The sequence below is a fragment of the Drosophila santomea genome, chromosome 3L, assembly GCF_016746245.2.
Source record: "Drosophila santomea strain STO CAGO 1482 chromosome 3L, Prin_Dsan_1.1, whole genome shotgun sequence".
In the NCBI taxonomy this organism is placed as follows: domain Eukaryota; kingdom Metazoa; phylum Arthropoda; class Insecta; order Diptera; family Drosophilidae; genus Drosophila; species Drosophila santomea.
Window position 1 is genome coordinate 14,535,364 of NC_053018.2, and position 121,153 is coordinate 14,656,516.

At 40.2% G+C, this 121,153-nt stretch overlaps 4 protein-coding genes and 1 long non-coding RNA gene across 9 annotated transcripts; 3 read left to right on the top strand and 2 right to left on the bottom strand.

Moving 5' to 3' along the window:
• Positions 1–7,394: 7,394 nt before the first annotated feature.
• Positions 7,395–98,454, top strand: LOC120448491 (frizzled). Its single transcript, XM_039630521.1, has 5 exons — positions 7,395–8,775; positions 38,211–38,330; positions 45,214–45,408; positions 45,788–46,013; positions 97,165–98,454. Exons 1-5 carry the CDS (start codon positions 8,104–8,106, stop codon positions 97,695–97,697), a joined length of 1,746 nt encoding a protein of 581 aa, XP_039486455.1. The 5' UTR covers positions 7,395–8,103; the 3' UTR covers positions 97,698–98,454.
• Positions 59,029–59,555, top strand: LOC120448492 (histidine-rich glycoprotein). The gene has a single exon (XM_039630522.2). The coding sequence runs from the start codon at positions 59,131–59,133 to the stop codon at positions 59,404–59,406; it is 276 nt and encodes a 91-aa protein (XP_039486456.1). The 5' UTR covers positions 59,029–59,130; the 3' UTR covers positions 59,407–59,555.
• On the bottom strand, positions 73,307–74,366 carry LOC120448493. 5 transcript variants are annotated; one of them, XR_005616106.1, is made up of 4 exons: positions 74,182–74,351; positions 73,958–74,108; positions 73,827–73,902; positions 73,307–73,541 (listed from the first exon to the last, which is right to left on the bottom strand). It is a non-coding gene; the product is annotated as an uncharacterized LOC120448493 (long non-coding RNA). The 5 variants fall into 5 exon arrangements; XR_005616104.1 differs by having other exon boundaries at positions 73,827–74,108; positions 74,238–74,366; XR_005616107.1 differs by lacking the exon at positions 73,827–73,902 and having other exon boundaries at positions 73,307–73,523.
• Positions 98,455–99,280: 826 nt separating the features above from the next.
• On the bottom strand, positions 99,281–100,031 carry LOC120448678 (E3 ubiquitin-protein ligase RFWD3). Its single transcript, XM_039630817.2, has one exon. It carries the CDS (start codon positions 99,970–99,972, stop codon positions 99,442–99,444), a length of 531 nt encoding a protein of 176 aa, XP_039486751.1. The 5' UTR covers positions 99,973–100,031; the 3' UTR covers positions 99,281–99,441.
• Positions 100,032–112,872: 12,841 nt separating this feature from the next.
• Positions 112,873–113,461, top strand: LOC120449348 (kelch repeat and BTB domain-containing protein 4). The gene is made up of 2 exons (XM_039631759.1): positions 112,873–112,925; positions 112,979–113,461. Exons 1-2 carry the CDS (start codon positions 112,876–112,878, stop codon positions 113,232–113,234), a joined length of 306 nt encoding a protein of 101 aa, XP_039487693.1. The 5' UTR covers positions 112,873–112,875; the 3' UTR covers positions 113,235–113,461.
• Positions 113,462–121,153: the final 7,692 nt, after the last annotated feature.

Genomic DNA, 121,153 nt, shown 5'->3' on the forward strand with positions numbered 1-121,153 from the left:
CAATCTCCCTGTTGCGCTTTTAATTACGCAACAAATTCCTAGATAGCCGAGCCACGCCCCTGCCTCGCACAACCGCCCCTTTTCTGAGCTTCCGAGTTAAAGCTCACGCAAGAAAATTTAAGCAAAAATCAATATTTTTTGAGAACATAAAATGTACTTTGGAAAGAATTAAGGTATATATTTATAAGGCATATAATTTATATGCACTTCTTAAATTTATTATTTTATACCAACGTTTTGAAAATATAATTAAATCACTTAAACTGGATCCCATATATGTTGGAATTTTAAATAAATAAAATTATTTTTTTTTAAGACAAATTTAAATTCATTTGAAATTTGAGTCCAAGCCATCTTTTCCAGTGTAGGCGGCAAATGCCGGCACATCACATCCTCCCCTGTCTCATTTGCACTTCCCTCCGCCCCTCGCACGGCATTTCACCCCTCGATTATGCTTAGGTATTTGGCCGCATACACATAAGGAAACATTCCGGCGGAAGCGGAAGTGTGTTTATGCTTGTGTGCGTGTGCGTGTGTCTGCGGCTGCTTTGCGTCGCCTCCTTAGCTCACCTCAATATTTTTTGCACTCCTTAACCCGCTGCAGCCCCCTAGCGAAAGTTGCCAGACGCCAAAGCCAGACTGGAAACCCAAAACGCGTCTCGTGTTGCAGGGCTACCCCAGGAATATTTGAGCTTGTTATGATTATGCCCTAACCCGTGCTGGGACCTGCAGAGTCCTTCGGGAATTTGCAAAGGACTTGTCCTGCCTAGCCGAAAAAAAGGTAAACTTCTTTAGCATAGGAATTTGTTTCTCGATTTAGGGGTGACTCTGGAATGCCTTGAATTTATGGTTATTGTTTTATAATTAATGGACGCTGCAGGGCATTTATGCATATATGAAAATATTGTGATTTATTAATTTCGATGCGGTCTTTATATCTTTTTGCTAATTATTGCAGATTGAAAAGGTGACTTCTTATGGATAAAAGAAAAGGCAGCTTTTATATCGAACTAACATAATTGCCACAGAATTTTACACAAATTTAAAAGAAAGAATTTCTCTTTAAAGGTTGCCTGTAACGCATAATCATTTATTTAACTACCAATTGTCTAGGCATTAAATACTTTTATTAAAGAGTATTAATTTGTCAGAAATTCCATTTGACCTCAACTTTTTTCGCTCTTCATGAGGATGACTGCTTCCGCTTAGGAGCAGCCGGTGCCTCGAATTTTCGGGGGGTTTGCCCCCCAACGCATTTCCCGAGTCGCTGTTTTGATGTTTTCCGGGGCCACGTGGCGTATGCGCAACGCAACCCTTGGCCAAGGTCCGACCCCTTCGTTCGACTCTTTCCACACGTTTCGGCCATCAGGTGGCGTTTATTTCACAGTCAGCACACGTCCTGACCCTTTGGCAAAAGTTCCTGGCTTTTTTGCCTGCCTCTGCCTCTGATGCTAGTTTGTGTTTTGGTCTGCCATTTTTCCAGACGATATGTTGCCGCTGCCATATTTAATTTGTTGCAACTTGCTGGCGGCTCAAGTGGGGGTTACACTTTCGAATGAAGGGTTGGCGCACTGGCTTCCGTTTTACAATGTTACCTTTTACTTTTTTCATATTTTTTTTGGCCGCCATCAGATGTGGCTTGCCCCTTTTTCGAGGTGGCAAATGCATCACAACAACGAAATCTCTTTCGGCCATAAATTAGTCGTGTGGCAAATTCGCAACAGAGGGCCATAAAAAATCTGAAGGGAGAACTGAGGGCAGTTTCTGTTTACGAGGCAAATGAATTTAATCTAATTGAAGTGGCTCAGCTCAGGTTCGGGTTCAGTTTTGGATTAGACATTTGGGCTTTTCGGGTCCTGTTAGAGAATCAACTTGGGTCAGTTGTGTTAATTGGTCAAGGGAATGCTAATCAAATTTGCTGAGAGTGTATCTAAGTAGGGAAAGTGTTTCACAGTCCCAGAGGAGCGCCAACACTTTGTTAGGGAAATGGAGTTGAAACAATATTTGTAGATCTAAAGATTTTTTGTTAGTTTAAGAACATGCTTTAATTGCATTTCATAGCAACAGTATTTACTCAGATTTGTCTAATTTGTTTAAGCTATGGATACCAGAGACTTTAAACTTATTCTTAAACAGAAAAATAGTAGCTAGGTATTGGGAAGACAGCCTGCTTACATGCGATTCTAAGCCTTTTGAAGAACTGCAGCCATTGTAAATCCAACCAGACCGAACCTCAGAACCCAACCAGCCAAAAAGTCTGTAACGCCCAATTAACCAGCTTGTCGACAACTTTGCACAGCTTCCAAATCCGCCCGAACTCCACTCCACTCCATTTCGCTTGTCACATGGCCCCTTTGGTGCCTGTGTTTCCATGTAGTTGCCACCCTCTCGAAATCGCCGAGGATGGGCTTGCAATGCATGTAAATCAAATGCAGTTCAAAGTTGAAAATGCGCCGACGAACAACAAGCGAAAAATCTTTGACTCCCACAGCAAAAGTTGATCAAATCTTGGCCGCAACTAGCCCCCATTCGTCTCACCACGCTCTTTGCTCCATGAAAAGCCGGCAAAAGTCGTAAGCCAAATCGCATAAATAACGCCCTAGGCCAGAACCAAGCCCCCTCTCTTTGCTCGATTTTCCACACCGCCCCTTTCTGTGGGTTCTTCGTTGGAGGAGAGGAGCACGCGTAGGTGGCAACAGCACACACATTTCCGCAACTCTTTCTTTGTACACTTAAATAAATACCAATATTGATTAGTTATTCCAAAGCGGGTTTAGTGGTTACTGTAAAGTAAACCATTTCTATTTAAAATATTGAATTTATTTCTCATTATTTCAAGTACTGGACTAGAATTTTCATAACGGAAAATAATGTTTATTATTATTATACATTATATATTATATATATGACTTTAACAATGTATTTGCAGACTTACATTAATTTATCACCATTTATTTAGCTCAGAAACTCTCAATCTTGAGTGAATAAATTCAAATATATCTCCGCAAAGGGCATTTGCCTCAAGGCTCAAATTCAAATTATTTAGCCAACACTTTATGCTTCACTATTCCCTAGTTTCGGTGCCTAGAATCCGTTGAGTGCATCAATCGCTCCGCCTGCACCGGGGCACATTTATCACGCATACGCAGCGTATGCTGGTTTGCCAGATTTTCCCCCTGGGGGGAGGAAAACGGGAAGGGGAACGGGAAAACGGGCGATATTGCATTGCCTGCGCCCAGCGAATTGCAAATTTCCGCAGCCCAAAAGCCAAGCCAACGAGGCAGTCAAGGGGCAGCCTTAACCAAATAGAACCACAGCCAACTCCGGTATTCGTGACCTTTGGCCTCGGGGGGAAGGCGTTGTTGGTGGCGGTGGCGGGAAGTGGGCGTCGGTCGGTGGGCGGGGTGTGCAATTAATTATGCGCGCGGTCGGAGAGGTCATAAAGTTGGTTGAGCTATGAAATCTACTTCTGAGGCTTCTCAGGCTTCTGAGCCTCGGAGGTGGGAGGTGAGTCCATAAGAATTGCGCTATAATTCATGCCAGGCAAATCAAATGTGGCAGGAAGTGTTTATTGGTAGTTTGGGGGGGAAAGCGAATTAAAGCGAATTTCTAGGGGAAAATCTGGACAATTTATGAAATCTGATTTAAAGGTGTGTGAATATTTTTTATTCTAGTTATTTCTTAAGTTATTTATTTAACAGTTTGGCTTTCCAATTTGGATTCTGATGGACCTGCTGAGCCCTCAGACATCCAACCATGTCATTCAACAGTTGGTGGGGCATTGAACGCGGCAGGCGAACTTAATGAGATTCCGTTTCTCATTTTGATTGATTGCCGCAAACGATGCTTGACCAACGTCCAGTTGGAAAACCCGCACTCTCATTCAACCCACCATGGCCCTTTTTCCAGGCTTGGGCCTGGATACGTTGGCAATTTTTCAAAAAATTTAATTGAGCTTTCCGCCGTCGGCTGTTTTTAAGTAAATAAATGTTTTATTTATGAGAACAGACTGGCTGGCTGGTCACTGCAACAAAAAAGGAAAAATGGGGGAGTTGCTGCAGGCGTTTGTGATTGCCCAAATGGCAACAAATGATCTGTGAAAATCCGAGTCCAAAAACCAAACCAAATACTGTAAACTTTTAATCAAGAGATGCCCTTGCGGGGCTTTTCCGAGAGCTCTTACATCTAATTAGAGGGAAGTGAGCTCACAAGGGAGAGGTAGGGGGGTGGGGGTCAGTGCTGGGTATGGTACAACCTTCTTTAGCTAGTGCACGGTACAAACTGAACTTGCAAAATAAGAGGTCAAAGTGGAGGATGTATATTTCAAAATAAACTTAAGCAAGCCGGAAATATTACTTTTATCGAAGGACAATGGCTCGAATAAAGCTAGCATACTTATGGGCGCAGCTAAAATGGCTGCTGAGTACCTTGTAATAGGTACCATTTGCCAATGGGAAAATGTACCTAGAATCTTTCCACCACAAATTGGAGGCTCTAGGCTGGAAGTTGACATTTGTGTGTGCCTCTTGGCCAAAGTTTTTGACTGCCACGTGACCTTTGCGGGGTTTCCACTAATGTGACTCGAGACGCCCACTCAACTCACTCAAGGGGCTGTGGCTCGCAGTTCGCAGTTCGCAGAGGGTCAAACGAAAAGTAAATACTTGTATTTTTCTATGTAAGTAACTGAAAACCCTTTTTATGGCTTAGGGCCAAGTCCCTTTTGCATTAGCCCACATGTGCGTCCGTGGGGTTGTTTATTTTTTGGCTTTCCATGCGAAACATGACTGAAATTGTGCGGATTGATTTGTTTATCCCTCGTATTTTGTTGGCTACAAATGAGTTGGGTTACCCTTTTTCTCTTTTGGCTTTGGACTTTCGCAAAGTCTCCATAATCACAGGCTTGAGAGGTTGCACAAGAAGGGGTAACAAGGGGCACTCTAATCAGCCTAAGTGGAGAGGAAAATCAGCGAGGAAAACGCCATCGTAATGCCAAATTAGCCACAATAAAACGTTAAAAATCTGCACTCAGAAAATTATGTTTTCTTATGTGCCCAATTGCTGCAAATTAAAGTGTTTTTCAAAGAACTCGTTTTCGCTATCATTGTTTTGAATTATATTTGTTGGAATTTTAAACATACGATTTATATTCGAATTTTTGGTGAAACGCCTTTTGCACTGAGAAGTTTTTAGTAGGATAAAAAGGAAATGAAAAATGTTATTAAAGACTTATTTTCCAGTTTTAATTTCCATAAATAGAATGCTTTCCAAAACCTTTATTAACTGCTATTAAAAGCAATTATGCCCTAAACAGCAAAAATGCAAATAGGTGAGAAAGAAGCGGCTGCTAATTCAATTTTCCTTTCGCTTATCTAATGAAGTTCATCTGCATTCGGGGTGTTATTTTTACCCTTTATTCCATTTTAATTACATTAAATTACATATTCCAAAAACAGACACGGCACAGTGACAACAACAACGGAATCACTTTCCAACAAACGAGTGGGAGCGGAAGAGAAGCACAGACACGGACACAGACACATACACAGACAGACTGAGAAAGAGAGGCACAGAGCAAAACGTCAAAGTTCGTTCACTTGTAAACATAAAATGAGCGGCGACTGCGAAACAGCAGCACTACCAACAACAAGCGGCAAACGGAAACCGACTGAGCAACAACAATGGACCCAGAAGCCAAGACATACGTGCACTGAAAAAAAACAATTTGTATGATTACTATACATTTGTAAAGTAGCCATAAATGGTCGGAAATATGTGACATGTAACCAAACATTGCACTGAAAAGCTGCTTATAAATATTAATATCAACTTTCGGAAGAAATATCATTTACCATATGTTTATATGTATGTCATTTTAAGACTGCGCTGCTTTTTTTTGTAAAAACTGCATTTATAACGATTTTATTTTCAGTGTATCTTGCGATAGTAAGGGGGAGACCGAGAAAAAGAGCCTTTTTATGCGGCGCAACTTTGGCGCTTTTTATTAAACAAGCCGACGAAGTGTAGAAGCGAAGAATGAGTAAAGCGCGGGGGGCAGAGTGTGGGGTGAAGGAGCCAAGAAGAGAGCGGATAAAAAGAGCAAAGCATAAAGTGAACTTTGCCGGCTAAACCGGTAACACTTGTTTAACGCAGAAAAGAGTGCGGGAGAGCAGGGCTTGTGCTGAAAGAGAGCGACAGAGACAGAGAAAGCCTGATCGGAGAAAAGGGTTCTACAGGTGACAAAGACAAAAAACTTGAAGACTCCTCAAATGTCATCATTATTGTCAATATAACAAGTTTATTGACTGGCAGTAGATGCCTAACGTCCCCCCTCAGACCCCTTTGGCGACCCACCACGGGGTCATTAGAGAAATTCCCGCGATAAGTTCTCTTCACTCATGCTAAGGCGCAGATTAAACGCAAGTTAATGACTTAATTAACTGTCGGGGGGCAAAAAGAGAGCAAGTAAACAAACGACAGCAAAAACCAAAGATAAAGATAAATGTTAAATGGTAAATGGTGAATGCAAGTGCGCAGAGAAATTGTCGCAGAAATCGAGGAAATTAACGCGTGCAAATATGTATTTCCACGGAGAAAGAAAGGCGGGGAAGAGTAATCATTATAGGTCCATTCCAGTGGAGGGCTAATGTCTTCTAACGGCACTTGCAACAGCTGAAGATAACCGACGAACAATGGGAAGTGTAACGGACATCGATGGATTGATAAAAAAAGATAAGACGGTGCGATGACCTAAGCATTATGACATTTTGAAAACTCAAAAATATTTCGCTTATATGAATGTAACTCTTCTACCATTCGGTTGTGTGTTTCAAGGATTTTAATGACAAAATGTTACTGTTATATTTATTTTGGTTTGCTTTTAGTTTATAAATTTTTTAAATTATATTTAAATTAGAACATAAAAGCATTTACCAAATTAATACAAACACTCCCCATCGATTGTGGCCCACACCCTAAGGCGGACATTGCTTCCGGCCCTAATTTTCTATTAGCATAATTATCTTATATTCTAATTAATTAAATGCTCCCGTATTTAACTGTTTGTTGATGTTTTCTTTCTCCTGTCGGCTAATCAACAGGAGGCCAAGAAGTTGAGAGCAGAGAGAGTGCGAACGGGACAGCATCCAAACAAATGGCATAACAGCCCTGTCTTTCACTTCGCTCTCTTCGACTATTTCTCACTGGCTCTCCCACCGAGAGTGTCAAATTCAAGGTCGCCCCCAGTGCTTCACTGCACAGCGTATGGCTGAATAAAACCTCCCCTCCCGCGCACTGAGCGAAAGAGCGCATATTCAGCGTGGGAGCGCGAGAGCGAGTCGGCGAGAGAGCGGCTTGAAAAGAGCCCCATGCAGTCAGTTCCTCAGTTTGTCAGCGTATGCCCTGCCATGCGGATGTGCTCGCGGATTAAATTCGACTCGAAGTCCGGCTCCGTTTTCTTCTTTTAACGTAAGTCCCGTGCGAGAGAAGTGGAATTCGACTCCGTTTGTTCGGTTATATTTTGCGCGTTTTTCGAAATATATCGAATTGAAGGAAATAAAGAAATTCAAAAAGCGGGGGAGGCATAAATGATATACAGCTTACGGTATTTATGCGCAAACAGAATGATAAAAATGTGGCTGCCTGAAAAGTAAAGCCCGGTACTTTGCCAGATAAAAGCCAACGCCAATAAGTTCTAAAGACCTCCAAAAATTCAGTTTTGACACAATAATATTTTGGCAACAACAAATAGCAACAGTCGAATTCAAACGGTTAAACCAAATGAAAGCCTGCAAATCAGCAAAATAAGTTTAAACAAAAATCAAAGCAAAAGAAAAGCAAACGCAAATAAGAGAATAGAGATAAATATTTATTATTTGCTTATAAGCACAAAACTAAATATTTGCCGGCGGCAAATGTTTAAAAGGTGTTAAGTGTTTCGTGGGAGTGAAGTTTTTAAACAGCAAAAAAGAAATCAAATAAATATCCAATGGTGTACCAATGAGTGCACGAAGTTGAGCAACATGTGTGTGTGTTAAAAGTGTTTAAAGAAATCGAGTGAAAAAAAACGCCAAAAGTTCTTTGACAGCGATATCGAAAAATTCCAAAATGTGGCGTCAGATCCTGTTTATTTTACCCACCCTAATACAGGGTGTCCAGCGCTACGATCAAAGCCCCCTCGACGCGAGTCCATACTATCGCAGCGGCGGTGGATTGATGCCCAGTTCTGGCACGGAACTGGACGGACTGCCTCATCACAATCGCTGCGAACCCATCACCATATCGATCTGCAAGAACATACCCTACAACATGACCATTATGCCCAATCTTATTGGCCATACCAAGCAGGAGGAGGCCGGTTTGGAGGTCCATCAGTTTGCTCCGCTCGTGAAGATCGGCTGCAGCGATGACCTCCAGTTGTTCCTCTGCTCCCTCTACGTTCCGGTCTGCACCATTTTGGAACGACCCATTCCGCCCTGTCGATCTCTGTGCGAATCGGCGCGGGTTTGTGAAAAGCTGATGAAAACCTACAACTTCAACTGGCCGGAGAATCTGGAGTGCTCCAAGTTTCCTGTCCACGGCGGGGAGGATTTGTGCGTGGCGGAGAACACCACATCCTCGGCCTCCACGGCGGCCACGCCCACCAGGAGTGTGGCCAAGGTCACCACCCGTAAGCACCAGACGGGCGTGGAAAGTCCGCACCGGAACATCGGCTTCGTCTGTCCCGTGCAACTGAAAACGCCGCTGGGCATGGGCTACGAACTCAAAGTTGGCGGAAAGGTGAGTTAAAATGATTAAAATAAATCTATTAAAATGCAGCGGATTTAAAGCGCCATAAAAAGTATGAGATTATTGGGTAGAGGTTGTTTTGTTATTTATTTTGATTTCCGTGGAATGCAGTAGTTGGGCTAACAACATTTAATTATAAACACATCGTCAGTTTTTTTTTTAATTATTATGAGGATTAAAATACAGTTTAACCATCATCAGTCGGCTTTTTTTAGTCGGCTTTTTTTTTTTATTTATTGCTTTCTGTGCTAAATAAATGCTTTAAAACCCCAAACCCATTTGCTAGTATTGCTTTTATTCCTGGAAGTTAATATGCCAGTTTATTGTTGGCCCCATGTAGGTCAATGATTTTTTATGTCTTCATTTGAACTCCAGACTCAATTTGTAGAGCAGCGCAGAAGTAGGGAAAAAATGCATATCCTGTTGCGTCGAGAAAACAATTTCCAACCACCAGGGAAAACAGCAGGAGGTCCTTGGCAGGGACCCCAGAAATAAGGCAGGAATAACAAAAAGAAGGAGAGAAGACCGAAGAGCCCGCATTCTACCTGCCAGCAGCTCACAAAAGATGGTTAACAGCGGCAGGTAGATCGTTTTTTTGGCTTCGGCAGGGGAAAGGTAAACGAGTTCTTTTTGGAGCTGTGTAATTTGTAATGCCTGCTTAAGAGTATTCCCGAAGAGAAGTAAAAAAAATATGTAACATGAACCAAAGAATGTTTAATAACTTGAACTGAGGGTCAGCCTGTTGCATTTTCACGTTCTTTAATTAATTTTCCACCCGTTTTCTTCAGCAGCTTTTTTTCGTGTTCCTAAGCCCCTCAGCGAACTGATTTTCCACGATTTATTTTCTGTTTGTTTTGGATGAGTGATGATCATCATCTATGTGTTTCCAATGTGTATTTCTTTTGCTATTTTTAGCCGTCTCTCTGTTGTTGCCGGCTGCCATAAGTAAAGCGCATTAAATACTTCGAGGCAGGATAATTCACACTTCCCTCGGTGTCTGGATATCTGGCGGATACATGTGTATCTTTTAGCTACTTTAGCATTGCGATTCCTCGCCGTTTTTTTCTTCTTCTTTTTTCCTCACACTCGTTTTTTCTTGATTGGTCTCGTTTTTCCTTGGCTGTGTGTCATCAGTTCCTCTTGGCCTTGCTGCCTTCCTTCCAGCCTTCCATTCTTCCATCCCCATATCATCATGGCTGTCAGCATCTTTGGTTTTCCCGGAGTCCCCAGACCCCGTGCTTAAATGCCTTTTGAGAGCTGCGTGCGAAATTTAGCAGCTTGTTTGCCTGGATTGCATTTGGCCCACATCACGATTGTCTGTAAGAGGAGTATCTGCAAATGAATCCGTATCTGTAAATGTAGCTCTGTGTGTTTTGGCCCTGTTTGCCGTGCCTCATGAGCTAGATACGTCTCTTTGTCTGATAATGATAATGGCGCCGTGTTGAAGCGTGAATTAATGTTTATTGGATAGATAATGATCCGACCATATAAACATATAATTGCCGTGTCAGAAAGTAGGGGAATTTAAACTCGATTTATAAGGGCTCTAATCGTAATGGTTTCAAGTTATCAACTTTATCATTAAAAGCCTTAGGGGTACATATATTTGTATTTACAAATAATAGGTTTGTTTTTTTAAAAGGCTATTGATAGGAGTAAAAAGACTATTGATAGGAGAAAGCCCAGTAAAATGAGATTGCATGTGCTTTCCTGGCAATTAAAGAACAATAATATTTGTATTTCATTTTAAATGCCTAAAATAAGATTATTGCCCGACACCTTTGAACGATTTAACCCAAGGGCAATTACTAACATTTTCCTTAAAGTCAGCAGAGTGTATTAAATATTAATTTCATTCAACAAGGCTAATTTTTCATCTTTCATCTCTGAAGTTTCCCGATTGGCTTGTCGGTCAGACCTTTTTGACTAAATTAACCAGTCACTCTTGTTGAAATTCGTGCAAACAAAAATCTGGCATACGAAATATGTAATTTCGCAAATCAATTACCCAAACCAAAGGGCAAAACACGGCCGGATGAATTAGAGTGAGTGAATGCTGAATAGAATTAGTTGAGAATTCCCTCAGTCTTTGCTGAAATAATCATAGGCCCGTAGGGCATGACACAACTCAACCCTTTTGCCGCATTTCACAGCCCTTTTTCTTGGCCTTTTCTTGCCCCGAATCCATTATATGCAGAGGCTGCCGCTGCGCGGTGCGGGGCAGGAAAATCTGTTTTCCTTCTGAAAGGAAACTGAGTGGAAAGCCAGCAGTCATAAGAGGGCACAATCAATTACGGATTCGTCCACAATTAAAAGTCCTGGTCGGGGGCTTAGGCGAGTCTCCTCGCCGAATGAATCAATTTAGGGCCTACAAATAATCCCCAAATCGGACTGATTCTCTTTCACTTCCACTTCGCCCCTCTAAATGCGTCGAAAGCGTTCTAAATGAGGCTTTTAATGGATTTACGATTTCCTAAACAACCAAACTGAAATCCTTCCCGCCTTTCCGCAAACTAAACTGTTGTCCTTTCGCGCTCTTTGATTAATTTATTTTCGGCTGCCATGGGTTTTGCCAGTGTTTGCGATCGAAACTCGGGCATTCTGTATAAAAGTGGGCGGTGGGCGGTGGGTGGCGAGCGTCTGGTTACCCGGTTGTCTACACATGTAGCCATCAATCGGACATTGCCCCACGGTAATCTGTTTGCTCTGAAAAGGTTTTGACGTCATCTAATGGTATACGTTTCGGCGGAATTCGACACGGAAAAGGGATAATGATGGCCGGAAGTAAATGGAAAGCTCAGTAGGATATTGAAGCCATTTTCTGTTGGGAAAATACAGACACTCAAACAGCTGAGCTGAATAGCAATTTCAAAACAATTGACAGGATGAACAAAAATCTATAGGATCATTAAAGTCTTTATCTCTATTCAGAATAATTGCTATAATACGATATCAAAGAATATGATTTCGATTTCGCATAACTACAGTTTGGAAAACAATTTGTAGTCCAATTGATTACTTTTTCATTGGCGTTTTAGTGTATTTGCTTGTAGTCTTATCACAGTATATTAAAGGTAAAAACCAAAACAAACTTTTTTCAGAACTTGCATTAAAACCCAACATTTTTTCTTTATAAAAAAAAGCATTAACAATATATATCAATAAGCCCTAAACTACTCTGCTTATTTTTATTGCCCGGACCACTTTTATACTCTGGCAGTTATCGACATCATTACCAGCAGCTCATCAGCAACAATTCACCGATAAGCCGTGGGATAATCTCTCATTGGGTTTTCCATGCAACCTTCTTGTATTTCCATTTCCTTCTGCTATCTGTGCAATTTATCCCTTAATTTGGGCCTTAATATATATAGCAAACTATGGAAAAGGCTTTTGTTGTTTTCGCCATGTCGGTTTGTCTCCATTAAAACTATAATCCACTTTATATTTCACGCTTGAGCTGTTCAATTTATAACCAATAAATGTTAAGCCGATGACGATTATTTATTTATTTTTACACGTATCTCATTTTGCCCCCAACGATGCGTGCGGAAATTGCAACAAAAGCGTTTTCAACTCAATTAATTTGACGGGGGATGGGAAAATCTACTTCCGGCTACTTAAGCACAGATAAACAATGATACAGGAAGTGGGCTGCAGGAAAGCTAGCGTGTCCTGAAAATCCATAAAAATGACCAGAGAATCGGCAAGCAATTTATCCGCACACGCTTTTGTTAGCTGGCCTGGTCCAAAGCGATAAGGACAACAAAATCGTTTTGTCTAACGGAAGCCAATGTCCTGCAGGACATTGTAACTGTATGCGATGACAAGGCGAACTCCAGTTAGTCGAGTGACAACCAAGAACGAAAGTAAAAGCTCAAAAATAAAATATTTACCAAGAAACTACAAATATTTTCATTCATTCGTACCGTACACTTGAGACTTCAGTCCCACACAGAAAACGCTTTGGAGCTGAAGTTACAAATCGTAGATTGAAAGCAGTCCCCGTGCTCCGATTTTATGACACAACTTTTGGGCCGCCCACAGAAGTGGATTTTGTTTTGACATATATTTTCATGCTCCATCCATTGAATTCGAGTTGAAGCTGCTAACAATATGCTAATGCTTGGCTTTGACTTTCGGCTGACAGCGGACCAGTAAAAATGTTTAAATATTTAATTACTGCTAGCCGTTTAATGACAGTCCATTTGGCGGCCAGCACAACCCATTTACCATTTGCTTTAATAACTCTGGCCAACCGCACCCCAAAAATGCAATTCACAATTCAGTTGTCACCTTTAACGGCTCCCCAAAATATTTATTTTCTTTATATTTTGCGTTTACTAAAACTAAATGTTGTGCAGTTGGCCATTTTGTGTTCGCTACAATTTAAATGCACCAGTATCTTGGATATCTAGCAACGCAATGTTGAGTCTTTATTTCTGTTTTATTTTAGAGAGAAACAAGAAATAAAATGTTTGAATGTTTTAATATAATGCGAGTTAGTTGAGTAAAGCCATTGATTTTTGTTGAAATTCGTTTAACAACTGATATCTTTCGGTTTTAGGTTTTTTCCTTTTTTATATCTCTTCATAACATCATGCCAAAGAATATCCTTTTAGGTGCTCTACATATAGATATATCTATACAATGTTTCTTCCGAAAAAACTTGTATTTGCTTTTTAATTTTCGCAAAACATTTTTGTTTCCCTCAGAGCGATTTCCGCTTTTGTCGGATGAACTAGAGCATGAAACTGAAACACATATTCGCCCATATTGTTTGTCCCTTTTAATCAGAGAACTAACGCCCGTGTGCTGAACTAAGCCCCCACAAAAGCCCCTCAATGCGAACCTACATCGGTGGCATTCACATCTTTTTGTTAGGCTCTTGCCACAGGATTCTTTCAATGAAGTGGCTTTCATTTGCACCTATGTGCACCGCAGTGCTCCACTTTGCGAAAGGTCCACCCTCTTCGGGCCATACAAAATTTGACACAATTAAAAACAAAAGGAGAACGAACACAAATGTCAACCTCAGACGGAGTTTTTTTTTTTTTTTGCTTCTCCTCTGTTGTTTGCTGTCTGCTTTGCTGTTTTGCATTGTTCTGTGAAGCGCTGCGCCATTTTGCGATGGCAAAAGGCATCTTACGGATACTTCAGATACCACCAGATTCAGATCCAGATACATTATGCAGGACTGGGGCCCGCCGTATGTAAGCCAGTCTGTCTGATGAATTTATAATGCCCATTGTCTGTTCGTCTGTTTGTCTGTTTGGGCCCAGACAATGGGCAAACAAAAGTAAAACCAAAGGAGCCATAACTTCTTTGAAAATAAACTGAAATATTTGGGTCCCGCCAAAGATGGCTGACTGACATACTAAGTGGACCCTTTCCCGGAGGCCAATAAACCTCAATATTTTTAGATTGCAAATGGAACTCCTCGGAGCTACAAATTGGCATCGTCCGTTGGAAGTCAGTTAACACCTCGCATAGCCGACACAAGACTTAATTAAAAACTCAACTGAAATGGGCAAAAAAAAGGAAGCCACGCAGGCGCTCGAAGTCCACAAATGGAAAGGCTGCAAACGAGTTTGTTGGGGACAAAAAATAAAACGGGCAAACCGAAAAGGCAAATCATAAATTTTATGCTCCAACCGAGTGAGGAAAGGAGGAGCAGTCACACAGACCAGTCCAGTTTGCATGTAGGTTGAATGGTACCTATATATAAGGCATATGGTATATGGTATATATGGCGAGGAGAAAAAAACAAAGTTAAATGTCAACGGTGCATCGTATATGGACTGGATTTCGGACGATCAAAGTGGGATTCGTTAGGAAGCATTGTCGTGTTCCGAGATAAAAAGATCATTTTCTGCTATAATCCTTAAAGGAATGCTTAAAAAACATCCATAAAAAGTGCCAATAAAGTGGAAATGGCTTTAGACAGGAAATATAAATTAAAAAACTGCAGTAAACAATTTAGTTTGATCGTCTAACGAAACCAAGTACGCTGTTATTCGATTTAAGTTGATTAATTGGATCTTATCAGGTTTGTGGCTTCAGTTTAGATTGCATTCTTTTCCATTGTCTTAAAAATAGTGTTTGTTTAAAATTATATGATACAAAGGATTTGATGTGTTGTAAGAACGGTTTCTGTTGATCAATATCAATTAAGAAATAAATATCCCAGCCTACGTGACTCACGTATCAAAGCTCCCTCTTCAACACGCGATTAACGATAATCATCAGAAGTTCTCCACTTTTTCTGAGTTCCATAACACTCCTCTGTGAAAAACTTGCCACAACCAAATAGAGAAAGTTCTGTGCAACATACTGCTGGCATGCAGGAAGAAAAAAGTAAAACGATTCTGGAATCTCAAGCAAGCAAAAATCATTCAATTAACGTTAAACCCGCTCCCGCCCCCAAAAACTCACATGGCAGTCTGTTAGAAAAGTACGCAAACAGCCATTAGTTAGATATAATTTAGCTGTGTAGTTATGGCCAGAATGCAGCTACTTAAATGCAACTCAAATCTGTGGGCCATTGCGGGGGCTCTTGGCGGATGCTTTACTCAAAAATGCTGACAGTGGCTATTAATTAAAGTGCACACACACCACGGAACTGTTTGTGGAGATCCAGATGAGCACCTGAAGACCGGGGACAACTACAAATGGGTAATGATCGGGGTTTTCCGCGGGGGAATGGCAGGGGTAAAGGGGTCTTCAGCAGCCATAACAAGGCATCTGTAATCATCTTCAATCATAACACAGACATTCAGGCACGCACACAGCCATTTGAAGTAATGTATCTGTGTGTGCCACTAATGAACCAACTTAAAATTGTCATAACTGTAAATCATCTCGGACTTGTGGAGCGTGCATATGTGGAGCAATCAGTTAAGACCCCGAAGAAGACAAAGCCATGTGGTCGTGGGCGTGGGGTAGTATATAATCAAAACTAATAGAAAAGCGCGGTATTTTATGTAATCAAGGTTTAATTGTAGGAAACTATAGTCTTGCGTCAGTTTTCCGGGAGATAAATACAATGTATTAGTTGTGTAAGTGCATACATCTAGCTAAAAGTAAAATTAGCTGAAAAAGCTGAAAAAATATCTCAAGCCAAATTGGAAACTGTCTCTTTAGAAACTGTTAACCCTTTTGGATCAAGGGCTTAGATCACTAACTGATAATGCCAATGATGAGAGTAAAAATAGATCGCCTTGGTGGGCAGCAGATAATTATGAAGCTGCGTGATGGCCAACTGAAAGCCAAGAGTCTAGAGTTGGCCCATCCGAAAAGGCCAAATGGTGGGCAGCTGCGCTATGGGCCAGTTTGGACATCTGATGTCTGACTGATGTTCGGATCAATCATGCGACATTTGGCGACTCAAATTGGATGGTCGCGTTAATTACAATGAGGGAATCGCAATGGGAATAGGCCAAGAATGATGAGAATTCATCCTGATTTCCCCTTATGACGAATCGCATTGCCAGCAATGATTTGTGATTCGCCTGTTTTACGGTAGAGCAAAATTGCGTTTGGGAGATAATCTGCAGCTTTCCTTATTCACCCCCGCCCCTTGGGCTTCCTGACATTACGTCAAATGAAATTTCCCTTTTTTGACAAGTGGAAATTGTTTTCTTTTTTTGACTCCATTTTCATGGGTATGTGCGTTGCTATCGAGATTTGCGTGACGCGTCACAAAACTTCGATTGTTCCGAATGGCATGGGAAGGTCTCTTTTGATTTATGTCGGAGCCATAAAAACTAGTTCCCATTTTGCCGGAGAACGAATGATTTTGGGGATGCGGAGCTATGGAACTATGGAGCGGTGGAGCTGGGGCGTTGTTCACATTACAGTGAGAAATTCGGTGTAATTTGGCGCATGTTTTTAGCTAAACGCTTCTTATCAGGCAAATTGGTTGATTGGCTGTGTGGCAGGAGAAAATAGAGCTTTGCATGTTGATGAATTTTTGGCGTGTGCGTCGTCTAAATCGTGACCAAATTGTGTTGGGTTTACGAGCCCGGTCTATGGAGCCACATTTGTGCATGTTTTTGTCGGATAAAATACCCCAAGACACGATAGATTCACTTTTTTTTGGGAGTGGGTAAACAAGTCAAATGTTTTGCGAGCCACGTGAAATGTGGAAAAGGTTATTTATGTGCTAAAAGGAATGAAAGTTGAGAATAAATGGTGATATGGGTCAGGCATAAGGGGAAAATTAGGTGGATAAGTCAGGTCAAATGCGAAGGTTTTTGGTGTGGATTTTGAATGACTTTATTAAGGAAAAGAGAGGGGAATAACCTATTTTCATGGAAAATATACAAATTGTTTTTTGAAATTAATTTTAATAGGTGCAAGATGTTTTGCTGTTTGATACACAACTAATTTTTCTCACTGCAATCTTCAAATGGTTGTTAGCCTTGGCAAGGCAAACCAATTGAAATATTCGCATCCACACGGGCCTCAAAAACTCAATCTCTGGCAATCAATTAGGGGCCTCTTCCTCTCTTCCTCTGGCAAAAGCACGAGAATAGCAACAGAATAATTTTTCATGCAATTAAAACCGAAGCACAGACCCAGCTTTAATTGAATAACACAAGCAAGAACAACCTGGTAGCAGCACACAAAAAAAATTGTCGTAAAAATCGCACTGCCCACAGCCCATCGAGAGATGTCGATAGCACGAGATGCCGGCCAGTCCGCCTGACACGTGTCTCAGAGTAAAGTTTAATTTAATTAAAATCTCTGTATTCACTTCGAGGGTTCGAGGGAGATTGGCACAGGGATTCCCGAGTTCCCCTGCAGATCATCTGCAGCACGCATGCCGGACAAGCAAACACAATCAGAGCACCTGCAGATACTGGTTGTAGTTGCAGCCTCAGCATCCATCTGACTCTGTATCTGGATCTGGGAAATCGGGCTGAGTGTCCCATCTCGGGCTCAAAAATACTTAAAGTGCGGTGTGATAAAAAAAGAAACTAGCCCGCATGACAGCCTTTAAGGGTCTTTTGACTGGTTCTTCAGGTTGTGAGGTGGGAAAATTCGATGTTGGCGCTGTTTGATTGAAGGCAGTTGGCATATCACACAGGACAGTTCGTCCAGTGGGACAACAGATATACTTTAGCAAAAAAATATAATTCTTTAGGAACGAAATTATATTGTATTTAATTGGTTAAGTATCATTTTTACATCAGATACTTTTCTTAGTATTATGTATTACTTGTGTTTATATTGCGTCATTTCCTAGAGTATTCAAAGCGGACCATCTGTTTGCAATAAAAGCCTTTCTTATTCAAAACGGTCGATGTTCTAGAACCCCAGCTCAGTCAGTCTAGCACACATTTACTCACTTCCCTTTCGCTTGCATAGCAGGTGAGCAAACAATCAAGCAGAATGCTGATTTTTTCCAACATCCGTTGCAGACTGGACATATTTTTGTGGTCAACTGTGGCTACAGTATGTGTGTGTATGCCCCACCTGCTCGCAACTGAGCTAAATGCAACGGCAGCTCCTTGGGCTTATGCATAACCAGCATTGCATGTTGGCCACCTGTCAATGCATCGAGTGAAAATTGCTGGCCATGTCAGGGAGCCGAGGACCTTATATGGCTGGCCGGCATAACGCCTATGGCCATCGAACTATTACCAGAGCATTATTTTAATGCCGAGCCAAAAGCCAAAAGCAAAGCAAGCCGAATCGAGCCATTAATAGTCTGTGGTCTATATGGTGTGCCACTTTTTGTGCGAAAAGATTTACAATTAAAGTTGGCGATTAAATTGTTGCGATAGCCTTGCCTCGATTACCAATATGCCTTGCATCGATTATATTATTTGCAGAGTGAAAGCCCCCCGACTCGAATTGAAACTCAATCGATGGCTATCTGAGCCGATAGATCGATCTGAACACATTTATCTTGGGCATTGGCTCGTAAGTGTAACTTTTAGTGCGTAATTTATGGCCATTGCTCTGTTTGTGAGTTTATCTTGAAAGGAAATTTGCTCGGCGATAAAACGATAAACGATAGGCGCTCTTGCTTACTTGCTTACTGCTTTTGGTGTGTCCGAAGTGGGCGGTTAGGGGGCGGAATGGCCACCAAATCAATTTGCCACGGCTAATATGGGTTAAATGCCATGATTTCTATTTTTTGCGATATCGAATTACAACACTAGCAGTTATTTAGCACATTTATGTTCCGTTTTAATGGCATGGCTCAAAATATGGGTATCCGTTTTGAAGGTGAAATGAATGCAAATTGCCGCTTTAATAGCTACTGATGGTTCAAAATTGCTTTTCAGTATCGGCTGGCACTTAGTTTTAGGTTTTTAGGCGCTTTTATTTCGGTTGCGAAATTATTGTTGAGAAATAATGGCCTTCGGTGGTGGAAAGCCTTTACAGAAGTTGCTTACCTTTTATTGATTGCCAATTCGGGTACCGCTTAAATTAAGAAACCTTTTTAAAACGTCTCTTCAATAATTTTTTAATTTTCAATTACCATTATTAAGACACCAAAAAATTTTCTGCAGCAACTGCAATTGGAGTGATTTTAATAAATTATATACTAGCAGCAGAATGTTTCTAGTTTATACTTCCGCGGTACAGTTCTCCTTTCCTTGACACCCAGATTAGGTACACTTAAGTACTGACTTGGGGGCTTGGCCAGCAGTCACTAGTCCACTCCTCAGATAGCCACTTCCTATGAGTCGTTGGCCCCACGGTAAGCCAGCCCCATCATTTATAACTGTCAACAGTTTTTGTGGCCCAAACGGGCCAAGCAAATGCAGAAAAACAGCAAACTGCACACATCTAATATTTAAGCCATCAGCGTAGCCGGCAATTGCCACTCGACTTCAGCGAAGACCACCCCTTCACCTCATCCGGGCCACGTTAGCTAGACAAACAAATTATGGCTACTGTCAATAGACGAGAGTTTCTAAGCCCAGACACTGGAAAAACAACAGCCAAACAAGTCCAACAGGAAAGGAGCCGAAAGGAGGTGCGAGATGCACCCACAGTTGCTGCAGTTGGACATTTGACTGATGTCTGGAGAGGAAAAGAGGCGATTTCGGCTGCAGTTTTTCTTCTTTTTACCATTCTCCACTGCCTCTTGACAAACTGTGAAAATTGCCAGCGGGCAGTTTGGGGCGGCAGCCAAAAAAGCAACAGGCAACCGGCAACTGGCAACTGGCAACTTGCAACAGCAAATCAGCGACTGTGCAACATGTTGAGCTTCTCGCCAAATTGCAAATTCTAAGCCAACTCAATAATTGCCATACCGAAACAAAACAAAACAGAAAAGTCACGAAATGGCCTGCGTTTTTCTTTACCATTTATCCGAATTGTATTTTATTTTATCACATTTTTTTATTGTTCAGTATATTGCTTCAGGACAATTTACAGAGAGATATTCAGGCTAAGCCAACAAGTTTGTCTGGATTTTGTTTTTAGTTTTCATATCCTGCAGCAGTTTATCTGTTCTCGCTAAATTATTTTTTTTATATCTATTTTTCCTGTTTGTTGCTAAATATTTGTGCATTCTTTATTGTTTTGCCGACAAAGCTCATGCATGGCAAGCAAAATGACAGTGTTTTAAAGTGGCTTAAAATTTTAGAGAGCTTTGGCAGGCTTTTAAGAAATGTAATATTTTATAGAAATGCGAAAAAGCTTGAAGTATTCTTTAGTTGGCTAAAGGCTATTAGGCACTTTATTGCTTGCTTGTCAAATAAAAACTTAATCCATAAGTACTTTAAAGTGTTTAAAGCATATGACAACTAAAAGCATTCTGACATATACGTTTAATAGAAATTTTATAAAATCTCTCAAGATATATTTGACCAATACATTACATTTGAGAAATGTTAACTAAAATGGTATTTCCTGATAAAAAGCCACAGCAGACTAAATTTAAGCCCTAATGATTTATTTCGGAACCATTAACAGATCTATTATTCCTCGGTGCTCAAATTTACATACAATTTCTGTTGTTTTCCTGTCGGCAAAACTGCAATTTGCATTTGACGAATGGTCAGACAATGAAAAAGCTGACTGGAGTTAAGTGGAAATCGCAGTCTGCCGTCTGGAGCGTATCACCGAAAATAAAGGGCGCTGGCCCCCAAGCCACGCCCCCAGCTCCACCCGCCCCCTTTTGAGTCCTCGAATAGCGCGCTGTCTTCCATTCGCTGGCATAATTAAAAACGTGCTAAGCGTTTTAACGATTCTTGGATACTGATGGCCGATCTGCTGTCCCTTTCCCTGCCCCTACTTTTGTCTCCTTCCTTTCACATGCCCCATCTCTTTCTGCTGCCCCGACTTTTGTCTATAGTCAACGATGATATGCTGGTTTCAAGTGCTTCATACACACGATGAGAGCCAGCAGGGCGCAGAATAAATGTTCAATTCAGTGCTGCCCTCTTTGTCTGTTTTGTTGTTCCATCTCTTTCGCGCTGTTCCGTCTTTCTTACATTTTTTGTTTATTTATTTTTCATTCTATTCATTTTTTCGCTCTTCAATGGTTTTAAAACTGAATTTCCAGCTTCAGATTTGTTAATTTTTACACTGAAAGAAACAGGTAAAAACAAAGTAGAGTAATAAGTGTTGGCTACAGTTTCCGTTATCAATTTTCAATCATAAGATATATCATTTTTTGAGAAGGTTATTATTTAATTATTTAAAAAACGAACTAAGTTGATAAGTATTTTTGCAATGTAGTGAATTTTGTTGGTCTCAAGAGTTTATGCCACCGTTAAATGGGCGGGGGGGAAGGGCCATGATGAGGCAGCCTGCAGCCACTACGGGAAGTGCTCTAATGAGATGAGACTCGGACTCTGGCCCTGCGAATGCCCCCAAGTCAGCTGTATTGCATGGCTTATATTTTTTTTAATTACGAAAATTGGATTTTTATGTTGACGGCGGGATGTGGGGAATACGAATACGAAAAACACGAGGAGGGGCTGCGGCTAAAAACACTTGACATGGTTGGTGACGATGAGTGGCCACCAGGTTCACAACCACATGCTGCATTCAATTCTCCGCTCCCATTTCACATTTTACATTCAACTGCAAATGAGAGTGTTGAGGTCTGCAGCCAGCATAGTGGTCCATTTGATTTTTTATCTCCGGCTTAATTGAGTTGGCGGTGACTGGGGAGCCAGCAACGTCCCCGCCGGCAAAACTCCAATGAAATTAGGTTAAAGCGGTTGTAAATAGGTGAGCATAAGAAAAACAGATGCCAGGGAAACGAACTCACGTTTTATTTTTCTCCACCGCCTGAATAAGTGATTTGGTTCAGCGATATCAGCATGTGTACAAAATTACAGTCGACTTGGTTAGAGTGTCCACTTCAGAGCCCCTGGCACCAGCAGGGGGTTAAGACCTGGGTGAAAGCATCGAGAATGCTTCACCACAATTGCCGGTCATCTGGATTGGGGGGCGGTCTGGCTGAACGAGCTGGTTAAAATGCTAATGATAGGATAGGTTTCTCGATCCGCGAAGGAAAGTCGGCTGGTTAACAGATCGTAACTTTGAGAGCTTTGAGAATTCGTGCTGAAATACTGAAATACTGTATGCCTTTGGTTAAGCATAAAATTGCCATATAAAAGCGGGGTACTTTCTTTTGTACAAATTTTAATGTTCTCCTGATGAAACCGTAAAATTTTATTAGCAACTTAGAGGTATTCAGAAAGTGCATATGTGCTGTAGCTGTACGAATTTATTTTCAATAATACATTTGGATTATTACCTTTCCCATTTTTATGAGGCTATAAAATATAAACATAACAACATATGCAAACAAAAAGAATTAAAGTTTATAAATATACAGGGGTGTTTATTACCAATATTGCTCACCCTTTTCGTCACCTTTTTAAAGCACACACAAACACAAATCGAACCGCTTAATTATGTGGGAACTTAAAACCTGTCACGCTGGGCTGCTTCCTGTTTCGAAATCAAAAGGGATTACCGGCCAATTGTTGCCACCTCAAACCCGCAAATCTCCACTCCTTACACCATACCACAAAAAAAAAAAAAAAATTAAAACAACAATGTGAGCTTGGTGTCTGGCTGTTTATTTACCGCATATCATATCATGTTTCGCAACCGGCAAGTCCGAGCACAATGTGTGCCACGATGATACATGGCTCTCCACTTCTCAGATTTTCTCCCTTCGGTTAGTTGTTACCCTGGCAATGACAACCACATTCACCTCCTGGTGCTGCAGCTCATCATCTTAGCCCTCTTAGTAAATGGCGCCCAACGTGGGACCCAGCTCCCTGTACCAGCAGATACGCCACCACTACTTGTACTTTGCAGATCCATCTTCATAATGAAACGTGTCAATTTACATGAAAATGATTTTTCTCCTCTCCCCAGCAAAGTGGCAACGTGTTCTTAAGCAACCCATTAGGGGCTTTCCTCCTTTTCCTACCACCTCTGATTCAGCTCCTTTAAGTGTTTTTTACGGCACGCTCAAACTTTTTATGGCTGCCTGCCTGCATTCTGTGATGGCTCTCACGGACTGCGAGGAGAATTCTCCTCTTGTTTATTATTTAAAGCAAATTATCAAAATGCTTTTGCATATCGTAAAAAAGGATTTTTATGTTGTACATCATTAAGCATAATAATCTTGCCACTGACATAGGACCCTCCACCAATGGAGGAGTAAGTTCCTTTTATGGATACTAATTTTTAAGCTGATTAAAAGCCATCAAAATGAAATCAGGAATCTTTTTGAGTGATTGTATCTCTTGCTCAAGGTGCACGGAATTCTGATGAGCCAAGAGATTCGCTAGATTGTATAATCGTAAAATGTTTAATGCTTTTTCAAGGGGAGATAAACCTCGATGGATAGTTCGTTTAGTATTTCGCCAGCTGTGTAAAACTTGAATTGCAACCCTAAGGAATTGTTTGTTTGTTTATGAGTGTAACATTTTGTCTGCATTAAAATTAAGTTAAAATATGTGTGTACTATATAAGTTCTTAACTTACTAATTTTTCTTTTACTTTTTTCTTTTAGGTAAGTCTTTAAATTCTGAGTTTTTGACCTTAAACCCAAAGTGCATGCTTGGAAGCCTTAGCATTCATCGAGTGTGAGTAACACAATTATTTTCAAATCTATGTGAGGCACACTAACTCAAACCTAGTTCTGAGCACCAAGCCCTGGGCATCAGAACTGCCAAAAACTTTCGCCTAAAGCCAATTGCCGAAAAGTTTTCTCCAGAGGGTTTGGCCCTACATAAGTTGAGTGGAGGAGATCATAGCCCGAAAAAGGGTCAGCCATAAATACGCAAATAATTCGACGAGCCAAGAGTCGCACTCAGTTGGAATCCTAATAAAAAGTTTTATGGAGTCTTACCTGTAAGTCCTTTAACTTAACCCCTGTCAGGTGATTTTCAGAGTGAACCCTGTGGCAAAAGTTTTTGGTTTCCATTATCTGCAATGAGCCAGACGCACAATTGGTATTCTTATTTTGGTTAGCAATTACCAAAAACCAAAATTCACTTCGAGTTGTCAAAAGTTTGGCTTCCCCTATATATGCATGTTGTCAGATAGCAAAGGTTTTTTCATCTGTTCGGGATTGTCTTCGGTTGAACAAATTTGAAACAAACATTTTCTTGATTCTTTCGAAACTTCCGCACCCCTATTTTATTTTTTTTGTTTTATTTCGACCAGCCATTGTGGCAGGTGATGCACGGTTCTAGTTTCGGAAATTTTGGTGGAATTCGCAAAAAATAACCATTTTCGTATCTTCTAATTTTCCTTTTTTTCGCTGGAATGGCTTAATTTACTTTTCATGGAACGGAATATCCACAAAACAAACAAAATTCAGAGTCTCGTTTTTTTTTTATTTTCCTGTGCTTTGTTATGCGAACCATTGACTTTTATATCCAGAGATGTGGAGAACTCGAACCTCATCGAAAAAGAGCCGAATTGAAGTTTTTCTACTGCCATTTTGTGTGTCGTACTTTTGGCTGGCACTGTTCACGCTCAAGTGAAGCGATGTTGTTTTTAGCTATTGCCTATAAATTTTCCTGTGGTCGTCGCTCTACGGGGAATGAATGGGATTTCGGGTTGAGTTAGTGTTTGCAGGGGAAGGCGTGTTTTGGGGTTTCGGTATCGGTATTTTTGGTGCCATTTTTGGAGCAGCCATCCGTTCACCCATTCTTCTCCTGCTTTTTTTTCCACCCCTGCTTTCTCCGTTCACTCTTTCATGCAGAGGTGCGTTGGGCAACGCATTTTTGCATGCTCCATCCGCCACGCCCCAAAAACACCTACCACGCCCCCGTCCATCCCACGATCCTATGTGTTGACAAATGGCTTAAAGTTTTCGGTCATGGGTCGCGTCGAGGGTAAGCTGCCTTTAATTTGAGGCAATTTGGGGGACCAGAGAAGCTGGCATAGGAAAGAGAGCAAAGGAAAACTAATGTCTCTAGTGGAAAAGTGAAAAGCAAGGGAGTTAGTGTTGCCATGCACTGAAATATGCGTCTTAACTGGAGTCATTTTCTTATACAGTGTTCTATATCAAAAATGAATACTTCAAATTATGAAAAATAAATTATGAAGACTTTAACCTACTTTGTAATTGAAATGACAATTAAATGTTATTTTATGTATTTTTAAAAACTTTTTAAAAGGCGTACCTATCATATTCTAGCCTCCTCTTCGATTACAATTAATTAATGTGGCAGACAGATGAGGCAATTAATCAAACCTCAAACACGAAAGCTTTAGATTTATTTAAACCCTCGCCTGATCAACTTGAGGTCCTTCTGCCCATCCCATCGTTATTTTCAGGCCACTTTATTCAACGTCTATCAGTACTCTATCTTATTGAAAAGCAGAACCTTTAAGCCCCGCCAGCGATGACTGATAAATGTGGCCTGCGAGCGGCATTCACAATGGATTCAATGCCAAATGCTGAATCACTTCCACAGGAACTCTATTCCGAATCCCGTTGCCCGTTCCCCGATGCCCAACAGCATTTCCCGGATCTGGAGCAGGGCTTGAAAAGCGTTTCCTGTCCGAGCGGCAGGTTGGGCCTTCATTAGCAGATAGTTTTCCATGGACGACGCAAAGCATTTTCCAGCAATTGAATATCCAGAGAGCCACACAAAGCATTTGAATATTGGTCGGCATATCGACGTTTTTTATTTTTTCCTTTTTATTCACTGTTGTTACTGTTCAAGCGGAAATTAATGAGACTGGCAGGCTTTTGACGCAATTTGACGCAGTTTCTGTATTTTATTTTGTTTTCCCTTTTTATATAGAATAATATTGAAATCATTTATCAGCCGGGACAAAAGGAATTGAGGAATGAGGCATGGGTCACCGAGGAATACGCGAAATCAATGAAAGATTTTGTTTTGTGTTTAACTTTATTTGGTCTGTTTTTCTTTCAGTTCCATGTTATCGCAGTGCAAAAAACACACACTTATAATAAATGGAAATAAATGCTGCATAAAAAGTCGTCGGCTTTATCTTAGTTTGCTGCTTTCGCCACGGGTGCCACAGTCATTGTCCGGTGCCGCGGTTAAAAAAAACATGGAGAACTTTTGCACAAACAACTTTTCCATGGCAGTCGCATTACCAATGCGATTATATAAAGTCCGAAAATTAATCAAAGCATTTCGGATTAACTCCGGATTGCATTCAGTAAATTGAATCAGCTTAAACTGTTCAAGGTACTCAAAGAGAGGATGCATCTGAAAAACAGTTGGTAGTTCAATCGCACAATTGGGTGTAGGGTGAATGAAAAATGATTGAAGTTGTAAAATAATGTCTATCGGTTTTATAACCAAACGGAAACAATGCTTTCGTCCTTTAACTTTTATGTTTATTAATTAGCTTAGAAAACTTGTTACATTCCTACTATATAACAAGGTTTTGAAATTGGCTTATATATGATAAAAGAAGCAATTATTCATAAACATACCCGTATCTAATCTCACATAAATGATATTGCATATTTAACTGCATTAAAAATAATACAATATTAGTTTAGGCAAATTAATAAGCAGTAGCAGTTGATCTTATGGACCAGAAACACAACTAGAGTCCATGGAAATTCAGTTTCAGGAATTCGACTAGCGAGCACTGAACCTATCGTACATCAATGCTTTGCCCTCAAGCTCATCAATTACGGACTTTTGTACCATGGATAGTCATGTTCAAATGGTGGAACCGAGCAAGCCCGCATAGATAATTAGGCTAACCTCACCAGAAATTTGCAAAAGCGAGCAGGACGGGGGAAAATTGGTAGGGAGGAAGCGGAGCTAGAGCGGCAGAGCCTCTTGATCCAGAGAATTCTGCTGGGCTGTCATCGATCCGAGCACGGTTGAAATAAATACGAAATCATTTGTATATTTCCCGGAGTTTCGTAGTTTGTGTTTGCCATGCTGAAACATTTATCGCTGTCGCAGGGTTAGACAGTCTGGGGAAAAGGGCCAGGGACCTGGACAATGCGGATGCGGACATGGCAAATGGTCCGGCAGGAGAGATGAGTCCGATGATTCCGATGATTCCGATGAGCCTGCCGCTGAGCAGCTAAAAACTTCCCCACGGGCCAGTCGGTTTTGTTTAGACTGCAAACTGTGAGATAAATTGTGGCGTATATCTGTATCTGTATCCAAGCGAGGCATCTGCAGTAAAATGCAGAGCCGTGCACTGAAAAAAGTCGCCATATAATGCCTACTAAATTTCATAAGAAGAGGATCCCATATATAAACACAAGCTAGTTAATTTTTATAGCTGGTGATATATTAAAAGGCAGGTCAAGAAAAACATTCAATTAATTCTACCATACAAATATATTCAAATCATTTATTATCATTTAAATGTTCTATACATGTTTGTATGTTTTACAGAGCGTATTTTATGACTTTTTAGATTTGAAAATCAGACTCCATTGAAATATCTTTTTTTTAGAGCCATCCCAGCTTTTCAAATTATTTTATAGTGTGCAGAGTCGAAAACGCTCACTCCATGGTTGATTATAAAGCGTTGGGCAGCGTACTGAGAAATGGAAATGCACTGTTGCATCCACGAATCCACTATGGCCCATCGGTATAACCCATCTAGCCTCATCCCATCCTCATGCCTCAATTCCCCTTCCCGTCTAAACATCAGCGTTTAAAGTGTTAAAATAAAAGCAAAAAAAAGCACTGGACCCTGTTCATCTGGCTGGGGTTTTGTGTGAAAAATTATGGCAGCTGACTGTGAAAAATTGTTGCAAATAGTTTTCCGTAAATGTTTTTTATTTCGCTCCTCCTCTGTCGATAGTGGCGGCTTTTAGTTAATGCGCACTCGGCTTAGAGCATCCAACGTCAAGTGGTTTTGGTTTATCGGTACTGGAATGAGGAATATGGGGATTTCAGTTGGAGAGCAGAGATTATGCAGCTAGCATCGATGGGATCGATGTCAGTCGATGAGAAGTGCACAAGTGCCTGGCATTCGCGTTTCGAGTGCGAAGGTTTTGTATCTGACAGTTTGCACTGCGCGCTGGGAAGCATTCAGTATTCTCAATTTGTACGTGATATGATAACTGAAAGTTATCTATTCTGTAAAACGGTGGCTGCAGGGAGCCACCTAGCCATGTTGATTGATTGTTTTCCCCAATCACAGAACACGAAGCTTGAGATAGCTTATTGAAATTGAATGAAGTCGAAATGAAATTGGCAAAAGGAGGGAACGCTGTATTGGAGACTATGCTAAATAAAAAGGGGTGAATATATATGATGAACATAAACAAGAAAAAGAGGGGAAATTCTATATGTACCCATACTTAGTACGTCAGTTGAAGAAAACAGCTTATGTGCAAAATACAAAGAGATTTTAGTAACAGTTCGTTAAAGCAGAGGATTTAAAATGCTTTGAATTTTAAATGAAATTTATTTATTAGTCCATCTCTAGTTTCTAAAGAATTCGCATCGGCTCCATTACCAGCCTCTGGCACTAAAAGCTTCCATGAAATTGCCAATAATTAAGTTACTAATTCATACACTAAGTATATGGCTGAGAAAATACCCCACTTTGATTCGCTTTGAGCAATGACATCTGTTCTCTCCCTTTTCGCGGAAATCGCACACAATGCGATGTGATTTTGCCAACCCACCTGAAGAAACTCCAATCACAGTTTGATCTTTCATTTCCTAGACGTTTTGTCTCGCCACGAGTATTTCGTTGTAATTTGATGCGTTATTATTAAAATGATATATAATTTCCAGCATTAAATCCCCAGCTGACAGGCCGGCTCGGTCTCTGTTCACATTTCGCTGGCTTGGTTTTCATGGATCCCTGGCACCTGCCATAACTTGTTGTTCTTGTAATTATAATGGTACAGCCCGGTGTCCAGGAGCGAGGAAACCGGCTCTGCAAACGCCTTCGTCTAACTGTACGTGTAGCCTGGCATCTCGACCCAATCCGATCCCATCCCATCCGATCCCGTCCCGTCCCGTCCTATCCCCAGTACATACGACACCCCCCATCCACGGCCCCATCCCATCTCCATTCCATCTTTGATGTACGTGCATGTACTTCAAGAGCGTCCAGCGCACACTTTTCGCCGTTAGCCGCGTGGCTTGTGGCGTATCTGTATCTCGGATGTTGCATGCCACAGACGCCATCGCCGTCCCATCGCTGTTGGAATCGCCGTCGTCTCGAAATCGTAACAGTAACAGGCTTTATGCAAATTGTTGTAATATTTTGTGTGTTCTATGTTGATTTCTCCTACACTGCGGCAAACAAGAAATAGAATTATGAAACGTTACAACTATGAAACATAGGCCTATACAAGCCAACTGGTTTCATTTCTTGAATATAAATAATATTTTCGTGAGGACTTCATTTTTATATTCATAAAGGATAGTTAAGCTATTTGTATGAAAGTAAATAACATTTTTTGGCGGTGTACACTTAATACCCATGATTTTGTTCCTATTGCGTGTAACCAAAGATAGGAGCTGGGGGGTAGGTGTGCCGAGTGGTGTGGTGTGGTGTGGTGTGGTGTGGCGTGGGGACGGGACTTCAAATGGACCGTTGGATGTTATGGGCTTATAGGCGACACTCCATGAAACCAAATTACCGTTTTGGTAGTTTGAATCTGACAAAGCTCATTGGGCATCTCGCTTTATTGCTGCGACTTTCTGCGCTGTGCGGAGGACTATTTACAGTCTACTTTGATATATGGTTAATGATCGCAGTTAAGCTTGGTTAAGCTTAGTCACAGATGGGAATCTATTTGGGGGCTCCTACAAATGTAAATGATCGAGCAAGGTGAGGCTATCCAGACCAGGTTATCAGTATCCGATATAAAATAATAATAAAACGTAGATATGCATTCATTAAAACTAAGTTCGTTTTATTTTTCGAAGGCTTTACTTTATCGTTCTGATAAAAGCAATTAAAGCAATAGCTTTTAAATGACATTTTCTGTACAAAAGCATGAACTCAATTCATAAATTCCACAGCAGTTAAATCAAAGTCGAAAAGTTTGAATAAATTATCTGAAAACTGTGATAAATGTTTCACAATTTCATGGACAAATTCTTTGAGATATTTCTAAGCCTTGTCGTAAGTAACATCAAGATATTGCACCCATCTCTCCCCGCCATCGGCACCAGTCACGCCCACTTTAACAGAGGGTCCCCGCTATATGCCACCCCTCAGAATCGCCCTGGGATATTACAGGCATATAAATTTCAAGAGCAGGGCTACCACAAATTTGTGGCCAGCAAACACGTTCCTCTCTATTAAATTTCATAAATTTATTAAATTATGCCCCAACCGTCGGGGCTCAACGCCAGAAAAACGAAGACAAAACAGAATACCCGATGAAGTCGCTTAAATATAGAATAACATGTACACTTACAAAAAGTATTGTAACTTACGTTATGACATTTTTTGTGTGGCAGAACAAATTTCTAATTTATTCATGTTATTACCTGGTATATTCTTCTTATATTCATTGACTTACAATAGATAATTTCATTGAATGACAAAACATTTTCTTTATATGTATGTTAAAACCCAGCGAAAAATGCCACCAACTGAGACGGTGCATTGGGTTAGAGAACAAAAAGTCATCTCAACAGGGGGGCATATGTCCAAAAGGAGGTTTTTAGTACGGCTACGAAAAGTGGGAGTTGGGAAAAGTCGATGGTTTTCCTTTTCTTTTCTGCCTGCTCTGCTCATTAGTTGTTGTCATTCAGAGGCTTGACAACCAACTAAAAATTAATATGTCAAATTATGCAGCAGTTACCGACTGGAAATTGCCGGTGGAAAATGGGGGGAAAACCGAACTGAAGCGTGTCGAGACAGCATGCAAAGATGTGCCTAACCTCTCTCTTTTTCACTTTAGTGTTTTTCCAGAGTCTTGCCCGCACTTTTGCCCCTTGTGCAATTAGAAAGAAGCGGCAGAAACGGCTGCCAAAATGTCAAACCAAAAATTTGCTGCGTTTGCTGCTGTCTGCATGTCAATGTCAAGAAAGAGATAGCGCGCGTTGAGGAGAAAGAGACGGTCATACTTGGCCAGGTACAGGTTTCGGTAGAAAGTGGGAATGTTCTCCTGCTCGCCCTCTCTTTCTTCCCACTTATGTCTATCTCTCTCAGGCTGCACCTGCTAGCCCCACTTGAATTTCAGCAGCAAAGAACTTCTCAGAAGCCGTTAGCCACCATTTTGGCCAAAATTTATTGATAAGCTTTTTTAGCAATTAGAAAATTATTCACATCTGTGCCTAAAAGCACCAAGCACTACAACAAATTTGTGTCAATTGGGAAGTTAAACAAATCTTTATTACTTATTAAAAGCTTTAGATGATGTATTAATGTTTATAAATTAAAGGCATTTAAGCGACTTTAAAAAGTTCATGTTTCTCTTCTTCCCACCTAGATCCGATGGACAACTTTCTTGTCTGCCAGCTTTTCCGCATTTTCCAAGCTCACAAACATTCCTGGCAGCATATTTGCAACTGTTTTCCCAACAAATGCTTCAATTTGCATTTGACTTAATGCCCCATGATGCTGAATGATGTGTCTGCAGATCAGCCACGCCCAGCCGCCCCCATTCCCCACATTATACATGTACATATACGAGTAGATATCGGTTAGCATGGTTAACGTGTATTCGAGGCCGTCAGCTGGTCAATGAGTGTCAGTGTCACGTTGCCATGTCCCCTCTCCATTTTCCGCCAGCAATCCAGCAATCCCATACTCTGCACTCCACTCGGAACTACGTGATGTGCATGGCCGATAAATATTTGTTATATACTCAAATCGGGGGGCGTTGGATATCCTTGTATATGCGTAAAAGTTTTGTGTGGGAAATGCTTTAACTCGGGCTTAAGTTGGTTTTAAGTTGTAAGCATTTAGTTGACATTAACTGGGATTTGTATTCTCGAGGGGGAGAGAAACTTGACTGGGATTGTATATCGCAGATGATAACGGGGGCTAAAATATGTCTTTGCCTGCAGCGAAATGGGATTAATATGATAGATGGAATGTTTGTTAAATTGTTTAGGTACCGAACCCAATAATAAAAGCCCATATACATAAATGCATATATTTTACTAAATTTGGTTTGATCACAGATATGATTAAATTGCGTTTGGTTAGAGTTACATAGAGCATTATTAAAGAACCTAACGATCTGGAAATAACAGCAATATATAAATTAATGATAATGTATAACTGTCATAACGAGTAATGTGCCACACTTATTTTCGCGAGCAATGACAACCTTTAATACATTTTAATTTAATGATGAATATTTTAAGTAATTAGTGAAAAGTCATGACGGACAGCCACTCACCTCAACAGCCCTAATTCATGTGCAGAACCCTTTTTTCGAAAGCTAATTGCGTAGGTTCTGAGGGAGGTGAGGGTAACTGCGAAGGGGGCTACCCACCTGTGGTCTTTTATAAATATTAAATTCATATGAGCGACGCAACGCAAAAAAAAAAAAATTCCCCCAGCTTAACACCTTGCATGTGATGCCGCTTTTGTGCCTGCACGTACCTTAACCCAACTCCGACTCCTGAAAATGACCCGACAACAATTCACATGTCCCCGGGCCTTGGACCTTGTGCTGTGTCACCTTTTCAGGCGGGAAAATGTAAGAGGAACGAAAATAAGTAAAAATTCAAAACAGATGCTCATTATAAATATCCATTAAAATTACATGGGCTGTAATCAAGGGGTGGATGCAGTGTGCCACAGGCTTTAAGGAGCTGGAGATGCCGCTGCCAGTTAACCCACCTCAGTCGTCCTTCAGCCCATCGACCACGCCTCCTTTTACTCGGGTTTCTCTTTTGTGCCTTCGCTTTGGGCATAATTTGCATGTAGTCAAGTGTAGACCTTAACAGCCATTTCTGTTTGTCTCTTTGTGCCCTTATTTTGGCCCTGAAAGGGTTAAACGCAGCTCGGCAGCTCCGACAACAACAAAGAGGAGGCGTTAACCCAAATGGGTAAAACGGAGGAAATCGCGCCAAAAGTTGTTGGGCCTCCGGTTCCTAAAATACCCGGTCCTTCCTCTTTCCATAAAAGCAGCCAACATATGGATGGGTCGACATTTTATAGCCTCCGGATCGGTTTCATTTTTTTGGCAGACCGCAAGCCCCAAAAAATGTTGAGCTGAAAATCCTCCAATATCGAATCAAAGTCCTTTAAACCCTTTTTTTCTCCTGCCTTTTAATAAAGTGTCGACATGTGTAATTTGTGAGGGGGTATGCGAGTTGTTCTTGGGGGGGGCAACTTGGCTGACCTCCAACCAATAATATTAATAAATTATGAGCAGGCATTTTTTCGGCGGCTTCTTTTGTGTTGCGGTCAGCAAAGTAAAATGTGTGACTCGCTTTTTATTTCTTTGGGATATTTCGTGTCTGACTTTTTGACTTCTGACTCCTCTTTAATATAATTTTGGGTATTTCTGAGCATTTGAACTCTTGAAACGTGCTTGGCTTCTTCTTTTTGCCGCTTCCTTATTGAATTCAAATTGTTGTTCCTGTCCGTCTGCATGGGTTTTTCAGCCTGTTCGGCTTGCAAGGATATAAACAGCAAGGCGAAGGCCTTTATATCTTCCTGTTCGAATCCTGTTCGAGTCCTGTTCGAATCCACCCCCAGGACATCGAAACACTCCGTCTCATTTTCTTGTCTGTTTGCTCTCCTTCCTGCTGTCTGTTGCTCTGTCTATTTTGACTTTAACAACGTCAGCAACACCCCCGAAATGTGCACACAGGCTAACATGTCCCGTCTATATGGCCAGAGTCATCATTAACGCTGTTCGAGGGTTGACTGAAAACTCCTAGAAGGGGAATCGATGTCAGGCGAAGGCAGGAGGTTTTGGAAGTCTGGAAACAAAACTCTGATCTGAGGCACCTTCTGAAAAAGTTTTCCAACTCTGGCCGCACAGTGGCATGGAAAAAGATTTTAACAGGACATCGGTGGCAACCTATGGGAGAGCAGGAAGAAAAAGGGAGAAAAGTTTGGCAAAGTAGTTGAGAATTATGGATAAATAACAATTTCTAAGAACTATTGCATTGTTTGCAGTAGATTAATTATAATTGTATGTTCATGCTGTAAACGACTTAAAAGCAGTCCTTAAAATAAAATCTAGTAAATAAGGTAAATTAATATTTGTTATTTGTTCTATTTGCTATTTTGTATTTTGATATTGCAAAATTTGTGGCCCACTGTTCCCTGTGCGATGACTTTGCCTGTCCGTCTGTTGCCTCATCGCTTGGAATCGTAATAATTTGCAGCTTCCACCATCATCATCAACACGCCCCCAACTAAAACACGAAGTGAAGGCCAGCTGGAAGATTCCCTTAGCTCTGTCCAAACTCCATCCCCACAGACCCTTTAGCACCACATAACTCGCGACGGCATAAAATTTATCTATAATAAATTAAAAACTCCTTAAATGTTGGCAAAACTTGGTTTATGGCTCTGGCTCTGGCTCTCCTGCACTCGGACTCGGAAACCCTTGCCCATTCTTAATTCCTTGCCAACCTCTTATTTCTTGTGCTTTATTTGTTGCCTTTGGCGCAAAAAAATACAACTACAACGAACATTTCTATATTGTTTCGCTGTTGTAGTTGCCACTTTTAGCCAACACAAAGAACAGAGTATCTTAAACAGCTTAGCACGATTAGGTTAAGGAGTATACTAGAAAGTGCGGAAAAAAATAGGATACTAAAAATTGTATATATGTATCAAACAGTTCTTTACTAAAATATCGAGATCTTGTGAGTTGATTTCAAGACTTTTGATCGCTTACTTCCATAAAAGAAAATCAATATAGAGAAAGTATTAAATTGTTTTGTTTATTATTTTCTGTGTACGTGGCTAAATGTGGAATTCAAGGAGGAGGTGGGCGGATAAGTCGGACTATAAGACTATAGTCACTATAGTGACTCTTGCAGGGCAGTTTAGTCGCTGTCCGGTTCTTGTTTTACTGTTTCCACAGCTTTTAGCTGCTGCTGATGGTCGGATGCTCACGCGGCCGGCATGAAAACTTATGTCGGCGGCCTTTGGGCGCAATTATTTATACATGCCTCATAAAAATCGCAAGACAATGGGACCACGGCCTGGGACCCTGACCAAAAAATATATGTATGTATATATAGAAGGGACTAACAATGCAAGTCGCCCGACTCCTTTTGTTGTGGTCAATGTTGCAACTAGTTGTTGTTGCCGCTTGCTCAAGGGGCACTTTATTCGCAGAGGTACAAGAAAATAGGAGGGGGGGCTACAATTACCCGTAGAAGAGGCAGTCTGTTTGATTTTGGTTCGGTAATAAAGATAGATCGATGGATCGGCGGATAGATCTTTCGGGCAGGGAGACAGGAAGCGATTGCTGATAGAGCCAAGATATAAAATGTTAAGTGGAACGAGCCTGATAAATGTTATGGCGATATAGAGAAGATTTCAAGATTAGATGAACAATTTAATTATATTTTTGCGCTGAGAATAATTGGCCTATTACGAATATTGGGTGAGAAGAACATGAAATTTTGCGCAGATGAATTCAACCTTAGTATTTAACTAGATTTACAAATATTTTTTAAATATATATTTTTATTTATATTTATACTTTTATCAAAAGAAAGAAAGAAAAAACAACAAAAACACAAAATGTTTTTAATTAAATCACAAGATTTTTTTTTAATAAAGACAGCACTTAAGTTCTTCCGCAAAAAGGTCGCTGAAATGTTTAATCTAGCTTCGTTTGCCATTTCCGCTTTTTCAGCCCTTAAAATAAGTCCCATTTTCTACCGCTGGCCAATTCGAATCCCTCAAAATTAGTTCATTAAAATTTAAATTTAAATTTTCATCGCTTTCCTGGCTTAAAGTGGCTTAAAAGCTCGGAGAAAAATTTCAGATAAATATGGCTGGACAGACAAACTGAAGGCAATTTAGCAGAGTCCCAACATTTCCCTCAAGAACTTACGGATCTGGTGCTTTATGTTATTGTTGCGGATCCGTATCCTTATGCGCCCCAAATATGCGTAAATATTGCCCCAGTCAACAGTTCTGTGCGCTCCATCTCTCTCTGTCTGCACTTGCTTATCGCCACCATCGATGCCCCACCCCCCTAAAAATCTCTCCCTTTTCGGTGCTCCCCAAAAGCAGCAGAAAAACGCAATTTGCGCCGCTAACCTAACGATGATTGCCAAAAACGTTGAAAAGCCAGAGGGGCTGCTGTGTTCGGGGGGAGGATTTTAAATTTTTAATGGGAATTTGAAATAAAGCGCAGACAGAGCCGGAGACAGAGACAGATACAGATACAGAGACAGGGACAGAGACAGTCGCTGGGACAGGGACACTCAACACTTTCGGGGGAATTTGCTCTTTGACAGAGAAGCTGACGACTGCAGCAGAGCTTTGGATCCGTATTTCTCTGGTTTTCTATGTTCAGAAAAGGGGTTTGCACTGCAAAAAATAATTGCTGCAATTTAGCGTTGAACTGCAAGCCTGTTCATTATCATATCATATGCAAAGGGTTCACTCTTTATAAACATTTACCCAATTTAGAAATGAGTAAACAACCATATTTTTGTATAATATCTTACTGCTTTCTCATTTAAAAATATAACTTAATTGTAATTTCAGTTTAAACGTATGTTTATCAGTTTCCATTTGATTACAATTGGAGCGCCTTTTTTTCAGTGTGATGTATGTTTTATAGTGTGAGAAAGGGGGACAGAGAGTTTTACTGCAGTCCGCAGCTCTCCTTCATCTCCAAGCCGATTTTTGAGCTCACTTTGAGAGACTCTTTGCGGCGAAGCCATGCAACAATATTTTTTCGTACCACTTCAGTCCCTGCCCCTTTCTTTACTTTTTGCCGCCCTCGGGGTTTTTGTTTGAGTGTGGTATGTGCGTGCGTGTTATGCTATCTAAAATTCAAATCTCTTGTGGTTTACAATGCGCCAGAACTCCGAACTTCATTCCATCTGTCCCGCGCTGGGGAATTGCCTTGGACTGTCTGATGTCGGGCACAGTCAATAGTGCCTATCGCGAACGGAAGCCAAATGATTTCTAAAAATATTTTGGAACATTATAATAAGTTTCTTTGAAAAACTAAAAATGATACATATGCTAGAAGTAATAGTTAATGTTGAACTTCCAATGCCGACTGCGAAGAATTCATCTTAAAGATGCACTACTGTACATGCCCTTAAGTCTTCTTGTGTGTGAGTGCGTTTGCATTGTTGCCACACTTCGTAATGCAATTGTTTCTGCGGGGGTTGATTTCGCCTCCACTTTTTTGAGTTCAAGGTTGAGTTGGGGTATAGATTGAGTTCGGATCTCTGTACCGGGAAATCTCATTAAAGTGCAGTTATTGTTTGAGTCCGGAGTTTGGATTTGGATGTGCAGAGTTGTCAACCCGATGAGATTTTTGAAAATGGGGGTTGTTACTTTGTTTGGGACTCCGATAGTGTAGTCACCCTGAAGGCATTGTTTTGAAATTGTGTTCCCAAATATATGCTAATTTGACCCCTCCAAATATTACCAAATTTTAAAGTGTTTTTTAGTTCTATCTCTTCTATTAATAACCAGAACATAGCTGAAAATATGAATCTGAACTGTCAGTTATGTTATAAAAAATGTATAAACATGTACAATGCATATATGAGATGTCAGATTATTAATTAGTCATTTATAATAGGATTTAGGTATTTTATTCATCAATCCGTCTGTTACTTAAGCTTTCAATGCATAAGTGCGTATATTAATTTGTGTGTTTTCTGTGTAAGCCTACTCCGGTAATCCACTTTAATTACAACTCTCAATCCAATTTGGGCAACATTTAATTTAAGCCATATTAATTAATCTTTGCCTGCAAATGAATTTCCTCCTTTGAAGGCCTTGCCCCCACTCTTTCCCGCATCACTTCACAATTTACTTACTCGCCTCTGTTCATTGTTCCTTTGCAGGATCTCCATGACTGCGGAGCCCCATGTCATGCCATGTTCTTCCCGGAGAGAGAAAGGACTGTCCTTCGATACTGGGTTGGATCCTGGGCAGCGGTCTGCGTTGCCAGCTGCTTGTTTACGGTAAGTGTTTACTACTTTAATTGTACTAAGAATTACAAGTAAATGCGGATTAATAAACTTTAAATTTTACTTAACACCAAAAAATAACCTAAAGTTCGGTTATGTTGCTTATGTCACTAGAGTGTGGTTTAAGTATGACAAATTCGACAAATATAGTTTCATGAGTAAGGTATCTCAACGTGCTCATAACTACATTGTTCGTTATTGGTTCCCCTGCCATTTTTGCTTACCCTGAGTGCTGCCATATTTTCTTTAGAGCTGAAAGTAAACATCTTCTACGGAGGCCAAACGAGTGAACTCCGCTCCTTCAGCAGGTCTATTATTCTGGGGAAAGGGGGAAGTACATATAAGGCAGGATAGGATGCCAGGACGAAGGCGTTGGCACTTTAGCAAATCCCACGCATTGACATATTACCTGTCAGCGCATATTTTTCAATAAACTTGGCAAAACATATGCAGAAGCCATCCTATCAAGGACGCCCACCTACCCCCATTCTACCCATCAAAAGCCCCAAGGCCTTCTTGGCAGGGAGCATACCTTTGATGGGGTTGGGATATTGTTGGCATGTCGAATATACCCAACCTTATAGGGGAATAAAGGGACACGAAGGCTCCTCTGCGCGCCTTGGCATGTGTGAATGCGGCTGTGGGAGGACCAATGGCAGAACAAAAGTAAATTTCAAATATTATTAGAATTGCCCTTTGATATTTCGGAATGTCCTGGGCATACCATGTGCTCTGCTCCTTTTGATTCGACTATATTCGAATGCCTTCGGGATGGATCAGCTGTGAACTAATATTGGAAATAGTTTTCGCATTGTACTATGTACATACCTTGGCAGTCTCGGAGCAAGGAGATGGAATGTGAATTTAAAGTGTTAAAGGTTATAGGTCAACATGGTTGAGGGGTCAGAATAAATGTGACAGAAATGTGTGCCTGTTTGCATATAAGGTTAAATCAGTCGGATAAGGCTTATTGCTATAACAATTTCCAGTCTCACATGTGTTAGGACAAATTTGTGACCCCATTAGTCTAAACAAATATTTAAAAACAATTTATTCTTTTAATTGTTTTTATTATCATTAAATTAACTGAAATACAGCAAGTACAGCATTCCTTTTTTCCATCTCTACTTATCCCGCTTCGCTGGAATATGTCCCATGACAATAAATCAATCAATTGACTTGTCTAATTATCTCATCTCCCTGGAACTATTCATCATGTGAAAGGACTTGTGAGGGATGCTCTCTGCCAATTCCTCACTCCGTTTCCTCCATCACTTTCACATATGGAAATCGACTTGTTAGTCGTCAGGCATTTGCCTCCATCGGAAAATGTGTTCGCTTTTTATACGCTTTGTTTGCTCTTGCTCATATCCATCAAGTAAAAAAACTGACAAAATTTGAATAAAAAATCAATTTAGGTGCTCTGGCCCGAGCACATGACAGGCACTAATCAACAGGAGAAACAAAAAATGAATATGATAACCGTGCTTATAATTCCCAAGCAATCAGGCGGAGGAAACAAAATGTAGGTATGCGAGTATATGAAGGATAGGCGACCCGAAAAGCACATCCATCAAAACTGGAGAGGTTCTGACTGACTGACTGGCTCACACACACACACACCCATCATATAGTTGCGCTACATCTATCAGCCCCAGAGAAATAAAGGACCTCTTTTTTGGGAGGTTGGGGGTGAGATTCACCCCTTGAGAACATTGTCACTCATATGGGGACATGTTTTGCATGGCATCTCCTCCGCTCCCAATCTTTTCCTCCGTGTGTGTGATAAATTTTTGCCATTGCATATAATTTGTCGCCCATTGTCAGTGCCAGATATGGCCGTCCTTCGTGGGCGTGGCATATCAGTGCAACTCATAATAGCAAAACAACAACAAATTATATGCAAATTCCGAAATTGTTTTTCCAGGGCCAACGCAGAAGACTTTCATTTGGGAGCTCATTCTACTTACTTTTTACGATTATTATTATGTTCTCTGAGTGCTTTCCATCTCATTTTCATTTTCATTCGTGGTATTTTTGCATTTTCCACGCATTCATCAGTTTCAGTTCATGCAAATTTCGCCCCTATGTTTTGTTATTTAGTCAAGTGCAACATTTTGCCGATGATGATGATGGGAATATGCCCATTCCATTACATCAGTTTATTTTATGGAATTCTCTGATTGATTCTGATGCATGAAGATCATTTAATTGGAATTGATTGGATTTTCTACTAATGTATTTTTAGTGCAGTCAGAGGTGGGAAAATTTATATTTTTGCTCTACTACTTCACTGCTAAAAACTTAATTTATTCATGAATTTTAATATTGCTTTGCAAGCTTTGACAGAGAAGTCTATTTTGTGCACTTTGGGACATCAATACAAGTAGCTTTTAAATTGAAGCTGTTGTGAGAAGTATTTTCCCCATTTTCGGTTGTCATTTAAAAGTTACCCCAAATAAGCCTTCATAAACCCTGGGAAATGTTCTTCCTCTGGCGCACACACATTAAATATTTGAATGGCTTTTTTTTTGCTTCCTCTTGCGTTTGCTATTTTCCCCTGTTTATGTGAGAATGCGAATAGTGCTCAATACATCTCAATAAATTCCCCATGAAATGTGGGTTATGTTTGTTTGTACTTTTTGTTGCTTTTAATAAACTTTCTCTTTCCCTCCATATATGTATATGTGTGTGTATGGGGGATAAAAAATTGCACTAGAAATATGTCAATAAAAATGGAAACAGTAAAAAAAATGCATAGGAGAGCATTAGAAAATTTCAGTTTATCCTTTGGTCTAGATGAGCAGGATAGAAAAAAACATATCAACAAATATTTGTCGAACGATGAATGTTTGGCTTTGAGCTTGAAATGCTTCTAATTTTTATGGATTTTGTTGTGACATTCAGGCGAGGCTCGGTATTAAATAAATAAAGTGCTGACCTACTTGATTGAAATGAAAACAAATGTGTCAAGGAAAATATTGAAAATGTGGTTGATGGAAAAGGTAATGAAAATACTTGAATATTCAAACAGCAATTTTTGTAGAACGCCATAAATGTTTAAAGTGTAACCTGAATAATCTAAGAAATAAAATGGTCTGCAGGACATTTTTCAGATAAAGTTAAATTATTTTAATATCTGGTATGAGAACGTCAACCTCAAGCCAAGTTAAAGTTACTGAAGGAAAGTAATCTTAACTTTTTCCCCAACCAATTTCCTGCGACAGTCCAACTTTTACTAACCTGGGAAAACCTTTGGGGCTTTTCATTTCAAGTATCAAGCGAAATTATAAACAAGCACATTTTATTTCAATTTGCGCGAACTAAAGCAAATATTTTTGCACCCACAAAAAGTTTTACTTGTGCGACAGGTGAAATTGTTAGAGGAATTTTGCGCAGAAGTAAACTTATGTGCGGAAAATGAGAATTGAGAAATGTGAAATGGGGGATTCTGTGTGTCACGTCAACTGTCAACAATCAACACCTTTTTCATTAAGCGCATTAGATGAGATGAGACAATGAGTGAGCTTTTCCCCGGTCTCATCCTTCTTTGCCTGACATGTGTTTTCCAATGAAAAGCGAAAAGAGGAAATGACATTGTGTGTTTGCCGAAAGAGCAAATAATCGTCTAGTCGTTGACTTTGATGACGTTTTCTTAATTACAAGACCTGATGAGAAGAAGCCGAAAAAAGAGGAAATCGAAAACCAGAAACTGAAATTTCAGTGAGGCGCATTTTTCGATAGTTGCGACTGAAGAAGATATGAGCAAATATGACAGCTCATGGTGACTGCATCAAAAAACCAGCGAAAATGAACCCTTTGCTGCATTTTCCCTTTCTGACAAACTTTTTTGGCTCGACTGTTTTGACAGCTGGCTTTTTATTTTTTGGTTGTGGGATATTGGATATCTACAATGTTATTAATAGTTGTTAAATATGCACCAAATATTTAATCATTTATATGCATAAAAAACACATGTCATAAACATCAGATGTCAAAAACAGCAAATATAAAACTTCGCCGCAAACATTTGCCGCAAAATTTATGCCGCAATCTCTGTCCAACCTGACTTAAATGTTTATGTTAATAGTTAGTTATTCTAATGGACGATACACCCTCCAAAAAAAAGCGAACCATTGTTGTTGCTTCCTTATGCAAATTTATACCATTTTTGAACGAGTTTTTTTTTTAGTTTGTTAGTTGTGAGTTAAATCTAATTTATGCAAAATTCAAAACTGCCAACCGCTGGCGAAGCTCTCAAAGCTTTTCTGTGGCTTTTAGTTTTCAACACTCCGGCGAAGAAGAGGGGGCGGTGCGGTTTTCAGTTTGGGAGGTTAGGTGGGTGTAACCACTTTAGTTTTTGGGCTGATTTTAATGACCCGACTCCACGAAATTTATGAGCGCTAAAAATTGAAATTACTTTTTTAACTGACCATGAAAGGCGCGGCGGCTCGAGTTAAATAATTTATTTGCTTTTTGTTGATGGAATGTGTTTGCAAGAAGTTAAATTAAAGAAATGGCCATTTTGGAAATCCATTTGGAAAATCCATTTGTTGTGTTAAGGTAAAAGCATTTTTTAATGGCACTTTGGAGTGGCTTTTCTTTTTGGCAATTATATAAAATCAATTTAAGCAATTGTTTAAAATAAGGGGCATCCTATATATTTCTAAGCTATATATCCATTTACGAGTGCCACTCAAACTAAGCTTCGAGCCGAATTTTCTTACAACTTCGTGTGGGTGTTGCCCAAAAAACGCTGCATGTTATTTGCCAAGTTGGGAAAACTTCCGCCCCCGATGACGCATAATTTGTGGGCGTGTCAACTTGGGCGCATGTGGCAGAGGGACAGAAGATTTTGGAGGAGTCTGTGCTGTTTGCCAAATGTTTCAGCATTTGCAGCTTATTTCGTTTCATTTGTACCTAGTCACACCTACTCGAATCTCCCCCCTTTTTGCACCCATCATGCGTGGCATAACAAATTGCTACGGGAAGTCGAAGGAGATGGGGTGGAAACACCCTTTTTCTTGTTGTTTTTGGCATAAATAAACAATTCTATTCAATTTCTCAGCTTGTTTCTTCTGCAGTGGAGCGTAGTCAACAAAAGGAGTTACAAACTGACTCACTTCCTATCCACTTCTCCTCCCTGCCCCGCCTGCACGAATATATTTTGCATTTAAATGAGGATGGAAGGCACTGGTGGAGCAAAGAAGACAATGCGTAGGTGGAAATTAGATGAAAGCTGACTAAGAGAGCTATGATTTCAAGGAAAAACGGGTCGAACGACAATCTATTCGTATGATATCGAACAACTTGAACTTAAGTTGTATGGATTGTAAAGAAATCTGTAGTATATGGCATTATGTATTATTCGTTTTAATGCCAGAATCAACTAATATGCAATGAGAATGTCTAAAGGGGAAAATGGGGAATTAGAATTTATAAAATATGAAGAAACCACCTAAAGAGACTTTTTTTCCAGTGCAGCCATGTGGTTTTCTGTGGGGGACTGATGTTAGCCACGACTCAGAGCCGAGAAGTGCGTTCTGCATCTATGAATAATTCAGAGGTTTCGTCGTGGCAACAATAATACTCAGCACATTAATGCAATGCGAACAACTCAAACGCAAACACAGCCCACACACAGATACTCCCATGGACACACACATGCACACCCAGCACCCACACAAACCTAACTGCCAGCTAACTGTTTCTCTCTGATAGTTTTGTAATGATCAAATTAAATGACTTTGCTTGGGTTTGGGTTTGGGTTTGCGTTTGGTCGGGTTTTCTGGTTGGGGGTTTCTGGCATAGACAAAAGACTCCTTGGCCTGGCTTAGTGGGAATGATAATGAATTTATTTAAATGGCGCGTAATCAGACAAGCAACAGAGAAATTTAGAGCAGGATGGTGAAGTTTAATGTGTGAGTTTGCGGCTGGGGATAAGCAGGGAAAACAGCATCTGTGTGTGTGGATTGTAATTGCTTTTAGAGCTTTGAGGAATTGTCAACCATTATGCTGGCCTTATCTCGGGTTTTATATTAGCCCATATATATGTATTCGTACTATTGGGCCCTCTGGCAAGCCGGAAGTTGTGTCCGTCTGAGGAGAACCCTTTATTGTTGGTTAGCCAAACTGGCAATTGTTGGTAAAACGAGTTAATATACTCGACGTCTCAATTAAGGCACGATAGATATCTATCGATTTCTATCCACTTCTGCAAGTGGCCACACTGCGTATGGGTAATAAACTAAAAGCGGCAAGTACTTCTTCATCATTTATCTCCTGAAATGATAGGACCATTATATTTAATTTCTACTCTGTGTATACACATTAAATGGTTGTAATTAATTAGAATTATGATAAATTAAAGTTTGATATTTGCAACTTATATGACGCTTCAATTACGACTAGGAACTATAAATAATTGTTTGAGAGATTTAGGAAAATAAAGTGCTTATTTTTATTATTTGGAAGAGAAGTAAATATTATAGTGATTAAGGTTTACCCGCCTTTTCTTGCATTTGTCTTAGCTCTCTTACTAAAAGCAATTCCAGTTAAGGACATCTCGGCCATATTCATTAAGGCCAACTTGCCGAGGGAAAAGAAGAAACCTTGCGAATTAAATGAGCCTCGGCCTTTGGAGTAAATGGCACAACAATCACAATCAGCTAATGTGTAGAGCCTAATGACCAAAAGGCGCCGGGGTTGGGGGATCTCCTAATAGGTTCTCTCCTCTCCTTTAATGTGCCCGCACTGATATAAACCTTAATGCATTTTTAAGGGAACATCAAAGCATATTCGGGCTTAATTAAGGCGAACCTAATTAAATTTAAATTTATATTTAATATCCATTCTCCCCCTTTATGACTCGTTGCAGGTGCTCACCTTCTTGATTGACTCGTCGCGTTTTCGTTACCCGGAGAGGGCCATCGTCTTCTTGGCCGTCTGCTACTTGGTAGTTGGATGTGCCTACGTGGCGGGCCTGGGGGCGGGCGACTCCGTGTCGTGCCGGGAACCATTTCCGCCGCCCGTCAAACTCGGCCGCCTGCAGATGATGTCCACCATCACCCAGGTGAGTTGACCCCAGAGAGGCGCCTCTGCAGTGGCTGGGAAACCGGTCTTAGCTTATTATTTTCAATGCAACCGAAAGGGCCAATTTTATTTACCAAAGTTTTACATACAGAGATGTAATCTCTTATAGACAGTGCTACTAAAAACCAAATGTTATATATGTATAATATAACATTTTTAACAAATTTTAAATATTATGAACATTTAAAATATGTTTTATGTTACGAATTATATTTGTAGTAGTTCCTGAAAGCACCTTTGATTATATAAATTAAATATATATATTTCCTCTCTGCATGAGTACTTAAAGCTGTGACCTCCCGCAGTGTTTTCAGTTAATTGTTATTTTATTGACCGAGTTCACTTCTCTCCTCCAACAGGGCCACCGGCAAACCACGTCCTGCACGGTTTTATTCATGGCACTCTACTTCTGCTGCATGGCGGCCTTCGCGTGGTGGTCGTGTCTGGCATTCGCCTGGTTTTTGGCCGCCGGCCTCAAATGGGGCCACGAGGCGATTGAGAACAAGTCGCACTTATTCCACCTGGTTGCCTGGGCGGTGCCCGCCCTGCAGACCATCTCCGTTCTGGCCCTGGCCAAAGTTGAAGGTAAGTTCTGCTGAAATCCCTGCCTGGATTATTATCGATTATCAGCCAGCAAATATACCAATGCGACCTTGATCCAGTGGCTCATTAATCTGCCCAAGTCCACATCAATTTCCATCACACACTCCGCCCAAAACTTTACTCAGCCATCGGCTGCGGTTTTGGGCAATTTCAGCGCGTAAGACGAAACCGTCATTAGACATCATTTGCGGCATTAACTATATCTATTTCTCGTGGCTGCGGCCTGGTTGCTACCAGCCAGAAAGAGCTACAAAAAACTTGGGAAAACCAACAAAAAATTAAAAATGAACAAGAAAAAACAGTGGGACTTGAAGAAAGTAATGATTGTATTCAATGCTCGAAAATAAACTCCTTGTTATAATAAGGTTTTTATATTTAAAATAGCATCCTCTTATCCTTTGTATTAATTTTAACGTACAATACCTTCTCCATATGACTAAATAAGTATTTAAAATGGTTTTCGTGCCAGAGATGAAGAACTTTTTAACCCACTTTCAACTAGTCTGCACCACTGTACCGATTCTTGTGGCACCCTTTTGTCAGTCATTTTGTGGTTCATTTGAGAATGGGGTCTTGGGCTGGGCTCGGTTATTTGGGTCTGGATACTGAGATACTTTTGGAATCTTCTAATTCGGTTGTCCGCGATTTCTAAACAATTTAATGACCTACGTGGTCGCGTAGTCGGACAGCCACGAAATAAATCTTGGCGACCAACCAAAAAATGTAAACCGCGGAGCTGAAAAAAGAACGTAGCCTGAAAACGGTCACGTTAAAGTGCCGTAAAAATTTGTGGACTTCAGATGAGTTGCCTGCTTTTTTCTTTTGTGGGGTTCCAAGTCAAAGAACAAGACCAAAACTAATTCGCTTAACGCGCAGCCACTAAGCCAACTTAGAGGCCTTCTCGTTGTTGCCCATTCCTGGGTTCATTTCACATTTTTGGGCTTAATTAGATTGCGGCTTAATGACTCAATTGTGTTTGCCATCCAAGCTCCAGTGCTCCGTCCCTCTCGCCCAACATCCTTGCCTCTCTTTCTATAGCCCGGACAATTTCCAATACGACCAGACGGTAGTAATTAAATACAGCAGCACATGATTATGGCTTGTTAGGCAAATCGAATGAAAGTCATAGACAATTTGGAGTGGCCACCGAGTGGGGGGTGGAGCTGCCCCGTTGATGGGCACTTATAGACCCGGCATTAACTGGCTCTACTTGATGACCCGGTTACGTAATTTCAGAGAGCCAGCGAGGTTAGGTAGGTGCCAGCTTAACACTGGATTACTGCTGCATTGTGGTAAACGGGGCTGCGAATTATCCTGCCAAGTGTCAGGATCACATGAGTTATAGGATTTACGAATCAATGCTATACTTAAGGAGTTGTGCCATCAACATTTTGATAAAGGCAATCCTTCTGCTAAATGGTTAGGTATAGTTTTTCTAGTTTAGATTGAGAAATTATATCAATAGTATTTTGCAAATATTTTATTGCAAATTCACTTTATATCTACAATTCGACGGCATTCATCCCCTTCCAGCAATAAGCAATTTTTCAATTGCTTAATAAATATAATCAACATTTTTTCACTCTAGCCTAAGCGCACACAAACACTCGAGAGACACTCGCTAATGCATGCAAAATGCCAAAAGCCATAAAAAACATATTTTCCCCTCATCGCGTCTTATATAAATACATTAAAATCTCAGGCAAAGGAAAAACGATTTATGCGGAAAGTCTCCGAAAAAAATTAAAATAAAATGATGACTTAATGCACTGCAAGCGACTGGCGAACATCGCTGTTGCTGTAAGGGGCACTCCTTGAGATGCTTCGCCGAGAAAATAACAGTAAATGGAAAGGAACAGGCGCAGCCAGTTCATACACTGAGATGAAATATTTAAAATTTGAAATAGTAGTTAAAACTAAAAATATAGTTGTAAGGTCTTAAAGAAGACTTACCATAACAAAGACTTTTGCATGCGTCTGAGCTTAACACATTTTAAAACTAAAATTTGTTACTAAAAAGCGACCCCTTTTCTCGCGGTGCTGCAGCCCATTCAGAAACCATTCAGCGGCAATTAATGTTAAATTTAAAAATACATTATTTTAATGTGTCGTCAGTTTGAGTGCGACGACGGAAGAGGGATAGGACAGTTGTTGCTAGGGCGTTGATGGTGGCGGTAGACTTCTACAACAACTACAACAACTACCCACCAAGGCAACAACAATATACAATATACATACAACATCGACTGCTCTTGGGTAAACAAAGTCTGAATCGCTCGAGGCGGGAAGCTTGGAAGCTTTGGCCGCCGGCTACGTGCATTGAATCCGTAATTTGCGCACGTTCGTTGCAAACATTGAATAATGCTCACAGATATACCCCCAGAAAATCCATCCCCCTCCACCATCCGCCCAACCACTGGCACTCCCCTTTAAACACTTCTGGCCAAGTAAATGGCAGGGAGGATCCACTGTAGAGGGAGTCAAAAGGGGAAGCTAACAATTTGTATTGACTCCACAACGCGTTGGCAGCTCATTTGATGGATTTCCCCCTCCATTCTGCAGACAGGAATTTAGTGTGGAATATGGTAGAAAGAGACCTATGAATCACCTGAACCTGTCCACCTGCAAATGTCCAGTTCCGAGGGATTCCATTTGCTTTGTGCTGCGAATATTAAACGGCCAAAGTGGGTCTGCATTTTGGTATTTGATTTTTGGTCCAGTCAAACATGAACTGCTGGTCTTTCAAGAGTGGAACATAATTTACTGAATTCAAGGCCCCATATGAATTTGAAAGACTACTCATATTTGTGCGTTTTTTAAATTTACCTTTTACAATATTAGATTAAAAGGGTAAATTAAGATATCTAACAGTACAGCACAGTATTAGACTTCACAATGATTTTAAGATTACAATGCGCATTTCTGTTCAACTCACGAAAATTTTAAGTATACCCCTAAATAGACGACCAAGCCAAAGGCAACAATTTGCTTTACTTGTCTAGAATTTATTACCATTTTGTAGACACGCTCAACAATTATTTTTCATTTATAAGAACGCGAAAAAAACGAACCAACGAAGAAAATATGCAAATTAACATAAACCGAAAGAGACGCAGAGCAAAGGAAAATTAACAATTTGTTGCGCTTTTGCGAAATTATATGCCTGGCAGTCGTAAGTCCGTTGAAGAGACTTCTCTGCCCGCCTTTTTCTTTTCTTCATTTGTCAAGTTATTAAAGAGCCAAGTGGAGTGGAGCAGGCGGCATGGAACTAAATTAACATAATTTATCCAAGGCGGACCTATTTTTGCTTACAAGAGAATGAGCTTCGAATGGAGAAAAAACCTTTGTACAGTGGCTATTGGGAATATGTTTAAAAAAGAATATGTGCATCTAATGAACACTTAAATTGTAGTAAAGTAAAGAATAAGAAAGTTTTTAGCTCCCAAACTTAGCCTAAACTATTTTAAAATACGAAGAGATACGTATAGTACGTAAAGCTGAATATGTTGCATATAATAGCATTTAGTTGAGTTATGAAAGATAAGCATACTAGATACATTATTTTTAAAGATCACAAACTTATCTTTAATAATTTGCTAGCTGGCCTGAACCTCTGTCCATTGAAGGGGATTCTCCAAAAGAAAAATAAGCAATTGGGAGCCACTTATCGAATGGCATAAAAATACTGGCGCATGAATGATTTATGAAACAGAGTGGTTTTGAAGGAAAAGCGGAAAACGGGGGTTTTCAGTGGAAGGGGAAATGCACTTTGAAATGCATTTGTCAGTCAGGTGGAAGACAGCTGGAAATGTTATGCAAGTGCTGGCGGACTTTTGGTTCAAGGATCATACTAAAAGAGTTGGCTCGCTCTTTGACCTAATGCTCCTTCTCTTTCCATTGCATCCCAGCCATCTCTTTCACTCTTCTCAAGTGGCCTCGCATAATCAAATAATGCGCTTTGGCATTTGCAGTTTCCATGGCAATCGTGCCAAACATAACCCACACAGAAAGCAAATGAAATGAACGGCGCAGAATTAGAGTGAGTAGTGAGTAGCAGCAAATGAAATGCTAAAGTCGATTCACGGAATGGAGCACTTTTCTAGCATGCAAGTCACATATTCAGACGGAGACAATCGACGGACGTAGCCTCTGAGAAACAGAAAGAGACGGATCTTGTGCTGGCGACAGAGACGGAAAGTATGCAGCTCTGGGGACAAAAACGTAGTCTTTAAAGAATTCACAAACAGTGGGAATCGATGAATTCAATGCATGTCTTGAAATGAGCGATACTCTATAAAGAAGTAGTGATCTTGGTTCTACATAAATGGGATTAAATATCTAAGCTTGCCAAAAATATCCTTAAAGTTTCATTTAATGTTTGCTTATTACTTTATCGAATTGACATAAAATACAAATATCATTAAAACTTAATGATTTCTATTATATTATTTCCATTTCAACGCATAACAAAAATCAATTGCATTTTTCGCGACCATATCGAGTTTTTATGACATATTTTTAAAGATATTAGCTGCCATAATCCCACGGTCCATAAAATCCTTGTTTAATAATGGGAAAATAACTGTAGTAATAAAAGTAGCTGTCTTAAGCCGATAGCTCCCAAGTTTATGTACCCCTGGAAATGATTGAAAGTCAATCCATATGAAGAAGGCTCCATAGCCGTTGACCGCAGCAGCAGCAACAGCAACTGCAGCAGCAGCAACAGCAACTGCAGCAGCAACAACTGCAGCAGCAGCAACAGCAACTGCAGCAGCAACAGCAACTGCAGCAGCAACAGCAACTTGCAGCATAGCAACACGAACAATGTGCGTTGAATGGCATGTGGCAAAAGTTATGGAGACTTTGGCGCGTAAAACCGGTAGCTAAAATGGCCGAAACAACGCAGTGGGGAGGGGAATGGTGTTTTGGGGGGATCGGCAAGAAACGGTCTTCGCAGACGCGATAAAGACAACAGCAAAAAGCGTGAAACGTGTGCGTGAGTCGCAGCAGCAACAACATCAGCAACATCAGCAACATCAGCAACAACAGCAATAGTAACAGCAGCAGCAAAAGCAACAGCAACAGCAACATTGGCGACAGCAGCAGCAGCAACTGATACGCAGTTTGAGATACCGCGATGTTGTTGCTACATTGTACATTGGCAACACGACTACAAGTTGCTATTACCCTGGGCATATCCAAACGGCATCGGGCCTCAACTTCACTTGGTATTGCTGTTCGTTGTCATGGCTACTGAAATGGCATCGCAATAGCTTTCAGAAATACAGGGAAAGGTGGGACAGGTGGGGTGAGAGCCTTTTTCTGTCATCCGTTTGATTACATTTACAATCTGAGCAGTCTGCGCTACCCTAACAACGATCATAAAAATGCAAAGGTATTGAATGAATGGATTTAATCGTGCGTTAGTTCACAGATCAATGACACAAAATCATTAAACAATATTATATCATGCAGATAGCTATTACTTATTTATATTAGCTGATATGTTCTAGAAGATAAGCACAAATCGGTATGCTGTAAATAGCATTAAAGAACTCATTGCGGGGTATAAAAGGTGCCACATTTATTCGAAAGAATTGAGCAAGCCAAGGTTTCACTTTTTCTCGCTTTGCGCATCATTTGTGCGGCTTCTGTTTCTTTTGCCCTGACTCGGAGATTATTTGTTTGATTTCATTTTTATATTTTGTTTATATGAAAGCTTTTGGCATCATTTATCTTAGCTGGATCCAGTACGTGCTCCATTTGGCTAATGTCATTTTTATGAGTTTTTATGCCGTTTTGTGCCATAATTTGATTGTCATGACTGGGGCCCTTCTTTTGGTGGATTTTCCTATTAGATGTATGGGCATCAAAGTGTTTGCCAAAACTCAAAGAGGCTCTCTTTCACATTTGGCTGGCGACCAGAGTCCGGCATGAATTATCGTATAATTATATAGAACTCGTAACGGCTCGGATCATTATAAAGTCATAAAGCTTTTGTCGGCTCCGGTGGTCCAGCGTGCCCACTAATTTGCAGCAATTAAAATCATTAATTCAAATTAATATGATTCGAAAAGCATTAAAGCCGAGTTAGGCATCTTGCTGCCCGAGGGCGAATAAAAAATGAGCGAACTGTTAAAGGAGAAGCGGCATAAGGGCCAATGACCAGAAGGGAACAATGGAGACCGTACAAAATGACTGGTCTAAGTGTGAAGACGACCAAGTTAATGAATCTCCAACAGCCAAAAGGAAACTAATGAATGGTGTGTTGGCTTACCATCTTCATGCCAAAATTAAAGCTAGCCAAGAATATTCTTTAAATTAAAGGCGAGAAACCCGCATTGATTTACAATAATACAATTAGTGTGCTGAATACCATTTTTCGTGTTTAAAGGTATTTTGGAAATAGTTTGGATTTGATTTGAAGCTTATTTTTTTCATATCATATATTTTTATATATTTTCTTAAATAAATACACTTTTTAAGTAAATATGAAGATGTTATTTATTTATGAATATATCCCAATGGCTTTTCTCTCTTTTCCTATAAAGTTAATAGGTAGTTAATGGTTGAAAGTACGATTTATTTGCAAGGTCTTTGATTCGATACTGCTGATTTTAAATTTCATACAATAAAGTTAAAGATAATGTGTCCCAGAAGCACCCCAAAATGTTGATGACTTTCCATCGATCGGTTGCAGTTAAGAAAGTCTGAAACTCTATCACCTCCGGCAAATGGATTCGATGCCTACACAAACACCAGCCATATACCCTGTATAAACCGACTAAAGTACCTCCCTTACGGGCGGCATCCTGCTGTTCTGTTTATTTCTAATATCCTGTCAGTTGCTTTTTTTTTTGGGAGGGTAAATGCGAGGGAAAAGCGACAATAAACACGCCCACACGAAATTTGCGGACGAAATTGTCTTTTGCGGCTGCCATAAAGCGCAGCCGATGTCATTAAAATCTCTTTTCGGCACGAAAATTCGCACGCCGTCATATCGATGGGATATCCCTCAGCCAGGGGGCAATTCGAATGCTTCCTGCGGTGCTTGCCAACACCTTTGACCTGCTGGGTTAACACCACGCCTCTCGCCCACATTTCGCCCTTATTTCTCCCTTTTGTCTAATTTGATAAGCGAAAGGAGGAAATCTTTCGGCGTGTAAATTGCTTTTTTCGGTGGGTTCTTCCTTTTTTTATTTGTTTGGATGGCGTGGGTTAAAGTGCTCAAAGCGCTGGTAGGCAAAAGATTTCCGTGAACGGCCCCTTTGATTTCACTCGATTTCAATTGTGCGGCAGCAAAAGTTTTCTTAATTACGTTCAGTCATAATTTTTTGGGTATTTTCGAAACTTTTTTTTTGTTGTTTTCTTGTCACGTGCAGAGAAATGTCGCTTAACCCCACAGTGGTAACGCACAATTTATTGGCACAACTTCAAAAAAGTTTTCCACATTTTTGCGTTTTCTTTCTATTTTCCACTTAGTATTTCTGGTCTGCTTTTGTTCTAGGCCAACACCTTTTGCATGTTTTTGGCAGCGCCAGAAAATAAAAAAGTGCAAAAACTTTCACACTCTATCATGCTACCTCTCCCTCTCTCTCTCGCTCTCTACCCATCTCTCTTGCTCCCGGCTTGCATGACGCGATGAATAGTTTTCGCAGTTTTTTGTTTGTTCATGTGCCAGGTGCACGGTAATGGGTTAATTAGCCCTCAGTGTGGACCACCAAGGGTTAATTAAGTGGCATGAAATTTGGGAGAAAAAATCCCTGACCAAATTGATTAAAACAGGAAATGCTAAAAGTGACATCGACATTTTAAGGCTTAAATCGAAAGGTGAATACTTGTAAAATGATACATACTAATTTTATTAGACTCAAATAAAGTTAGTGAGCTTAAAAATAACTTTTCTTAAGTTCCTCAATATAATATTTTTCAAGGGTGACTTTCGATCGGTCAATTTATACATCAAATAGATTGCCTCCCCTTAAGCTTCAATTACTTGAAGTACAATAACTCAATCCCAGATGGATAAACCCAGAAGATGACTCAGTAACCCACACTTGATAAGATTCCAAGAAAACTTCGGAGTAACCTATAAAAACATCCCTTAAAAATCTCAAGCTCCCTTTCAAATATTTACTTTATGAAGCTTACAAGTTCGTGAAAAAAATATTTTTGGGGGAGCCGCAGAATGCATTAGAATTGGTTGAAAGGAAGGAAAAATATAAAACCGAAACACAAAGGAACTAACAAGCGATTCCACCTACTCCGCCCCATCAGCAAACTCTTCTAAGTGATTTCAACCCGGAAATGCCCATAAATCGATTGGATCTTGGGGCGCATAAGGGGTAAGACGAGTTTTCAGTGTGTCCCACTACACAGTGCGAAAAGTGCTGATAAATATATATATAAAAACCTATAGAAACTTAGAAAATTGTTGTATACAAAATAGATTGATTTTGGTCTTTAAATAGATATAACTATTGTTATCTCTATCTTAACGAATAAATTTTTTACTTTAACAGCATTTTAAGTTACTTTTTTTTGGTGGTTTAAAGATATAAAAGGCCTTTGCGTTTCTCGCTGTGTATGGGTTTCTTTGGCTGCGGATGCATCTGGCTTTATGGGCTAAATGAATGAATTGAAATGGGTGTGTGGACGAGTGTGTGCGGTTTGTATCGACTTGGGGCACACTTGTCTGGATTTTCCAACCCCATCCCCTGCTCCTTGGGAAACTCCCCCTCATGTGGGGTACAATGCAAATAAAAGTTCATTACAAGCTCAGGCCAAGGCGCTTAAAAAAAAAAACCGCTGTAACCGAGGCTTTTGTTATATTCTCCGGTCTGTCCCACTTTGTGTTGTGTATTCTGCCTCTTTTATGGTCAACGGCCCCTTTCTGGCTTTTTAGATCGTGGGTGGGAAACGGAGAAGTAGTCGCCTGGCCGGAAATGCCACATCCGTGTACGAGTCCATAAAGTCAATAAGGGAAAAATGGTAGAAAAAGCTGCGAAAGCGAAGGAAATTTTGAAAAGCCAAAGGGAAATGAATTAAGCATAAGCAATGATTTACCAACATTGCTTTACTCACATTTATGATATGGATGTCCGGTTGGGTGTCCTCAGATTATCCCCTTCGATCGTAAAATCTCTTAAAACTATATAACTTTTATGAGCGATAACTATTGGTGGAATAAAATACGACTTAGGTTTACGACACGTCAGGCATTATTAAATCTAAAACCAGCATTAGCCATTAAATATATGGTATTTTTATCTCTGACAACTGTTGAGAGACCTCCTCTTCGAATTAATTGAAAACGTCACAGATCCGTGGCAATTATCGTAAATTATGCACACGCGCCCGAATCCAAATATTATTATTATTTTTATTACGTGCGTAGGCAAAACAAAAATCAAGAATTTCTAGCCACCCTCTAAAATTTGATATCGTCTTCAGGGTGAGTGGTTCATAATGAAATGTCAACAAATGTGAACCAAAAGGGGAAGTTGGCAAAAGTATAAAATAGGGCCAGAACATGTTCTTTGTTTCAGCGGTGGTGGTTGCTCGACTTCCCTCGAGTCTTTGAAGTTGACTTGCGGAAATTAAAAACATAATTGGCGGAGCTGTCTTGTAATTCAAAGGAAAAAGAACAGCAATAAAAGGGGGAATTTTAATATTTCCGAAAATAAAACTGTAATTGAATAATTTGCAAACATTCTATATTACTAAAAGACTTTTTTTCATATATGTAAGATAAATAATTTTGCCGGACCACGTCCTGAAAATCTGTATCTCGTGCTAAAATCTCCATCGGTGACTCACGAGCAGACATAACAAATAAATTCCCCAGAAAATCAGAACCAGCCAAATCCCGTAAATCGCAAATTTTCTATGCATTTTACCCGTTTGCAAACTCAAATGTGGAAAAAAGAAACCAAAGCAACGCCAGACAGTAGAATATATATATAAAACGAGACCATAAAAAATGCAACAGACCATAATAATTTCAACGTTTATTTTTTTGAACATTTTCTGCTTTTGTCGCAATCTTCCAAAGGACTCCTCCCCGCCAGCATCCCCTTTCGTCCATCAAATTCAGGGTCTGACTATGCAAAAATGCAGCAGCCAAAAAGCACATAAAATTATTATGTGACGAGGAACGTGGGGAGCGAAAATCGGTGGTCGAGGGGAAAGGGGAAAAAGCGAGGGACAACGCTCAAAGGCATTTCGGACTTGGCCAAAAATCAGACTCAGCATGTGCGCATAAAGCTCAAATAAACTCAAGTTGTTGACAAAGGGGTTAAAGGCCATAATTGTGGCCGTCGGCAGAGGGGGTTAATATGAAAGGGGTGGCCTAAACCCTCTCCATGGGGAACCTTCGAAACGTGCCAGACTGAAAGTGGAATTTTCATTGGATGTGTAAACAAAACTAGCGGGGGAAAATGAGCCAGATGATCTAGTCGGAAAAGCTTTTTGACGGCGCCACTAAAGTGAGTTTTTAAAATGGCTATTCTATGCCTTATGGCCGTGCTAATGGAATTGATTACAGCAATGTAAATAATATGTATTTAGGGAGGTCTTATTTCGATTTGATTTCCTTTTGAATTATTTAAGAACTCTTAAACTTTTTAAGGTTCCTTTAAAATTACTATTTATTATGATTCTATAACAAGTGGCCAATAAATTCAATTTATTGTTACAATTATTTTAATAAACTTTCAAGTTTTTTTCTAAAACTTTCTCAAATATCCTTTTTCCCCCATTTTCCTCCAAGCTTGCCTTATCTCTCACGAAAAGATTTCTTTACAAAGCTAATAAAATGTATTATCAAACTTTTGCAGAACTTCTTTGAAAAGCAACTCCATAAAATCAAATTTATGTATTACCTGCAGTGCCCCCTTCCACTTGCTTTCCCACACTTTCCAGCTCCTTTTTTTTTACACTCATTTCCTATATCGTTTTTGCTCCCCGAACTGCAGGAGTACAAAACCTCTGGTCGCACTTTAAATAAGCATTAAATTGATACAGCATAAAGTTGTCTCCCGCTCCCTCCCCGTCTGTGTACCCCTCTCTTTCACCCATGACGCACTCCAGACACTCTCTAATCGCTTTATAACTTCTAACGCAGTTTATCAGAGTCCGCAGCCCACAGCCCCTCATCCCTTAATTCCAACACCCCCAAAAGTCATCCTTCCCGTGCCATTAAGGCGGCTCAAAGGCAAAAGTTATTGTCACGCACTGAAGTCGCTTCATGTGGAGTTGTGTGGTGCACTGAGAAAAAAGTCTTTTATTTGCAAAAACATGATCTTATCAGTATGAGAGCTTATATGAATACGAAAAAGAATATTACGTATACAACCAATAATGTTTCTAATAATATAAGTTTAAGAACAACAAGAGAGAACGCTATAGTCGAGTTCCCCGACTATCTGATACCCGTTACTCAGCTAGTGGAAGGGAGAAGGAGAGTCTTAAACACAGTTTTTGGCGGTTTGTAGGCGTTATAGTGGGCGTGGCAGAAAGTTTTTTGGCAAATCGGTAGAAATTTACAAGACTAATACAAAAATGAAAAAATATCAAAACATTTTTCAAAAGTGTGGGCGTAGCAGCTTTGGGCGGTTTGTGGGCGTTATAGTGGGCGTGGCAGAAAGTTTTTTGGCAAATCGATAGAAATTTAGAAGACTAATACAAAAATGAAAAAATATCAAAACATTTTTCAAAAGTGTGGGCGTGGCAGCTTTGGGCGGTTTGTGGGCGTTAGAGTGGGCGTGGCAAAATTTTTTTTGACAAATCGATAGAAATTTACAACACCAATACAAAAATGAAAAAATATCAAAACATTTTTCAAAAGTTTGGGCGTGGCAGTTTTGGGCGGTTTGTGGGCGTTATAGTGGGCGTGGCAGCATGATTCGACAAACTTGCGCTGCGTCTATGTCCCTGGAGTCTGTATGCTTAATCTCAACTTTCTAGCTTTTGTAGTTCCTGAGATCTCGACGTTCATACGGACAGACAGACGGACAGACGGACAGACGGACAGACGGACAGACGGACGGACAGACGGACATGGCCAAATCGACTCGGCTATTGATCCTGATCAAGAATATATATACTTTATATGGTCGGAAACGCTTCCTTCTGCCTGTTACATACTTTTCAACGAATCTAGTATACCCTTTTACTCTACGAGTAACGGGTATAAATACTTATATTTAGAAACATTATAGAAATTTGACGTGTTTACCTGAATTAGTTTACAGGGAATAACCATAAAACGTGCACTCAATAAATAAGTCATACTCACTACACTGATAAGAAGACCACAATAATAAACAAGCAGAAATGATAACATCAGATTGTTTCTTTCTGTGCCTTTTTTTTATTGAAATGGTCGAAAGGGGGAATACACAAACACCTCCACCCATGCCAATCTTCATGCAAAAGCTTTCTGGTTGTCGCCTTCCTGCTCGCACTTTCTCTGCTATTGGATGGGTATCTTTAGTGTCTTTTTGGTTTTCCTCGCTTTTCTTCTTTCGTACTGTATTTTCATATTTTTTGTTTGGGACTACGTCTGGCAAACAAGGCGGAAATTATTGTTGGCGGCATCTTACAGTTTTTTTTGTCTTTTACGTTTTTGTTTTTCAGTCATCATCTGCTTGCATCTCCAATATTTTTTTGCAATGTCAAATTGTTATTATTTCTGAGAAATACTTTTGTTTTTCTTATATTTGCTTTAACTGTCATTACATTCGTTCAGAATGGAAAAAAGGAAAAGCACTTTAAACTTATGAATTAGTTCAATGAGTAATTCTCGCTCCATGATTGCGCAAAAATATTGCTATCTTTATAGCCCTATTGAGCATTAGCCATAGAATCGAAGTGAATCCCCAGTGAGTCAGTCGAATACACACCCCTTTCGATAAGATAAACCCGCGCAAAACAATCCTATCTGAATTGTCAGCCTGTTCAAGGGGATACTGTATATAAATTGGTCATATCTGCGGATGGAAAGTCAGTTCGCATTCAACAAGCAACGAGGGAGCAGTTCTCTAAAGGAATATTTCAGTTTGAAAAGTATCAAAAGGATTTAATAAATAACTTAAAAATGTCGCCGCCGCATCACGATCGCCTGTTCGGAATCCACCTAGGCCTGAATTTGGGTGGAGGTGGACATCATCACCACCACCATCCACCACCGCCTCCGGTGCATCACCATCACCACCACGGACCCCCAATGCACCACCACGGACCTCCACCACCGCCGCACCACCACCACCACTACGGACCTCCACCACCGCCGCCCCACTTCGATCATCATCATCACCACCATGGAGGCCACTTTGACCATCATCATGGTCCTCACCATCATCACCATTGCTAGTGCAATCCTGAAGGAAGGGTTTGGAGATCGCAGTCATCAGGCTGGGAAATAATGAAAATAGTTATAAACGAATTTAATTTATTATATAACGTGTACTAAAAATCAAAACGAAAAAAAAAAATCATTAAAACCAATACCTTAAACTTAAACAAATGCTTTTATTTTCACGAGTTGTGTCGTTTTAAGACAGTTAACTAAAATATAATTTATAATTTATGTAAGCATTAAATTATAAATGTAATTGCCTTCTGCACACTTCTGCGCACTGTGTTAACAAATGTCAATGCGATAAAGTTTAAAATAAGAACTTATCTTATCTTGATTGACATGACACAAAGAATTCCGCAAAACATTATTAAACGATTCTCTAATACATACAAAGCTGATTTCAAAGCCAAAGGCCAAAGACATCAAGAATAATTTTAAAACCCAATAATTCAAGAAATTCTAAGCCAATAAGAAGATCAATTGCGACCACAAACACGAAACAATACCACCCACGAAAACAATTTGGTAAGCCGATAAATACAAATGAAATTAAATATAATTTTAGTACGGCTTGAATTCGCTTCGGGTGGGTCAAACAAAATGTTTGCCAATTACAAATCCATTTCGAAGTGTTTTTATATTTTTCTGCGGTTGTCACAAAACGCTAATTAGACAGCAGCTACCATATAAAGTGGGTCTCTCAATACCCGCATTTATTTGTCTGTGGGTTATGGCCTGTCATAAAATGTAAAATGCTGCCCCCGGCGTGGGTCGTATGGGTATCGACACCTGGAAAATATTGGTAATTAAAATTTGCCAGTTGTCGACCAGAAATCCGAAAAAACCGCTTCCATTTTGGCCTGTCTAATAATGTTGTAAAACATGTTGCCATTAAGTCAAGCGACCGACGCCGAAACGCCCCAAAGGTAAAAACTGAAAAAACAGGAAAACTAAGGAAAATGATTAAGTGGTAGGAAAATACCCTACACATAATTTACATACTGCAGAAAAAACTTTAAAAAAATTGCGATTTAAGTTATTTATATCTAGTATTTAAAAAATTTCTAGTAAAATGTTTTCTGCTCCACAACTATAAGCAAATTTACTTAATATTAAATATACAACTAAATAATAATCCTTAGTTAAGGCTGATACTCCACTTTATTTGTAGGATAAGTTGTCGTATACTGTAGATCATTCATTGACATGTCGCGCTAATGGAATTGGTAGCAGCCAGTGACACTCGAGCACTCTCTTCAGGTTTTCGGTCCAAGACTGTCAATTAAATATGGGCATTTTCGGGGTCTGGCTATCAACGATTTTTTGACAATTTCATGGGACAGCTCGAAAATTGATAGGCATGAGAGTAAAGTGCCCCTCCTCCTTAAAATGACTAGATGACAATTAACGTCTCAATTCATAAATGTTGCGTCTGGAAAAATCATACCTCAAACCAAGTGGCTTGCTTTTAATTAAAAAACTTAAATTATGCTCGAGGCCTAGCCTGATCCATACTTCAGCCTCAAATGGAGCTGCCTAGCAACTTCGTATATCTTAATTGTTATTTGTATTTAATTATATGGCGAGTCGACTCTAGTTTGCCGCAAAAGTTGAAAATGTTGGAAAAACAACAGCAAGTGGGTGAGGAAAAGAAGTCAAGTCAAAGTTGCTTCGCTTTTTTCGTAATTAAAATGTTTACTTTACCTAGTTGGCCAAGTGTTGGCTCTACCGGTAAAAAAAAAACGCCAAGTGAGTGGAAAGATGAGAGAAAACAATAGAAATAGGAGTTGCTTGTGCAACCGTCAGATACTTTCAGTGATTATGCAAGAGGAAAAGCATTGTACACCACGATAAAAGTGAAAAATGTGTGAAAGCATTGAGTCACAATGACAATTACTCGTCTGTTTTTTGGAATAAGCATATTGCATTTATTGAGTTTAGATTATTATTGATTGAAACTTTATTCTGAATATGATCTTCGTTCAAAACTCTGTCTCTCCTGTCTTACACTACGTAAACCTCCAATTAATAAAGCACACACCAGCAGACATTTCTTGGTTAATCAGAGCACTAATTTCCCAATTTCCTCTTCTTTCAGGTATGTACTTAAGGCAGTTCCACATCATAAACTAGAATTATGCAGAGTGTAAGTAATGAAATGTTCATGCACTGATCACCAATTCGGCCTGATGGTCCATTAATGAGTTTACTCAACTAAAGTACAAGCCAATAACGTGGAGCCACAAAGAACGCCACGCATAGAGCGCAATCAAATCGGGAGAATAAACCCATTACCGCACTCACAGACCATCGTGTAATCATAAGCCCATTCTCATAACAATCAGAGGCAATTTCAGGAATTCAGTTCGCAGGACTACTTCTAATAATTTAATAAACCCATGAAAAGTCCAAAATACGATAAGTACGGTGGGACAACGGGGTTATGGCCTCCTTCCGCACGGTGCTATAAAAATTCCCAACCAAAACTTCTCATTAAATAAACATACCCGAACCGAAGACAAAGGCCATTCCATATCGAGTACGCATTCCGAAAAACTAGTCCCAAACTAAGGCCGCGTAATGTCGCTTGTTAGTACTAATGATGGGCTGGACCCCGGTTCCTCAGCCATATCCTCTTGAATCCCCCGCCCCTGGGAAAACGCAAAAATAAATTTGTACATCTGCGATAGAAGCCGCGATATGGGAGCCATGGCCAAGACCTCGGAAGGTTAAGAATGAAAGAGCGTTGCCCATTTCGCCTGCTTGTCATAAATTGCCATGGAGCGCCAACAAAAATTTTCCTTCGTCTTTGGAGCCTTTTAGGCCCCTTTCTGTTCCTAGCGATGGTAGCGTGATCTTTGGTATAATGGTATATAAGAAAGTAACTTAAAAGATTATCACTGTCTCAAACAGAAGCTGTGAACTATCTAAGTACTTTTAAAAATATTTCAGTAGTTCATAACAATTTATACTTTGACTTGAACATAGTCAACTTAATAACTTATTGAAAATAGTCTTTGATACAAAAGCTACAAATTATTAAATTTCAGTAATCCAAACTTCTTAGAAACCATCTCTAATACTTTGACATAGACCCCCAAGCCAGAACGAACAAAAACCGACGTGGCCACAGTCCATTGGATCCCAACCGTCGCGTCCAGGCTGTAAAAATTAATAGCCAACATAATAAGCGGCATTTTATGACAAGCGTGCACCTCAGCACACTTACACACAGACACGCTCTCACGGACATGGGGGACTACGCCCCCTAGAAAGCGCCTCTTTTCTTTTTTTTTTCGGCATTTGGCCTTTTGGGCAAACATTTCTCATAGACTCACACGGCAAAAGTCATTAGGTGAGGGATCAGTTGGCCACGCTTCTTCATCACAGTCACTTTGAAAATTACGCAAATTGAAAGTTGCATCGTTATGTTGCCGGCAAATGGGGAAAATCAGGAGGATATCGTCCTCCCCCTCCCCCTCCAGCGACACCCCCTCAAGTACTCACCAAGTTAACCGGCAAGTTATGGACATCGTATAGGCGCTGCAAGATTCCGCTTTATGATAATTACATGCAGCGTTCAGATTTGTTTTTATACGATTTTGTCCAGGAAAATTGAAAAACTTTTCGTAGGCTTCGCTGTTTGTGTGCCATGAAAATAGATGGTCGATTATGTAAGAGGTGATGTGGGAAGTTTATTTATATAAACAAGCTAATGGATTTTGTGGCTTTTAATTGGAAGAGAGCCATTTGCGGGATGATGAAGTGCCCATAAGTCATGACTTCATGCCGCTTAGGCTCAAGTATTAAACGGTAAAACTTCGCTGGAGACTCTTATATTTATAGTTTACTACATCAAAACAAAATAGATTCCTCTTCGATCTATACCACTCTAAATACTTCGTGTCATAAAGAGAACCTGCCACAAAAATCGTTAGCCTGAAGCTGAAAAACCATTAAACTCTAAAGATCTCGGCGGGAAATCATTAAGTCCCGCTTTTGACCGAACGAAACCAAAAAAATACAAATACGAATACACAAACACTAAGCACAAAGTAACCAAAGTGATTCTTAAATTTAAGCTAGGCCTCACTTTTTATTGTCTTTATACGGTTAGAGTCTCAATAAAATTGATTGAGTGATAACTTCAAATGGTAATGACAAGAAACTAAATTTATGATGCTAATTAGCTTTGAATAAAGACTTGCCTAAAGAAAAAATATTTTACCCTACGCTATCTGTTTGGCTAATAAATCTTTCAACAAAACCAATCCGAAGACGAATTACGTAGAATAAGATTTGTCAAATCTTTCGAAAGCCCAACGAACTCGTCTGGCATTATAAAATGCAAATTAGCTACAAAATGGGTTATCTCTTAGCCTCCAGAACCCTCCATCCATTATTCAGTTTTTCCCCATCCATCACATTATATTTTCTTATCTCCCTCGAAATGCATTTTCTTGCATGCGTTTTTATTTATTTTTCCATATTTTTCGGCTTGTGGCTTGCATTTTTATTACTTGTCAAAATACAATAAAATTTATGGCAAGTTGGCAATATTTTTAACGCCAAATGCACAGCATTGGGTGCTGCGGGGATCAAAGGGTAGGAAAACTGCAGACAGAGGGCGAAAAAAATGCAAAGAAATCCCCCCATAAATCATGCAAGTGAAGTCTGGCCAAAAACAAAAGGAAATCTGCAAGGAAAAGAGGGAAAACTGTAAAACGCCAGAGCGGAGCGCATAAAAGTCATAAAAATAAAATTAGCCAAAGTGGGTGGAACTCGGGCAGGGGGAGGGGAAAAGTGCGGGAAAAACAAAAAAAAAATTCACATATCGATATTAATGGGCATGAAAATTATATTTGCAAGACGCAAGTGAAATGCCTGTTAACGCATTGTTGTTAAAGATATACAATAGTTAAATGAAAAACCTTATATCAAAATACCTTTCCTTTAGTTATGAGTTTGTTTTTGCTGTATCACTACCATTTAAAATATTTAACAATGAACGCTTTTGTTTCTATATGTTTATATTTTCTCCGGAAAAATTTTATGTACTCTTAGTGTCAAAGAAAAAAAGTTCATAGCTTTTGAAAATAATTCATTGGCTTACAGTACACAACACCCAGATTCATTAATTCAAATCGGGTGCATTTCCCTGAGAGCTTCGAGCACAATAATTAATGCCTACACATTTTTCATTGCCCTTACCTGCGGCTCATGTTTTTCGCATATTTCTCAAGAGCTTCGAATACCCGCCTCATTTTCCCTGCTCAACGCTTTGCTAATAATGTGAAAAATAAGAAAATGAAAGGCATTTTTGTCTAATGAATTTCCACGTGCCATCACCGTTTCTTCTGCCTTCATTTTTGTATGCGGTACGTGCCTGTGTGAAAAGCGTATTTAAATGCGGTTGTGGCAAATTAGTTGATAAATCACATGTGGAAAATTGATGAGATGCCATTTTCCTCCTTTCGTTGGCAGCTGGAGGGTTGGGCATTTCATTTGATTATTTGCCATTTGTTTGGAAAATTATTTTCCTTTTTCTGTTCGGTTAGGAGGAAGAGGAACTCCCCATAGACCCAGTCTCTAATTAAGGCGAGTTGCGTTACTCAATTGAATACCAAATACTGATTATGATTTTGAGCACGAATCCAAAAGGGCAATAATCCAGCAGACAATTGCTGAATATTAGCGATTGATGGAAGGCAGCAAGAAGACTTACAAAGCTAACTGAAAAGTTCATGGAATCAAGACTTACCTTAAAATTTAGAGACAAAAGCAAAAAAGCCCAAATGAACTCATTGCCATTGTGCGAGCAGTGTTCCCAATATCTCATTGTCATGTAGCTCAAATCGCTCCAACAGTCAACAAACTACAACAACCGGCAATCAGCAACTACAACAACTAGCAACCAACAACCAACAACGACAACTTCGACCAATAGGAAACAGCACAAACAACACTTTGCATGTGTAGCCGAGTCTCCCCAAAGCCAGAACACAGCAACACAAACAACCAGAGTAGCAACAAACAAACAAGCCAAAAAAAAACAGAGGGAGGTGAAGAAGACAAAAGCAGTCCAAACAAGTAGAACTTGTCTAGGCCTAAATCCAGAGGTGGAGCTTCTAAAAGGGGGATTCTACACTTATTTATGTCTAATAATATCATTAATTATATCTTAGGCAATATACATTTTCCAAAGATTTTATTTAAGTCTAAAGTAGTTATTCCTACCTCTTTACTAACGCCTTAATGGACTTTTTCCAAGTGTAGTAGCCCTTTTAAACCCGATTTTACCACCACCCCTGATCATTTCTTGCACGACCAACAAATGTTTCTCTGGGGTTTGTTTGTATGGGTTTCTAGAAATAAGGAGACTCCAGCTTTGGCTTTATGCCTACAGGCCATTTAAATGACTTTTCTTTGGCTTTATTTGCCGGTTCAGTTTCGCTTAGCCTTATTTTATTTTTTTAATTTTATTTTTCCTATGCACTGTGCTCTTTTCTGGCCCAACTCTGATGTCTAAAGTCAAGATCACAAACGTGATTTGTTGTTGCCGTGGCTTAAGCTTTTTGCTCATTTTGGCAAATGTTCGAGCGACTGTGGAAGATCGTGATCTTTAAACTAAGCAACTCCGTGGCTCGAAGGCTTTGTCTTTGCATTGTTTTCTTAGGTTTCTTGGGTTTCTTTGCTATTTTTTCTATTTTTTTAGTGCTGTTGCTGACTCGATCAGTCGTCACTTTGGTACAGAAGAAAACAAAGCGAAGGAGACTTCCTTTAAACAAAACTTTGAAGTTTCTTGTGGTGTTACCCGATTTATGTTGTTCATTTATTTTGACAAAGCCTTTGGCTCTTTTTCGACCCAAGCAACATTGTGTGGGTGTTCCAATGGCTGTCTCCTTCTCTTTTTTTTTACCAGCCTATATCCGTCTCTTTTCTACTGTTTGTGCGGCGCCGCCTCAGAAAAAGATTTGTGTATTTATGTAGAAGGAAAATCCCCTGACCCCCCGCCATTTTTTATTCAGTCCCAGTACACTCTGATTGATGTGGGCCACATTAATCAAGCCATTGAAGCGGCCGTCTGTTTGAAGTTGGTCCGATTTTTGATCAAGCGATCTTGTGCCACTCATAACATCCCCCCCTTCCAATCTCCTTCCCTCTATAAACTCTATAGACGTATATAGTATGACCAGGTCTGTAATCGAAGCGATCGCCAAGTGATTTTGGTTTCGTTTACCGATCGCACGCTCGTTTCTCACTTGACTATCGTTTTACTTTTCGTTTGATTTTTGGCCAAGTTAATGGGCAATTTGTTTTCAATTAATTGGCTTGTTGTGTTAACTGCCTACTGATTACTCGAGTGCTCGGGGCTTCCGTTGAATGGGAATGTACGATCTCACCACAGATCTCTGCTCGTTTTCGTTTTCACTTGCACTTTTTCCCTAGTGGCTGATCATAAATTTCATTCGAATGAGATGCAAACGTTGCTGTCTATTAAGAAAGATCAAAGAAAACGTGATGGACAGTGGGCTTTATAAAGGAAATGAGAGAAAGAGCGGAAGATCTATATAAGCAAATTCACTTTCTAGAAACTGAATTTGAATGTCAGTGGAGGAACAATTGGGAAAGCCTTTTTGGTATAAATTTTATAAGGATTATCTAACATATATTTTAAATTTCAATTGCTAGTTAAGTAACTACCCACATATAAAGCCATTTAAAAATAATGTTGAAATGATTTCCTTATTAAAGAGCTATCACTAATTCACACTGAGAGCATCTTAAACTAATGATTGTGGTTTAGGTCGCCCACTGTTTTCTAATGAATCCCAGACAAGCGATGACACAACCGCCGTTCATTCATCTTTCCATCCATCCATCCAACTATTTGCCATCCTCATCAGACCATGCAAAATACAATTTATGCCACATTAACAAATGAGAGCAAAACTTTGGAGTGGTGGGGGCATGGGAGGAGCCAGGTTAGTCTGGTCTGCCCTTTTTGATATGCCGCCATCGTCTCGGCTTTTCTTAGAAATTGTTTAGGGGCAAATGAGGAAATACTGAACGCGTAGAGTTCATGCATGGAACTCAGAACATTCGAAATGGAAATGATCGCGGACAGCTCTGGAAACTGACAGATGAAGATGAATGGCAGATGGTCTGTGATGTGTCTTTGAAGTTGAAGTGCTTTTTGTTCATTAGCTCGTTGCCACTAATTTGGTTTCGGGCCACAATTTGCATACACATAGTATAGCAGCTCTGAGAAGTCTTCATTGTTCGTTTGAAGTTTCGTGATGTAGATTGAAAAAGATCACTTCTGACTAGTCGAGAAAATTGTTTGGGAATTGTATATGGTTGATGAGCTCTGCTGATGCCGCTTGAACATTTAATGAAGTCTCAAATTATTACGAAAACTGTATCAAAATAGATACATTCTGGGAAGGTCCTAGAAAGAAATAGAAATAGAAAAAACGCGAGATTGTTGTATACTTTGAATAAATACGAAGCTTTAGTTACAGTTCTCGTTCAGTTTCCATCGCATTAGCCCACTTTTCCAATCGCAACTTAACCTTATGACCACATTTTCCGAGTCTCGGGACCGACCCAAAGATTATATCATATTTCCAAGTCGAAGCCCCGCACAACCCAAAAACTCACACACACCTTTGTGGGTTGTTGGCATCTTAGAAATTTAGTTACACCCAAGTATAACCAACCTAGAAAAGTGTCTAAGTAACTCATACAGTTAACCACTTAAAGGTGTTCGCTTACACCTCTTTGTTGTTTTTGCTGTTTGTGTTGGCTTTTTCGTTCTTTTGCTCTTTTTCAGCACCCCACTCACACCTTTTCCCAGACCCTCCCTCCCCGCTGTAAAATGCCTTGGGGCCGGGAAAGTGTGAAAAGACATAAGAAATGCCGCGCGCTTAAGCAAAATCTATACATAAAAGCCAACTTTCTGCACTATAAAAAAACCTCTCTTACATGACATGACACAATTTGTTGTCAGTGTCGCCTTGTTGTTGTGGCTGTTGCTTTGGTTGCTGTTGTTGTCGGTCGGCCACTTCGACATGTTTGTCTGAGGTTCACTTCAGGTAAACCAAACTCCGCCGCTTTAACTGCACTGAAAGAAAATTACCGTTTTACAATTTGGTTGCCTCGTCCAATCTACAACTGCACCATACCATTCTTAAATTCATAGCATACAAAAAACCCCAAATAAATTTGATTTCTGTAACTTTACTCTATATAACAACAAGAAAACTTTAAAAACTTGTAGTACTTATTCCACAAAATTTTAAAATAATATATAAAAATGTATGTAGTTTGTAGAAACCGTTTTCTAACTAATGAAGCATTTCGTTTGCCAAAGAATACAATAAATACGCTCGTAACTTTAGAGAGCGCCCCAAAAATGTCAGGAAATCTTTATGAGAAACGTAAAGAAACAGTTTAAAACTTATCCATGTCGTCATCCTGCCCCCTATTTTTTCGCCGTGTACTGTGCTGCCTGATACTCTGCTTATTTTCTGCTGCTGCTCTAGTGATATTTTGCCCGGTTTACCTCAGCGCTGTTTACTCTGCCACCCCTGCGTCCTCTTCATCGCCAGCGCTTTGTTTATCGCGTGTGAAAATATTTTTTGCACTTTTAGTTTTACCGAAAAGTTTTCGGCACACATAAAAATGTTTAAGTTTTTGGCAACAAGAAGAAGAGAAGAAGAGCTGGGGAAACTGCATACGAAATTCATACGAACGCGGTCTTTTCTTGTGTGATTTATACATACATACCTAAGATGCTTTGATGTGGGGAATAGAATAGTTTATTTTATCGGACGGGTGAAATGTTTTAATTAAAAGTGCGGAAAGAAGTGGCTGCATTTAGGTGTGTTCCTAGCTGCGATTGAATGAAAACATGAATAAAATCAAAACGAGGAATTTATTCACTTAAGATCCCATAACAACTTTAAATTATTAAATATAAATATGCCTTTCTATTGATTTTAAGCTTAAATTGAAATTAACATAACATAACATAAATAAATTATTTTCAATTGAATAAATACTTATTTTTAAATACAATATTTTTTCAAGGAAAGTCAAAAGAGAAAATAGCTGCGCTCATAATCAAAACAGAATAATAAACAGAAAAATGCAATCCGTGCAAATATGTTGCACTGCATTGAGTAAATAATGACGATGAGTGTGAATTGTGATTTAATCAAAGTTTATTAATAAATCATGAACGAAATTGAGCAAAAGCAGTTGAATGCATTCGATTGCTTGTTAATTAACATATCGGCAAAGTTCAATTAATTGGCAATCAATCATTTTTAATGAAACAACAACGGCAACAAGTCGGAGACTTGTTAGCGAAGAAAACCACGAAGAATCGGGCGACATTATCGGCCCACAGCGATCTTGAACTCTGTGCGGAAAAGGCTTAAAAAACAGAGAGAGAGAAAATGGCAAACAAAAAAAAAAGAAAAATAGAAAACGTGCCTGGAGAGGGGAGATGCAGAAATAATGCTGCAATTCTATTGAGCAGCCAGCCAGCAACAGCGAAACGTGCCACACGATTGACAAGCGGTTTTGGCCTGGCCCGGGGACTCTAGGCCCCTCTTCAACACACCCCCACCCCACCCCTGTGTTAGCCAACTCTTTCAGCCGTTGGCAGAGTGGCCTGCAGCTGCAGCAAATACAACTCCAATGGCAAAAGCTGCCAGCCAACCTGGCCAACGAGCGGCTCAGTTGCGGGTGCCACTGCATTTGGCATTAACACCCCCACGCCCCTGGCAAAATGCATCCCATCATGGCCAAGATCCAGGGATCCAGCGATGCCTGTGGAAACTGCGACTTTTCCGAGCCACAGTGTTTTTTTTCCCGGGCCAGGGGGATGGTGGAATTTGTGGGAATAGTTTAAAAAGTCAGCGGAAAAACGTTGTGGGAAAGGCAGTTACTTAGTTGCAGAACTTGCAAAGGTGGCAGGGAAAAGGGGCGGGGGTGGTGTAAACTTTAATCAAAGTTTAACAAAACTAATTATTTTATGGCACACAAATATTTTGCTGTGAACTAGATAGCTTTTTATAGAAATAAATAAGGGCTATGTAGTAGGTGGCCCCAACAAAGTATCTATTTTACGTTACTACAAAAATGTTGATTAGGTATAATACTTACATATTTAGGTTTATACTCTTCTTTATATAATAAAATAGAGCACATTTTATAAAAGGAAAATCATCATATGAAAGCAACGTTTTAAAAATTCCAATTCTGATCACTTATACTGCTTCCGTCCCTCGATTTCTCGATAACTGTAATCTTAGCAACTTACTGAACACCAAGAAACAAGATACAAGCTATTAAACTTCTCATTTGGCTAAGAGAACAGCGCGCGGAACCCTCGCTTGAAACTCCTCTAGCATATTTCAAACAAATTTATTTGCGCCTGCAATTTACGAGGCTCTTCCATCTCGAAAGAAAGAGACGGCAGGGAGGCGGCAGAAAGAGGTAGAACCACTCGAGACGGAGTGCAACAGAATCTGCAGCAACAACTAACGGCCAGGCATAATTAAAATGTTACAACAGCATCAGGCAAATGAGGAAGCCAACTGGGAAATCTTGGGGTCTTGCGGGAGTGAGATGGGGCATAGAAGGCCCTCCCTTTTCCTTCTTTTACCGGCGTATCATGCAACTACAACACTCAACATTCAGATTTTGCAGACAAGTTGCGCATGCGCCCAATGCAAATTAATTTGCAGCATTTTTCTCTGCGCCTCAGCTTCTTACATAAAGTAGACAGTAAAAAATTGCAACCAACAGATCCTGAATTGGTGGTTAAAATTTACCAAATTCTTACTATTCCGAATATATAAATTAGCAACATTAAAGTTAAAAAGTTGCATGCCAAAATTAGAGAGCAACTGAATATGACAATTGATCTTGAAAATAATTTTTTCTCTGCAACTGCAAAGGCCTTCAGTTCAAGCTAATTTCCTGCCATTTTTCTTTGCCGCTCACATTGGCTTTTGACGAATTGTAAATTTGTTGGCCACGCTGGGAGCATTTGGAGCATGCCACAAAGTTGCTAAGCAATATCCTCCGCCTCTGAATTTGCCAATCAACTTGTTAAACTTTTGCTCTCTCGAAATTGCTCATGTGTGAAATGAAATGCACGAACATGAGAACCCTGAAGAGGGAAAGGCCACGCACGCGCTTTTTCACTTAGTTTTCATGGAAGTGTGTGGGAAATTTGTTGATTAAACTTGTGCAGAACTTTTTAATTGCCTCGATGTAGTTGCAGACGACGGTGAATATTTGAGTTGGCCCGAGGTGAACAAAGTATGCAAAAAAAGGGACAGCAACGTCGCTGAAGAAAGAGACGGTAGATATGTGAGTAGTGGGTGGGGACAGTTTCCTGACAAGCTTACACGATTTTTGTGTGTCCTATGATCTACGTACTATATGAATAAATGTGCGCAGGCACAATGCAAATTAGAAAAGTTTATTGAGCCTGGAAAAGTGGGTTTGCATGGAATCTTTTAATTTATAATCATACGAAAATTGCTTACGCCTAACTCAACATGAAATACATTACATGTGTTTAAAACCCTAAAATGAAAGCTCCACAACAATTATTATCTGTTACAAATACAAAGCATCTAAAATCCCTGCCATCCTCAAAGTTTTCAGCTTATTAAAACACGTGTCAGTTTTAAATTGCCTTTGAAAATCAACCATGAAACCATTTCTGGCCGGTCGCTGTCACATTTGACCTTTTGTCAAAGGACGGTTCAAATAAAGTTTAATATTTAATAATCCGCTTCAGTGCACAGAGGGCATTATCTACCCCAGTTCCCCACACTTTTGGGTGCTCCAAGGTCCAGGTCTCCCATACGATTTAGTTGCAGCCGTGTAATGATCTATGGCGCCTTAAGTCAAGATTTATGCCCTCAGCCTCGACGATTGGTATACTATACGTACAAGGAAAGAGGCAGCGGATTTGGGGAGGGGTATAAAAAAATAAAGAAGCAGCAACAACCGAGAAGCCATAAAGCCAAAGAGGCGAAAAGTTTTATGCAGAAGTCGAGCAGCGCCTTTTTTATACAATAAAATAAATAAAACAGACAGAACGCGAGAGTGGAGGAGGCATAAAATTGTATAAATTTATGAGGAGACCCAGTTTGGTAGTCCTAACTGCCATCGATGTTGGCTTCTTGTTTTCGGCTCTTTTTTTTTTTAGAATTTAATTGGACATTATATCGCATATTCTTATATAGGCAAAATCAATGCCTTACCATATATCAAACAGCGAAAAGTACCAGGGAAGTGGGAACAAAATAAAAAAAAAAAACAAGAGACATCCAACGGTAATGGCCAAAAAAGCTTTGCCATTGTCTGGGTTAGTTCCAGCTGGTTCAGCTTCGATTGTTGCTCTGGGCATTATTTATGGTTACTTAGCCGACTGCCGAGTGCCGCCAGAAAGCCCCTCCCAATTCTCCTCCTTCGATCTCGGCGATGTGTGAACAAAAAGTTATATCTTCCAGCCTGGGAACGGGACCATCTGGGTATGGGAAATCGGGAAATCACACTAAAGCGCGGCCAACTTCCTTCTCTGCCTAATCACTTGACTTTTCCCTCCTACGGACATACAAAAGGAAAACAGATTTCACGTTGATGTGAAAACATTCATTCAAATGTAATAATCGGATAAAATTACTCCAGCATATTCTGGCCCGTTTTTGATAAAGCACTTAAACGAAAACATATTCACTTTGAAAAACTCTTCTAATAATTTAAACAAGTTTATTACACTTCAAGAACTTTTGCAAAAGAATGCTGTCTATATTCAAAAGTATATATTTTTTAATTCATTTTAAAGATTGATAAATTAATGTATATGATAGAGCTTGAACATGAATATAATTGGTGTCTTTTCTTCGTGTGTAGACATATCTTCATCTGTCCAGTTGGGCAAAAAAGCTGTCGCATCTAAAGCGCCTTATCTTTTCTCTATTGTGTTTGTGAGCCGTGATGCAAGCCAATGCCACGCCCACTCCTGTGTCGTCTGAACGCCCATGGTCGACTTAACTGGCGCCACTTTTTAAATCGGCTTAAATTATGAATGGCTGTGGAAGAATGGGAGACTGATGTGGAATCAGCAAAAATTGTCTTTTCATTATTATTATTAAGCTGTTTACTTTTGGGACTAGCGATGAACTTCGCTTTAATTTGCCTAAGACTTGAGCAGAGTGTATGCTTAACATACAACTCGAAAGATTGAATAACCAAGTCAATTAAGAAGCAGAAGTGAATTTAAAGTTTGGTTTAGTACAAATATTATTGTTTCTAAACTATTCCAAAGGCCTAGAAATCTTCCGCCAAAGTAAATGGCAAGGAATTTAGAAAAGGCATACTTAACAGATAATTACCAAAAAAAAAGAAAAGCCTGCCAAAACAAATTCCTCCTAGTTGATTGGCACAACAAAACCCTTTGTCTCCTTCCATCTACGAAAAATATTCCGAACGCTAAACATCTTAATTGCTCTGTCCCCGAACTGACCTGTTTTGGAGTCATATGTTTATCTGGACCCTGGACAATATTGCCCGGCATTAGATGCGAAAAATACCGGACCCTAATTAATGTTGACATGGGATATGTATCTGCAGTCCTCCATTATTATTCCGTAAGCTTTTGTGTCCACTGTCCCCAGCTGAAAGTAAAAAGTATGGCAGCCAGGCGTTAACAAGGGGTCATCAGTTGGTCAGGGCAAAAGAAAAGTCTACCCTCGTCTTTATTTGCAGATTATCAGTCGGTTTAATGGGGAAATTTAATTTCGTACCATTTTCCTTATTGCACTGAAAATTTGCCAACCTTTAACCTCAGAAACAGGTTTTGTGCTTCGCCTTTTTTTCGGTTATAATTAATTTCGAATGTCAAATTACAGCACGACGCCTCTGACAAGGCAGACAGGATGACAAGTGAAACTTTATACACATAATTAAATAATTTTCCTTTCACGTTCTTTTTCTGTCACTTTTTCGCCACTTCTGGGTGGAAATAAAAGTTAAGCTGCTGAATGGTGAGGGCTTCACCTGGATGGCAACTTTACTTGCATAATTTACAATTCTTTGCCGTCGCTGTTGCTCTTTTGGCTCTCATAAATTAAGATGAATCATGAAATAATAAAAAGTGAAAATGCGTCAATTAATTAAAATGCCTTGGTCATGTTGAAAACACAAAATGTTGAATAAAAGGTGCGGGTTAAAGGCCACAGACTAGATGACATCGAATTGAAAGTGTTTAATGTGAGGAAAATTGCTAATGTGCGTCAGCATGATTTTTATATCAGACTTTTTTATCCAGAAAATTAATTATTGAAACCTAATTTATGCAACATTTAAATCTTTTAAGTATTTGTTCAAATGATTACAGAAGGGCTTTGGGCTTATTGTTACAAGAATCTAGGACGATATCGAAGCTCATTAATTTTCCAATCCCACCAGTCGGCAGAATCCTGACAAAAGGCCCATTAATGATATTTCTTTGTAAGCGCATTTTCCACGAATTAATTGAAATATTGCCGGAGCGATGGTGCGCCGATTGAAAGGGAAAATTTGTTGCGGCTACGCGAGAGCATTGTAATCGCCAGAACAAAGGACACATAAATCTGCTGCCGGCCAAGGAATGCGCCGTATTCTTTTCAGTTTTGGTTCTGGTTTTGGTCATTTAAATTGCCCCCCGGCTTTGGGGACTTGGCGACTTTGGGCCACGGCTTTAACTATGCCGCCTTCTTGTTGCGCCTTGTTAACTCGACCAAGAAGAGCCACAGAAAATGCCAACCGACCAACCGACCAACAAACCAACGAGGCCAAAAAATACAAAGCAAAAAGTACAACAATTCAAGCGAACACTGTTTGGTTGAGAAGATGGGGGAAAATTGGAGTCCAGAGCACTTTGCATACAAGTCTCGTTCGGCTGCTGTTTCACGTTCCTTCTGCACTCCACTTAAAAAATCGTTAAGCATAAAAACAATAAAAATAAATACCTATAAACACTTAAAATGGCACAGCTCCTCACCGGCGAGTCCACTGAGTACGAGTACATCAGGCAGTAAATACCCAATGCGAGTTGGCCAACTTGGGGCCAGTTGTAAATGTCAAGCGAATTTGGCTCGCTGCATTTTTCGTTGCTCTCCCCAACTTTAACCCCCACTGTCCAACTGTCCAGCTTACACGGCTTAACCCCCCATAACGGATTGGGTGCTTTTTCTGTGGCCATGAAGAATGGACATTTAAATAAAAAGATTGTGAAATAGAGATGGAAAATTAAGACACTCGAAATAAACTTTATATTTTACTTAATAATATTGATAAGCTAAAAATCATTTGTTTCTGCAAATATTAACTCCATGTTTTCCACATTCTTTTCATTCCAGGTATGTAAATTCCACCAGCTATCCGTTGATTGACCCCCATGTCACCGATAGAGTGAGTAGGGCTACTCCTCCCAGGAGACCCGCATTGATTTATGGCACTGCTCCGGCTAATTTGCCATAATTAGACACGATAAACACACACAAACTCTGCCAGTGGAGGGCACTAAATATTTATGCATGCATATATATTTACTGGCTAGATTACCAACATCGATTTGCACTCGAGTTCCTCTCAGCCGGCACTCACTTGACATCGCACATGGCACAGGGGACCACAAATGGTGGCAATTAGGCCTGCTCTTGAGGTCTCGACTTCGGTTGGATTTATGAATTAGTTTAAAGTGCAATTGGGAAGGCAGAAGCTCACTTTGTTTCCCCTACAATTATGCCATAAAGTTAATTTTACTTTGATTTTGTTGCACAGCCGCTGGCCCTGCTACTATAGCTATATAAATTTAATCATAGATATTTAGGGGCATGAGAGGATCTTTCTGTGAACGAAACCGGTTAGGTGTGTACTTCACTGTAAGAAATGAAGGCTTAGGAAAGGAAAAAAAAAAGGCAAAGGGTTAAATTTTGTGGTTTAACTATTGGTAGTTTGCTAATAGCATTGTGGTGGAAAAGGCGATGCATTTGTAACACCAATAAGATGGAAGCAACAAAAATTTGTTACTTCTCTTTCTATTACCATTATTTTCTCCGAGTGTTTGTATCATCCTCGGCTTCTGAGCAATATCAATCTCGGTCTCGGTTTGAGTTTCAGTTCCATTTGCGGACTATCGGCATCTGAAGTACGGCGCTTGCCAATGGGAATACCTCCCGATGGCAGCTCAGCAGAAGACCAGAGCTCCTCCTGTCCTGATCCGTGGTCATGTCCCTCCTGTGGCATTCCCCTGATTCTTGCCAATCCTCCACTGCCCACTTGAGCTGGTATTCTAACGCACTCGAGACTGGTTTCTCAAAAAGCCACTCGAGCTGCCCGTCAAGTGTCTCTGTGTGGCTGGGCTGTCAATAGACATCTTGCCATGACTTGTGTAAAATATATATCCACAAAAAGTATATGCAACACTATATTGACGCGTATATACGGGCAGTATGTTTAGTTGCTTGCTTGTGCACACTTGAAGAAATCATAATTATTGCCAGTCAACTTTTTTGAGTGCTCCCAGACTGGTTCATAAATTTACATAAAAGATAAGCACTGGCACCACCGAAACGATTGTGTATATGAAATAAAAGGCCACTCTGTGTGTGAGCTGAATTTGGTGATCCGAAGAGATCTGAAATGATCTTAACGCTCCATTAGTCATATTGAATTGGCTTCGGACACACATAAATTGCCTGATGGGATCGCTTACCCATACAGAACTTTATTATTTGCGTTGCCCTGCCATGCGGATAGTATCTACTTGTGTTAAATGTGTAAATTCATGTAGAATATAATGTAGGGTATAATTGGAGATATTTATTTGAAGGAATTGCAATCTTTAGAATCAATAATGATAATTTATGTATTAGAATGCGATTACCAGCCAAAAATACATTTAATCTAAGACACGACGTCATAGTAACGGCATTAGTAAAACATTAAGTTAAAAGCCATTACCAATAGATGCAGTTGCTCAGCTAAATTATGAAAAATAATTCACACAACTTTATCAATAGGCTTTTTATGGCCCAAACAAAGCCGTCTATTAAGACGCCTATTCAAATAAATCATAAATATTTTGTTGCATTTGTTTTTGTGGTTTTGAAAGTGCGTTTCGCATTACCGGGCCAAACTGAAATCGAAACTTAATGGCACACATGGCGCAACATGTGGCTACGTGGCTAGGTGGCGACCAATTAAGCGACTACCCACCTAGACTGTGGACTCTAGTCTAGTGTCAGTAGACCCGGGACTAACCCAACCCATTACGAATACGAATATGAATCGGTATCCGAATCCAATCCCAGCTTCAACCCAACCCAAACTGCAGCTGTAAATCAACTTTGCAGCTCTCGAGAGCTGCAAAGACATGCGTGGCAAGAAAGCCAAGTGAAACATACATAAATTAACATCAATAAAGCAGCAGCACAAACTAAACTCGGCTTATGAATACTGGATATATACGAGTATGCATACGATTCATACGATTCATTTTTTGCGCCGCCGCATATAAATCATTTTTAATGGCCAGATGCAGGAGAGTTGAGGGCCCCATGATTGCCTCCCTTTCACACTGATACTGTGCACGTTAAACATGTGTAGGGTTATCATATGGCAGGACCATCCTAAGGACCCCCTTTTAAGATCCGGTTCGGTGTACGCTGTACAGTCGGGAAGTCATCTGTCGGCTGCTTCGAAACACAGTTGATTTGCAAATTTAGATAAGTTTTCCACTGCAGTTCAAGAGATATGTGCATGACATCGTTATGCCTTTTTGGCAAAGTGTTTTTTTCTACCCCAATATGTTTTGGCAGCACTTGCAAAAACTGCTAAAACAACTTGTAGTTGGGTGCGTGCCTGTGTCTGAGTGTCTGAGTACCGTTAACTGCAACGCTTAGATACAAATGCCGAGATAACAAATCGTTGTATAACGCAACGCGTACAAAGTTTCGCCGCTTTCCTTATTTTCCAGATTTCGTGTTTTCTTCTCTTTTTTTGGTGTGTGAAAAATTGCCCAATCCCAGGCTTGGCTTACTCCATTTGTTTTCTCCGTTCCGATCTGCTAAGCCATTTTTGCCCTTGCCAGCTGCACTGAAATCAAAACTACCCTTTCGGCGATAAAACATAAAGTAAACCACATTTTTGTAAAGTATTCAAATCAAAAGTAATTCGAAAATAATCCGTCTGCATTCGAATATTTTAGGATTGGCCAAATCAATTGGTATACCCATATTTTCCTCAGTGATAGAACCTAGTATCTTTATCTGCAGGACTGCCATCTTTTCATCTGCATCTGCAGTTGTCTATCACCTGTCCTTCTTACTCGTTCGCCGGGTTGCAGTTATCCCGCTCTAGCCATCTCCTCCCATTTTTGTGAGCGACATTTTGACGCGGCCATTTCAAGTGCAATTCGGCGCTGGCTTTTGAGTTTGGCTTCTGACGTGGCCAAGATGGCGAAGTGGCCAGGGAGCCGTAACAGTTATACGCTCACTTTGGCCCACCTGTCAACCTGTCAAAAGGTAACCGGCCCACCTGACAACGCGAAAAGCTCGCTGATTAACTGCATTTTGCAATTGTCACTTAGCTCGCGGTTGTTAAAGTGTTATATAAAGATAAACGAGGGTTTTCATTGTCATTGAAATGCGATTTTAACTTCAAAAAGTATTAATGCTATTCGAAAATAAAATCATTTAGCTACATTAAAAGTATTCTTGTAAACTAGTTAACATTATGTTAGATTTTCCACAATGTTTTCTTCAGATTTCTGTGAAATACTTGCGAAAATTCTTGCCCTTAAAAAGCAGCAATCTTTTAATCAAACTTAAAAGTTATGCATAATTAAGCCGACCTTTCTTGTCCACAACATTAGGGTCCAAATAATTTTCAATTATGCCCACCCTCCCAGAGGTCCTTTGTTGAATTACCAAAGGACTCCGGGCTGGCTGTGGATTATCTACCCCTGGATGGCATCAATCGGCCCTCGCTTATCGTGCTCAACTTGCTGCCAACTTCCGCAGCGCTTCATTAATTTTGCAAGCACATTAACAGTTTCATTATTGCTTCTGTCTGAATTTAAAGGAGCGCCAACTCCCCTACTCATGCCTTCAAACGTTTTCCCAACGGAGCAAGTTCTGGCCAAAACTAATCATTTTTAATAACCAATAATTTATTTTTAATCAAATTTTAATGGAAACTTTGCCGCCCCAAAAGTGGGCGGTCGGCAAAGAGCAACGCATGAAAAATTCAACAAAACCTGGAAAGCAGAAGACTCCAAACGCCGATGACCAAGGATATGGAGGGAGGGCTGAACATTTTGGTCAAAAGACTTTTGTGGGCCTTGTCATGCAGAAAAATTAGAGTAGAACAGAAGCCACGTCATGGCAGGGGCCTCAATTCCAAAGTCTAAGGCGTGGACCAAGATTGAGCTGAAGATTTATTGGGCCCCAGATTGAAGGAGTCCGAGATGTGAGGCTCGCGATAGCCCCAAACGAAGGTCGTGCAGAAATCAAACAACCCACCCGACAACGCCATCAACTTGCACTTCCAGTTTCGAGTGCAGAGGACAAAAAAAATGCCCCGTTTTGTGAAAGTATATGAAACTAGATGGTACAGATAGAAAACTAATTGAATATAATTAACATCAAAAAGAGTCAAGTTTCAGACCTCTAACAAATTTAAATGTTTCCAAAATACTTTACGCTTTGAGAACCAAATTTATATGAAATACTATCAAGCAATGTGACCTTATTTCTTTCGGTGTCAGTGTGGACAACGTCGAGTGCGACGCCTCAATCGCTCGGCCCCTTGCCTTAATTAATTTTCCTTTTGCCGCCTCTTAGCCGGACCAAAAGGGTTACACAGCTCATTATTTCTGCCCCGTCCACCGCCCCGAAATCCATCTTGAGCTGCTTCAGCTTCAGCTTCAGTTTCAGCTTCTGCCGTTGTCATCTCATCGCTTCAGTTGCTTTAGTTGCTTTAGTTGCTTTATTCTGCTCCGCTGCCAGGCGACACTTGCAATTGGGATCTGAATCAGGATGGGATTGGGAATCAGATGGGATTCGCGTTGAGTTGGGGCTCTGCAATTGCTTTGATTGCCCACAACACACCGCCGAGCACTGGACAAGTAGAAAACTGTGGGCGCAGTCCAGTGGGGAGCTAGCACAAGGGCGTAGTCAAAGCAACACAGCTGCAAAGGGGAAGTACCTATAAAAATCCACAAAGAAATTATGTTATCATGGCAGTGATAAGCTCAGGCATTAACAATCTCCTATGCAACACTGATATACAAATAGTATTACAAACTGTTGCTGAAGCTGTTTTACAACTATTGTCAATCGCATTCCACTTAACACGAACACAGAGCCCCCCGCCGAAACCCGATGCCTCCGCCCCTGGCCAGCACTTTTACCCATGTTTGGTCATTCTTTTTGCGCCTCTCCCGGTTTTTCTTAGCCCACTGCAAGTCGCAGCTATTTGCCATTTAGTTGCTTGTTCTTGGAGCTGTTGGAGTTGTTGGAGGCTTTTGCTTTCGTTGCGGCATCTCAAAAATGTCGCTGGTTAACTTGCTTTCAGTTTACTTTGCTTTTCTTTTCTGCGGTTCTGTCATGGACTTTGATTGTCGTCTTGCAGTTGGATCTGTAACGTGGACTGGGGGGATCTGGAAAAGAGCCGCCCACTTGCCGCTGACCAGAAGATGAAGACGAAGATGATGATGATGACAATTATTGCCACTGCAGAGGCTTCCTGGCCGTCGCAGTCTCCTGCCATTGTTATGGGATATCTCAGCCTTCGTCTTCCCTTTTTTTTTTCACTTCCCCTTTTCGAACAGAAGTGCCGTCTGGCTGGGGCACTTTTTATGGCTTTCCATTCGAGACTCTGTCGCTGGGGAAAAATCGGGGGGAAAAAGGAGGGGCGATAGAACCGCAGACTAACCGCCACTTATAACTATTATTTTAAGCAACGTGCAGCGATGAGGCAACAATTATTTTTCAACCGCCTTTCGCTGACGCAGATACAAAAAACTAGCAAGCGCGGACAGTTAAAGAAAAAATCATTTAAAAGTTCTTTTATTTCACTGAAGACCAACAAATATAGTCAACCAATAACTGAAGAATTATAAGAGTCTGGTAAGGTCGTTTCAAATTTTATTTCTGCACAACTAGAACTGTAAACAAATATGCGTATTATTCAATTTAAACAGGATACACCTTTGACTTTTATAAATATAAGTTATTTTATTATATTATAATTATTCTGATTGTGCAACGGCGATATTCCTTTTCTTTTAATATACACATAATATACACATTTGCAAGTATATTTTAAATTTTTTCCCTGTAGTTTCTCGTTCCATTTAATTTCGCGCTCTATTTCCCTTTTGGTTGCACTATCGTGACAAGCAATTAATTAAAAAATTAAAGACCGCCGAGGTTAGCTAAGCAATCCATCGGTTAATTTCCGTTCCATCAGGCGAACAAAACCGACGTGGATGTCATTCACAGACCGCAAATATCTTCCTTTCTCCGCTTTTGTGTGGTCAACTTGATAATTTGCCAATGAGGCACATGGGAAATGACCAAAACATGGCCAAGTCTAGTATGTTTGGGCACTTATTAGGTTGGCCATTAGGCCATAGCCATATAGAGCACCAATCAGCCAGAAAGAGTGAGCGAGATGGGGGCCAGAAAGAGAGGTACTCGGTGACAGCTGTTTGAAGATGACGGACGACATTCGCAGTGGACAGTGTTTTGCGATGTCGTCGTTGTCGTCTGTAACTAATTTTGTGGAAAGATAAAACAAACAAGCCAGCTGCTGTTGCTATTTTTGCTCATACTTGATGTACTTCACGGCAGTGAAAAGAGACGGCACTAGTGCCATGGAAAAAGAGGGAACTACTTGCTGAGTAGCAGCAACTTATTACAGGCAACTAAGTGAGCCAGGCATATGCTAAATTGTTTTCATGATAAGTTGCTATCAGAGGGGCAAGCAGAAGGGGTAAACGTGCTGGAGGAAGATTTTTGGGGGTGAGAACGAGATGTCCACATGAGCTTCAAACAAGACCCAACAAAATTTCCAATGAAACGAGACAAAACTGGCAAAAAGCATACTATATGTTTGCTGGGCCAAAGGGGGGAGAGGGAAGGCGGTGGGGGGAAGCCGGGCTTAGTAGCAAACAGCCATAATGGATGCAAGCAACAACAGCAAACAACTTCTGCAGCAACAAACGTACGAACGTTGACAACATGGCTCAAATGTCAGGCAATGGTCAACGGCTGTTCACTGAGTTATACCCCGTAAAACCCCACCAAAGCCCCTCAAACCCCCCAAATTGGCCCATATAGCTCCTCCAAGCGCTCCCTTCTCAGAGCTTGTATCTGTTGTCTGTGCTTTTTTCCCCATACCGTTTTGGCCATATGTGTCCGACTCGGCCTGCGACTCTGGGTCTGATGTGAATGTTTAGTCAGGGCTGGCCATTTTACCATTTTACATGTGTGCACTCCGGTCCTGTGTGTCCCCCCTCTGTGAACACCTCCCCTTGGAACTGTCAGCTTCCGCCTGCCAAAACGTAACATTTTTCGGAGAGTTCGGAGCATTGATGAGGGGGCGTCCCACGAATGCAAAGATGTCCCTCGACAAACAGGCAAACAGCAGCGGGCAAGGAAGTAGAGTCACTCGAAATAGTTGCCTCTATAAATATTATTAAAGATTCTTATTGAAGATATTTAATGCCCAGGTTCTAGGAAAACTCGTACATGAAATATAATATCAATGATTAGAGTAACATATACCACCACAGACGATTGTAATTAATTAGCTGGGTCTATAAAAAATATGTAGGCCATTTGATGTTAACATTATGTTGTCCACTAAATCACTGTCAGCTTTTCGCATGTATATGTCACGATAACCTTTATAAATTCCCAGATAATATCAGCTTGATTTACTAATGTGTTCATTAAAATAGCGTCATTAATTAATAAATAAGTGCACAAAATTCTAAGGAACATCTAAACAAACACTACGCACTATGCTATTACATTTTTAAACGACAAAGAGGTGTAGTCTCTGCTAGCATCTTGACCAGAGGTATTCAGTCATAAATGTATGTATATATGTACCAGTAGTCAGGTGGGGGTCATAACTTCTCCATAGAAGGGCATTACGGCTTGATTGGGGAAGAGGGCTCGAAGTGGAGGGGTAGTGGAAACAGCAGCAGTCCGAGAAATTTGCATGCAAGGACAACGTCATCAGCTAGTAAGATGAGAGGAGAGATCTGAGTTTCCAAGGTTCGGAGGTGGGAAACTCAAGTAGCATCTGCACTGGACGCTGATTTGCGATGTATAACAGTGTGTATAACAGCAGGCAATGGGAAAATTTGTTGCCTTTGGGCAGAGTTTTGGGTGGTGGTTTCCTGTTTAGGACGGACACAGACTTCCTACAGGTGAAAAGCTGTCTATGGCAGTTGAATGCAACATTATGGAACATCGGTGTGAATAAGTAATGTGGGAAGTAAAGTTGACAGTTTCTATCCCTGGAAATTATAAAAAATGTGTGGCTTATGCCAACAACAGCTTGGTTCTTCTAAATAAAAATCTAAGAGACGTAATAATATTTTAAAATTGTATAAAACTTAGTTAAAACAAAATGTACATTCCGTAATAGTATTTGCTTTAACAGCTTGTTATGACAGTTTTGCACGTTTCTTAAACAGTCTGCAAAATGCTTTAAATTCGAAAGCAAAAATTTACAAGCTATCGGTTGGCACAAACGCCAACACAAACCAACTCCCCCGATTTACCAGCAATCAAAATGCGGCCTCGACAGACATTAAGTCCTCATATTTATGTGCTTAATGCTCGGTTCCCTTGTCACCCGCGGTCTTAACCTGGTTACATGTTAGTTGGCTTTATGTGCTGGAATTTTTATGTCTAATGCATGCAGAGGGCTGACTTTTCCCCTTCCATTTCTTATCCCCTCATACGGAGGCCTGTTTATTAGCAGTTGCCCACCCACTGCAAGCCGACAGACACGTAAAAAAATAATCACATTTTTAAGTTGCTCTTATGCAATTACATGATCACCGAATCAAACAAAATAAGTCATATCTTTTTAGCCATTTATATATAACATAAATAAGAGGTACATGCTTTAGTTTGCACACTCTCATTTCAATATTATATACCTTAAAAAAACCCATCACAAATATAAATACGAGGCTTTTCAACTGCGGTTTGCTATTTTCTTGAGCGTTTTTATTATTTTTTCCTTCCTTCGCATCGCCTTGGTTTGTCATAATTTTTGTTTATTTTCTTTGCCACCCGCCGTCACTCGTCGTTTGTTTGTTGAGAAAACAAAGCTAATAGAGGGGGTTTTCTGGGACGGAGCTTATGTGGGATATATGTATCTCCAGACCCTGCACAGCTGTTATACTCTTCCTTATGTCGAATGCCTTTGTGCGATTTGCTCATCTCGCCAAACTAACAATGCCCGACAATTTCCATTGTGTGCTGGGTAAACTTTTCAAAAGTGTTTGTTTGGTCAACATTTTATATAAATTTTCTATGTATTTATCCTGCTTTTCAGCCGCTCTGTCTGCCACTTAAGTTAATTCTCTACCCGCATGGAGATTTCAGCTGGAAAAGTCGAAACACACAAATTGATTAAACTGTCAACTGACTTTCTAACTGACAGACAGACGCAGGGACAGAGTTGACATTTCGATTATTAATCATTTGCCAATCGGAAAGCCAACATGAGAGGATATGGGGGGCGTAGTAGGCGTGGCAGGTCGGTGACACAGCGACTATCTCTCTCATCAATGCGGGCTAAAGTCGTCTTTTGACAGCGAGGCAAATTGCATAATCAACTTAAGCTCACAGGGAGAAAACACAATGATGTTTCAGAATGTAATTGGAAAATGAATCAAATTATATGAATTTAATGTCTTAAGTCTCTAGCATTTTTCGTAACTTCGTTGAACCTAATTGGAATTTTCCTAATTTCCTAAATGGAATATTCCTAAAAAGTAAGAACATTTTTATTTGTGTAGCAAGAAACCACGCCTTATAATTAAGGGTATAGCTTACGAGAGACTTTCAATTCTGACTTTCCCTTTTCTCCCTCTTAATAACTTTTTCGCAAATGAGCTAAAAACTTTTGTCTCAAACTATCGACAAAATGTAAGAGGAACAGCACCTGTTGGTAATGGTAGGATAGAAAAGTGGGGTGAAAGTTGAAAATGTGTCAGGCACTAAGTCCCTCAGTTAGTTTTACAGCTTTGAACTTTTGTGTCTGTCAATTGTGTTAAGTGCATTTTGATAGTCCATAGAAGAGGTTGAAATAGTATAAGTGCACTTGCCTCGGGGGTTTAAAGAAGTGTAAAATGTTTGGGAAATTAAAAATGTTGGAAGGAGTTTAGCAAAAACTCGATAGATAAAATTTGATTTTATTCTTGAAATATTGATTGAGCAATTAAATAAACCATAACTAAAGAAAAGTACAACTTTATGTAAAAATAACAAATTTAGTCAGTGCAAGCTTGCAAGCTTCACCTTGATTCGGGCTCAGCCCTAAAACTTTAATTTCGAAAACTAATGCTTCTAAGCTGAAGTGGCGAACTGCAAACGTGGAGCCCCTCGAAAGCCAGTCAAAGGAAAAGCGTCTCCCCCGGCACTCAAAACTCCTTCAAATGGCAACAATTTCCGCTTTGTCCCTCCCACTTTTCTCCAGCCCGCTTTTCACCATTCAGACAAAGCAGAACAACAAACACTTCAGATGTTAATTACACGTTACAGGAACAACTCACAAAAGCGTGAAGGCGAAAAGGAAATCCTCAAAACATTTGAGGAGATGCGGGTGCGACAGAGACGGAAGCACAGTGCGAAAGAGAGGGGGGACTAGCTCCGCTTGAGCCGGGCTTCACTTGAACTTAATGAGCTCAGCTGCCCGACTAGAGCGATTTCCCCACAATTTTCCCTTCTTTTTCCGGGATTTTCCTCTTTTGTGCTGTCCAGTCTGGGATTGCTACCCTATAATGATGCCGCAACGGAAAACAAGAAGCGGAAAACCCGAAAATACTATAAAATCACGTATAAAAAACAAAAGGGCAAAACCCAAACTAGCAAGGAGCTTTTCGGAAGACAGTGGGCGGTCGAGAAGAGAAACTTTTTGCCCTGCGGAACGGTTTATAGTTACGACAAAAGCTGCTTAGAATTTGGGAGGATTCCCCACCATCCATTCTAGGAACTTTGTTTACCTTTGTCTTAGTGCTGGTGTGTATGGGTGTGTGTGTGTGTTCAGCTACTACAACGTTAGTTGCACATTTTGCATTTTCTGCCCTTTTTTGGCCCGACTTTTGGCTTCCTCTCGCCCGTTTTTGCCCCACAACCAACCGCCTTGGCATTGTCTTGGCGCCCCCTGGCGGGCGTTTCCCTCATCAATATTGCTTATTTGCAACCTTTTTTCTCGGTTATTGTTGTTTGGCAGTTATTGTACTTGCTGATGCTGCCGCTTTTAACTATTACACTGAAAGGCATAGGGGAACAAAAATTTGTAGTTTTACAGGTATGCAAACTTAGATAAACACTTTAAATGCTTTCTTAGCGTCACTTTCTAGCCAAATGTAATGTAACTACATAATTGTTTGATTTATTTTGCAAAGTTATGCATTTTATTTAGTGCCTAATATTTTGTACAGTGCAGTGCCTCTTCTGCCTCTCTTTGTCATCCCTTCGGAGGAAGTCCCGCCGTACAAATTGCGTTCACTTGTTGCGGTGCTTCTTCTTGCTCTTATCCTGCACTGCTTGGCCGCACTGCTTCGCCCTCAGTGCATCTTCTTCATGGGTCGCTGCTTGCTTCCCCACCCTTTGTTATTGTTCCTTTGTGCGTTGATTTATGGTCTATACGGCATGCAATGCATGTGTGTGGGTGGTGACTGGGTGCACTTGGTGTTCCGTGAGTTGCAGTTGTAAGAGCACCATCCTTCTCCCCCCTCCCATTTACCACTTTGCCCATGCAGAGCATACAAATTGGTTTTAGTTATTAATGGTGTGTATAATTAAGCGAGCTGCCTTTTGTTGCCAACTTTGCCTGCAGTTTGCTAGAATGTTTCTTAATAATTTGTACTGCGCATCTCTACAGTCTCAAGTGTAAGAAGGTCCTAACAACGGGAAAGAGAGCAACGATTTTCCGGGAACGAGTTTTTAATGGGCAATAGAGCAAGCTACAAATTTTCCGAAAAATTGAAAACAGGACATAAAACTTTGTATGGCTATCACAATGGTTGTGGGAAGACTGTTTATTTTGGCAGCCAAGTTAATTGTTAATTGTTACGATTGTTTATACACAACTGTAGCCATGGTTTCCCTCGTTATTATTCCCTAATTTCAAGATCCACAGAATAGGATTAGATTGCTTAATAAATCAATGCAAAAAAAAGCATAGGTCGAACCCTCCGTGAATTTGTTTGCTATCAATCAGAGTTGTGGCCTTCCGGCTAAAACAAATTTACTGCATTTGATGGCCGAAACCTTTTTTTTAACCAGTGAAAGAAAAGTCTCATTACAAATGCAGAAGCCATACAATGTTTTTGTTCAGTCAGGAAGCAGAAAACAAATTGGTGGTTTGTGCTTTGACCTTTCAGCGTTATTTGTTTCCATTGGAATTTATTTCTATTTGTGTTTACGCATCTGACGCCTTCATAAACTTTGATTTCCCCTTCGTTTCTTTTTTTTTTGTTTTTTTGACACTAAATGGTAAACAAATGTTGCCCAAGCAACTTTTAATTGAATGTATACAAGAGCCCTTGTTCTTCGGAGCCCTGATAAAATATTAATAAATTTCCTATACAGATTTTCTGTGTGGATGGGCAAAAGTTTTGTCTGCGCTTTTGTGAGAGGCGAGAGCAAACTGGAACTTTTCTAATTTATTTTCCATATGCGTCTCATGCCAGTGTTAATACATATTATATAATACTTGATATTTTTCTTTGCGCCTGCCCTGCGTTGCGCTTTTCTTACCGCACTTCGGGAATTTCGGCGCCTTTTGTTCTAAGACCAGCTCAGGATGTGGCGGAAAATGTAAGCAAAACTCTTGGGAAAAACTCCCGCAAAGTTTCCCAACTGTTTTCCAAGCGGAGTGGGCTGTGAAAAGCGTAAGACACCGCTTACCTAGATGGGTGGGTGGGTTGGTTGCTTCCTCGTGGGTCTCAACACCGCTGGTGTTGACTGCTGTGGCCAAAGGAAAGCTTTTCTCCGGAGATATGTTGCCTGATTTAGGTCCTCTTTTTGTGACCCGCCTACTTTGTGGTCGCTTGGTGTGGAGTTTAAGAAACTAATCTGATTAAGACAAGAAGTTTTCATGTTTCTACTAATATATGGCTTACATGCAATGCTTGAATAAATGATATTATTAAAATAAAATGTATTAAAAATAACTGCAAAATGTGCAAGTACTTATCCTAGTTACCCGACCAATTTGCATACATTTTCAGTTTTTCCGTTGCCTTAGTTGTACACTTTCATCAAGCAAACAATAATCGTTTCCATCTCCCCTCCAGAGCATCACCTTAAAAATCACATTTAACATTTTCAGCACTCAAGTTGAATGAGGGAGCCAAGTGCTTGTACCTCCGACTGAGCAAACTCGAGCCCAAAACAATTTCGTTAAATGGAATTTCCCCTAATGAACATTTTTCTACTGCTCTTCGCGCTGCCTGATTTTTTATGCGTGGTCGTGTCGCTGGATAATTGAGCTGAAGCTCACAGCCAGCACGCGACAGTCGGCACGGAAGGGTTAAGGTTTGTTTGGGGACCAGCGGGTTAAGGATGCGGAAAAGGGTTTTATGGGTCAGCCGCAGGAACCGCACGCGAACGTGGGCCAGTAATAAGAAAACGAGCGAGGAGATTTATTTCGCCCTGTTTTCTTGTCCGCAAAATGGAAAGCTAAGAATTAAAATGCCAAGGAGAGTAAAGATTATAAATCTGCAGAAGGTGGAGAAAATAAAAGGATATTAAGGAGTTATTTCAGGGCCAACAATCTGCAAATAAAGGATTCCGGTATCAGTTTCCGGTCTCAGGAGGATTCCAATTAAAAACTGGGATTTTGGTTTTCTCTCGACTTGTGCTTCTCTTTTCCATACCCAATATTATCTGAATGAATTTATTTTATATAAATTCTTTATAATTTATGTGTGAAAATAGAACCATAACTCAAAATTGAATTTAAGTAAAAAAAGGTGAAGAGTATTTCCGTTACCTTGCATGAAAAGATGTGGATAATAAAACTCACCATATATCACGATTTATGTCAAATGACTCCCACTTTTTTTAAGCCATTCCCTTATTTATGGATCATACATCTTGAGCTTAACCCAATGTTAACCCACAAGCACGTTTCAATTCTATTTCCCCTCTCGACCGACCGCAAATACCAAAAACCGAAGCCATTTCATAAATTTTAATCCTTTTTTATTGCACAGGTAGCACGGAGTAGAAGAAGACGCGGAAAATGGAAAGTGAAATACACAAAACTCATTTCCGCAGCACGTGCGACCGGAAAATGGGAAAGAGGGGTTTTAAAGGGGACGCTCTTCTGCTGAAAGGAGAATGAAAAGCTGTGCTTAACCCCTCAAAAAAATGTACACTGAGGAAACATTGTTACCACTTTTCCAAACATCTAGTATATATTTTTTTAAAAGTTAAATTATAAAATTAAAGAATCACACGTTTAAAACCTATTTCAAAAATTCAAAAATGAACATGAAGCGTACAGTGGTTTATGAAAGCTCAAAATATTTAATAATTTTGGGAAGCTGCAAATGCTTGTGCAATTTTTTATTGTGTACAGCAAGTGCATGACCACGTCCACAATTACTGGCGAAGACTGAAGAAAGGGGGGCTGCGCTTGAGGGGGTGGGAAAGTAGAGCTCTTTCGGCTGCTCACTAATTACTTTGCCACCTTCAGCGCGTTATGAGAATGCGAGTGCTCGCCGACAGAGGGCGCCACACTTAATGTCAAGCATATGCCACGAGCTTACTGCTTGCGGTTACCTCTATCTGTCTCTGTCTCTATCTAAGCCTTGTCTCCTTGTTTCATTCCCTCTCGCCAGTAGCTCTCCTTCCTTTTCTAACCTGCTCGCTTTCATTTAAATATGACGCAAAAAAGAAAAGCGAAAAATAAAGGAATGCTTAAACACAAAACGAATGCGATGATATGACGCGAGTGTGAGATTGGGTGTCAGTGTGCTCATGGCGTTGAAAAGCGCCGTCAGTGCGAGTGAGCGAGGTATAGGTGCAGAGTCTGCACACTGAACTAAATCAAGTATACGCCACGTGCACCGGGGAACGGTCATGTAACTACATAGTTGAGTTGAATATAATGATTTTTCCTAATCTTTCTAATCATTCTAAAAAAAAAAACTATTTTAACGATTTAAACATATGCAACATATGCATTCGTATTTAGTTTTCCTTGTGCATTAATATTACATGATATTAGATGGATGATTTGTACGTTCAAAAGGAGGGTGTCCCTACAGAAGGCAAAACATTTCTTTTATTGCTCCCAAGTGCAATTTGAAGAATAAAAAACCGAGGACAGCGTATGGTGAAGTACTTTTTGTACTGTGAGCTGAAAAGATAAAGATCCGAATGACGGCAGGTTGAAGGATTTCCAAGCTGCAGCATTTCTGTATGCAATTATAAGTCTCTACCCCACTTGAACCACTACAATTCCTTCTCTTAACACGACTAACACAACATGTTCATTCAACAATCAGCAACATTCCATATGTTGCATGCCACACAAACTAGCGCAGAACTTGGTCCACTTCAGAACACTTCATACCCACAGTGAAACCACCGCAACACAACCCTTCTGGCAGTCAACTAATAACTAAATCTGCTCGCACTAAACAAAATAAGTTTAAATTATTGGAATTTAAATGTTATTTCTAAATATTTTATTATTGACTTTGACAATAACATTTTTGGAATTATTTCGTTGGCCTTAGAACATCCAAATTAGATTAAGTTGTGTGTAGTTTCTGTGATCCCACAGAGCTTTTCTTTCGACTTTGGGAGGCTCCACGGCCATCTCCGCCCCCACTTCGAGCACATTTGCTTACAACTTTGAACTTTCGACATCCAAGTGTGCTGGTTGGTGAGCTTGTAGTCGTGTTGGGGGCTTCCTCTACATGCAAATTGAAATTGTTTGCCTTGTCTCAGTGTGTGAACCGAATTGAACCTTGGCCAGTGTTGTTGCCGCCAGCTGTTGTTGTTCCTAATTGTCGCTGTTGTTGCTGGTTTAGTTGTTGATGGTGTCGCCGGTGTCGACACGTTATATAAATTCCCAACGAATTTTGGGACAAACATTTATTCTGCCCCTTCCATTGCCCCCTCGATGTTTCGCATTCAAATATTTGCAGCAACTATAAATGTGAAACACGAGGCAGAAACAACACCACTTAATGTAACTTAAGGAACATGTTCCATCTACACAACAGAATTAAAGTATTGCTAAAATTTAAAATAAATTAAATTTTTCAAATGAAAATTTTATTAAAAAGTGTACTAAAAGAACATGTTTCAATCCTTCACTAGTAGGAATTTATAGCAACCCGATTTCAACACATCGAAATTCGCGATAGTATCAATGTCAACAACAAATTGAACTTTTATATATAATTCCCATTTTTTTACTGTGCACCCTTTTTTGAACATCACCTCTGCGGTTGCCTCATGAACTTTTACTAAATAAAATATGCAACCAAATAACATCAAATTGTAAAAAAAAAAGTAATAATTTAAACCTTTTTTAGGGGCAGTGGGTTGCTAATGACACTTGTAGCGTGTGCGGATTTTATGTTCTTGCTGTTTTTACTCTGCATTTTCCTGCATTTTCCATTTTGTGTGTTTCGCTTCTCCGTTGCACATTTCCATATTTAATTGCGCATCTTGATAAGAGTGACTCCCCCCTTCCTCCCCCACTGCCGCGTTTTTCCAACAACAACGTTTTGCTGTTGACATTTTCAATGCGAAATTATGCGACACGGCAACTCTTTTTCCTCCTTGTCCCACTTGCTGTTTTTCTTTTTTCTTCTTTTTTCGCCAGTTAGCGTTTTCTTTGTTATTCATTAGCTGCCGTTGCTGCTGACCTCAATTTTTATTGCCTGCCACGTTTTTAATGTCGCGTGTCGCAGGTTTTAGTTGTTTTTTTACGTTTTTCTGCGGCTTGGTTACGAATTTTTTCTTGAATTTAGCAGTTGAGCAACAGGTTGTTGAACTTATATTTTTGGCAGAGGTTTATTCTTGTACTTCGCCGAAATATTTAAGTGATGTCCAAAAGATGTAATCAAAATGTGCATTACGTGAACGATTTTAAAAAGCGTTTCATTTTTAATTTAAATTTAAATTAAAATGTTCTACTTTTTTTATGCAGCGTCCATGGTTTATTGATGAGAGTAATTATAAAATGTTTTGAAATCCAAAAATGTATTTTTTTTTTACGATAATATACTAAAATGGTTATAAAGCCTTTTAAGTATACTGTTTAAAAACCCCCACATTAGTTCTCCAATTAAAAGCGATTGTAAGAATACAAATTGCATAATAGACTGCTTTTCCCTTAACCCCACAAAGTGGGGTCATTATTACCCATGGCAATTTTATGACTTTGTTGTCAAAATGTTTATCTAACACTTGAGAAGCATTGTCCATAAAATGATGAAAGAAAACGCATTAAGCGAGCAAATAAACTTTTATTGAGATAGAATTCTCGTTACTGAAACAGATGTGTCCCAGCTTTATTCCCCCTCCCCCCAATCCACACCCCTGGAGCCCCACAAGCCCCTCGACGAATGGGTCAACACTCAGAAAGAACAAATAGCAAACGAGCGATCATGAGTTCGAGGGTTTGAAGGGGGCGGCATACACACATCTATAGGGAGTGTAAGGGTCCAACATCGCAGCTCGACAATTGTTTTATAATTATTTTATCATGAACAATGGAGAAAGAAATAAGTGAAATGAAAGCATAAAACAACAGAAAAGATACCCTGCAATGCACTTTGAATTAATAGTAAGCCGAGTATATGCTATAAGAATATATAAAAGATTGGCAATTTCTTACGTAACATTATGACAAATATTAAAAATACAAACAAATAGCACCAATTAACTTTTAGTTACGAGTAAGCAAGCTAAGATTTTGCATGTGCACCAGGGTTTTCCAGCATGCCCGAGCAGTTGGCCACCGAGTAGCGGGTAGCATAAAAGGAAAATTGCTTAATTTATGTGTCATTTATCTAAATGGAGCAGCCGAGCAAAAGCAATGAAAGCAAAGAGCCAATGACGCCTGCTCCGTCTCCCCATTATTATTTCTATAAGGCTCCGCGATAAGCAACTGTCAGTCGGTGCAATGGGAGCCAAAAGGGGGCCAAAGGGGCCAAAGGGGCCAAGGGGGACGAGGGGGAGGAGAAGGGGGCCTAAGGGGCTGTGGTGCCAGAGTAATTAAAAATCTTCAACTCTCGTTGTTTCTGCTGTCTTCTGCTGGCGACAATAATCGCCGACAGTGTGTGGAAAAGAGACACACAAAGGGGCACAGGGCGGCGGACAGAACATGCGATTAAAATTTTAAATGACAGTTGACAGTTTCATCATCAGCATGTGTACAAGAGTTTTACATAGATATGAGGCAGATAGTGGCTTTCAGGGAGTTCCGGGGGCCGTCGGCGACAGGAACTGGTGAGCAGGTGAAATGTCATATGAGATCGACTTTGCTGCGGAAACTGAAAACCAGAAAGAGGGCACCTGATGAGAAGGAGCGCAAAGTATGCAAATGCTTCCCAGTTACCTGTATCTTGACTTGTATGTGCCGGCTGGAATTAATATCAGTTGGCATTTCTGTAAAAATATATATCGATTTATATCTGGTAACATAAAAGTTTTCTTTGTGCTAAGAGGCTTGCTGCACAATTTATTGAATTCCAAAGTAAATACATCAAAACAAGCACTTCAATTGTGTGGAATTGTTACCCGGACAAGCAAATCTAGCGACGAAAAGTCACTAAAGAAATAGTGCCTAATATCTTACTTGAACAAAGCAATAGCTTTGTTGGTGTCTATATTCCAGTATTGGGCCAACTTATTAACACCTTTTGTGATTATTGTCTAGCCAAAGCCAAAGAGCTAAAGAGTACCATCAACCAGAACAATGGCAACAAATGCAGCTTCTTCTCATAATGAAATGCAATGTGGCATTGGCTAAAAATGGAATTCTGTTGCATGCACTTCATCAAGAGAAGGAACAGGAGATGAGGGAGAAGAGTCCCTGACTGACTGGCTGACAGCTGAAAAAGTCACCTCACTCTCGTCCCAACCCCGGTGGAACCCGTTTCTCTCAGTGCAACATGCATTCCTCATGCCATACAAAACAATTGACATGCATTGTTGCTGCTGCTGCTGCTGCAGCAGGCATGTTGCTCTTGCTGCTGGGATGTTGCTGCATCTCTCAGTTCCTGGCAGCCTCTCAACTGCAGAAACCCAGAAATTGTCACAGCAACTTGTGCCGCGTACAATTTTCCAAAATGAAGCTGAATTAAGTGAAAAAACTCAAAACTGGTTTCCAAAGATGCAGACAGAAAAAACCCACTTAATAAAGAATCAAAATCAAAACATAAAAATCCATGAACAATCCAAAATACGTCTTTCTAAAATACCAATCAAATCAATCAATTAGCATAACTAGATGTATAGAATAGATTGTGTACAGAGATTCCGCTGTAGTTTTCTCTCAGTGATAGTTTTTGCAATAAGGACACGAATAGAACTGGTTCTTTGTATAGGCCCTGCTCTTCATTTATCAATACCTGATCGGAGACCGAAAGTCCGGTTTCCCTGGTTGGTGCATTTCATTTGATTTTATTCCATTCGGACTGCAAACCATTCTCAGGCTCAGATATAAATTAAGATCCATATCGGAAGGGAAACTGGAACTGCGATTGAGTTGGTGGAAATCGAAAGAAGCCAACGGCAGGTGGCATTTCGTATCGGAGTTTGGGATATGATCCCGATTCATATCCAGACCCAGAATTGTGATTTATATTCAACAGTTGTTTACGTGGGCTTAGCTCGTTATTTCATTTCGTTAAATTTTCACTTGCAAAGAATTCTTCTACGTAAATTCTTTACCACAGAGGATGTGGTAAAGGCCGACTGCCTGCTGTTATTTATTGTATACGTTTATCGGCGTTTTCCCGGTTTTCAGCTCGCTTAATTTGCCCGCTCCAGTCTCAAGTAACCCTCTTCTGTTCGATTTAGCTATTTTCTCTCATTCTGGCAAAGGCAGGCTCTTGGTTTGTCAGCATGACATGACTTTTATGGTATAAAGTTATATTTCAGGCTTCCACTCGTAGATAACTTCAAAGGCTGGCGATTTGTAAAGGCGCCATCTGGCGTTGAGAATGCGAATTCAATGGCTATAAATGTCAGGCCATCGATGGGTTAAGGATTTATGCTATAGGCGGTACCATTAAATCGGGATTACAATGTTTGGGGCTTGGGAAACGATTTCAAGCTACGGAATCCGCTTAGAAAAATTTAAAAAAAAGAAAATGTTGAATAAGACAATTAAAATAATTTTCTGCAACTCGAAACAGACTTTTATTTTGAATTAAATGTTTCAATATGTTAACAGTTGTATCCAACTTCAAAAAGGTTTCATTTTAAAATTTTATTTTAGATATCCCCTTAAAATCTACATATTTCTAATGCCATATCACAGCTAAAAAACAAAAGTAGAACGAGACGCATTAATTGAAAGCATTTACAACTCAACGAAGCATGGCAAATTTCCCAGCGGGAACAGCCTGGAAAAGCGCGACCAGTTTTTTTTTTCACAGGGAAACCCAAATTAACATGTCACCTATAAGGAGAAAAAGAGCGAAAGGCAGAAGCTTCGACGAGGGGCTAATCGATAATTTATGAGCGGAAATATGGCACGCCGAACGAATGATGGATTAATTTGTGGTACGGGAAGCGGGGGGCAGGTGTGAGCTGGGTATATTGTAACATGTTTATAAATAACGCTAATGAGCGGGGGAGCTCGGGTGGCGGGGGGAGGTGGTGCAACGTAACCGCTCGTAAAATGTTTAAACAAGCGGCGCATTGACTTTGAACTAAAAAAAGTGGGGAGGGGGTCCCCACAGACGCTGCTGTTTGGGGTTATCGTTGGGTAAATATTTACACCGAAAGAGGTACATGAAATGGTAAAATTAAACATTGTTTATCTTCCGCGTTTCCCCCTTCTGCAGTCAACGGGTATTTTCAACTCATATCCCGCGCAATTGTTGACATTAATTAATGTTTAGTTTAAAAGGTCAATGGGTTTTGTTGGCAGTGTCCCAATAAAAGAGTTTACCTGTGGTCTTAACAAATGACGAAATATCACTTTGGATTAACACCCCTGCAAGGCTGGCACTGAAAATAATAATAATACTTTGAAAGCCAGAACAAGTGAACAATTAAAGTTTCTCAATCATAATTAAATTATATCATTTTGAAGATGACTACTTACGAAGAAAATCTTTAATGCTGCTACACCTTAAAATACGATACTTTTATTCAGTTACATATTTCTGTAAATACAAATATTTAAATCCTTTTTCTCTTTTTATGTTACTTTCAGGTGACATTCTCTCCGGCGTTTGCTTCGTGGGCCAGCTGGACACACACTCCCTGGGCGCGTTCCTGATCCTTCCGCTCTGCATTTATCTCTCGATCGGAGCACTTTTCCTGCTAGCCGGATTCATTTCGCTATTCCGGATCCGTACGGTTATGAAAACGGACGGAAAGAGGACAGACAAACTGGAGCGCCTGATGCTGCGAATAGGTTTCTTCTCTGGACTCTTCATACTGCCCGCCGTGGGATTGCTGGGCTGCTTGTTCTACGAGTACTACAACTTTGACGAGTGGATGATCCAGTGGCACAGGGATATCTGCAAGCCCTTCTCCATCCCGTGCCCGGCAGCCAGGGCGCCGGGATCGCCAGAAGCCCGCCCCATCTTCCAGATCTTTATGGTCAAGTACCTTTGCTCCATGCTGGTGGGGGTCACTTCCAGCGTTTGGCTGTATTCCAGCAAGACGATGGTCAGCTGGCGGAACTTCGTGGAGAGGCTACAGGGCAAGGAGCCACGGACCCGGGCGCAGGCGTACGTCTAGTATGAGACGGGTCCGGCGGGCGGGGCCAAGTCCACGCCCCTTACTCCCGATCCGGAGGCGGCCAACGAGAGTTACTTAGAGTTTAGCACATAGACGGTCCCTAGCTCCGCTCCACAAAGTAAAACGCAGTCGTAGTTCTTAGTGGCTTTGTATAAAGTTCATCATCTACCTACATATGTATGACCCCGAAAATCCATGAAAATGAGAAAATCAAAAGTTGACCCTAGGCTATTGTTTGAGTTAAAAGTACATTAGTTGATACGAAAGCAAGCTTGTTGAACCAAAACTACGCGTATAAGTTGAGACTCTAGCTCTAAGTCGAGTTGTATTCTGTAGGATTTCATTGCTTTCGTGGTATACGAACCTGTAGCATCTATGGTATTTCATTTCTGACGCAAGTTTTAAGTTAGGTTCCGATTTTTTGAAAGCTTTAAATGTGCCCTACGATTAATGAACATGTAGCTATAAATTAGGTATTACGAATACGATATGAATGTTAGGCATTGAAAGGATGTGAGCCTGGGCTGTTTTGCAGTAGATTTCATAAGTCAAGGCTTGAAATTTCATTCATTAGTCACAGAAGAAATTATTTTCCACCCAGACACAATAATTATGCATATATAGCACACAATTCGTACATAAAACAATGCAGTTTGGTGCTCACATCTATGCTTCATCTATGTATAAACAAAAAGGAAACCATAAACTATATAAATGTATTATGTAGCAATAAATGTCCTCCATGTGCTAAACTTAATGCAAATACGATTATTATAATTTTAACTATAACTCTAACTGTATTTGTATTTGTAATTCTAACTGTAATTGTATATTTGTTGAACTAATTAATTCTAAACGCGTAATGGAATGATTTTTAATTCGATTTTTAAATGACGTTGTAGTCATAGCACATAAGTGAACAAACAAACAAAACACGCAAAAATTTTGTTGCCACTTTATGGAAATTTTTCCCTTCACCCCAACTAAATAAGAGTCGAAACTGCCATTTAAATATTTGTAGACACATGCAAAAATCACCGAAATGAAGAAAGGAAGCACTGCGATGTTTGCCAACTGTTGAGCATTTGTTTTCAGCGCATTTAATTGAGTCCTCGATTTAAATTGGCACTAGTAATACGTGAAATTATGTCCAAGCCAGATTTGTGTAGCATTTAAGCTGATGGAAATGCATATTAATTATAGCAATTATCGATAGTCGGTGTAACATAGCGAATGCCCAGCGGCAAGCGAACAATTATAAGTGTATAAAACAAATATAAACATGCAGAACATCATTGAGGCATTCAATGGCAAACACAAACGGAAAATGCAAAAATAAAACTTTATTTTATTGTTAAAGACTGAAATATAAAAACGGTGTTTTCAATTGGACTGGGAAACCCTTTGGCACTTTTTCCATTACTTAAGTTTATTCGTAATTATTTAGTAATCACAAGTATAATGGGTTCGAAGCTTTCCGTAGTCTTGGTATATCTAATTTGATTTTAGTGGTTAACGACTGAAATCTTTGGTATCTTAAATATAAATATTGTTAGCTTTGTAAAAGTATCTGATACACATAATTTAAACGTTTTGTAGCAACTTGAATTTATTTATTTGTAGAAATAGCATTTATTGCTGCATTAAGTGAATTGAAGTAAAAAGTCCTAAGAATGGGTATTCCTTAATCGCAAGCGAAAACGGATACATTGAACTAGAACGCAATGGATGCCAGATGCCAGTGTTATTGTATTAGTCGTCGACTAAAGATCCTGCGCACATCAGCGTGTAGAGCTCTCCGCCTGCAGATCGGACAACGATGGAATCTGCGGATGGCAGTCCTAATGCAGTTATTCCCGAAGAGGTGTCCACATCGGAGTGAGACCACGCGATGTCTGCCATGCGAATTCCATGGTGAGAGGCAGATCGGACAGCTAATGTCCTCTTGCATGCTGCTCAGCCGCCGTTTGAGTGCGATTAGTCCTTCGCGCAGCTGGTTCACATACTGGCTCGTATCCATCGCCGTACGCCGTCCTTCCGAAATCAGACTGAATATTTGCACCTGCAATTGCTCTAGGATGCGTGTACGCTCGGAATTGGACCACTTCATCTGGGTGTTGAGAACCTCCAGACTGCGGACACGTTCTTCTATGCTGACTTCGGCATCCAGCAACTGCTGCGCACTCAGGTAAAGGTGTTCGGTGACTTGCATCAAGATCATCCTTGCCACAAGAGCCTTCATACCGCTCAGGATCTCCGTGCTGCTCGACGACATTGTGTATTGTGACAGATACCTTTCCTGCTTGCTAGATTACTATGTTATTACTTTTTAAAGTTTATCAGTATGACTTTAAAACTTTCAGTCAGGCATTTGTATTCATAGAAAATGCGATAATAAAGTTGTTGTTAAATCTTGAAGTGTATTTCCAAACATATAATTTCGGAAAACTTTTTAAGCAACCCTTACAACTTTCTGGGGATGTATCCTTTCGACAATATTTTTAAGCCAAGTCTTCGGGTTTCAACAACCAAAGCATTTTTCGAAATAAAGTTACCTACCACACATTCACCTCTAAGAGCTCTCGAAAAATCCCGATTCTTCTCACCTCCATTTTGTTTGGGATAAAACTTTTCCCATTAGAAGCAACTACACATGTAAGGGGGCAGACAAACCATGGCCACAAAAACAGCTCGAAATTCAATCATAACTTGCCAACACCCGCTGGCCAAGTTGCATGGCTTTTCCTGCACCTCCCACCGCCGAACACTTGAAACACATGGTCGAAAGCCTTGAAATTTACGAGTCGCAACGAGAAATCCACGCCCATATAATTTTGATTACACTTGTTTTCTAAATACTCTACCATAGAAACCGCAAAAAGACATGAAAAGCATCGAAAAAAGGAAAACTCACAGGCAAAAACAAAAGCATTCGAAACACATGTGTATGGTAAAAAGGCGAAAATAAAATCCAAACTAAAGACTTTACTTCTGGGGGGATGCTGATGCCACACAGCAAAAAAATATTATAGGCTTGAAGTCAATAAATTTAAGTTTTCCCGTATATTTCAATATATGTGAATATTCCATTTGATTTTGAGCTACTTTGTTCTGCAGTATTTTATATTATATTATATCATCTGAATCCATTTTCTTTGATTAAATAAAATTTGACAAATTGAACATTTTTTTTCCAAGTAGACTACAGGCTGTATAGACGCTAAGCTCCTTGGCAACAAATTGCAGTTAAAAATTGGGAAAGTGGTGGGGGGGAAAATCACTCTGGCCGCCCACGCAGAGGGACATGTATTAAAGGATATTAAGGATATGGCAATGTTGTACAAAACACGTGTGCGATTTAACAACTACAACAGCCACATAGAAAACTTTTTTAGCAGCACGGCGAAACAGAACGGAAAACTGCACACGAAAATGGAATCCAATGTTCGGCGGTGAGTTTTGTTGCGTTTTTATGCGACCACCATAAAAAAGTTATTAATGTGTGGGATTCGCGAGTGTGTGTAAGTGTGTTAGCATGGGCTGTTCGTGGGCAGAGGCGGGGGCGGTAAAAGCCAAACGGGGGGTAGAGGAAAAGCTGGGTGCACACGGCCACAAAATGGCGCGGGCGTGTGCAGGCGTTAATGTGGCAAAAAATGTTTCTGAGCCAGGACGATTCCTTTACTAGCCGACTGGGATACTCTGAAAACAAAATATTACAGTATACATTATGACAACATTTTGTATGAATAAAATCTGCTTAACTTTGTCTTATATTCACAAACGAACAAATATTCTCTTTGTTGCATTACAACAACTTTAATTTAAAACAAAACAGTTTTAATTTGGCGTTGATTACATTTCATGTAGTATTGGTTTTTAATTAAATCTTAGTTTATAGATGACAAATCTGTGATATAAAACAAAGGGAATGCAACTTTTTTATATGGTTGTTTTTCATTTTTTATTGAGGTATTTTTAATTTCCACAGTGATGAGTGTATGCGCTCTTCGCCATTGGTTTAAGTTCCTCTTCTTTCGACTTTTATTATTTGCAGTGCAGTTGTTACCACAGAATGCGGGCGTGAAAATCATAAAGCAAAGCACATGAGTAGATGCGAAGTTAGTAAAAAAAAAAGTTAATAAAAAGAACTGCTTTGCTGGAAATTTCGAAATGCTTTATAGTACATTTATGCGACCGCACGTTTAGAACATTTAAATGGAGCCAAGGATTAATTACAGATTCTCATCTTTCGTAGAAGTCGAATTTATCAAATCAGTGTGTGCCTGTAATTTCAACACATATCACTTTGAATTTGAGTTTAGTAGTTTCACAATCATCATGCAGTCAACCGGACATGAAATGAAATTCTGGCTTCACGTGGCCCTAATAGCCATTTTCGTGTTACATTTTTATGCTCAAAATCAAAGTCCGATGACTTCGGATGTTGAGAGGAACATCCACCGAGGTATATCAGAAATTCGACTCTTTGATTGGAACGGTCAAGAATGAAGTGGAGTTGACTATTAAAGAAGTACAAAGGAATTAGTCCGTCGCCAGGAGAAGCGTATACTCCGGATGAGGGGCAACGGAGGATTGATCTTTCCATAAGAATGCTATATTTTTGTTCAAGAAATGGCAGCGAAGTTAGTTGCACCAAATAGTTGAACCGCATTTAAAGAGACCAAACAGAAGTTACACTTAATTAATTGCCAAATTCGTTGCGACACAACCGAGGATGAAAAAAATTTGCCCGAACGGAAGCCGCTTTGTGAGCGCCTGGGGGAGTTTGCAATTTAATTGCAATTTTCAATTAGGCAACTGCACAAATGGACCAACGAAGAATACGCTGGAGGGCGGAGTATAGTTTACTTAATTAATGTTTTGCTGGCGAGGGCTTCAGGGGATTCTAAGGGGACGTTGGGATTCCCCAACGTTTGGCGGCACTAAAAAAAGACCTGAAAAGTATGCAATGGAATTGGTTCGACAGGAAATTGATGCAATCGGATTAATATAATAATCTAATGCAAGAACAGGCCCACAAAGTCAATTTAACGTGTTCGGATATCCATCTCTTTTCGAAATTGGGAAATGAATGAATATCCAAATGTATTACTACCTTCCATTGTTTAATACAGCATTTGTAATCAATGCATTGCAATACATTGTACACACAAGAACAGACTTACAAAGCCTATCAAACATGTGCGGATATCAATCTCTTTTCGAAATTGGGAAATGAAATAATTCCAAAATGTTTTACTACCTTCCTTTGTTGAATACAACATATTTAATCAATGCATTGCATCTGTGAGATTTTTTATTCCTAAATGATTTATTTGTTGTACTTATTCCTTATTTCTCAACCAGAAATGGTTTAATACATTTTTGATTACTTTAATCCATGAGTACTTTATTCCATTCAAGCCATATATATGTATATGGCAAATACTCCGTTTCGATATGCGGAAGTTAAATATTGCGTTGAATATTTAATAGATTTTCAGGCTTACAAATTTATTGGCTTTCAGTTTGTTGCGTCACACACACCAATCTATTTTCAAAGCGAGCCTTACAAAAATTTCGACAGCTGCGCTCAACTAGCAATGAAATTTCATTGCCAAGGGGGGGCGATTGCCCCCGAGAACCCCATTGCCCACTAACCGACACCATTTCCGACTAGCTGAAAGCACACAAAAGGCTGCAAGTCCACCGCAAACAAAAGAAAGTTAATTGCCAGGCCAAATAACAAGTCGGCACCCCTCCATGCCACACAAATCTGGGCGAAAAACGGGTGGATGTTGGGTGGGGGTGTTGGTTCAATATTTGCCTTAGTTATGCGCCGAATTGGAAATGGGGCCCATGAAGTAGCTGCTAATTTTTCGCCGGGAAAAGTCAATTAAATTTCCAAAGGGATGGCTTGGAAGGCTGTAAAACTTTTCGGCGCCGAAAATGAATAAATGATAGAGCATGAATGTCAATCAAAGTTAAGCACTGCAAAATGAAGACAAACAATCGAAAGGGATCGAGGCTGAGAGAAGCGTGGATGGAAGCCGGAATTAAACCAAAATCGCGATGAGTCATTGGGGCGGGAAAACCAGCTTTCATTAGTTCCAGGGGGTGGCATACATTATGCCGCAGCCACACCCACAAATTGATAAAGTTTCCCCGCTCATTGGGCTAATCCAACAATGCCTAATGACAGTTGTCGAAAAGTTTTGGCCGAAAATCGATTCTAATGGCATCGCAAATAATCGAATCGAGTTGTTTATCAGAATGAATAGTTTTTCGCATTGGTGGGCGGGGGGTTGTGCCGAAAAGTTGTCAAATTTTAAAGTTATTTGGGGGTGGCTGCGAATTCGAAAACATTTCTGCCCGATAAAACCCTTTTTGGCCAACTTTTGTGTGGCTTATTGATAAAGTTCCACCTATTCTTTTCTGTCTCCTCTCCTCTTTTGGCCATAAATCAGTTTGCGCCAAGAACTCCTGCTGAGTGGCGGCAGGGAAGGTGACTCCAATGGGACATAAACTATGCAGCAGGTGGCCCTCTGAGGGTTTTTCCTTTCAGTAATTAAAGCAATTGCGACAAAAGAGCCACAAATGCCACAAACAGCATGTGGCCAAGAAGGTGAAGTGCGGGGGTTTCTAATCAGATTTACACTGCGGCAGCCGAGCGAGCTTGCCTTAATTGTCATAATTTCTTTTTCGCGCCTTCCAAATGTGTCAAAAATACATGGTACATGAAAGCAGAGGGAAGTGATAAGGAGTCTGTCCAATTAGAAACTTTTCAATGTGTAAGCCACTTTAGCAAAAAAGTCGCTTCAGGCGATTAAGATTGAAAGAAACAAGTAAGTAAATAAAATATAAAAAAATGTTATGTTTTAAACGATAAATTAAAGGTATCTTTATAGGCCGTTAATAGACCTAACTATATTGAATGAACTATAAAAACCGTAAAAGCTCTAACATTAAATACTGCTCAAGGGGTCAATTAGCAAAAGCATTAGCTTTTATGGCAAGACCTGCAGCATTCATTAAGTTTAAAGGCTCACGAAAAGCACAACGTTGCGGCCAAATAATTAAATGCCTTTCCCTCCACGTACTCCACTGAGATCCGTTGTGGGTCTCCGCCCAATCTGACCAAAAAAACCTAATGAAAACCCATTGAGCTGTGAGTGATCTCATGTCGAAGCCAGCTGCCAGAGGTCGCCACCAATCGAGTTGATCGCCCAAACAATGGAGACTCATTAACGATCTTAGCAATATAGAAATACTTCTCCTGTCCGCCAGAATTATGCGCGGCCAGCGCAAATAAATAATAAAAGGGGGTGGAGGGGAAAAATATGAAAATAATTTCCAAGCGGGTGAGGGGCTAAGGGGAGACGAAGACTACAGTAAGGGTCGTGAGCATAAATTTCAAAATTGTTTCTTGGCCTCGGCGCGCGGCATTGATGAAGTACATGGCGAGGGGCGGGGAGCAGAACTGGGGAGCCTCATATGCCACAGGGCAACTTATGTGCAGATTGGAGTGCCACAGTGAAATAGAGTCGGGGAGAGTATGCACTGGCAGAAATAAGCAGCTGACCAATAACTACGTCTGGAAAGTAGCTCAGAAATACTTAAAGTAAGAACTGATTTTAATGCAAGTTGATCCGATCCCTTCGATGTGAAAAGAGAAGTTCGTTCACGATATATATTATAAAACAACTGTGACTTTTTGCTGAGTGCAAAAGGAAGCGACGCCAAAGACGCAGACCAGGAAACCATTGTGCTCGACTGTTCCCTTGGCCATTCTTGATGGTCGATGCTGTGCGGGTGATAAGTAACATGAATCACGTTTTATTTTGCCTTTGGACTTTAACGATGCAGTGGAGCGTCGGGCAGGGCAAGTCAACTCCAGACTGGCTCAATGGCTGACTGACTTCGTCTTCGAGTTGGCTGAAAGGTCAGAGCCGAGAGTCTAGAGTCGCAAGGCGAGAGTCGCAAGTCGCGAGTCGAGGTTTCCTGCAATTTTTATTTACCTTTTGTGTATGAGAACAACTTGGTTCTATTCTTCTGGCGATTTTACCCCCCCGTCATCCGCTCCCTCAGCTTTTGGTTTATTTTGTAGAATATGCTTGCAGGGATTTTCGTTTCTCGCTGCTTTTTCCATTTGCCTTGGAACGTGAGAATTTAATATTTCTTTTCATTAGCCACGCTCGACTCGAGTTCGAGCTCAGGGTTCTGTAACTGCGAAAGTGGAGCTGGGACTTCGAAGGAGGCAGCAGGCAGGCAGTTCTGGCGACACTTACAAATTTCATGGTTTCATTTTGAGGAGGTCAGCCGCAACAGAAATAAATTATGTCCAACCAAATTCATAGTTAAGAGAAGGCAGGCGAAAATGAGTCCGCAGTGCCGATGGTTGGAAGGGAAAATAGTGGACCAAGAAGCCAGAAAGTGTGGGATTGGGGTCTCCTGTCAGTAGGGCATTTGCCAAACGCGAGACGCAACTAATTGGTTTTTTTCAAATAAATTTTCTTTGATAAGATAAAACGTTACAAAACCGTCAAGACAAACGCCACACGTAATTAAGTTCGATTCAATAGTATGCAGACAATTATAGGATCATAATGAATTCGTTTTATAACCATAAACACAATATGCCAGTGCTTCTGTACTTACTAGCTACAAGTGTGATTTTCAATTGATTTTATTTATTTTTAAAACATGTTTAGGCGGTATGGTTAGAAGGAATCCTGCCTTCACCAATGCTTTTACCTAAATGTCTCCCAATTTTGTATGCACATTTATGTCCGCCGATTTTCAACGTACCACCTTCAATGTGTCAGGACTTCAGTGTGTCCAATGCAGCCACAAAAGTTTCTCCACCTCAATTCCAATGCTGTTCCCTTGCAGCAATCCGCTCCTATTGGACCACTAACATTGGCTAAGACCCTTGTCAAAACTTTCGTTGCTGGAAAACAGAAGTTAAACCGAAACTATTTGCCAGTCACGTTCGTCTTGATAACTTGTCGCCAGCTGGAAATCTGCGGAGCATGCGAGAGACATTGTCGCCAAATCCGCGGCCAAGTGTTGCGACTGGCAGCACGAGGTAACAATGTTGCATCCACTCAGCCACTCAGCAACTCAGCCAGCGGAGCCACTGGATCCTCTAAGCCACTCGGTTCTGCCAGTTCGGTGGCATCGGTGGAAGTCGCCGGCGACCAAGTTGGCAAATATCAGCCACCAACAGCCATCAAACGCAGCTTAGGCGCGAAATCCGTCCGCTTAACCCCCCCTCACGTCCACAGCCCCCTCAGGCCATCCGGCTTATTTTGCATGTGTCGCACTGTTTTTGGCCACATTTTGGTTGCCACTCGGCTTCACGACTTTCCATCCTCCCGCCGAAGGCTACAAAAAGCAGCAAGCCTGATAGTTGGCTGTTCCAGTGAAACGGTTTGTGCACTCAGAATAAAAATGCCACTGTAACCAGAGTGCCCCGAGGTAGAAAATACACTTGGCAAATTCGGATGCTTAAACCAAATTGTCATTTTGCAGTAGAAGGTGACTTACTTTGAGTAAGCAGCTATAAACATTCATCACTACAATGAATCTTGTTACTCGCCTATCAAGTACTTATATTTATAGATACTTTTGGCAACGCACTCTTTCAACATTAGTTTAAAATGGCTTACAACTTCAAGCGCTTCTTGTGCTGCATGACAGCTTGGCTCACAGATCCTGAGGGCTCTCTTAGCCCTTGGAAAACCCCCGACCCCGTTTGGCCATCACCTTTTCACCAGCATGATATTGTAATATTGTGATATTCGTGTCCCGCAAGCATTTAGCATAGCATCATCAAGTCGGTACCCCTAAACTGCCCTCCCGTTTTCTGCTTTTGGCGTAACTAATTTTTCTCCTGTGTTTTCTTCGCTTTTTCTACGGCTCTTTTCGGCTGCTTTGCCTTTGCATTATGCATCTTTCTGGCCAGAAATAAGCGGTAGCGGGGGCGGGGGCGGAGGCGGGGATTTAACCATTGTTCCCCAGTGCCGAGCAATGTTTACGCTTGCCACATTTACTTTGCATGGCAATCCGCCCCGTACCCGCCCCGCAAAACCCTTGTGCTCCAAGTGGGTAATGCCAATTTGGTGCACTCCACTTGCTCTTCTCGAATGGCTCGCAGGCGTTGGCTTCTACGGATGGCTCTGCCTCGCTTTTCGCCTCGGTTTGGCTTTGCTTGGCTCGATAACACCACCAGCACTGAGAAAAAATAAATATCCTAAGTACTGAAAAAAGAAAACACGTATCAATCTTATCAAAGATTATATAATTGCTTAAAGAAAAAATATTATTTCATATAGTTTCCGATTTTTTTCATTTCATATAATAACTATTCAGATTTAATTGAATGTATTTTGTATAAGGGTGTGAGCAATGGTTTCCTAAAAATTTAAATTTCAATTTAAGCATATTTTTTATTCCAAGCAATTTGGAAGTATCAACAGTTTTGCAAGTGCCTGCCCTCCTTAAAAACACAACTTCCTCTGCGTGGAACTTTCGACAAGCTGAGTTAACTTCATAGTTTTGTGCCCCTAAGCAAATTGAGTGATTATCAGTTTGGCTTACCTGAAGATTTTCTCGACGAGAAGACCAAGACCAGGACCGGTCTCTTAGGGGGGATTTCTCCCTGCAAGTGCGTGTGGGTAAATTTTCTTGGCTACGCTTTAATTATTGAATCGCTGGTCTGATCTGGAATGAACTAAAGTTCACTTTGCTGGCTGTCAAGCTTTTTTTTTTGACAAACTCACTTTGCATATTAATTGAATTCGTTATAGTTGTGGCCATCAGACTTTCTACTGGGAACCAGAGATGACAGGGGAAGATAAATGGATTTCAGGGCGAAGGTCAAATCTCAATGAAGAAAGCTAATTAGAAAATAAAAAGAAATAAATAAAATAAAAAAACAACAATAACCATTTTTTTTTTATTAAAATGATGTATCTTTTAGGTTGTTAGAGAAGAAACCTGCATTGTTTTTGTTTATATCTCTAGGATAAATAACTGAGTAAATAAACTGCTTTAAACTCCCCTAGTCGCCAAACAATTTGATAACAAATCACTCCATTAAAAGCAAACATGCTAAAGCCTCCCCTTCTTCGGCTGCTTTGATACTATATTTATTTCATATTCATACAAACAGACCACAGCATGAACAAAACAAATTTATAATTTTATGAAGTGCAAGGAGCGAACCTCAAGGAAGCGGCACAAACTCGATGAGTTGTTAAGGCTAACCTCAAAAGGAAATACGAGTTCCGAACGAGAAATGCCTGGCAAATAACTGAAGACTTGCCAGCCATGCACGAGCACAAATTAAAACCATAAAATATTTGCAATCACAACGAAAGGACAACAGCCAGCGAAAGGGCAAATAACTAAATGGAGAGCCCAGGAAAATAAATTCCCAATGGAGCAGAGTGGATGGCAAAAAGCTGGAGTGCACCGCAAAATCAAGCAAAGTACGGCTGCATTAAAGAAATTAAAGTGCCTGCCCGGCCAGGAAGTTTATTTTTTTGGATCGGGGTTGGTCCTTCGGGTTCGTCCTGAACAGGCTCCCTTCTGTCGATCCTTTGGCCACTTTCAATGCCGCTCCCAACAACTTAACAACTTCTGCCCCAAGGAAAGTCGGGGAGAAAGAATTACATGAACGGAGTCATATTTATGTTTTCATGGCTCAAGGGCGGACTTCGAGTTTCAGGTTAGCGCTGAATGAGTTCGCCTGCTTCTTTGCATTACCCTGGATTTATTGTACCTGTAAAGCAAGTTGCTTTCAAGTCACTCGATTTTGTCTTTTCTAAAATGGAATACTATAATATTCTAGACCCTCTATCTTGGTAATTAATTAAACTTTTAAAAGGGAATTTCTTGTTTTTGTGGCTAGACAGACTGGCTATTTTATTATACCAAACTTTCAACGCGTTTCTACCACTTTTAGGTCAACAGAAAACCTCCAGAGCTCCACAGTGGGGTACCTGCAAGTCGCAAAGTGGAGCAAAGCGCACTCACATGTTTTTAGCCCGTTTCCGTGCTTTTTGTCAATTCCGCATGCAAGACGTTTTCATTGCCAACTGCAGACTGGAATTACTCCTGCGGGGCGAATATAGGCGGGAATGTAGCTGGGAACGTGCACAAGGATCCAGGCTCCGGGCTACAGGATCCGCCGGGATGGACGGATTCCAAATGCATCCTGCATGCGGCAGTGGGGACCAGATAAAGGGAGCGATACACGAGCAAACACGGAGACCAAACAAAAACAAACAAGCCGCAGAAGAGATATTCAATGGAGCGGAGAAAGGAGAAAGGGAAAAGGATGTGCGGTGGCGAGATAGAGACGTGACTCGCGGGGTGGGGAAAAGGACTCCCAACGAGAGCACTTCCAAAACAGCTAATAAGGCTAGGAACCTATATATATATATGTATATCCATTTTAAAGCTTCCTTTTTGCAAATTCTGTTTGAGAATATTTATTGCAAGTATTAACCTCTATTTCAAGTATTTGTACGCTAATCAAAAGGAAACTTGGTACTAAATCTCACATGGTATATAACTTATTATCACTCTATATTATTTTGCAAGAAAGAGTCCACTTGCAATTGAAAAACCTAAGCAATCACATGTAATGGTGTATGATTTGTTCAAGTGTATGACTTCAGGCTCTCACTTCACGCTTTCATCTCGAACTGCTGTTATCCGGCATGCGCCTCACATGAAAACTCGAGCAAGTCATCAGAATTCATAGGTTGTCTTTTCTTTTCTTTTTTTGTATATCTTGCAGAAAACCCCCCGCAGACATCACTATTTTTCAGTGCCGCACGGTTGCAATTGCAAGTTGCTGCTGCGTCAAATGCAAAATGTGATTTAATGCCCTTTGGTGTCGCATGCTAATGAGGCAAGCAAAAGTTACTTCTTTCTGCCTGCGTTGGCAACTTTTTCCTGGCACGTGCCTGGATCCAAGTCCGATTTTGGGTCCAACTTGGCTTCCAAATGCGGGTCACCCTGGTGGCCCAGAACTCGGAACTCAGAACTCAGAACTAGGCACTGTGACGAGAATATATTTAAAATATGTAGCAACATGCTAAATAGTTTCCCCTTCTTCGACTTGAGTTATGAACCCTCCTCCATTTGCTAATTGTGTGGCCTAAAAACTGCAAAGTGGAGCCAAGTAGGGTCAGTGAAGTTTTGGGTGGAAAACTCTTTGGACGTGACTGGAAATGCATATGGAAAGTTCTCCATGTGGCTAAGCAGTAAAGAGTTAAATTTAGTGGCATGTGTTAAAGATATCCCTAAAGATATTCGCACATAGATTATCTCTGTCATTGTTTCATTTCTTGGAATTAACTCAAAATCGACTACAACAATGTTGGCCCTGACCATCGTATTGTTCTTGCTTGCTTCTTAAAAAGCTCTTTTCTAAACACTTAATCCATCCAGTTTACTACTTCCGCAGAAGTTGTCTTCCTCTTAGTCCCTTTTTCCAATTGAAACAAACGAACTTTTCCTTTAATTGCTCCAACAGACTGGGAAAACTGTGCGGGAAAAACTGCCGCTTATCGTTTGATTTTTATTGCGAGTACTCAGAACTTGGCCGTTGGAGTTTAGGGTTTAGTTGCAAACAATACGAGCGGCGCCTCAGATCTCGGCAAACTTATCTTCACGATGCACTCAAAAGAAAATCTACAAATTATAAATATATTGATGCATACATCTTAAGGTAACTTTAAACATTTTTGAATATACATAAAAAGATAAAAATAACTTATCTTTAGGTGTACTTTTTCTACGCAAAATAACTACGTTCCCTTTTTAGAGTGGACCACAATTAAGCGCAGTCCAAGAGCAGCTCATTACAGGCGAACGAGGAAAAAGTGCCACTTGAAAGATTCTTTCAAACTTACCCGCCCACGCCCACGCCCACTCCCATCCGCTCCAATCCCGATCCCAGCTGGATTAGGGGGCAGTGGGAGTAGGTTATGGTGGGCTCCCGAAGGGGGCGTGGCTGCTGTCTGTCTGCATTTGTTGACGCCACGTCAAAGTTGCCTGCTCGGCTGACAAACATTGTCAACGCCCTTGGCGAACGTCATCATCAATGTCAGTGGCACCACCACCGCCCCCCCCCCCCCCCCCCGCAATTTTCCATTTCCCCACCCCCTTGGGGCTGCCAAACCCCGAATCCCACTCGGGACATCACTCAAGTTGAGCTGAAAATTTCGCATTTTTTGTTTGTGTGTCTGACGGTCGGGAGACTCGCGATTATTTGGCTCTCCCTCGGAAGAGAAGATGGCCATCAATTTCCATAAGTTGTCATAAAAGCGGAATGTTGCCACATCTCGTAGTATATCTATATGGGGTTTGATGGCCCATTAGGGCAACCAGGCGACAGTTTTAATGGTGTTTGATTTAAATTTTATGCGCATTTGTCATTAAATATTATTATTTCGACAGCCAGCTGGTGGCAAATGTCGTTAATAAACGTAGAAAGTCGGAAGATGAGTCCTTGTAGTTGTACAGAAGCTCAAGGATTTCATACTCCCAATTACATTTGTGAAAAAAATATAGTTGAAAAGGCTTTTGAATTATATAAATTAGAAAAGAGCATTTTAATATACAAATATGTTCAAAGAGCTATTATAATTAATTTGAAGAGAGGAAAGTGCTACTCTTAACAATATCTTTTGGACAAAAGAGTGTTATCGTTTTTAATATAAATGTTTGTTTCTATGACTTGAATGAATCACCTGATATGAAATCAGCTGATACAAAAGAAATCGCCTGCAAAAGAACAAAAAAATATGGCACCTCTTTAAAAAAGTAACAACAAAACATGAATTAGTAAAAAAATTAATTATACAAGAAAAAAAACCAAAATGCAATTTATTCTTTTGGTGTTTCACAGAAACTCTCTTTATTATTCATAAACTCCTTTTATTTTTCATATAATAAAAACTTTCTAAAATTATATAAATTATAATTGTAAAGCATATATAACCAACAACTAATTAAGCACATATGTACTTTATTGTTCGCTTTTCAAGGCGTTCCTATTCAACTTACTGCAACTGTAAGTATCACAGCGATTAGCTCTGCTTTACTTCTAGACAAAGGTTCAGTTTGGTTCTACTCGGCAGTTGTCATTCAACAATTAATGAGGAAAGACTGGCAGAATTTCACAGTGAAAATGAGCAGCTCACTAAGGTAAGTTAAATTACTTTACTTTTTAGCTCAGACTTTTGTAATCCTATTTTCAGATCAAGTCGAGGAATCAAACTGATGAAGTCGGGCCTTTTCTCAGATGTATGCATTCGCATAGATTGCACTGGATTCCAGTGCCACAAAATCATCTTAGCCTGTGCCTCTGAGTTCTTTGAGAAGTTATTTCAAAAAGATTTGAAGGAATTTTTGTTAGATGGAACAACTCCAGAAGTTTTTCAGATATTCCTCGATTTTATGTACGCACCTGACGATAAAAAACTCTGCAAATTGACTTTGCGCTCAAAAAGATAAAATTTCCGAAATTATGAGGAAATGTCATTGGAGGACTTTCAAAATGGTCCTGGAAAGTCTAACGTATTGTCAGAATCAGAGAAGTTGGAAATAAGTTATAAGCTCGGCCGTTCAAAAAATGAATGGACTGTATGGGATGGAATGGATAAAAAGAAGCGAGACTTCCTAAATCGCATTCTTGACAACTAGTTTGGTGACTGTAAAGACTTTAAACTATTAAATTATATGAACCCAAGAAGTAAAATAGAATATGAAGTTATTAAATGAGCCCTTCATCTTTGACCAATATTCATTTAAGGGGATTCCATGGTTTCCTTACTCCTTATCTTACTAACGATTTTATATTTTCATTGCTGAACTTAAACTTTATCAGTCCATTATTTACTTTACTTTACTTGTCTTATCTACTTCCTCTGGATTGGCACTCAATACAATGCCAAGAACCTATTTTTAGATTTGATGATATATTTTAAAACACATTTCCAACAGTTGAAAATGTACTGCAATCAGACACGTTTTGGAAACATACCACGTTCAATTATTATGAAATATTTATTTCCACTGCCGGGTATCGGAAATTAAGCCCATTTTAATTACGGTCCTCACTGCCACGCCGACTCCCCTTTAGTGCCTCTCAAAAAATATGCATTTAATATGTTCGCACTGCAAATTATAATATGCAAATTGATGTTGCCTATATTTAGGTTGCCCCGCTCCCTTCGCCCCTCTGCGAAATGCCCCTCATTTCCTTGGCAATTCATATGGGAAGCACGTAATCGAAATGAGCACTGAAAAGGCTACTCCAATACATTGCCAGCTTAATTACGGTAATGTGCGGGAGTCATCGAATAGCTTTAATGCCAATTTTAACTAATTACCTCGTATAATTGCATATCACGCGGCCGAACGTTCATAATAAATAAATGTGGGGTAATTCGAGCAATACTGCCAGGCGCAAACAATCCAAAGGGCATAAGAACTTGGTTGAGGGAATTATTGCCAGATTCGGAGAGAGTGAAAAGTGCATTAATCTATTCGAAGTATATTTTCCGCATATATCAGTATATCTGTCGCAGTTTAAAATTGAATATGTCAGCAAACCAAAACCACACAAACACGCATTTAAGAAAACCCACTGCCTCCTATTTGTATTCCTGTACCGCCTCCATCTCGGCAATTTTCAAGTGACAATTTCCCACACACGCCAACAAACCAAGGCTTCTTTACTGCACTGAAAAATATAAATACCAAACTGGAATTATAAGTTGTTTGTTTGTTTAAATTTTCTACAGTAGAGTTTTAATTAATTCAAAAATATAAAATATTATTATTTTATCCAAAGGTTTGATTTAATCGTAGCTTATACATTTTTTATTGTGCATCCCGACGATCCAGCAGACTAAAATGCTATGCAATTTCGTCCTTTGACGAGGAGACAGCCACACAAAGAAGTGTCTTGGGAAGGATGAGGAGCCAAGTGGGAATGGGAATGGAGAATCGAAAGGAATGTCAGCAGTCGCACATATTTTTCACTTCGATATGTTCAAAATATCCTTAGAATAGTCCCCACGGTACTTAAATGAATGTCGTCGCAAGTAGTCGCCTGTCACGTGATTTGCGGGAAGCGATGAGCAGCTCCGTGACTGCGAATCGAGATTTGATATCGGTAAATCAAAGTGCAAGCAACAATATTGAAATTATTTTACATTAAACTACGCCTAATATATATATTTTACGTATATTATGTGAAATATTGAAAGAAAGAGAGAGGTCTCTAATAAAGTACCATCTCGCCGCAGAAGTGATTAGTTTACAGTTCCTGGGTGAAATTCGTTGCATTTCATTGTGAGTAACTCAATTTCTCAGTGAGTCCATCACTTTCCCGGACACTTTCATCTTTTCAATGTCGCTGCTAAAGTTGCTGACTGACACTGTCGATGGTGATGATTGTGCGATGACGATGATGAATCGATGGCGTGACAAGCCCCCAGCTTCCCTTTCATACCTCGTAGCAATTTCAATTTTGCCTGACATATAAATAACTTTGAATTTAAAAAGAAATATTCACAGAATTTGTTTGATATGGGGAGCACTGGGTAAACATGTCTGTTGTGGTGTAATGTGCATTACATTTGGCTGCTGGGGGCGTTGATCGGAAAGAATTTCCCCAAAAAAGTGGAAGCTGATGGCAAAATGAATGGATAAGTTGGTTGAGTTTATTTTGATTGATTTCTGTTTGCCATTTGGGATGGTGTGACCCTGTTTGGTATTTGCCTGTTCAAAGAACCCACATAGATATACCATTATACACTTCAGCAGTAAATTAGAAAAGCTTATTTACTTGGAAATAATAGTTTTGCATACTGACTTATTTTTAAAGAGGTTAATGAGTACCTTTACAGGCAGCTTACTTGAAAAAGCACGTAGATTTAGAAAAGTCACTCATAAAAGGTATTCTGCATTTAATTCAATTGCAGATTTGTAAACTTACCCCTTAAATCATTGCTTAAGTATGTTATACCCATACCCCAAACCGAAACGGAATTTGTAAAGCGTTTATCAAAATTGCAGTAAGGAAATCTCTGGCGCTCGGAACTCCATCTCCATCCACCATCAACCATCCATCTCTATCGCCTGTCATTAAATTATGCATTTGCGCAATCACTTTCTAAAATATGCAAAGGATGTTGCAGGCGGTGGGCGTTGCAGCAGGACATTCAGCACGTTCCGAGCCTCATTGCGATGTGGCAAGTTTCCGCGAATTTCCACTCCCACCACCGCCTTTTCCCCCGGGTGGAAAGTTTTCCAAGAAGCTGGCTGCGCTTGATTTGCGTTCATAGTTTTCATCCCAACCACCCACCTTCAGCCTGGCACTCACACCACCCACCGAAACACCTGCTATAGTGTCCTGGTTGTCATCGCTCACATGCCGGAAGTTGATAAAGTGCCTGGCAAGGCAAAGGAATTCCGCGGCATGTCGGCCCCTCTGCTCTACGTTGCTCCACTCTGCTGCGCCTTCCACCTGCCGTGTCTTCATTAAAATATTACTCACATGCAGGCAAAGACGGAAATGCATTAAGGTACCTACTCCTTCCTCGCCATTATCCTTTGTGCGTATGCAACAGTTAAATCCGGCAACCGGTTCGGTATCAGCATGAACAATCAAAATCCAAGCGCCGGGGGCACAAATTCGGTTGTATTTTCCGTCAAACGTTATCTAGAGTGGCAAGTACGATTAAAATGGACAAATGTATTTCTTACAACAGATTTATTGAGATACAAAACTAAAAAATATTAAACGCTACTTAGCAATTTCCCACTTGGATAATTATACACCACATATACATAAAACAATATCTTGCCACTAGATAACATGACACCAACAGACATCATCGCCGATACAGGTCAATTCCATGTGCTATCTGCAACTGATCCGCTGCTCATAAATCACGCATACGCCGCGTTGCACCCGTGCGGTGTTGACAGTTCATTAAATTCGAATGAACGGCGGATCGCGCATTCGAGGCGTGCCAAATCTATATTCTTATGTGCTTTCCATTCCGATTTGCTAAATTAATGCGCATGTGAGTTCTGCAAGCACAGCGATAACGTTAATTATGCCACATAAATCAGGGGTTCGGAATTACCCCCAGTTAAACCCAGTTTTCAGCTAGATGAATGAATGGAGCCGGCAAAGCGAAAGGAATTTTAAGCCAAACAAATGAAACTTAGCTGAAGTGTGAAAGTATTTAATCGGATGGAAAATAAAACAGAAATGGTGTGCATGTGGGTATAAATTACTTGCCAACAACCACAAGAACTTAATTATTATTATTATTCTTAGCTGGCAGCAGCTGACAATTGAAAACTGCTGGCTCAGACAGGCTTACAATTTTACAGTCCCTACCCAATATCGAGCACCATCGCGTATACGCAACCTAATTGATTTCTCAACACAATTTGCCATCGTTAAGCTTCTTTGGCAACAGGCGAAATGGTATTGGGGTGGTGTATGTACGCTCTGATTGCACCCAAATATGTTCAATATAATTGTGGAGTAATTTCAATTAAAGTAATGAAACATGCATGCAGTGTGGTCCTCCAACAGAGATTCCAAATTCCAGTCTCTGTGCCCCTTTGTCACTCTGCACCCCGCAAAACTCAATTATGTATGCAATTTGCATTTGCTTCGGACCCAAAAGCACACATAGCGAAAAAAGGAGTGGGTTGAAATATGTACCTTTAAATCTTACGCTAACATGCATTTATTAAATGTTGTTAAAAAGAGTGTTGAACATGAAATCATACACCTATCAAAGAACAGTAATTTCAATGTCACTTTTAGCAATTTCTTTCGTTACGCGACAATTTTTTCACTGTCATAATATTAAAAATATTTCGAATTATTATTGCTACTCAAATATATTACGTTTGTTTCATACATTTTTTGTAAGAATTTAAAGTTCAGTGTTGTGCTCTCAGAACGAAAGTGAGAAGAGTTATAAGAAAGTCATGGCCCGAGGAAACAGAGTAGTCTATAAATATGTTGCCAAACACACACATCTACGAATAAACAGATTCACAGACAATGGGAATTGTTATTATTGTTTCTACTGCTGCAGCTGCATATTTTAATGCATTTGTTGCAGCTTCCGTATTTGTTGTCATTTGTCTGCAAGCGTGTTGTTGCGTAAGCGAGTTACTTTTGCTTACTATACGTTCTGCATTAATATATGCAATAAAAATGCATAGACATTTAAGTAAGCTGTGGGTTTCATAAATGCAGCAAGTTCACACGCCATGTCTTATTAGAAACAAAGTAAAATTAACTAACTTCTTTTTGAATTTTATACAACAATTTTTCCCAAAACTAGAAGAATTAAATTGGAGCTAACTAGTATGCAATATTTTTAAAACAAAAATTACTAATCCAAAACATTTTTACGCTGTTAGCACAATCATATTTAAAGATGAACGAACTCATATTAATAATGTGGATAAATGTACTTTGTGGCTGGTACTTGAAAATTGCCAACCAGTGCGTATGAGTGATATTTAATTCTCGGTTTAGTCGGGCAGAAAATTGGCAGTATAAAAACATCGACCTTAGCCACCCGAGGTTTGTTCCAATTTGAAACCAAGATGTTATTACATGTCAATAGCCTATTAGCATACAGCAAGGGGATAAAAATCGCTTTTTCCATAAAGATAAGTCCTTTTAAAGGCACTTGGCACAAGCTCTAATTACCAATTGACCTGGTGGGAAATCAATAAATTGCACTCACGAATGTTGCCAATGAAATCCTCAAGCGAGGATTCTCGATTGGAGCATTGTCTGGGGCTCCAGCTTTTGTTCTTGTTTATGAGTGTATGATGGGATTACGTAGCCCAGCTCCACTAATTGGCAAGCGAAATTAGTTTACACATCACCCATTCCATCGAACTGCTCAGCACTTCAAGCTGATTTGCATTTGGAGTCCGAGAACGAGATTTATGCGTTCTGGGGTGGACTTTCGGGGTCAGTCGATGGCTTTGAGTTCCCAACTGATGATTGCCACCTTGTTTACAAGGCTCCGTTGGAGGCGGATAGCGGGAATCTGGTCACTGGGCAAACAGTTTGGGGCTAAACTTAAGCAGCTTGTAGGGGCACATACGAGGGTTAATTGGTTCGGTTGGGAAACGTGTCAGTATAGGAGAGAGTGAAACTAGGGTCCCTTTTAAAGTGTATTTAACCTGGTAGATGGGGCTCCCAAGGTGCCCATCACTAAATCTATCCAATCGTAATTATAACAAGAAATAGTACTATCAGAATATATATATATGTATATATCTAAAATCGGTAGATATATATACAACAATGTGCAACTAATCGGAAAACTTGAAGGCATTAGAGGACTTGTGTGACGGTCACCATCCATCAAAAGCATAAAAGCACTATCGCAATCTAACGCAATCCGTGCGATTTCCTGGCGGTTGAGCTAGCGGAATTTATCAATTTAAACGGGTTCCTTCATCCGACCGCATTACAAAGCCATTTTGAAGGCTTTGGCGCGGCGCTTAATCAACGAGGTCCTGGCAAAAAGGACATCCCAGCTAGCTGTCTCTCCGGCGTACTGCAATCCGTAACCCAATCCCAGAGGCGCAGTTTAGCCAGCGAGTTTCCGTTTTGAGCGTCGTAATAAATTTCTAGCCAGCGACTTGACTTCAAAGGGGGCTGCAGTTAAATGGGGAGCTGCATCCCGGCGTGGCAGCCACCTTCTCCACCTTCTCCACCTTCCGTGGTTCCTTTCTCCGGCAGCTCAGCCGGATTCTTCTTCCTGGTTGCCGTCGCTTTGTTCCGCTTGATTTACGCTAACAAGACATGAACGAATGGACACGGAGACAGATGTACAGTGGCGGTGGTCAGGGGATAAAAAGATGGGGTTCCATGGGAAGAAACAGAGGCGTAATGGTAGGTAGTGGGGCATTTGGGGAGCAGATGAAGCAGACACCCGGAGACATTTTAAATGTGGCGCAAAAGAACGATTACAGGTTGCCATCGTCCAATGGATGCACTCAGCCCACACAAAAAACCGCAAAAACCACAGGAGTGAGGGGCAACACAGGAGCGAAACACTGAGAGAAATTTAATTTATAATGCTTACATTGAGCTCTTCCTTTTTAGATAAACTTATAACCTTTATACAATAAATTATAAATAAATTAAAATAAAGGGAAAACATGTGTAAAATATATTTACACATTATATGTTTATACATTAAATTTCCCTGGCGTGTAAAGGACTCCTGGCAAAAGTGCAGCCAATGGGGGAAAGTGGAAGTCGGGTGGAGTAAGCGTTGCCAATTCAGGCGAAAAGTTGGCGCACTTTCCTATTTCCGACCAAAAAAGAGGAAAAGACGTGCCCACGACGTCCACGAAGATAGAAAAGATAGATAAGCTGGAAAGGGGGCAGGGAAAATCAGGAGAAAGCTGTGGTGGAAGGGGGTGCCGTGGGCAATATCAGCAAAGAAAGAATTTTCAGGAAATTACAGGAAAATGAAATAAATGAAGATGGATACGCAATTTGAATAGCATTGAAATTGGTCCTCTGTGGTTGACAGACAGTCCTCGTTTGGATAGAGACTGGAATTATAAGCAGAAAAAAGGGACAAGCTATCGGAACCCAGTGAGTAGCATACTTAATGATCAAGACAAAAACTTTTATCGGGTTTTCCACTCTAATTGGGTTGAAATTAAAGTGCTAGCTGCTATCAAAGTGAAAGAGAGGGTGTTGTAAATGGATAAGAGTACTGCGGTGAAGTTAGTAAAGACTGTGATGGCAATTGTGGTATTACGCAAGTGTAATTTCCTTCCTGGGACCTACAAAACTTTTATAAACAGTAGCTGAAATGAAACATAGAATACCTCTTAGCTTTTTTTGAGTTTCATTAACACTCTGAAGACCCTGCAAGTGTCATCACTACCAATGCGATGTACTTTGCTGCTGAAAATGTTACACATGACGCTGAAATTTTGACCTCGACACAAGGCACATTCTGTGGAAATTGCAATGCATTTTGGCAAATTTGAATAAACTACTTTAGGATAGCCAACGCGAAAAATCCCACTGCCCGCCGACCGGCAATATGACTAATTGTGTAAACAGGAGCTTCCAATATTTTGCAAATAATTAGCAAATATTTTTGCCCAATACCAACGAGTGGAAACTATTTGTGCAACTTCTATTTTTGCCCCTCTCAACCTTTTACGGCAACCACAATTTTCCTGGCAACGTCAATAAAGCCACCCAATCCCCTTCCCTGAAACCCCCTTTGCCTGATAGATGGAGCTCCATATCTGTCTGCTGTAATATAATTTTAATATTTTTTAATTGCATTTGTTTGCGCAGAAACCGAGAGAGAGGGATAAATTCTGTATTT

What these genes read in the sequence shown, in the direction of transcription:
- LOC120449348 (XM_039631759.1), top strand. Translation starts at nt 112,876, where the DNA reads ATGAGGAAAGACTGGCAGAATTTCACAGTGAAAATGAGCAGCTCACTA. An exon ending in AAAATGAGCAGCTCACTAAG is followed by an intron (nt 112,926 to 112,978) that starts GTAAGTTAAATT and finishes TCCTATTTTCAG; the next exon opens with ATCAAGTCGAGGAATCAAAC.
- LOC120448491 (XM_039630521.1), top strand. Translation starts at nt 8,104, where the DNA reads ATGTGGCGTCAGATCCTGTTTATTTTACCCACCCTAATACAGGGTGTC. An exon ending in TGATGTCCACCATCACCCAG is followed by an intron (nt 45,409 to 45,787) that starts GTGAGTTGACCC and finishes CTCCTCCAACAG; the next exon opens with GGCCACCGGCAAACCACGTC. An exon ending in GGCCCTGGCCAAAGTTGAAG is followed by an intron (nt 46,014 to 97,164) that starts GTAAGTTCTGCT and finishes TGTTACTTTCAG; the next exon opens with GTGACATTCTCTCCGGCGTT.
- LOC120448492 (XM_039630522.2), top strand. Translation starts at nt 59,131, where the DNA reads ATGTCGCCGCCGCATCACGATCGCCTGTTCGGAATCCACCTAGGCCTG.
- LOC120448678 (XM_039630817.2), bottom strand. Translation starts at nt 99,972, where the DNA reads ATGTCGTCGAGCAGCACGGAGATCCTGAGCGGTATGAAGGCTCTTGTG.